The 139878-nt window shown below is 53.0% G+C and overlaps 4 protein-coding genes across 6 annotated transcripts in view; all 4 read left to right on the top strand.

The window, feature by feature from the left end:
• Positions 1 to 20049, top strand: part of E2F2 (E2F transcription factor 2) — a 22158-nt gene extending 2109 nt beyond the window's left edge. The window contains exons 2-7 of the mRNA XM_075552251.1: positions 4407 to 4512; positions 6753 to 6972; positions 7731 to 7889; positions 9198 to 9312; positions 12290 to 12482; positions 16725 to 20049. Coding sequence (XP_075408366.1) covers positions 4407 to 4512; positions 6753 to 6972; positions 7731 to 7889; positions 9198 to 9312; positions 12290 to 12482; positions 16725 to 16975 — 1044 coding nt within the window. The 3' untranslated portion in view covers positions 16976 to 20049. The remainder of the gene's footprint in view (positions 1 to 4406; positions 4513 to 6752; positions 6973 to 7730; positions 7890 to 9197; positions 9313 to 12289; positions 12483 to 16724) is intronic.
• A 21965-nt stretch (positions 20050 to 42014) lies between these two features.
• On the top strand, positions 42015 to 86911 carry ASAP3 (ArfGAP with SH3 domain, ankyrin repeat and PH domain 3). 3 transcript variants are annotated; one of them, XM_075552221.1, is made up of 25 exons: positions 42016 to 42353; positions 68678 to 68750; positions 68821 to 68966; positions 69671 to 69745; positions 70815 to 70864; positions 76250 to 76361; positions 76451 to 76536; positions 76847 to 76922; positions 77069 to 77155; positions 77323 to 77435; positions 78577 to 78646; positions 79012 to 79099; positions 80358 to 80406; positions 80512 to 80702; positions 80782 to 80915; positions 81103 to 81197; positions 81365 to 81542; positions 82754 to 82839; positions 82963 to 83078; positions 83505 to 83572; positions 83663 to 83770; positions 83881 to 84067; positions 84834 to 85047; positions 85569 to 85659; positions 86520 to 86911. In XM_075552221.1, the coding sequence occupies exons 1-25, from the start codon at positions 42225 to 42227 to the stop codon at positions 86592 to 86594; spliced, it is 2697 nt and encodes an 898-aa protein (XP_075408336.1). In that variant the 5' UTR covers positions 42016 to 42224; the 3' UTR covers positions 86595 to 86911. The 3 variants fall into 3 exon arrangements, with proteins under 3 accessions (XP_075408352.1, XP_075408336.1, XP_075408342.1); XM_075552227.1 differs by having other exon boundaries at positions 42019 to 42353; positions 77326 to 77435; XM_075552237.1 differs by lacking the exons at positions 76250 to 76361; positions 76451 to 76536 and having other exon boundaries at positions 42015 to 42353.
• A 5094-nt stretch (positions 86912 to 92005) lies between these two features.
• On the top strand, positions 92006 to 127168 carry TCEA3 (transcription elongation factor A3). The gene is made up of 11 exons (XM_075552209.1): positions 92006 to 92197; positions 98086 to 98148; positions 98739 to 98844; positions 99586 to 99730; positions 103399 to 103461; positions 115659 to 115822; positions 115989 to 116050; positions 119052 to 119201; positions 121906 to 122052; positions 124632 to 124703; positions 127052 to 127168. Exons 1-11 carry the CDS (start codon positions 92129 to 92131, stop codon positions 127058 to 127060), a joined length of 1050 nt encoding a protein of 349 aa, XP_075408324.1. The 5' UTR covers positions 92006 to 92128; the 3' UTR covers positions 127061 to 127168.
• Positions 127169 to 137572: 10404 nt separating this feature from the next.
• Positions 137573 to 139878, top strand: part of ZNF436 (zinc finger protein 436) — a 7906-nt gene continuing 5600 nt past the window's right edge. Inside the window, 2 exon segments of the mRNA XM_075552195.1 lie at positions 137573 to 138499; positions 139258 to 139384. Coding sequence (XP_075408310.1) covers positions 138467 to 138499; positions 139258 to 139384 — 160 coding nt within the window. The 5' untranslated portion in view covers positions 137573 to 138466.

Genomic DNA, 139878 nt, shown 5'->3' with positions numbered 1-139878 from the left:
AAGGGGCTCAGTGGTGGGGGCCCTCTCTGGCCAGCTGCTTTCTGACACCCAAGTGGAGTTTCAGGAACAGCTGTGGTTTTGAACCGCTTCCCTCCCCGAGGAGCTCAGTGCATCTGTTGGCACCGTCCGTCCCACAGGCACTCGGCGACCTCAGCGAGCATGGCTCCGTCACCCAGCGCTGAGTCTGCCAGCCACTGCTTGGCACTCTTCACATTCCTTCTCTTCATCAAGGTGCTCGGGATAAGGCATCTTGCAGATGAAGAAGCGGAGCAGGGAAATGAAGTTGCTTGCCCAAGTCACAGACTAAGAAGGGGAGAGCCGCCTTGCACCAGACCACCCTAAAGGTGTGGCCACTGCAGCCTGAGCCCCCTCTGCCAGGCCCAGAACCCTGCTTCTTAGCCCTGTGGGCAGGCCTGGGCCCCCTGCTTACTCATTTGACAAGGGTGTGACTTGGGGCTGTGCCGAACCCAACCCTGGGTGTGGCTGCTGGCTTTGTGGCCAGACTGCAAAGTGCAGGGTGAGCAGGATTTGCCACTGCCCGGCAAATCGATTTCGACTCGTAGGGAGCCAAAGGGCTGAGTAGAACTGCCCCAACAGGATTTCCGAGGCTGTCATCTCTTGGGAAGCAGGCATTTCTCCTACGGAGTGGCTGGTGGGTCCGCGCCACCAACCTTGTTGTTAGCCGGCCAGTGCTTCACCACTGTACCTCCAGGGGAGAGTGCGCTGTTCAAAGAGTCATCTGGCAACAGCCACCGAGTTCAACGACTTAGTGGACAGTGAGACCCGGGTCCCCTTGCTGCCCATCTAGTGCGGAGGCCGGGGAGAAGCTCTGTTGCATGCCCACTCTGGAGGCTAGGCACGTGGCATGTTCAGTGTCATCCCTGTGGCACCCTGTCCCGACCGGGAGATCCTGCGTACCAGGGTTCTTTCCTTCCCATGTATCTGCCTATTGCAAACTTCCTCTGAGAACCAAGAAAGAAAACAGACCCTTTAACAAACCATCCTATCAGGCAGGTCAGATGAGGAGATGCAGGTTCAGAGAGGCCAGGCAGCAGGTCCCAGGCTGCCCAGCTATGCAGTGGCAGCAGGCTTCTGGAGGGGACGAGGCTCCTGACCCCTTATACTTGCCTGTCTCTACCATCTCACTCCGACTTTTGGGGAGACCTGGCTCCCCTTCCCGTGTGACCTTGGGCAAGTCGCTTCCTTTCTTCCAGCCTGTTTCCTCACCTTGCTGTGGCATGTTTGAGGAAGAACCTGTAGTCTTCTCGCTGGGGCTTGGCAAGGTGGGGTTGAATCCTCCCCAGGCCTTTCAGACACAGCCACAGGGGGCTGCCTTAGAGGGTCCAGGTCAGACCTTGAGGCCTTTGGGTGTGACCCAGGCCTCATGCTCCTAGTGGTGTCCCTTTCTCTTTTTAACTCACCCTGAACCTTCTCTGAGTGCCCCGGAACATCGGAGCTTCGGAGATAGCAGCTCCCTTGTATGCCCACAAAGGGCGAAGGGCGAAGGGCTTCTCTGCATGGACCCTTCAGTGTGCAGTGGCAAATTAACCCCATTTTACAGATGGGGCTCAAGAGGCCAGCCGACTTACCCAGCCCACCCAAGTAAGAAAGTTGTTATTGTTAGGGGTCACTGAGTTGGTTCCAACTCATAGTGACCCTGCGATCACGGAACAAAACACTACCTGGTCCCTTGCTACCCTCATAATTAGGTTTGAGCCCATTGTTGCCGCCACGGGGTCAGTCTGTCTCCTGGAGGGCCTTTTTTGCTGACCCTCTCCCAAGCATGATGTCCTCTCCCAGGGACAGGCCTCTCCTCATCACATGTGCAAAGTACATGCGACAAAGTCTTGCCGTCCTTGCTTCTAAGGAGCATTCTGGCTGTACTTCTTCCAGGACAGATTTGCTTGTTCTTCTGGATGGCCACCTTAGTCTCAAAGTGACATTCCTGATCTTGAACACTTTCAGGAGGTCTGGTGCACAGATCTGCCCTACGTAATGCGTCACTCGATTTCTTGATACTGCTTCTGTGAGCATTGATTGTGATTTCATCCAAGCAAGAGGAAAGGGAATGTGGCTCGGTCTCACTCCCAAGCCTGTCTGCAAACAACCTCCCCTTGGCCCTCCCCAGGATCTGAGCTTGTCCTCTGCCCATGGGCCGACTTCTAGGCAGTGCCCACAGGGGTCAGAGAGGTGTCCTTGGGTGTGTGTGTGTGTGTGTGGGCGGGGGACCTTGTATTGCAGAGAGGTACAGGATAAGGGGGAGACAGAGCCTTAAAAGGGAGAGAGCTTGTGTGCAAATGTACATGAAAGAAGTGATGGGGACAGGTGCTCACAGCCAGGCCTTGATTGAAATTCCAGAAAATTCTGGGAAGTATGTGTGGAAAGGAGCTGGGGGCAGTCTGGCAAGTGGCTTTGGAACTAAACAGACCTGGGTCCAACACCCTGGCTTTGCTTTCTTTCTGTGTGACCTTGGCTTTGTGGCTTAAGCGCTCTAAATCTCCACTTCTCATTTGCCAAGAGAGATGACCAATTCTGGTGCTACAGAACTGCTGTGAGTACGTGTGGGCCTTAAAGGCCCTCTTCCCACACCTTCTACCCCGTCCCCAGCTCAGGAGGGCTAGGGGGATGGGCTGTCCGGCCTCTGCTCCCTGTCCTTGGTGCTTCTTCTGAGGGACGGGACCAAGGAGCCCAAGATGGACAATCTTAGTCAGGACATCTGTGGAGTTCTTTGAGCCTCGGTTACATCAGCTCTAAAATGGGAGCGGTGTGGTGATGTGGGAAACGTGATGGGTGCTGGGGTTTGGTGTGGAGCACATAGAACATCCTGGTGAAGGATTGGGCAATAAGTCACCCTCTCTGGAACCTGGGATCCCAGCACCTGGGAGGGTAGTGGTGGTAGTGGGGATAGGTGAGGTAGAGTCTGCCCCACTCAGTGGGCCTAGGTATAAGAGGATGAAACCCTGCCTGTCATGTGTGAGCCCATGGTGGCAGCCGTGGCCAGTCCATCTCATTGAGGGGCTGCCCGTGGGAGAGCAGATCAGGACTCTTCAGGATATGACAGGGAAGTATTTCAATCATGGCTTGGTCTGGGAGGAATCTTATGCCCAGGCTCCTTAGGCCAAAGAGTGGAGTTCTTCCATTTAACCCAGGGAGACTTCCTGGAAGAGGCAGGCCTGGGGGCAAGAGAGGAACTGCCACTGCCCTAGCCACCTGTCAGCCCAGCTGTGCACAACAGCAGTTAGAAGTTTCAGCCTGGCCTAGCATGACCCCACTCCCCAAGGTTAAAGCAAGCTCTGTATCTTCACTGAGGGAGGAGCCTAGGTGTGCCTGGGTGACTGGGGAGGGGCCCAGGAAGTGGGCTCAGGGTTCCCCACAAGGGTGGGTCAGGAAGAAGCCGAGATTGGGTCCTAGGGAAGGGTGCTGAATTCCCTGAGCGCTCACTGGGCACTGAGCGCACCCCCCACCCCATCCTCACAACCACCTGGAGGTGGGTCTTCCCCGCCCCATTTTGCAGAGGAGGAAATGGAGGCTTCTAGATGTTGAGCATTTGCCCAAGTCACACCTAGGTTCCTGAAGGAGCCGGGAGGTTCAAGGCCAGGGCTCTGACCTATGCCCCAGTGCCCTATCCCTGGCCCTGCCCAGCCCTCACCGGGAGAGGCCGCTTCCAGGCCAGTGCAGCTTCAGGGCCTAACTGGGGCCGGGTGGCAGTGGGTGGAGAGCAGCAGATGGGTCTGTGGTTTGATTTCCCCAGCAGGTGTTTCCCAAGCTTGGCAGGAGGGGGCGGGGGGCTCAGCTGCTGGTCCTTAAGACAGGAGAAGGCGTCATTGTCTGGCCCTCAAGGCAAAGAAAGAATGGCTGAGGGAGTCTATTCAGGAGACGGCTGGAGCCCCGACGCGGGGGAGATGTATACACTGCTTCCCTATGTGGGCACCTCCCTGGGGCCTGGCACAGAGCCAGGAAGTCCCCTGGGCATCCACCCAGGCCCCACCCTGATAAGAGCCAGCTGTGGGGCTGTGATGGGCACCCAGCCTGGCGGGGCCAGCTGCTTCTGCAGGGGGCCTCTCCCTAGCCTGATGTGGTTTAGGCCCCACCCACTCCTTCCTCTCCACCCTCCCCCTGGATGGGCCCAGAGGGGCCTGTGAGGAGGCAGCCTGAGGAAGCCCGAGGCTTTGGCCGCATTGGCTTTGGGTGGGTCTGGAGCGCCTCAGTTCCTGAGGAAGGAGTGGGGATGGCTCTCAGAAAACAGCATTTCCTCCCCCTGAAAGGCCACTTCTTGGGTCATGGGTACTTCCAGGGGCTGGTGGCCCATGGAGGCACAGGCGGTGGCTGCTGGTGGCCCTGAGTAGGCTAATGGAGGACAGAGGATGAGTCTCACCCTCTACCGCCCTCTCTCCTCTCTCCCCAAGGCCAAGAGGAAGCTGGATCTGGAGGGGATCGGGCGGCCTGCAGTCCCTGAATTCCGGACCCCTAAGGGGAAGTGCATCCGAGTGGACGGCCTCCGCAGCCCCAAAAGTAAGCAGTGCCGATGGGGGCAGGCTCAGGAGGCCAGGGCTGGGGTGGGGCGGGGTGGGGCCAGGGCAGCAGCCCTGCCCAAACCATCAGAAGTCATAAGTGTATCACACTTTCCGGTTTGCAAAACAGCTTCCTGTGCATTCTCTCACTTGATCTGGCCAGGGAGTCCGATATTCCCCTTTTTGCTGATGAGGCAACTTGAGGCTCAGAGAGCTTCAGTGACATGCCCAAGGTCACCAAGCTATCGCACAGAATCAGGACTAGAACCCGGACATGTAAGTCTCGCCTATTTCTCCCACGCCATCCCATCACTCTGCTAATCTAGTTGTAAAGAGCCACATTTTCTCTAGGGGATTGCATTTGTAACAGGGGCCCTGGTGGGGCCGTGCTGCAGCGCTCAGCTGCCAAGCCCAAAGTTGGCGGTTGGAATCCACCAGCTTCTCCCTGGGAGAAAAGACCTGGAAGCCCCTTGGAGCAGCGCTAGCCTGTGCCATCGGGTGCTTGTAGTTGGAACTGACAAGCACACAACACTCACTACCCAAAGTCTGACCTTTTCCAAAAAAGAGTATCGAGCGTCAAGGGGAACAGGACCTTACCCGGGGTCTTTGTCCCACGTGTAGACAGTTAAATAAGTGAGACTTGGATTACGCCAGCCACCTCAGAGGTTTCTAAGATCCCGAGGCTGCTGGGAAGGTGGCTTGCTCAGTTGGAGGGAATTCCTGCCTCTTGCTATTTGTCAGTGTTCTGGTCAGAGTAGGAGGCGATGGGCAGTTGTGTTCTGGAGGAAGGCTAGTTGTTTTTTTTTTTTGGGGGGGCGTCACAGACTGATGGTAGGGGGTTAGGTGGGTTGTAGGAGGGTTGGGGATTTGGGGGGTGTCAAAGGCAGGTGTGTACCAATTTGGTTAGTCACCTCTTTGCCATGAACTTTTGTTGCCTCCTGTAAAATGAGGCAGAAATGAGAAACAAGTTTCCGCCCTCCCCAGTTGAGTGTAGTCTGTTCAGAGGTGGTTCTGGTGGCTCTGCAGGCTTAGCGTTGGACTGCTGACTTCAAGATCAGCAGTTCAAACCCACCAGCTGCTCCGGGGGAGAGCATGGGAAGACGGACACCCTGGAAACCCCTAGCGGGGGTTGCTGTGACCCGGCATCCACTCGATGGCGGTGGATGTGGGGGTTTTGGCTCAGAGGTGTGTCCTGAGGATCCTAAGCCTCACTGGGGTTTGTGAAAAAGGTTCACTGATCAATTGCTGGTGTCTGTCATGAGCGTAAAATGTGACCAAGCAGCCAGTGTGCCGAATCTTTTCCATCTATGTGACAAAGCGTTCTAAAGGGCCCCTCCCAGAGGAATCTGAAACTCTCTCACACCGCTCGGTTTCACAACTAGCTGATCCACTCACTGGCTGTATGACCTGCAAGTCACTTGGTTGCAAAAGTCCCATGTGGTCTAAGACATGATAGCTGAGATGCGGTCTTGTGACATTGGCCTCACTGAGAAAGGAGCCTTTTCATGAACCTGACTCATTAGATGCTAGAGGTCTAATTCCTCTCCGTTAATCAGGTGGGGTGGGGGAGCAAGTGCGTGTCTATAAACACATTCTTGAAGCCAGGCTTGTCATTCCTTCCCCCCAATTCCAAGTTCCTGACATATAACTTGCAGGATAGAGCAGACTGCCTGGATTTTAGCCAGTTCCTAGGTGAGTGAGCTGAGCAAGCTCTTCTATCGCTCTCTGCCTCCGTGTTCTCGTCTATTAAGTGAGGAGGTCTAACTTTTAGGATTAAGCTAAAGATGTAATATGTTTATACACAGAAACTCTTAGAAGAGTGCCCGGCACATGGTAAGCATCTTTTTGAGTTGTCTGGATATTTGTTTTTTCCCCCCAGTTTGTGTTGTTACTTGGAGTTCACCCTATGAGAGCAGCCCCCTCCCAACCCCAACACACACACACACACACACGTTGTGGCAGCCCTAAACTGTGGTGGAAAGAGTTTCGAACTGGGAGTCCGGACCCTTGGCTTCCAGACCTGACTGGCACCTGGCTGTGGCCCCTTCAGCAAGTCACTCTCCTGCTCTAGGCATTAGACTTCCTGTCCCCACAGTGTGGTGAAGGTCCCTACCCGCCCTGGGCTCACTCGACTGCACACTGGATGCTCGCGGGAAGTGAGGGTGCTTATTCAGTCCAGGCTGATGGAGGAGCCTTCCACCCCCCGCAGGCCTTGTGACTGAGCCTCTGTCCCCTCCTCAGCTCCCAAGTCCCCCGGGGAGAAGACTCGGTATGACACCTCACTGGGACTGCTCACCAAGAAGTTCATTTACCTCCTGAGCGAGTCGGAGGACGGCGTCCTGGACCTGAACTGGGCCGCCGAGGTGCTGGACGTGCAGAAACGACGCATCTATGATATCACCAACGTGCTGGAGGGCATCCAACTCATCCGCAAGAAGGCCAAGAACAACATCCAGTGGGTGTGAGTGCCGGGCCTGGGCACCTGCGGGTGCCTGGCTGGGGCAGGGCCAGGGCCTTGTCCAGTAGGGGTGGGTCTCAGGGCGAGGCTGAGACGCTTGGTCCAGAGGACCTGAATGCTGGGGGCGGAGCCAGTGCAGGTGGGGAGGAGTCCCTGGAGGAGCAAGTCTACTGGGTGAGAGGGAGGCCACCCCAGAAGGTTCCCTGGGTGGCGTAAAGGGTCAAGGTGATGGCACATCGTTCATCTGGCTTGGGGATCCCAAGATTCTCCTCCAGCTCAGCCAGTGCCCTGGGGACTGAGCGGAGAATCACCCAGAGCCCCTTTCCTGTCATGAAAGAGGCTATCCCAGACTCCTCTCCCCACTTCTAGGAAGTAGAGGGGAGCAGTCCTGTAGCTTGACCTGCATGGACTCCCAAGGACCCAGGCGAGAGGCTTGAGACTGAAGTCACGTTCGCTCACTGCCCTCTGAATGAGGCTGGAGTGGGGACATGGACACAGAGCCTCCAGAAATGGAGTTCTGTTCCTGTTTTCTCCTCCCAAACCAGACCCCTTCTCAAAGTTCCATCCCTGGCAATGCCCAGGGGGCTAGGCCGGACTCCAGAGCTCTGCACCCCTGGGGCATTCCACAGGAGATCACATAGGTGGCCCTGTCCTGGAGCCGGCTCCCAGACTCGCTGTGCGGCTCTGGTCTGCCGCAACCCTGGGGCTGGGGCCCCGGTGTGGACTGAAATTGACATTGGTGGGGGCTGTTGTGTTCCCAGAGGCAGGGGGCTGCTTGAAGACCCCACGCGGCCTAGGAAGCAGCAGGAGCTGGGGCAGGAGCTGAAGGAGCTGATGAGCATGGAGCAGGCCTTGGACCAGCTCATCCAGAGCTGTTCTCTGAGCTTTAAGCACTTGACGGAAGACAAGACCAACAAGAGATATCCACTTTGGCTGGAGGGGGTGGTGGGGTGTGGGGGTGAGGGGGACAGGCAGAGGGTGGATTTGCTGGCCAAGTACATGCTTATTACGATCCAGAGGTGAATCAGCTCCCTGCCAGGTCTAATTCACCCTCAGAAAAACTCACTCACAGTCCAGGCTGACTCCAGCGCCTCTACAGGACAGGGCAGGGCTGCCGGTCGCAGTGTCAAAAGCCCCTTCTTTCTCCCAGGGCACATCTATTTCGTCCTTCCTCGGTTTGTCCTCCCACAGCTCGTAAAAAATGGTGTCGCTCATCCTGCAGCTATTCGGTTGACCCGTACGAAATTGGTGCCATGGCGACCATTTTCCTTCCCCAACACGAACAGTCTGCTGTTTGAGATGGTTTGACAGTGCCCTCCTCGGATTCGACTCTGGCTCACTGATAAGACCTACTGCGAATATTTTGATTGATTTCAGGGTTTAATAGCCACTCGGCAGCAGATATCTTTTTAGAGAGAGCATTTCCACCCCCACCCCCCACTTTTGAGTTTCCCTGTGGATTGCAATGATGGGATCAAAGGGCACGATGGATACAAAAGTTCTTGGTACATGTACCCCCAAGGGTTTTGGAGATTGGGTCCTATTTTGTAGGGAATGGTGAGAAACGAGGGATGGTAAGAAACCGAAAGAAACCAAATGGGTTTTCCTACCTGCGAGTGACCTTGAGAGGAAGTCTGCCGGCAAAAGGGTGATCCAAGGCAGCACTCGCTGCTTGTTTGTTTAAGGCGACATTTTTAACACACTAAGTCCCCACTGGCTTCCAGGAGGGAGCCGAGGTGGCTTTCTGAAACAAAAGAAGAGGTGGGGTTTTTAACCACTTCTAAGTGCGACATAGAGAAGTGAGGTGGCCCTTCTGTCTTGGAGCGTCCCTGGAAACAATGTGGGTCACCAGCAGCTCTACTGGGCCACCGAGACAATTTGGCCATGATTCCCACTCTTGTCCTGTGTGCACAAACGGGCACCGTCTGATCCGGAAATACGGCCTCAATATGGACCACCAGTGTTGCCGTCAGAACTCGAAGGATCTTGGCTTCATCAAGCCGGACTAAGTGATCTTTGCATGGCTTATCCAAGATAGCTCTACCCAGCAGAGGAAACAATGCCAAGTATTTGTACATAAAATACAAAGAAATTCAAGTCTGGAAAAACAATAAAAAGAAGGTGTTGCCAAGGCTTCTGAGAGGTGGGTGGGCTAAGGTGGTACCTGCCAGGCAGTGGGGTTGGAGAGTTGAGCCGATGCCCACTTTCCTTGACTCCCCTGCCCCTACACTGGCCTACGTGACTTACCAGGACCTCCGGGCTGTCGGCAACTTCAAGGAGCAGACGGTGATCGCGGTCAAGGCTCCTCCACAGACGAGGCTGGAAGTGCCCGACAAGAATGAGGTGAGAGGGCAAGTTTTTGAGGGGGAGCCAGGCTGGAGGGTGCTGGGTAACTTGGTAGGCTCTATCCCCGGCGTTGCCCACTGTGCCTGTGGCAATATTGGTGCGGGAAAGGGTAACAGGCCCCAAGTCCTGGTCGGGGAAACTCTTGGTTCCTGGTCTCTTCCTGGCATTCACCAGCCCCTGCACTGCTGCACACGCGGCCTCCACGCTGAACCGTCAGTCCCTGTGATGTCCAACCGAATCGCTCCATGGGGTTTGGGGGCTGAGGTCTTCCAGAAGCAGGTTGCCAGGAGGTGCCTGTGTGTGGGGGTGGGGTTCAAACCGTCAACCTTTTGACTAAGAGTCAAACACTATCTGTGTCATGTATGGAACCCTTTCTTAGGTGAAAGACCAGTGTCCTCTTTTTTTTCTTCTCAAAACTGATTTGAGTGAAAGTTTATTGAGCAAATTGGTTTCTCACTCAATAATTCAGACACGTTTTGTTCCATGACCTTGACTGCAAGCCTCACAATGTCACCACTCTTTCCACTTCCTCCCTGGACTCTCCATTTCCATTCATCCTTCTTTCCTGCCCCTGCTGCCTCCTGGACTTCATCCTGGGCAAATGCTGGCTACAGTATCCGGGTACCTCCTTGGTTGCTCACCTTTTAGATCTGTCTATTGTTCGACTGAAAGAAGCCAAGACAGTGAGCTGGGTCCATCTCTGAAGGATAACTGCAGGCCGTCCACCAGTCGTTGTCTGGACTGAATGCATAATTTTGAGTTTGCGCCCATGTTTTTTTCTCCCACTCTATCCAGGGCCTTTGACTGTGACCCCTTTCAGAGAAGTCAGCTGGGATAGCCGGGCACCATCCAGTTCTTCTGGTCTCAGGGTCACGGAGGCTGGGGTTTGTGTGGTCCATTCATCCTTTGGACTATGGTTTCCTTGCAAAAGACCGAACTTCACAAAACTCCGTGTGACCCCTTTCTGTGCTCCGTTCCCAGTGAACATCACCTGCCTCTGCTTTCACCTCGGCCCCTGTTCGTTCTCCTTGCTTCGGCCACAATGACCTGCCTGCTGCTGTTTTCCCATTCTAAACTTACCTCTGTAGGAGGAGGGCAGGGGTGGCACAGAGCTAGTATCTCACCCTCCATGCAGGAGACCAGGTTACATTTCCAGCCAATGCACCCCTACACAGCACCCACTTGTCTCTCGGTGAGGTGATGCTCAACAGGCTTCGGCGGAGCTTTCAGACTAAGACAGACTGGAAAGATAGGCACTTCTGTAAAGCAGCCAGTGGAAAGCCTGGGTCACAAGTCTGATCTCATTGCTGTGAGTTGGAGGCGACTCACACGACAGCTCACAGTCACAGCACGCTGCTCTCTGGCCCGAGACCCACGCTCATGCTGTTCCTGCAGCTGGAGTGTGCTGCCCTCCCTCTGCCCTGGTCACTGCTGCTCGTCCCCCAAGCTTCATCTTGAAAGTCGTTTCCTCAAAGAAGTCTTCTCTGACCACCCCCAGACTTCGTGACAATCTGTGTTTGTAGCCTCCGCGTGCTGTGATTGGGTTGTTAACTGCAAGGTCAGCAGTTCAAAACTACCAACCACTCCTGGGGAGAAAGTTGAGGCTTTCTGCTCCTGCAAAGATTTACGGCCGTGGAATCCCAAAGGGGCAGGTCTCCTCTGTCCTGCAGGGTCGCTGTGAGTTGAAATCGACTCGAGGGCGATGAGTTTAGGGGGCTGTGCTATGATACAACCGAGTGGTGACTTGGTGACATTCTAATGCATAAGCTCGGTAAGGAAATGTTCTGTCTGTGGTGAACCCCAAGCCCAGGGCCTGGCACACAGAAGGGCCCAGGAAATGGCTCCGTGGAGGAATTAGAGCTGCAGGGATGAGTAAGGACTCCAGCTTGCTGGGGAGAAGAGACCCCACAAGTCGCAGTGCTATCCTTTAAAGGTGAAAGAGGTGTGGCGGGAACAGAGAGGAGAGAGGAAGCAGCTCAGGTGGTGACAGTTAAACTGGGTCGGAAGGACAGAAGGGGTCTTTGCTGGGTGAAGTAGAGGCATGCAGAGGTGCTGCATGAGCAGAGGCATGGAAGCCTGAGTGTGTGTGTGTGTGTGTGTGTGTGTGTGTACTCACGTGCTCAGCAAGAGGCAGGGATGAGAAGCCAGGTATTCATCTTCTTGGTTATAAATAACCACAGAATGCCAAGTTTCACTGACGTAAGCTAAAAAAACAAACACAAAGCTCACTGCTATCGAGTTGATTCTGACAGCAGCCCTGAAGGACAGTGTGGAAGGGGCACCTCTGAGGGCTTCCAAAACTGTAATTCTTTATGGGAATAGGAAGCCTTGTCTTTCTTCCTCAGAGCTGCCGGTGGTTTCGAATGGCGGATCTTGTGATTAGTAGCAACAAAACCAAACCCCACTTAAGCACTGTGCCACCAGGGCTCCCTCTGCACGGGGAGGGAAAGGGGAACCAAATGACAAGTCCAGGGAGATGATTTGGAGGTTTCCGGCAAGGCTGGATCCAGGGGCCCAGACTGTGATTCTGATGCCCGCCTCCCACTCCGTCTCTCACTCTGCTTCCCTGTGTGCCAACTGTGTGCCCAGGCGCTACCAGCTCTGCTCGGAAGGTAGCTTCCATTTCCACAAGTCCAGCAGAAGTCCTTGGTCTGACCTGGGTCATGTGCCACTCCCAACCATTCATTGTAGCTGACTGCTCCCAGCCTGCCCCACCAGCTCGCCCTTCGGGGGTGAGGAAGGATGCTGGACCTACTTGAATACATGACCCGAGAGTAGGAGAGAACAGTTTCCTAAAGGAAAACCAAGTCTCTCTTCCTAAAAGGAGGAAACAGCAGGTGCCCGTCATAGGCAGAGGGAGCAGGCTGGAGAAGCCAGCCCAGGGGGTGCACTTGCTCACAAGGACCCCGGGTGCCCAGTAGGTCTGCCATGCACACTGACCCACAGAGTTTTGACCTGCCTCCTCTTCCTGCAGGAGAACCTGCAGATCTACCTGAAGAGCACTCAAGGGCCCATAGAAGTCTACCTGTGCCCGGAGGAGGTGCAGGAGCCAGACAGCCCCGCCAAGGAGCCGCTCTCTTCCACCTCCACCCTTGACCCCAGCCCTGACTTGGCCGAGCCCGGCAGCTGTGCCAGCCCCGGAATCGTGGAAACCGAACCCGCCTCAGGTAGGGCCTTCTGTCCTGAGGGACACGAGGTGGAGATAGTAGCCCACCTGACTGCATATCACCATGGTGCCCCGGCCCCTTTGTACTGCCCTTGATACTGTCCACATTCCCTGTTGCTGCTCCAGGGTCAGGAGGCCTAGTTTTGAATCCCAGCTCTTCTAGTTACTAGCTGTGTGACCTTGGGCAAGTTACGTAAGCTGTCTGTGTCAACCCCATCGTGTGTAAAAGACGTAGTATCAACAGTGCTAGTGCGTACCTGCTTCGTAGACGAGGTGCTAGTGAGCGTCCAGTATCGGTTGCTATAAGTTAAATGCTTGCAACGCTACCTAGCAAACACCATTCACTATTACTATCCACGGAGTCCCTGGGTTATGCAAATGGTTCACACACTTGTTACTAACCAGAAGGTTGAAGGTTTGAGGCCGCCCCGAGGTGCATCGGAAGAAAGGCCTGGCGGTCTACTTCCCCAAAACGCCAGCCATTGACAACCCTGTGCAGTGGAGTTCTCCTCGGCGATGCGTGGGGCTGCCAGGAGCTGGGCCAGCTCTGTAGTGACTGGCTTCGTGATCCGTGTGCCTGCCACCACTAGCATTGCTGCTACTGTGACCATGGCCAGTGACCAAGCCGCTGGCACCCAGTGAGCCCACAGCGAATAGAAACTGGGAGTTTGGGGAGTTTGTGGGGGATGTTTGGAAGGGAAAAGGCTAAAACCTTTCTTGGGGAGAATAAGGTTTTTAAATCCCAACTCTGTACTGGTGCACCCCATTATCCCGTCATTCCTCACAGCAACTCTTATTTTCATGAGAGGAGCTGTCACGGTCAAGGGCAAGTTTATACAGCAGTTGAGTTTCCCAGTCCACGATTTCTACGCAGATTGCTCAGGGCCGTGGTTTGTCATTCACAGCGTGTGAACACTTTCCTATTTCCTCACAGCCCTCTTGAGGCCGGTTTTGTTCGTTCCAGTTTAGAGATAGAGAAACTGAGGCAGGGGGTGCTGTGATTTGCCCAGGGTGCTCCAGCCATGAGGCGCCCTTGGTCTTCACACTCCCGGTCCAGCGCTGTCTCCAGGAAGCTCGGGCAACTCAAAGACTGGGCTCCCAGCCGGCACCCAACCAGCTGGCTCCGCCAGGAGGGGGTGTGGAACTATCACCAGGGAGCAGGGAGGTAGGAGAGGCCCCGGAGGGCCTCCCGATGGGAGACAGGCGCCCAGCGGAGTTTTTGTCTTTCTCATGTTATAGTGAGCTTGACTGGCCCCTTTAAGGCCACAGTAGGCCCAATTCCCCGAGGTAAAACCCAAGAGTTTCAGCAAAAGCTGAGCTGGCACTGGCCGGATTCCGTGTCTCTAACTCAGGGGCCAACAAACTTGCTGAAGGGCTTATTTTTGTAGGCTCACTGGCTAAGAATGGTTTTCACACTTTAAGAGTTTTTTGTTTTGCTTTGCTTTTTTTTCCCCCATGACTGTGACAGAGTGCATAAATGGTCCATAAAGCCTAAAATACTTTGTGGCCGTTTGCAGCATGTGCTGACTTCTGATAGAACGCAGCTCTTCATTTTTCCTGAGGAAAGTAGGCCCAGAGAGGGCAAGTGGCCTCCCTCAGGTCGCACAGCACGGTGGCGGCAGAGCTAGGAGCCCAGCCTCAGGCTCAGCTCTAGTGATTTCTCCTGTCTGTGGACCTCACGGGTTCCTCTGGGCACTGGCCATCTGCTCCTCTGGGCACCACCCAGGCGCCTATCTCCCGCCCCAGGCCTGGCCCCGCCCGGTTCTCCCTGCCTGCCTGCTTGGCTGTCAGCACATACACAGTTAGAACCCCTTCCCTCAGGCGTGCCAGGCCATGGTGGAGACAGGGCTCTTCCTGCCCTTTTACAGCTCGAGCCCGAGACCAAGTGAGGGGCAGAGGCTTCGCTGGGCCTCTGAGCAGCTAGTGATGGGACCAGCCCAGAAGCCAATTTTCACATCCGTGCCAGCTATTGGGGTATGGCTGCCCTCAACCCTTGCCACTTGACCTCATCATGTCCAGTGAGGAGAAGGGGAGGAAGTTTCCCGAAAGGGTCACACAGACAGACAGACACCCATGCTCCATGTTCTGACCTGAAGCATGATCATGGCCGTGCAGGCACAAAGAGGAGGCCAGGGGAGCTGGTCCCGCCCCTGTCTCTGGCATCAGAGGGTGTCCGTTTCCCGCATCTGTATCAGAAGGAGTTTCGTCTAGACTCCTTTCTAACACCCCTCTGGGCTCTGATGGTCTGAGGTAAGCCTCAGTGTAGCCGACAGGGCTCAGGCTTTTAAATCGCGAGCCTGCCCCTCACGTCTTACTGGCTGTGTGGCTTGTGGGCAGGTCACCTGAACCTTCCTGAGTTTCTGTTATGTTGTCTCCAGGACAGGGCACACTTAGGATTCCATTGTGGTTTTGGGGTGGGCTCAGGAGGTAATATGATTTGAATGTGATTTTGGAAAAAGCTAGTGTGTACTGAGCACCTACCATATGCCAGGCCTCATGCTGGGTGTTAGAGATACGCAGCCCAACACAATTTAACCCCACCCCCACCCCACCCCTGCACGAGACGTTCGGGGTGTGCTGAAGGGACAGCTGGCACCGATCAGTTCTATTTGGATAACACGATAAACAGCAGCACAGAGGGCAAGGTCCAGCGTGTAGTCCAGGCTCTCAGCTGTGTTATCTCAGCAGCTCAGAGAGACGGATCTTTATGCTCTCTAAGGGAGGCTCTGGGTCCCACAGCAAGGGAGAGGTGGCGCTGGGGCCCCCACCCACGTCCTCGCTACAGAACCTGGTCGCTTTCACTCCCGTAAGCTTCTGCAATGCACCCAACAGGCAAATGTCATTTTGTTTGTTTTCCGTGCAGATACATTGAATTGGCTTCATTTGGCCTCAGTCTCCTCATCTGTAAATCGGGTAGCAGCATGGCCTCTCTTAGGGCTGCTTAAGTGTCTGGGGAGATCTTAACTCAGAGCAGGCTGTTCCATTGACAGGTGTGTTTTACAGAATCGCAAGATTTCAGTGGTGAAGGTCCCCGCATCTCACTCATTTGGAAAGAAACGTGGGTGTCTAGTTCATGCCCTTAAGGAACAAGGATTATGTCTTTTGTTTGTAAGAGTCACAGACAGATGACAGGCCAAATTCCAGAGCAGATACTCCCTGCCATTGAGTCCAGGCTGACTCATGGTGCCCATAGGACAGGGTGGAACTGCCCCCGTGGGTTTCTGAGACCGTGACTGTTGACCGGCATCGACTGCCTCCTCATCCTTCTCCTAAGGAGCAACCAGTTGTTTCGAACTGCTGACCTTGAAGTTAGCAGAGGAGACTATTCTTATGAACACTCAACATAGTGAGTCCAGCCTGGGATTTCTGCAGAGTGTTCATTTAGCATGGAAACCTCTTAATAACCCTTCGTGGCCGAGAGAGTTATCCTCCCCATCATAAAGGTGAGGAGAGAGGGGCTCAGGGAAAGTCAGTTGCCCGTGGTGACGATGAGTCAGAGGTTGCTTGAGCAGTCTGGCACCGCAGAGCAGTATTTTCACATCCACGCTTGGGTCGGGCTGAAGGAATGACTCAAAAGGTGGGATTCCAAGTACCAGGATATATTTGGCGGGGGTGGGGGGTTTCTGGCGCCCTCTTCCAGGCCCCTGTGTAGGAGGAAATCGCCTCACCGCTCCGTGAGACTGGGCTGGAGTTCCGAAGACTAGCTGGCGCCCGTGGGACTAGCTGTGGGTGGAAGGCGGGAGAGGTAGGAAGTAGACAGGGGCAGGATCACACAGACTTCCTCAAGTCCTTCCGGAACTTGGATGTTGCTCTAAGTCAATGGGAAGCTAGGACTTCTTTTTTTTTTTTTCAAAGTTAGAGTATAGATTAGAAGAGGCAGGCATCTAAGGAAGGTGATCAGTCCAGGTAAAGGGCTCCTGCAGTGGACCAGGTGAGCGAGGCGGACATTTGGACCAGGAGCCGAAGGGAACTGAGCTGGAGAGCTCATCTGGCCACGGCCGCTGGAGGGGATGTGGGGGAAATGGTGGCCTTTTAGGCCTTTCCACTTGGGCAGCTGAGTGACCGGTAGTCTACTGAACCGTGAGGAGGTGTCGCTGCAGGGCAGGCCATGGAGGAAGAAAGGGCGCTGCTATCAGAGAGTGGGGGTCGGTGGACCTTGTCCTCTGGGGCCCCTGGCACAGAGCCCCACCTAGAGGGAGTTGGGCATCCGAGCCAGATGTGACCCTGGGCTGTTTGTCTCCAGTGCCTCCTCAGCAGGTCCTGCAGTCGCCCCTGGTCCCCCTGGAAGCCACGGACAGCATGTTGGATCTGCCACACCCACTCCTGCAGCAGACCGAAGACCAGTTCCTGTCCCCAACGCTGGCGTGCAGCTCCCCGCTGATCAGCTTCTCCCCGTCCCTGGATCAGGAGGACTACCTGTGGGGCCTGGACAACAGCGAGGGCATCAGCGACCTCTTCGACTCTTACGACCTCGGGGACCTGCTGATTAACTGAGTCACCCTGCCTGTCCCCTGCCCTGCCCCTGTCTCTACCTCCTCACGGACAGACTGACAGACCTTCTGCCCACACAGGGACATTGGACACGGGGTGCTGCCCTGAGGGCACGGGGGAGTGGGGGAGAGGTCATTGCTCCTTTCCCACGCCCTATCAGCAGAAGCTGCCTGGGGGGCTTTGGAGGAGACAGCGAGGGGTGTACCAGGGGTCGGTCTGGTCCCGGCAGGCTCCTCTCGTGACCTCAGTCAGACCTCTCACAGAAGGGCCACAGGCAAGGAGACCGGGTCGGGAAAAGGTCCTCTCGTTCCTTTTGAGGGGTCGTTAGGACCCTCCGTTTATTGAGAAGCACTTAATGCCTTTGTATTTATTTTGGGTTGCGTTCTGTTGTGTCTCCCCTGAGTTTTAGCAGGGAGCTCGTTCTAGTTCTAGCAAGACTTCTCCTCAGACAGGGCCAGCACTGCCCATAGTCCAAGGACTGACACCCCGTCCACCCCCCAGGCTGCCCCCAGCTTTCCCGTCCATAGCGGGGAGCTAGGTGTCTGAGGGGCATCCGGGTGTCCGGACTCCAGTGCACTTAAGACCTTGAACTTCTAGTAAGTGGTGGCCGCAGGTCTGTGGACCTCCTGCTCTTCACCTGATGTCTCCAGTTGGGGTGCTAGCCTTGGACTCTAGGTCTCCTCTCTCCCAGGAGTGGGTCCCGTGAGCCAGCCAAGGAGGCAGCAGGAGGAGTCGTGGACTGAGGGAGCAGCCAGTTTTTGAGACCCTTTCCCATGGAATTCCTTCCTTTCCCCGGAGGATATAAAAAGGACCCCCTCCTCCGGGCTCTAAAGCAGCCTGCACTCAGGACGGGACAGAGGGCACGGACAGCTCTTTCTGAGGTGACTGAACCTACACAGCGAGGGAGGCAGCCACCCTGGCCGTGGTGGGCAGCTCGCCTCAGAGTTGGGGCCTGGCCCTGGCAGGGTCTGGGGGGGTGGAGGCAGCGCCACCAGGGAGAAGGGAGAGGATAGGGCCAGGTGTGCTAGTGACAGGTACTCTGCCCCAAAACATTCCATCGGGTGATTTCTGGTCTTGTCCCCACATCCCTCCCTGGACGATGTCTTTCTTGCCACATTTTTTGAACAGGGGTATGTGGGGGGGGGGGGTGATTCTGTACTGACTGCCACCCACGTAGCTTTCACCCAGACCCCTCAGGTAGGTGGCCAGGGCCTGATGGTGGCATGCTGGTGCCTCCGTTTCTGCCACAAGGATACTGAGGGGGTGACAGAGGAGTCTGCACCGCGGACCAGGCTGCCTTGCAGCTAAAGGGGAGGTGGCCTCCTCTTCCCAACGCAGTCTAGAGGCCTGGTGAGTGGTGGGTTTCATCCCGTCTCAGAGGCCTCACTCACCCCATCCAAACCTGGGAGGGTGGGGAGGCCGAGCCAAGGCCATAGCCAGGCCTTCTGTCGAGAGGTGTCCAGGAGTGGGGTCTGGAAGGCCTACCAGCACCTCCCCTCAGGGAGCAGGGTTTCCTCAGGGCCTCAGCTAGGGAGCACTTTGTTAAGACGTTGTAGCATTAAGTTGGTTTAAAATGTGAAGTGGGCCTTCTTGCTGGCCGCTCCAAAACTGCCTGAGTGGCAGGAAGCTAGGGAGCAGGAGCTGGTCAGCGACCAGGGCCCCCGGTGCCTGGGCACAGCCGTGCCTTTTGCCATTTGCTCCACTTCCCGAGCTCCCCAAGCCCGCTCCCAGCCCAGGAGCGATCGACAAGCCTCAGACACTCCGCCCTTGACTTGGGTGCTTTAAAGAAACCCTTTCCGTCTCCCCTCAGACACTCCGCCCTTGACTTGGGTGCTTTAAAGAAACCCTTTCCGTCTCCCCTCTACAAACGCTCACAGGGTTCTCGGCAGAAGCCCAGTGGGAGCCCCAGCCTGCCCCGGGCCAAGGGACCACCTGGGCACCTGTCTCAGGGTGGGGGCAGGGCGCTCAGGACAGTGGAACGGGTCACACTGCCTTCTGAGGTTGCCTCCGGGCAGCCATGTGGCCGGTTCCCTGAAGACAGATGCTTGACTCGCTGGCCTTGGGCTCTGTCTGAAGCTGCGCTACCCAAACTTGAATTAGACAACAGGGAGAAAGGGCCGGCAGGGCCCAACGGCAGAAGCCTCGTGCTGAGGGCTGAATGAGAGCTCCCTCTCCAGGTGCCCAGCCTTGGGGCTGGCTGCGCCTGAGTCCACAGCCTGCACCCCGAGCAGCTGCCCCAGCTCCGCCCTGGGGCCCCTTTCTGCCTCCTGCCCGGCAAAGGAGCTGGACCACCCAGGCAAAGCCTGGGGCTGGGCAGGAGAAGCAAGCTCGTGCCTCTTTCTTGCCAGGGACACTTGAAAGTCCTAGTCCCCAGAGTGCTTGAGGAAAGCCGTTTGTGCAGTATTTCCTTCAGGGCCAGGTAAGCTTTAAAACTGGGACCGAAGACAAGCCTGGTTCTTCCCAAGATGCCGAATTCTAAGCCGCTGGGTCACCGGGCACACCCAGACCCGGGCCCTCCAGGGACGGCGGTGGCATTCAGTTTCCTAGTAGTGTTGGAGCTTTAAAGACGAGCCCTTTCCCTCTAGCTACGTGGGAATGACCCACGGGCAGGGGCTCTGTCCCTTCTCCAGGGGGATGCGGCTGCCGGGAGAGGAGGGAGCGGGGACGCTCATGCAACTGCATTCGGGTGTTTGGTCGTTGTGTCCCCCCAGTGCTCAGTCTCGAGTTCTGCGAAGCCGGTAGTGTTGAGTGCGAGCGTGGGTGTTCCTAGCGTCTGGTGTTGCGTGGCTTAGCATGTGTGAAGTGAATGCGCTTTCTCTGGTTCTTGTCATTCTGCCCGGAGGCCCCCACCTGCTCCCGGGACCCTGTTCTCCCACGAGGGCCCTCTGCTCGACCGTGGCCGCAAGCCCACCAGCCTGCTGGCGCCTGCGGGAGACGAGGGAGCTTTTGAGTACAGAGAACAGCACGCTTGGGTTGGCGGGTGGGGCCTGCGGGACTGGGACCAGTGCTGGGACCTGTACAGGCTCGTGCCCCCACTCTGGTTTCACCCTGGGTCCTGTTGTGATGGGCACCCTTGGGCTTTAACGACCAGGCATTAAATGACAACTCTGGCCTCTGTGTCTTTGTTGTGCTCTCTGAACTTGTTACCAACTGTGGGTCTGCTCCCCCCAAACAGCCTCCCTTCCCGACCCTGACTTATCACCACGCTTCCATTTCTCACCAATCCAGATGCTGAAAAGTGACGTCAGGGTTTCACGTGTGAATGCATACTCAGTGTGTTAGTCCGGGTAGACTAGAGACACAAATTCATAGACACTCATGTGTCTAAGAAAGAACTTTATGTACAAGAGCGTTGAATATTGAGAAAACAGCCCAGTCCAGATCAAGTCCATAAGTCTGGTATTAGCCCATATGCCCGATACCAATCTGTAAATTCCTCTTCAGACCCAAGAAACACATGCAATGATGCTGAATGCAGGGAGATCACAGGCCAGTGGGTGGAAAGTCTTGTGGATCCAGTGGTGGTGGAAGCATCTCAGAGCTGGCAGGGTCTCCACGTGGTTCCTGAGGCTCTGACTATCAGCGTGTCTCCATGTGGTTTGTCACAAGAATATCTCTGGTAGTGAGCGTGTGTCCCGTCTCCAAATGAGGTCAAGCTGTGACCTGATTGACAGGCCAAACTCCACCCCATTCACTCCTACATCTCAAATTGACAAGAGATTATGTCACTACCATACTTTGCCTCCCACCTGAGCGATTTCAATGGTGGTCATGAGTTGTGGCCAGCAAGCCCCATGCACTACCAGACGGAAGGCCTGGCCCTGTGTCAGCCTCCCCAGGCTCAGTTGTGGATTGTGCTTCTGTGATCCAGTTTGCTGATGTCCTTCCCCAGGCCCGTCTCACAAGTTCACCTTAGTCTGGAGGCTCTGCTGCACTTGTTCTGCATCACCGCCTGCACTGACAGTGGCAGCTGCACATTGGCTGAGATTTAAGCTCAGGTACCATCGTCGCCCCAGTCCCCCCTCCCCAGGAATTCCGCACACTGCCCTAAAGCTGGTCCGGTTGCCTCTGCATAGTCTCCTTGTGATGTGCTCTTCATCCGCACTGTATAGAAATGGTTCTCAGTGCCCATGGGATCTTCCGACCGATGGGTCAGCGTCACTCAGGAACTTGCCAGAAATAAAAATGCTCAGGGCTGCCTGCGACCTGCTGAATCAAGCCTGAAGCTAGGACAAGAAGAAGCCTTCCAGAGGGCTCAGATACGGCTGAGGTTGTGCCAGCCCCCCACCCCCACCCCCACCCCCACCCCCGATCTCAAAGAGCAGTTCTAATGGTTTCCATGCCCCCACCGGCCCCATGCTTTCTGCTCCTCGCTCACTCTACGGTGGCCACACCAGACGTTGCCTCCTCTGGGCCTTGGCATGTGCTGTTTGCTCCTCTGGATGGCCTGTCTTGCATTTCAGCGGAGCAGGCTCCTGCTTGTTCTTCAAGATCCAGTTCAGGAGCCTGCTTGTGTAGCTTTCTCCCTGACCCACTTATGTGTAATCTTGGTTCCAAACCCCTGGACCCTCGAGTGGATTCTAGCCCCCAACGATCCCGTGGGACACGTTTTACGGGAGCAGGCTGCCCTCTTTCTCCTGAGGAGGGGCTGGTGGGGTCCAATAGCCGACCTTTAGGTTAGCTGCCCAGTGCTTAAGGCACTGCACCACCGGGACTCTACTTTGTAGATGGGCACAGCTGTTTGGGGGCAATCGGAATGGCACAGCTCACACCTGGCTAAGACCCAGTCCTGCAAATGCACAGACACACACGGTACATCACAGCTGACGTGGCACTTGCAGAAACGAGGTGTGGGTGGGGTCACCAAGGTGCCCTGAAGGAGGTGATGCCCAAATTACATTTTAAAGGGTAAGCCAGAAAGGGCTGGGCTTAGGGCCTATGGTACGCCTATGGCCTATGTTTTGTTTCCTGGGATGGAGAGACCTTCAGGACAGAGAAATCAATCCCTCCTGTGTTTCGACTGTCAGGATAGGGATTGTGGAAGACTGCCCCCTTCTGGGGAGCCCTGGTGGCATAGTGGTTACTCACTGACCTGTTAACCACAAGGTCAGCAGTTCAAAGCCACCAGCTGCTGCGCAGGAAGAGGTTTCCTACTTGAGTTACTGCCTCAGACACCCACAGGGACAGTTCAGCTCTGTCCTACAGGGTCAACTCGATGGCAGAGATTTGTTTTTGTATTTTGGGGGTGAGTGGGTTGGTCCCCTTTGGAGGAGGGACACTGGGCTAAAAACCAAAAGGGAAATCCAGGAATTTCTATCCCAGAAAACCCACTGAACTTGACCTGGACCAAAGGTTGCCGGGGGTTGGGGGGCAGGGACAAGCTCTGGCCTTGCTGCATTAGAAGGGACTGACACATGCAGAAGCTCTGCACTTGGAACCAGGAAGCCAGGTCCCATGGGAGGCATGAAGGTGGTCTATTTCAGGTAAACGAAAGAAGCCTGGAGGTGTGGACATGTGCGCGGGGGAGCCATTTATTAAGCCTTTATCTGTGTCTAGGACCAGTGCTATACTGGGCCCTTTACACATCACCTCAATACCACACTTCAAAAATTATTTTGAATTAAATGAAGGCTCACAGAGGAGATGATCAGTTTTATATTCAAGACTTCCTGCACACTTGGTCTCAGCCTGTCCGTGGTAATTCCACTTACCCACTTCCTCCTTGTCTTTCCTGTTCCCATTCTTCTTTCCCAATCTTCTGAACTTTGCCCTTGGGGATATACTGCCCCTTTGACCTTGAGTATTTTAAAGCAGAGGATTTGAGTTTTAGGCCTGAAAGATACTCCAGGGCCGTAGTCTCAGGGGTCCCACCTGCTCTTCCTGACCAGCAAACTTGGTCTGTTAGGATTTTGAGTTCCGTTCTTCATTTTCTCGCACTCTTCCGGGACCTTCTAATAGGAACCCTTTTGAGAGCAGTGGGTCGTGGTGGCCGGGCACCACGTGTTCTGGTCTCGGTTATGGAGGCTGATATTTGTGTGGTCCATCAGTCCCTTGGGCTACATATTTCCATACGTCTTTCAGGTCCCCTCATTCTTCGCTCTGGACAGGGAAGGACCAGTTAGATAACTGTTTGGGGGTGTTTTAGACCCTCGTCCCCACTCCCCAAATAGGATGTAGAACAGTGGTCCTCAACCTTCCTAATGCAGTGACCTTTTAATACAGATCCTCATGTTTTGGTGACCCTCCAACCATAGGATTATTTTGTTGCTACTTCATCACTGTCATTTGGTAGTTATGAATCGGACAACCCCTGTAAAAGGGTCGTTCGACCCCCAAAGGGGTCTCAACCCACAGATTGAGAACCGCTGATGTAGAATATTGTGAGCTGTGTGATGTCAATTGACTTTGCTGTCCCCCAAGACCATGGTCTTGAACCCCACAGCCCAGTGACTCATTCTCTCAGGATTTATTTATGTCTCAGAGCTGCTCTCTGCATTCTCTACCACGCTCATGGATCTACTGCACACATTACAAATGCCCTGTCAAGTCCAGCTGCTTTGGAAAACATTGGGCAGTTTCTCAGAAAGAGACATAAAACCACCCTGGGACTCAGCCATCCCACTCCTGGGTGTTTCCCGAGAGAAACAAACGCACGCGTCCATCCCAAGACTTGCATCCGAATGTTCATACCAGCATCCCTCATTCTGCTTCAGCTCCAGGGATACAGCAGTGGCCAGCACATATCCCGCCCTCCAAAGGAAAACATATATCTAGTCCCCTTCAGTAACAGGAAAAGTCCATGTGACCATCTCCCTGGATACAGGAAAAACATTTGAAAAATTCCACACTCGGATAGCTAATGCAGCGTAGTTGGGGTGGCTTCCACCAATCAACACACCCTCCCCTCGTGGCGATTCAGGACACAGCAATAAAACGAGCAGGGAGGAAGCCTGGTCGCCTGCCCCAACCGCTGGTCTTACCCACTCTCCTCTCCTGAACAAGGGCCGTTCGCTTATCAATTTTTGATTAAACATCTACCCTGTCCCAGGGTGGGGTCATAAACCCTGCTCCTTCCTGGTCAAGGCTGTTCCCCTGGTAGAATACTCCGCTTTCTCTTTCTGTGGACGGACGAGGTCGAGCAGTGTGTGTCTGCTGGGAGCGCAGCACTGGAAGTTTCTGAAGCTCTGCATTCCCGGAGCAAGACCAGAAGGCACGGGCCTCTGAAGAAGTGTTCCTCATAGAGTTCTATCTGCTTATGGATATTCAGAGAGTGTTGGGGCTGCTGCCCTCAAGGTCGATGGTTCAAACCCACAGCCACTCTGAGGGAGCAAGCTAAGGCTCCCTGCCCCTATCGAGACAGGCTCACTAGGAATGAGATTGGACTCAGTGGTAGGAGTGGGATATTCAGACCTCGTTGACCTTTGGACCCTTCCATTAATCCTAGGAGGCAGGTCGGGTCATGCAACTGAAGCCTGGAAGGTTCCACGTAGACGGATTAAAATCACTGCAGTCGTTCGACAAACATTTTCTGAGGGCTGACGTGATTGTACCTGCTATGTGCTGTGGACACCAGGGCCCCTGCCTTTATGGAGTTCGCATGCTTGGGTTTTTTGTATTGTGTTGTTTCGTTTTTTATCTATTTAAAAATCATTTTATTGGGGGCTCCTACAGCTCTGATCACCATCCATCCATGCATTGTGTCAAGCACATTTGTACATATGTTGCCATCATCATTTTCAAAACATTTTCATTCTACTTGAGCCCTTGATATCAGCTCCTTATTTTTCCCTCCCTCCCTCACCCTCCCTCATCAACCCTTGATAATTTATCTTTTTTTTTTTTCATGTCTTACATCGACCGTAGTCTCCCTTCACCCACTTTTCTGTTGTCCAGCCCCCTGGCAGGGGGTTATATGTAGATCCTTGTGATTGGTTCCCCCTCTCTGCTCCTACGTTCCCTTTCCCCTCCTGGTGTCACTACTCTCAATATCAGTCCTGAGGGGTTGATCTGACCTGGATTCCCTGTGTTGTCAACTCTTGTCTGTACCTGTGTACATGCTCTGGTTACTCTTGTCTGTACATGTGTACAGACCTCTGGTCTAGCCAGATTTGTAAGGTAGAATTGAGGTCATGATAGTGGTGGTGGGGGGTGGGGAGGAAGCATTAAAGAACTAGAAGAAAGTTGTTTGTTTCATTGGTGCTATACTGCACCCTGACTGACTCTTCTCTTCCTTGTGACGCTTCTGTAAGGGGATGTCCAATTGTCTACAGATGGGCATTGGGTCTCCACTCCGTACTCCTCATTCACATTGATAAGATTTTTTGTTTAGGGTGTTTGATGCCTGATGCCTGATCCCATCGACACCTCGTGATCACACAGGCTGGTGTGCTTCTTTCATGTGGGCTTGGTTGCTTCTCAGCTAGATGACCGCTTGTTTACCTTCAAGCCTTTAATACCCCAGATGCTATATCTTTTGATAGTCAGGCACCATCAGCTTTCTTCACCACATTTGCTTATGCACCCATTTTGGGTTTTTTTTTTTTTTTAAATCATCTTATTAGGGGTACATACAACTCTTACCATAATCCATACATACATCAATTGTGTAAAGCACATTTGTATATTCATTGGCCTCATCATTCTCAAAACATTTGCTCTCCAACTAAGCCCCTGGCATCAGCTCCTCATTTTTCTCCCTCCTTCCCCCCTCCCTCATGAACCCTTGATAATTTATAAATTATTATTTTGTCATATCTTATACTGTCCAATGTCTCCCTTCACTGACTTTTCTGTTGTCCGCCCCCCAGGGAGGAGGTTATATGTAGATCCTCTAATCAGTTCCCCCTCTTGACCCCACCCTCCCTCCATCCTCCCAGTATCTCCAGTCTCACCACTGGTCCTGAAGGGATCATCTGTCCTGGATTCCCTATGTTTCCACTTCCTATCTGTACCAGTGTACATCCTCGGTCTAGCCGGACTTGTAAAGTAGAATTGGGATCGTGATAGTCGGGGAAAGGAAGCATTCAGGAACTAGAGGAAAGTTGTATGTTTCATCGGTGCCATGCTACACCCTGATTGGCTCGTCTCCTCTCTGAGACCTTTCCGTAACAGAATGTCTAATTGCCTACAGATGGGCTTAGGGTCTCCACTCCGCACTTCCCCTCATTCACAATGATATGATTTTTTGTTCTGATGATGCCTGACACCTGATCCTTGCGACACCTTGTGATCACACAGAACAGACTGGTGTGCATCTTCCATGTGGGCTTTGTTACTTCTGAGCTAGATGGCCGCTTGTTTACCTTCAAGCCTTTAAGACCCAAGACGCTATATCTTTTAATAGCAGGGCACCATCAGCTTTCTTCACCACATTTTCTTATGCACCCATTTGGCTTCAGCAATCCTGTTGGGAAGGTGAGCATCACAGAATCGCAGGTTATTAGAACAAAGTGTTCTTGTGCTGAGGGAGTACTTGAGTAGAGACCCAGTGTCTGTCTGCTACCTTAATATTAAACCTATAAATATACGTACTTATATCTTTTTCACTATTGTTATATATAAATATATTTACATATGTACATGCCTGTATTTAGACCTCTATAAATGCCCTTTGCCTCCTAGTTCTTTCCTCTATTTCCTTTTACTTTCCTGAGACTGTAATTTTTAAAATCATTTTACTGGATGCTCATACAACATTTATCACAATCCATACATACATCCATGTGTCAAGCACATGTGTACATTCGTTGCCCTCATCATTCTCAAAACACTTGCTCTCCACTTAAGCCCTTGGTATCAGCTCCTCATTTTACCCCTCCCTACTTGCTCCCCCTCCCTCATGAACCCTTAATAATTTATAAGTTATTATTATTTTGTCATATCTTACACTGTCCGGCATCTCCCTTGAGACTGTAATTTTTTAAATCGCTTTATTGGGGCTCATGCAACTCTTATCACAATCCATACCTACATCAATTGTGTAAAGCACATCTGTACATTCATGGCCCTCATCATTCTCAAAACATCTGCTCTCCACCTAAGCTCCTGGCATCAGCTCTTGAGTTTTCCCCTCCCTCATGAACCATTGATAATTTACAAATTATTATTTTGTTATATCTTGCACTGTCCGACGTCTCCCTTCACTCACTGTTCTACTGTCCATCCCCCAAGGAGGAGGCTATATGTAGATCCTTGTAATCGGTTCCCCCTTTCCAACCCACCCTCCCTCCACTGTTAGTTGATGTTTACAGTGTTTGAGACTGTAATTTTTTATGGGAGTAGAAAGACCCATCTTTCTCCTGGGATGTGCTTACTGGTATTGAACTAGCTGACCTTGTGGATCGAAGCCCAGTGCATGACCACTATACCACCAGGGCTCCTGAAAGTCCTTTCTAGACCACATAAAAAGGAAGGGAAGCAGTCACTACCCTGGGAGTGCTGACAGCCCAGTGGAGTTTGATCAGCATTCACTCACTCACTCACTCACTCACTCGCCCATTCATTTATTCCTTCCACAGACCAGAAAGTCTCTTGGTTTTTTGAAAAACACTGTGGGGGTGTTGCTATTCATCTCCTTTTTACAAATGAGGAAACACAATGAGAGTTTGGATAATGTGCCTAAGATCACATGGGAACAGAGCTCAGGCTGTGGGTTCCCAGGCAACCCTTGCTCTTAACCTCTGGCTAGATCACATGTAAATATCTAAATAATGAAATAATAAATGCTACGATTTTCTAAAAGGGCCCCGATGGACTTGGGGTATGAACTCATTGGGGTTGGGACTTGTAGGAGGCATTTACCAAAGAGAAGAGGACAGGACACAAGTACAGGAGCCACTCTGGGAAAGGCCAGGTAGATCTTCAGGTACAGTGAGAGCAACAAACCAACTCTCTCATGGCGTGGCATGGATTCGATGCCGACTCATAGTGAGGCCATGGCATAGGGCAGGACAACTGCTCCTGTGGGCTCTGAGACTCACCTTATAGCCGTAGAGCAGCTGGTGGTTTCAAACTGCTTACCTTGTGGTAGCAGCCCAATGACTAACCACTGAACTACCAGGGCTGAGAACAGGCAAGCCTGGTCAATCCCAGCCTCTGGTTCCCAGGAGCATGACCATTGTGTGTGCTCACCAGGGGCTGGGGTGACCCAATGGAGGCCACACAGCTCTCCGGGCAGGTGTGGTACCTCCAGGGGGATCACGGAGGCCAAAAGTCAGCTCTTGGGAAGGCCTCTGGCCACGTGGGTTTGGCTTCCCAGCACGGGAACCACTTCCCTCTGGTGGCCACTCGGCCAAATGCAGGCATGGGGGAAAAGCGACTCTATTGACATCTCATTCAGCATGAGGCTTTATTTTATTTAATCTTCTCAAAAACTCTGAGACCGAGAGAGACTCCGTGCCTGAGATCACACAGCAAGTTGTGAACAGGCTGGGACTAGGAAAGGCCAGTGAGCCCCCAGGCCTGCCCCACCACAGAAGTGGTTCCCGCCCCCTGCTGCGGAATCCGCTCTCACCCAGCGACGCGGAGGACCGAAGAGAACAATCCATGGAGTGCCAAGGCTGTGAATCTTCCAGAAGAGCCCGGCGGCATCTTCCTCCCGGGGAGCAGCTGCCCTGTGGCTAAGAGTACAGAGCTTTGACCGCGGTGCGGCCAGGACACCAGGAGACCGTCACCACCGTGAAGTGAAGGGGATCAGTATTCCTTGGACACAGACACACTCGGCTTGTCGACTGTCGTCTCCTTTTGCTGATGTTTTCATCCAAGTCCGTAGTTTCTTGAGACCAGTTCCTGGTGGTTTTCAGTGGACATCACTAGGCAGGAAGAAACACAGGGAGAGGGGAATGATCGAGGTACCATTCAGTGCTGCTGCTTCATCCCCTCCGTGGTGCGGGCCCATCTGTTAGCCTCACATGGATCCTCGGGGTGGTGAGGGAGGGTGAGCCCTTTGACAGACGCAGAGAGGGCAGCGTGCATCCCAAGTCATGCAGTGGGAGACAGAGCTGAGGTTTGAACCCGGTCTAGCCCTGATGCTAAATGCTGCCCCCTCTGTACCCTGACCTTCACAGTATGGCCCCAGGGTCTGTGGTCGTAGGGTCACCTGAGCATTTGCTTGCTGTGGTCAGGTGTCCTCGAGCCTGTTCTGACTCAGTGACCCTGCGACAACGGAAAGGAGCCCTGCCTGGCCCTGGTCACGCGCACAGTGGTTCTGTTCCAGCCCAGGACGACAGCCACTGTGTCCGTCTGTCTCAACCAGGAGCTTCCTCTTTGGGGCTGCCTTTTTCGGTTCAAATCCACCAGTCACTCTGCAGGAAAAAGATGAGACTTTCTGTGGTAATGAGTGACGGGCTCGGAAACCCACAGGGACCCTGCTGTCCTGTCCTACCGGGTCGCTATGAGTCAGAGTCAACTCAGTAGCAGTGAGTTTGAGTACTTGTTAGTCATGCAAATTACAGGCTACACCTCAAAGCTACTAAAATCAAGATCCTGGGGTTTGAACCAGCGGTCTTTTTCTCCCTCCCTTCTCCCTAGGGTTGTGGGGTTGCGTGAGAAAATACACAGCAGAACATACACCGTTTCAACAATGTGTGCATGTACAGTTCAGCAACATTGGCTACATTCTTCAAGTTGTACCACTTTCTCAGCCACCTAGTCCAAACTGCTTCGCCAACATTGGCACCCACTGCCTGCCCCTCCAGCTTCTCATCTAGCCTCTCCACTCGCTGTTGTCGAGTGGATCATGTAGAGAGTATAGCTGGTACATCAACAGCGTGGGTGTGAACGGCACAGTTCCACTTATACACCATTTCCGCCCCCCTCCAAAAAATGTTCTAGAAAATTCTTTGGAGATTTGTGTCCATTTTAGCCAACATGTAGACAGGCCATATATGTCATGACTGCATAAAACATGCGGCTACTTATCTATCTCATCGCCCAGTCACCGCCGTCGCGTCAACGCCGACTCATGGAGACCCTGACGGACAGCGCAGGAGGGGCTCTGTGGGTTTCTGAGACGGGAGTAGAAAGCCTCCTCTTTCTCCCTGGGAGCATCTGGTGGCTTCGCACTGCTGACCTTGAGGTTAGCAGCCCGACAGGTAACCATTAACCCCCAGGGCTCCTTTCATCCTTTACTATCAAACAATATGCACGAATCAATGCTGAAACTGGTCCAAACCTGGAAAACACCCAAAGGCAGAGCAGACGCATGTAGCAGCAGTCACAGTGGAGTGAAATCTCACCAAACCTAAACATGCCGCACGGAGTCATCACTGCCTGGCATGGACTAGCACACACTGCACAGCTGTGATCATTCTGAGCCCTTCCTGTTGCTCTGCAGTGAGCGCAGGTGTTGCCAGTACCAGCTGACACCGCCCGGTGGGGGGGGGGGCTCCTCATCTCCACATGAGCCACTTGTCTCTCCAGCGGATCGATTGCTACCCAGGAAAAGGATCTCTCTTGCAGTTTTCCTTGTGTTTAGTGTAATACCACAGGCCTTGAGTAAGGTCATGGAACCTTAACGAAGGGCCGTTTGTGTTCCCAAGAAGCAGAGCAAAGTCATGACGTTACAAGAGGAAGTGGATTTGCTTGGTTGGTACCTTAGGTTGAGGTCTGCAGCTGCACTCGCTTGTTATTTCAAAATCAACGCTAAAAAAAAATTGAATAAGTAGAGCGCAGCAGTGCCGTCCTCTCAGGCGCCACAACCTCGCCCTGTGTGCAAAGTGCCCTAGAATCTCCTCTTGAAATGCAGATGTCATGGGGGTGCAGCACGGTACATGTAACATGCAACAAATGTGCTCATCAGTTGTGTAGCTCCGAGGTAAGCCTCCGGTCAGCAGGAAGCTATTAGCAGTCAGGTTCTGGGAAGAGTTCAAAGTGACATTCTGATTTTCTTTCTTTTTTATTTTATTTTGTGTGTGTGTGACATTCTGATTTTCAACAGCAGTGCCTGAACTCTGCAGTGTTGGGCAGTGACATGGGCGTCCATCTGCCAGTGTTTGAAAGTCTCAGGAGGGGGTGGAGAAAGGTGGACGGGAGACAGACGAGGAGCTGGAGGTCGGGAACAGTTTCCTGAGACAAGGAGAAGGCCCCTTGGCGGCCCAAGCACACCCCACATTTGCCTGTCTCTTCCTCTTCCCAGGAGCTTTCCTCGGCCGGAGACAGATGCCGTCGCCATTCCCTGAGCGCTTACAGTGTGGGGTGCTTTATTAATACGCTGTCCTTTACTCCTTACAGCGAGCCGGGGAGAAGGGTGTTGTCCCCAGTTTACCTATGGGGAACAGGGGCCCGCTCCAGCCCACCCGGAGCTCAGCCAAAGCGCATCCTTATTCAACTCAAGCAAAGACTTTAGGCCACTCGGGACGGCCTCTGAGGGAAGGTGAGAATCAGAGGACTCTGGACATCCTCCTGAAGACAAACTTGGACTTCTCCTCGGGTCTGTTGGCATCAAAACTGGTTGCCATGGAGCCATTCCAACCATGGCAATGTCGTGTGCGCTGGAGGACCCGGGGCTCCTTTAGGGTTCCACTGGCTGCTTTCTCAGAGGCTCTTGTCTTCTAACGTGTCTCTGCGTAGTTTGCAGCTAGCAACGAGCACACTGGCCTTTTGACCCCCGCAAGGCCGCTCTGTTAGCTCCAAGCCAGTCGCTCTGGAGTACACTGGACTCTGCAGCCCCATGGACTGCAGAGTAGACAGTAGACCCACGTTCCACTTCGGCCTGGGCAAAGGGAAGCCAAGACGCAGGACATCTGGCTCCATCGCTCGCTTACTGATGACAAGTGTTCCCGTCTCGGTTTCCCCATCTGTGAAGTGGGCATGCGGACGGAACCTACCTCTGGGAGGATCCTATAAGTTATTGTACTGCATGGGCTTAGCGGAGAACCCTGCATGAAGTACGCCCACGCACGGTCCTCCCGTGGAACCCACGCACTGGCTCTGGAGGCCAAGGAGAGTTGCTCCGGAGGGGATCCACACCGACACATCTTTACCAGGGCAGAGAGCCTCATCTTTTCCCCACAGGGCGGCTGGGTGGATTCAAACTGCGCTTGGCCCCTATGCCTCCAGGGCGCCGTATGCAACGTCAACCTTTGAGAAAGGCTGTTTCCATTAGGATTCCGTGTCCTGGGAAACCCACCTCACCCAGCCTCCTCAGCAACTGTGGCGGTGATCTGCTTGCAGATGGGCCCACCTGCATCGCTTCTAATATGGGGAGTGTGTGTGTGTGTGTGTGTGTGTGTGTGTGTGTGTGTGTGTGTGGCGGGAGTGGTGTTCACCAAATGTCTCTCTAGGGCAGCAGTTCTCAACCTGTGGGTTTCGACCAACAACCCTTTCCCAGGGGTTGCCTGATTCATCACAGTAGCAAAATGACAGTGATGAAGTAGCAACGAAAATAATTTTATGGTTGGGGGGTCACCACCACATAAGGCGCTGGGTCAGGGCTTGAGGCAGGTCAAGAACCACTGCTCTAGGGCTTTCCAAGCTTTTATGGTGCTGTGGCTCTTTGGGGAATCTGGTGGCAACTAAGAATCTGTTTAATTTGAAAATGTATCCAATTTCCCTGGGTGCATAGGGCTGGGGACCCCAGATCCTCTCCAATTGTTCTTAAACTCTGTGGTAGGAGTAGATGTCACAGCTTACAGAAAGCACAGTGCCTCCTAGTGGGCAGCCCGAGCTACTGCAACTAGTCGAACTGGAGGGCCCATGACCCAAACCCACTGCCATTGAGTCCTTGCCAACTCACGGCAACCTATCGATCTGCTCCTGTGAGTTTCTAAGACTAAAGCTATGGAATGTCAGTTTAATAGAACAAAGTGTTCTTGCATTGAGGGAGTACTTGAGTGGAGGCCCAATGTCCATCTGCTACCTTAATACTAAACCTATAAATATATGCACATAGATCTATTTCCCCATCATCATATATTAATATATTTACATATGTACATGCCTGCCTGTATTTAGACCTCTAGAAATGCCCTTTGCCTCCTAGTTCTTTCCCCTGTTTCCTTTTACTTTCCTCTTGTCCCACTATCATGCTCAGCCTTCATTTGGGTTTCAGTAATTCCTCTTGGTTTCATTACCCTTGGTCACGCCCTACCAGACCTTCTACACCCTCCTCACCACCGATTTGGATCACTTGTTGTTCCCTTGTCCCTGGGTTTGTTAACACCTCTTCCTTTCCCCCACCTCCCTCTCTTCCACATCCTCCCAGAACAGTTGGTCCCGTTGTTTTCGCCTCCAGATTGTTTATCCAGTCTATCTTATCTAGATAGACCTGCAGAGATAATAATATGCACAAAAACAAGACAGAGAAAAACAAAGCAGCAAAAGAAAAGAAACAACATTAAAAATGACAACAAAAAAAAGCCTGTAAATAGTTCAAGGTCTGCTTTTTGGCCTTTAGGAGTGTTTTCTGGTCGAGGCTGATGGGGTGCCACACCCTGACTCCAAAGTCTATTTTTTGTATTCCCTTGGGACTTCCTTGCTCTGCTCCCCTTGCTGTTCTGTTGCACACCCTTAGTGGTTTGCCTCGGTGTGGTGGGGTCAGATTGGGCGCAATTCCCACACTGTGTCTCCAGTCTTGTCCCCTGAAGGGCTGTGGGTCAGTGAGGGACATCGTGTCTCATGGTGGGGCTGGCCATGTGGTCCTCTCTGTGCTTTGGCTGCTCTGAGTGGGAATATCATCGTCAAGGCTTGGTGGGCCAGGCTGTGCTCCACAATCTCTTCCTCCCCCTTCATTTGCTCCTGTGTGCTCTGAGCAGACATGTCCCTCTCCCTGAGCTGTAGCTTCAGTGCTGTCCTCTGAAGTGAATTCTTCTGGGGGAGGGGCAGACGTCCACATAGTTGGGATTGGGGCCCGGCCCCTCAGACCACTCCACTGGTTCCCTGCTTCATCTCTTCTGATTTCTTTACATGGACTCTGGACCTTGATCCTCTCCTCTCCCCTCTCTCTGCTCACTCCCTCTCTGATTTCATTCTGTCTTGTGGCTTTAAAAATCATCTAGAGCCGTGCTGATGATTCCCAAACTCACTTCCACCTGGAGATCTAACAGAGTAACTTGCACTTCACTTATCCAAAACTGAATCAGATTTCCTTCCAATCTTCGTCACTTCTGTTAGGTAGCTTAGCCTAGGGATTGGGAAGACCATTGACGCATGCCCAGGAGAGCCAGCATAGGACAAAGCTGGATTTTCCCGCCGGTGGGCATGGATGGGCATTAGGCCTGGAGCAGCCCACCTGGGCCAGGTGATTGCAATTCAGCCAATGGGACCGACCTGGGGTAGTTCACCATGCCTCCTTGGAAACCCTTGAAAAGGCAGGAACTGAGAGGGAGAGGGTCTTGTCTGGTCTTTTTCGGAGGAAAACTTGGGAGAGAGATCTTTGCGTGACCCTGAGCAGTCTCTGCCAGGCCGCATGGTCAAAAGGAATCCTATGGGTGCCGCATTAAATTCACTTGGATCACGAGCCCAGCTTCGGCGTTAATTCTTTCGTGCGGAGCCAAGGACCGAGGCTGAAATCTAGCCCGAAGAGAGAGAGACCTTACACTTCTGTCTTCTCCATCTCAGTTGAAGGCAAATGATCCTTCCAGGTTTGGAAGCTGAATGCCTGAGTTTGAATCCTGGCTTAGTTGCCTGTCTGGGGTAAGTAGCACAATCCCTATGGGTCTTTTGTATCCTTTTCTGTTAAAAGGAGGAATAATGGCATCTCCCCCAGAGGATTATGTTAATGATTCAATGAGGTGCTAGAGGCAAGGGGGCAGTAAATTAGCACGACTGTTATTTGTCATCCCTGCATCTGGTCCATAGTAGGTATGCAAACAGTATTTGTTGGGTAAGCAGGTGTGATTAGCCTAATTTTCCCAGTGGTCACATGACCGATGAGTTTGTCTGATGTCAAAGACCCCGCTTTTTCCACTGCACTGTGATCTGAAGTAGGCTCCAAGGCTCACCTCGGGAGAGTGGAGATTCATGTTTCATGTCATGAGACCAGAGGAAATGAGGGTCGCCAGTGGAAATGGAGGCTGAAAGTGGCTCCTGCTGCCTTTCGGGATCAAACACCTCTGCCTGATCACAGGGGTCACAGGCTCTTCCTTAGCTGGCCTCACCCACCTCGCCCGATCTAGCCTCCTTCCTGAGGGCCTCAGGCTGCCACCTCCCTGACCTTGCACGGGTTACTCCTACTGGTTCTACTCTTTCAGCTGCTTTTCAAGTCAGATGTCACTGCTTCCAGGAAGCCTTCCCCCATGCCCTGAGATGTTTTGATGGCCCCTCCATGGGCTCCTGAACTTCCGTATTACATTCTGTTTCCCACTGTTCTCTACCACACCCGCCCCTACAGTTCTTCATGGTCCCATGGCGTCAAGTAGTGCAAGATGCCATCTCTCCCCCAAGGACCCAATCCAAACCGCCAAACCCACTGGTGTCGGGTTAATTCTGACTCATAGACGCCCTAGAGAGCAGGACCCCCAAGGCTATAAATCTGCATAGAAGCAGACTTCCACTCTTCCTCCCGTGAAGTGACTGATAGCTTCAAACTGCTTTCCTTTCAGTGAGGAGCCAAAGTGCTTCAGACAATGTACCAACAAGGCTCCTAAAAGGACTTACAAGTACCCGAGAACCAAAGGCAGTGACTCTAGAGAAGAACACCCTCTTGCTTGCGTATCTTCAACTCAAGTCTCCAACAAGACGAATTTCAGAGTCACGATGCTTACACTGGAGAGGGTCAGATTGCCCATCTGGAGCAGGCCCTCCCAGGGCTCCAGGGTGGCCCAGCTCCCTCCAGGTTTGTGCATTGTAGTCTGTGATATGGCACACCTTAAGGAGCCCTTGTGGAATAGTGGTTAGACGATGGGCTGCTCACTTCAAGGTCAGCAGTTTGAAACCACCAGCTGCTCTGATGGACAAAAATGAAGTTTTCTACTCTCTTGGGATCTAGCTGAAAAGCAACAAAGCCCACATCGAGGAAGCACACCAGCCTTTGTGATCATGAGGTACCGAAGGGATCAGTTATCAGGCATCAAAAGAACAAAAAATCATATCATTGTGTGCTCACCTCCATGATACGATCATTGAAGACAAATGGGTATATAAGCAAAAGTGGCGAAGAAAGCTGATGGTGCCAGGCTATCAAAAGATATAGCATCTGTGGTCTTAGAGGCTTGAAGGTAAACAAGCGGCCATCTAGCTGAGAAGCAACAAAGCCCAGATGGAAGAAGCACGCCAGCCTGTATGATCACGAGGTGTCGAAGGGATTAGGTATCAGGCATCAAAGAACAAAACAATCATATCATTGTGAATAAGGGAGAGTGAGGAGTGGAGACCCAAAGCCCATCTGTGGGCAACTGGACACCCCCTTCCTGAAGGGTCCTGGGGAGGAGACCAGCCAGTCAGGGTGCAGTGTAGCAATGATGAAACATACAACTTACCTCTAGTTCTTAAATGATTCCTTCCCCCACTATCATGATCCCAATTCTACCTTACAAATCTGGCTAGACCAGAGGACGTACACTGGTACAGATAGGAACTGAAAACACAGGGAATCCAGGACAGATGAAACCCTCAGGACCAGTGGTGAGAGTGGTGATACCGGGAGAGTGGAGGAAAGATGGGGTAGAAAGGGGGAACCAATTACAAGAATCTACATATAACCTCCTCCCTGGGGGACAGATAACAGAAAATGGGTGAAGGGAGATGTCGGACAGTGTAAAATATGACAAAATAATAATTTATAAATTATCAAGGGTTCATGAGGGAGGGGGGAGTGGGGCGGGAGAGTGAAAAATTAAGAGCTGCTTCCAAGGGCTTCAGTGGAAAGCAAATGTTTTGAGAATGATGAGGGCAATAAATGTACAAATGTGCTTGACACAATGGATGGATGGATTGTGATAAAAATTGTACGAGCCCCCAATCAAATGATATTTTTAAAAAAATCAGAAGATGGTGAATCAACAAAGGCTATTGGCAAAGAGCCATCGGTGAAGGCGGAGAAGATTCGAGGCCGCGTGGTGACTTGGAGACCAGCAGGGAAGCAAGCGTAGCAGGAGAACCCCTGAGAGGGATCCAGTAAGAGCGCAGATGCGTGCTGAGTGTTGTCAAAGCCAGGTGCCCGGTGGCTCGGGGTGAAGCAATGGGCTGCTGACTGAAATGATGGCAGTCCCACAGAGCCGCTTCGCCAGAGAAAGATGTGTTAGTCCGTTTCTGTCAAGACTTCCAGCCTCAGAAAAGCCTCTGGAGCCTCCACTCAGTCCAGAGGCCCACCTGCCCTGGTAAGTTATATGCTGGCATCGTCGTCCCCAACTCCTGTGACCCTATGGTTTCTCGAATAGAATTGCCCCATAGGATTTTCTCAACTATAATCTTTAATTTAAAAAATTTATATTTTGGTGAACGTATACACAGCTAATGATGCGCCATTTCAGCATTTACCAGGACGATGGTGTCCCGGAACTCCAGGGATGGAGCGTTGCCAGCAGGATGGTGTGGTGAACGGGAGGCTGAGCCGGAAAAGTACCTGTTGAGTGAGGAGATCCTGGTGGATCTTGACGAGCTCTGAGTGGAGTGTGCTGTTGTCCGTGGGTGCCATCAAGTTGACCCTAACTCATGGCGTCCCATGTGACAGAGTAGAACTGCCCCATAGGATTCTCTTCAGGATTTGGAACCAGCTCAGTCACGACCAACAGCGCACAATGAGAACATGCCCGGCTTTTTAACATTTGAATCGGAATGATCACTAGTGTGAGAAATACGATGGAAACTTGGAAGAGGTGGAACGAGCCCTTTCAGGAGCCGGATGTGGGAGATGGGATTACTGCTGGGACTGTGGAAAGCGACCCACCTTCCAAGTGGCGCAGTCTGCGGGCACGCAAGCTGCCCTGGTTTTCTGAGAAGGAGATGAAGTTTCTAGCAGGGCTTTGACCTGCATTCTTCTCATTCCAGTTATTGTTCTAGTTCACCCACATTTTACAGTTTCATGTCCAATCTGATTTTGCTTTGTGGTTCGTGTCTGAACCAGGAAGAACAGGTTCGAAGCCCTGGATTTTTTGGCTATGAACTTCATGGGAACAGATCGCCGGGTCTTTGTTCCACACACCCACGGGTGGGTTTGAACTGCTAGCCATTTGAGTATCAGCTGGGCGCTTAACCAGTCCCACCTGGGCTCCTGTAGGCGCTGTACAGAGAACTGCCAAGTGGAAGCAGACTGGTGTGGTTGAAGGGTGGAGGAGGGTGAACCAGGGTTGGAGTTCACAGCAGATCTGTTCTGCCTCTTTAGTCAGATTGTATGTACTTTTGTGGTGTTTAAGTCTGTTGTACAGATAGTGAATGTTCATAATAGAAAAATTAGAATATATAGAATTCCCCAGAGGGATGTACTTAAAGCATCCTCAGCTGGTAGAGTTTTAGTGTTTGTCCCATTTTTTCTATGCAAACTATACTATCTTTGCAATAACATTATGGGTAAGATATTATCAAGCCATTCTAATTTCATTTATTTATTTTTATAAAGTTACCAGGCCATATCATACAATTCAATAATTCAATCATAGTATCAGGCCATCTTTTAAGATAAGGAAGCAAGCAGTTAACCCAAGGGCAACAGTAGAACCAAAATCAGAATTCAAGTCTGTCTGATTCCAAAGTTGAAGTTTTCACCAGAACACTGCCCTGATTTTTCACTTGGAGAAATCTTTCCCACCGGTTCTTGGCTGCGAACTAAACCTAGATTTCGATCCCAAATCCCATCTCTCACTTGAAGATAGAGGTAGTTCCCAGGATGAAAGCAATGCTGGGTCAATGGTGGAATTCTGGCCCTCCTTGCATAAACACGGGTCAGATTTCCAGCTAAGGCACTGCATGGGCAGCCACACTACCCATTTGTCAGGGGAAGCTTGTGTGTGGCTATTATACTGAACAGATTCCAACAGAACTTCCGGACTAAAACGGACAGGAAGAAAGGTCTAGCGATCTACTTCCAAACATCAGTCACTATAAACTTGCCAACAGCCAACAGCCAGGTAAGGGGCTGGCACAGGGCCTGTTATGCTCTGTTGTGAACAGTCATCATGAGTGAAGGCCAACTTCAGGGCGGCTAGCAACAGGAGGCAAAGGCTAGTGGAGAGGAAGGTGTGACAGGCTTTAGCCTGGTAGGCATGGTAAGTGGAATGAAAGGGAAACCAAACCAACAGAGCCCGGGAAAAGTAAAGGTGTGGGTAAGATGACCTAGTAAGAGGCAGTGAGTTCCCTGACTGCCTCTCCGGTATATGCAGTGTGCTGAGTTCTTTGTAACACAAAGAATGAGAATTACAGGACTCTTTGCTGTACGCTCATGGAGGCTTGTCCGTGGCCCGAGATGCAGTCATGGGAACAAAAGCGAGGGAATGCCGCATGGTTGAGAAATCAGGAAAGGTGTGTGCCGAGGTTGTCTGCTTTCACCATACTTATTCTCGCTGTGTGCTGAGCAAATAGCCTGAGAAACTGGATTATGTGAAGAGGAATGAGGAAGCATTGGAGGAAGGCTTATTAACCTGTGATAAGCAGATGATACAACCTGCTTGCTGAAGGTGAGACGGACTTGAAGCACTTGCTGATGACAATCAAGGATTGATTATGGATTACAACTTAGTGTAAAGGAAACGAAAATCCAGACAACTGGGCCACCAGGTAGCGTTAGGATTTGCTGAGAAAAGATGGACGTTGTCAAGGGTGTTATCTTGCTTAGATTCTCAAGGGAAGCATCAATCAAGAAACAAAAGGATGCATTGCATTAGGTAAATCTGCTGCACAAGATCTCTTTAAAGAGTTGAAGAGCACCTGGCTATCAAAAGATATAGCATCTGGGGTCTTAAAGGCTTGAAGACAAACAAGTGACCATCTAGCTGAGAAGCAACAAAGTCCACATGGAAGAAGCACACCAGCCTGTGTGATCATGAGGTGTCGATGGGATCAGGGATCAGGCGCCAAAGACCCAGAACAAAAAATCATATCATTGTGAATGAGGGGAGTACAGAGTGGAGACCCAAAATCCATCTGAAGACAATTGGACATCCCCTTACAGAAGGGTCACAAGGAAGGGATGAGCCAGTCAGGGTGCAGTATAGCGCCAATGAAACATACAACTTTCTTCTAGCTCTTTAGTGCTTCCTCCCCACCCCACCCCTTTCATGATCCCAATTCTACCTTACAAATCTGGCTAGACCAGAGGTCTGTACACAGGTACAGACAAGAACTGGAAACACGGAATCCAGGACAGATAAACCCCTCAGGACCAACAATGGGAGCAGCAATATCAGGAGAGGAAGGGGAAGGTGGGGGGAGACAGGGGGAACCAGTCACAGTGATCTACCTATAACCCCTTCCCGGGGGACTGGACAACAGAAAAGTGGGTGAAGGGAGACATCGATCAGTGTAAGATATGAAATAATAATAATTATGTATAAATGATCAAGGGTTTGGGAGGGAGAGAGGGGAAGGAGGACGGGGCAAATGAGCTGATACCAAGGGCTCAAGTAAAATGAAAATGTTTTGAAAATGATGACAAAAAATGTAAAAACGTGCTTGACACAATGGATGGATGGATGTATTGTGATAAGAGCTGTATGAGCCTCCAATAAAATGATTTTTTTTAAAAAGGATAGAAAAAAAATAATAAGTTGAAGAGCAAGGATGTCACTTTGAGGACTAAGGGGAGCCTGACTCAAGCCACTGACATTTTCAATCACCTTATCTGCATGTGAAAGTTGGACACTAAATAAGGAAGACTGAAGAAGAATCGATGCCTTTGAATTATGGTGCTGGCGAAGAGTTTTGCAGGTAGCATGGACTGCTTGGAAGAAGTAGAAACAGAATGCTCTTCAGAATCAAGGATGGCAAGAATTAGTCTCAAGTACTTTGAACATGTTACCAAGAGCAACCAGTCCCTGAGAAAAGACAGCATGCTTGTAAAGTGGGAAGAAAAAAAAAAAAAAGGAAAATCTCATGGTCGTTGACTCGATTCTGACTCACCGTGACCCTATAGGACAAAGTAGAACTGCCCCAGGGAATTTCCTCCAGCACAGACTGTGGGTTTCTGAGCTTGCAGCTATGGGAGTGGCAAGCCTCGGAGTGGCTGGTGGTTTCAAACTGCTGCATTTGTGTTTAGCAGACCAGGGCTCCTTGGTATCGAGGGGGGAGCAGAGAGGAAGGGGGAAAATGAACTGATACCAACGGCTCAAGTAGAAAGCAAATGTTTTGAGAATGTGCTTGACACCATGAATGGATGCATGGATCGTTATAAGAGTTGTACGAGTCCCCCCCAAAAAATGATTTAAAGAAAAGAAGAGGGAGACCCTCGACAAGATTGAGCCACGAGATTGATTAAACACAACCGCTTCACCATGGGCTAGGAGTCGACACGACAGTACAAACCACCACCACACTGGTCAAACGGAGTCCAAAGTTCATTCAACAGCGCATCGTCAAAACCAAGTAGGAATCAGACTTCCCACTGTTTCGACGTGGAAACCGCGACTCAGAGAAGAAAAGTGATTTTCCCACAGTCACCCAGCTTGCGCGCAGCCTGGCGCCACGCAGCCCTGGGAGAGGGGCACAGGGGTGCAGGTGGGCAGCGGGGGGCGGTCGCGCAGAGCCTGGGGCTGTGTGTGGAGCCAGGCCCATGGGCGCGGAGCAAAGCAAGAGACTGGACGCAACTGAGGGGGAGGTGGGGATGGAGACAGAGGGGCTCAGTCCCCCTGGGAACCAATAAGTAGCAGGAGAGGAGGCAACGGTGGGCTTGCGGCCCCAGGGGCCGCGGGACTGAAAGGGGCTTGGAAGGCTACGCGCGCGGGCCGAAAGGGGGAGGAGCTTTGAGGGACGCACAGGGGGCGTGGCTTGGGGCGGTTAAGCCACTGGGCGGGGCCGAGAAGTTGGGAGGGAGGCTGGGGGCGGGGCTATGGGGCGGGGCTACGAGGGGAGGCACCTAAGAGCCGAACGTGAGGCCGGGCGGCGCGGCCCAGTCTCCAGTGGGGAGAGCCGCAGGAAGGTCGTAGGCGGCGCCGAGGAGCGGGCCGGACAGGGGGGCTCGGGGACTCCCTGGCCCCGCGCCTCAGAGGCCGCGCTGGACGGGCTGGGGCGGCCGTCGCGGAGGGGCGGGGTGCGCGCAGAGGCGGGGCTGTGGAGGCCGGGCCGGGCTGCACCCGCGGCGGGCGCCGAGGCTGGCCGCGCGCAGAGCTTCGCCGCGCCGCTCGCGCTCCGGTCCCGCGGCCCCGGCGCCCCCCGCCCCGCGCCCGCCATGCCCGAGCAGCTCAGCGTCGCCGAGTTCCTGGCCGTCACTGCCGAGGACCTCAGCTCCACGGCCGGGGCCGCCGCCTTCGCCGCTAAGATGCCTCGGTGCCGGGGGGCGGCGCTGGCGCGGGAGGAGGTGAGGGGACCACGGCGGGAGGGGTCGGGGTCCAGGCCAGGTCTGGCCTTGACCTTCAGCCGGTGTGACCGGTAGCCCTTCTTCACCTGCGCCCCCAGAAACTGGTTCCTTAGATCTGTGAGAACTGAGCGCATCTCAGACCGTCGAAGCCCGGAGTGAGCTTTGTGTGGGGGGCCTCGAGGGCACTTCGATGTCAAACTTCAGAGCTTGGGGACATACCCCAAACGCTCTTGGTGACCGGCCCTGGTGCTTGTGTCTGTGTCCCGCGCCATACTTCTTCCGTTCGGATTCCCAGCTTTGGAGCCCCACAAGCTTGCCCCCCTCCCCACCAAGTCACTCCCCTTCCGAGAAGCAGGCCTTCCCTGCCTCTGCCCTGAACTTCACGTCTCCCAGACTGCAGAGAGGGCCCCTCCCCCTTGCCTCTGAGATTTGGCCAGTGTTTATGGAATGAATGCGGATGGGAAGGCGCCAGGAGCTGGGGTTCACCTTGGCCAGGCTGTTGGCAAGTTTATAGCCGTCTCTCTCTCCTCCTCTTTGCTCTTTGTCTTTCCAAGCTGAGCGTCCTGAGCCCCTTCTTCACCCATGCAGCGTGCCCCACCCCTTCCTCTACTCTGCGGAGTCCATTCCTCTCCTCCCAGATCGTCTGTAGCTTTCCCCGGCTCCTCTGCTGGGAGCATTCTAGGGCAGACACCCTGGGCTTTGGGCCAGTCGTGTTTTTGCAGCTCCTTTTCTGAAGATGCTCAGAATTTGGCCTGGCATCTTGGACCTCAGCTCTTCTTGACCGTTGGTGCATTGGGCACCTACTGTGCGTGCCAGATAGAAGGCTCCATAGCACTGTTCATGGTATGTCGTCGGGTCGTTATCTTTGGAGATCGGCCCTCTTGCCTGGCTGGCTAAACCTTCATCTCCCACCCAGTCAAGTCACTCAGTAAGGGTCAGCTTTGGGGAGGCGGACATATGCTCAAATTGTGACGGTGCAGTTTACCAGCTGTGTGAGCATGGGCCTGTGACCTAATCTGGGTGAGTCCTGTTGTCATCTGTAAAATGGGAACAATAATGTTTACCTCATAGGGCTATAATTACATAAGGAAACATGCATAAAGCATGTTGTTGCCATTGCATTCATGTCACATCATGGTCACCCTAAGGAGCTCCATCGGGCTTTCTGTGGCTGGCTTTTTATTTGTTTGTTTTTTGGAAGTAGATCACAAGATCTTTCTTGGGAGGTGTTCTGGGTGGCCTCTGGATGCATTTGCATGCATACATCTTTTTAAATTTTTAATACTTTATTGGGGGCTCTTACGTCTCGTATGACAATCCATACATCATACACACAGCTTAATAAGTGGAATGATATATATCAGGTTAATTGATGGAGCTCTTTAGACGGTAGTGACTGGGTCTCTTTGGGCCTCTTTTCTTTCTAGACCCTGGCTAAGTGCTCTGCACATAGTAGGGGGTATGTGTTGTCTTCCATGGGCCCTCCTGCAGTGAATTGATTGTTTCCTGGGAGGCTCACAGGGAAACTACTGCCACCCAGCCCCATCCTGGGAAACTTCCCAAGCTTTAGCCTCAGAGCCCTGCAGCTCAGCTCGCCATGAGTGTCTTCAGGCCTTTCACCGCTCACCCTACTCTCCAGGTCATTCACTAGAAGGAGAAGTCAGCAGGAGCCGGAGGAGGGCCTGCACAATGAACCCTTCCCCACGGACAGAAATGCCCATTGATGCCCGCGCATCTGGCCCTGCTTTCTACGTTTGTGTAAGCGCTTGTGTGAGTGGGAGGCAGTAGCAGCCTCTGCTCAGGCCGTAGTTCTGCCTGAGGTCATAGCAGACAAAGCTGAGCCTCCTTCACTTTCTGTGTGTGCAAGAAGGGTTCATTTTTGCAGCAAAGCCCGTGCCACCCAAACGGAACTTTTCTCGTCAGCATTTCTGTGCCCAAAAAGTTAGAATCTGACCTTTGGAATGGACTTTGCTGAGGTTTCCAGCTTGGTTTTGCATTCATGTTTATATTTACATGTAGTTTGATGCTGGCATTTCCCCCCCCCCCCAGTTTTGTGTCTGACTACTGCTCCCCATCCCAGGGTGAATCAAAGTGCAACTGAATTTTCAAATGCAATCATCCCGTCTCAGACGGTTTCCTGGGAGTGACAGGTACCTGGTGGGAGGGACCCTGGGCCAACCACAAGCAACTAGAATCTCAGGGCTGAGGGACATTGAAGGTGGAGAAAGAGTAACTAGGAGCTCGTAAGATGAGGAAGCTGATGCCTAGAAGGGGTAACCAAACCCAACCCACTGCCCTTGAGTTGATGCCCACTCAAGGATGCTATAGGACAGGGTAGAACTGCCCCTGTGAGTTTCTAAGACTCTACGTGTTAATGGGAGTGGAAAGTCATGTCTTACAGCCGGTGGTTTCAAACTACTGACCTTGTGGATCCCAGTCCAACTCGTAAGAACTCACGTGACTGAGTGGTAGGAGATTGACATTTTTACCTCCACCGTCTCACCCCTTTTCTCTTTCCTACTAAAATTCATCTACTTGTCCTCTCTGTGTTATTTTTTCCTTGCCTTAACTATTTCCTCTGTAAAATGGGAGTCAGTAATCCCTCCCTGCTTAACCTGACTGCATTGTTAATGCTTGTTTTTTTTTAACTGTGGAATTCTACAACTGTGAGAGAGTATTAAGAGAATTATTATGTGAATCAATCTTATTGGGACCTGGTCCCATCCATCATCTTACTGGTAGATAGGCCCAGAGAGGGTAAGGCAGTTGTCCTGTGTCACCCAGCAGGCCTGACTGACCCCAAAGCCTGTGCTCCCCTATCTCTCTGCTAGGCACCAAGGACCTAAAGTTACAGCTCTTGTTTGCTGGCTGCCAGGAGATAAGCCTCTCTTAGAAAGATAGGTAGGAACTGGAGAAGTCTGTTGGAAATGCTGGTGCCAGGTACCCTCCGTGCCATAGAAGCCATTGGGGAGAGGTACAATCAGGAAGAACTTCCTGGAAGAGGTGAGACTACCAGTGGGGTCTTGAAGGATGAAAGAACTTCACTAAGTAAAGAAGAAAGGCGAGTAAACTGAGAGACCTATGGGGGCTACATAAGCATTTTGACCAGAGCTGAGAATTAATTGTATCATGTCTCAAGACTGCTGGTGAACGGACATCCCCTCGTGGTCTTGGATGGTGCAGACCCTGTGGCCTTTGTTTTCTATAGTTTGTTTGGTGTTTTTGTTTCCTGAGAGTTTCATTGCACAAAGGACATACTTTTTCTTTACTGTGGTGAAAAGATATGTAACAGAACATGCCATCTCAATAGAGACCTCTTCATTTTTAAGTAAAAATTTGCAAACACAACAGAAAAGGCTAAAATCCCTTGTGATGGATTCTGACACATTCTGTACTCCCCCGAGAAGTCGCTACTGTGAAGAGTTGTGAAATGTGCCTGTTTCCCAGGTGTATGCTCATAGAAATATGCACGCCATTGATGAGGGGCGTAATTACAGGGAATGGTGTCTAAATTAGTATCATGCCGTAAGGCTTTAAGTTTGGTTGTTGTCAAGGTTCATCTTTAACTTTGTGGCTTTGGTGGTTTTGAATCTTGCTTTAGAGACGATTTCATTCTGAATATCTTTTGCGAATTTTGCATGCTGTTTAATGATAGGCCCATATTCTAGTATAAAAATTATGTCAGTTTAGAGATTGTTTGCAAGAAACAAACTCACGCAAGCTCATTTAGGTTGGAGGGGAATTTGTCTCAAGGAATTAGAGGGACTCGTGGAGGTAACAAACAGCACATAAAGATAAGGGAGTCTGGGGGTGGTATGCACAGTTCACGCTGTCGGTGGAGTCCACCCAAAAGGGCATTTGAAGAAAGCATTAGTAGTAGACTTCTGAAACACACCAGCTGCGGAAAACCCTGACTCCCTGCAGCACAGATCCACTTGGACACACGTGGATGGGATCGTCAGGAGTTGGGATTGAGGGAATGGTTAGTTAGCGTTTGAGTAAAGATTGGGTTGGAGGCTGGGAAGTCATCGGGCACTAAGGCAGCGGCTTCCTCCTTCTCCTCCCCCCTCCTTTGCCTCTGCATAGCATGCTGTGTGCTCACTTCCCCCACAGACCCCCTAGCACAGCCTCACATGCTCACGATCCAGTGCCTGAAAGCCACTCAGCTAGTCTCACCCTCACGTCCCAGTGGCTGGCAGAGCAATTGATGGCCAAGCCAAGCTTCTAGATCTGTTTGAACAGCTTGCTTTCAGAGGAGGTGGAGGGAAAATTGCCCACAGGGACCCACCCTGGGGGGCAGGGTCAAGAGAGGTAAGGTAGGGTCCACACAGTGTGCCCTAGAAGTGTCCATGGGAGGTAGTTTCCATTGGCACAGCCCGGGCTCCAGGGCATGGCACTGTGCTCATCCTGGTCTGTGCTTTCCTGTCCCCCCTAAGTGTAAATGAACCCCACTTTGGAAAGCTCAGGCATAAGCAGATTGGAAAAGGGATTGGAGAGTTAAGGGGATACAACCAGATTTAGAGGCCCTGAATGCAATTAGACATTCAGACTTTTTCCTGAGCAGTGGGACCAATGAGCCTAATCATGTTGTCCAAGGAATGGAAAAAACTCCCTGCTAAGAATATAGCCACCAGAACACCCAAAAAGGCCCTCTACCAGTGAGTCAGTTCTGACTCAGCATCTTACAGGACAGAGTAGAAATGTCCTATAGCGTTTCCAAGGCTGTAAGTGTTTACGGAAACAGGTTGTCACAAAGTGGTTGGTGAGTTCAAACGACAGACCTTTTGGTTTACAGTTGAGCACTTAACCATTGTGCCACCAGGGCTCCTCAGCAACCAGCATAGTGCCTGGCATATTGGGAACCGAGTAGCGTGAAGGAGTCTTGGGGAGCAGAGTCCTGTCGCAGATGACTGCAATTGGCAGAGACCAGAGAAGGAACATATCCTCCCAGAGTTCACACAGAATACTACCCTGAAGGGAAACCACTTTAGGCCTCAAGAAGAAAGGGGCTGGGTGCACCCTCCCCTGTACCCCATTGAATGAGGGACTGGCTCAGTGGTAAGAGAACGTTGGCTGCTGATCCTTCCTCTCCCTAAATGAGTGGGTGGTCAAATGAGTGATCTCTCCCCATTTTCCATGTTAATAGGTAGAGGCCCAAAGAATAGCCTATTTCTAAGTGCATCACACTGTGTAGACTCTTTGTACATGTTAACTCATGTTAACCCTGTAGCAGCTCTATGAGGGTGAAACTATGGCCACTGGGGAGATGAGAAAGCTGAGGTGCAGAGAGGTTAATACCTTGCCCAAGCGAGTAAAACGGGAAACTGGAATTAGGTTAATCCTACCAATATCGATCGAGAACTGCTCTGTGCAAATACGGGGCTAAGCACTGGGCAGACACCCCTCTGCGCAGCAAGATGCAGCCTTTGCCTCATGGAGCGTCTAGTCGTCTGGGGAAGATAAGCAGGAAACGGCTAAAACCAGCAAGTAAGCCCATAATTATCCATGGTGTCAAGTAGCATGATGGCTCATCTTCCTTATCAGTTACTTTCTTTGAGGGTTGAACCAGGGCCCTTGTCCCTTTCCCTGCTAGCTCCCTCTCCCCGCCATTCTCATCCACACCCATGGCTTCAGTCACCTCCGTCTCAGATGACACACATTGATAACCTCCAGCCTAGGCCCGTGTTTCCAGCAGCTTCATTGATATTTCTCAACGCGTTCCACGCAGTACTCGAGCCTTCCCTCCAGGCTGGCCCTTCTCAGGGAGTGGTAACTCCCAGAGTTCTTTTACACAAGACAGAAACCTTGTATCGCCACACACACACACTTGGCGCCGTGGTCTTCTTTGCATCTCTCTCCCAGTCCACGCCACCATGTCTGTCTGCTGGACCACAACTGTGACTTTCAAACTGATCTCTGAGTCCCCCTTCTCTTTGCAGTACTCATCACAGAGAAAATGTATACTGATTTGTGAAATCATCCCACTGGATTTTGAACTCCATGAAACTAGCATCTAATCTCCCTGTTGTATCTCAAGTGTTTACCAAAGCACCTGGCTCCTAGTAGGTGCTCAGAAAACATTTGCTGAGTTACAGATGAGTAAAAGGAGGAAACGGACAAAGAAAAGAAGAGCATTCATAGGGGAGATCGGTGTGAGGACTGGGCAGTGTTTCGTTCTGTTGTACAGAGGGTGACTCTGGGGAGGAAGCAACTCGATGACACCAAACAACCACAATAGTGACATCATTGGTAAGGGGGCACTGTCGGTGGTAATAGCAACCTAGGGAAAGGCACTGTGGTGGCAAAAGGAGCCAGAGCAGTGGGAAGGTGACAGGGTGTCACCAGGTGACTTTGGGGCATGGGAGGCAGGGGCTAGATGGCATTCAGGCCCGGGTAGTGTAACCCCTTATGCAGGAAAGATATCAGTCTTGTGGAAACTGGACTGAAGGGATGACCCAAGACACTGCCATGAATTGAATTGTGTCCCTCAGAAACATGTCAATTTGACTATGCCTAAGTGGTTTGGCAGTTCTGTGATGATGTGATTTGGGAGTTATATAATGATCTAATCATCCCCCACGATGTGATCTAATCAGCCAATCAACTGGAATAGAATTAGGGTGTAATGCAAACCCCCTGATAGAAGGGAGGTTTCCTCGAGTGTGAACTGCATCATCTTTTGGCTTACAAGAGGGGAAAGGAGGGAGCAGCAGGCAGTGGGGTTCGGGGTGGGACTGATTACCACCAAGCAAGAAGAAGCAGGGAATGGAGTGCCTGCTAAGAACTTCCTCGACCCAGGAGAAGATGGATGTCAAGACACGTAGGTTCTCAAGGATCATCAGGCCCACGGACGTTGAAAGGAGACCAGGACCTTCCTCCAGAGACAATAGCGAGCAGAAGCCTGCCCTGGAGCTGGCAGAGCAACACTGGACCACTAAGACAGAATTTAGTGCCAGGAGACTTAGATACAGAAATGTGGGAGTTGTTTTGGAATTGAGTAATGGGTTGAGGCTGGAAGAGTTTGAAGGCGCCTAATTGGAAAAAAACATTATGAAGAGAGACCAGTCCCTGGAAAAGGACATTATGCTTGGTAAAGTGGAGGGCCAGTGAAAAAAGGAAAACTCTCCACAGGAAGGAAGGACTGACACAGTGGTTGCAATAATGGGCTCAACCCTAAGCCTGGTGGGGATGGCGCAGGACAAAGCAGCATTCTCTTTCTCTTGCACGTAGGGTCGCTATGAGCTGGAACGGACTCGAGACACCTAACAACAATAACAACGGTAAAAGCCTAGAGGGCCGAGAGAGACTGTTGGCGAAATTTGGGATGTTAAAGGCCATCCTGTTGAAGGCACAGAATTTTAATACTGGAGATGGTGCAGATGGGGGTAGGGGTGGACCGGGGGCGGAGATGACAGTGACAAATAAACAAAGGAGGCAGCCAAGCCATAAGAGCTACATGGGAGTCAACCCACAGAGCCAGAAAAGCCAAGTGCCTTTGGGCTGGAGACTACCAGGTGCAGTGAGATGCCTCTGGACATTTACCCACCCAGCCGAGGGGTTCTGCAACATTACCCCCTGCACTTAACCAGTAGACCTAAAGAGCTGGGGCAGGGCAGCAGAGGGCAGCTAACCCACAGAACCCGAGGAACCAAGAGGCCAGGGGAGGACAAGAAGCACTGAGAACCGACCTGCCGTGATCTCACAAGGAAGGACTGTGGCTTCACAGGGTGGGACCACAACCTCCTAGGTTTCAGAGTCAGACCCTCACCAACTCAGGTCCAAAGGGCCTACAGGGATAGATCCACTACCCAAAGCTTAGGGGTTGGGGCTGCCACACCCAAGGGGCAGAAGAATTGGGCCTGCCTCTTCCAAGGTCAACACTCAATGTGCAGTGGGGAGGATGGGGCAGCCCAAAGCTGAGGGAGCAAAGTGCAGGCCTGGAAGGCAGAGCTGAAGCCCAGGGCTGAGGAACCTCCACCAGAGACCATGGCCAACAACCACAGTCTGGGGGACAGGACCACTGCCTAGATGGTTTCACAGGGAAGAGGACTATTTCCAAGCCTGGAGAGCTAACCCAAATTGTTCTGCTGGGCCTTGGACTTCATTGAGGCCCGTTATCCCTTCTTTGCTTTCAGTGTCTCTCATTTGCAATGGCAATGCAACTTTGTACCTGTTCTTCCATTGTGCTTTGGAAGCAGATCATTTACATTTTAGATTTAACTAGCTCACAGATGAAGAGAAATTTTGTCCCGGGGTGGAGTTTGGACTTGGAGTAGATGGAAGACTTTTTGGATAATATAGTGAAGTGAACGTGTTTTTGTAGATTTTTTTGGGGGGGAGGGGGGTGGCATATGACAAGGGCATGAATTTTGAAGGCCCAAAGGGTAGAATGTCACAGATTGAAGTGGATGGGTTCTAGAGATTTTATAAGTAGTCCCATCAGAAGTCGCTGAAGGTGTGAATGTGGGGAAGGATCACGAATGTTCCCCAAACTTCTGATGAAGGCTGTTGCCATGTACTAAGACAGTGGTTCTCAACCTGTGGATCGCAATCCCTTTGAGGTTGAACCTCCCTTTCATAGGGGTCAACCGATTCATAACAGTAGCAAAATTACAGTGATGATGCAGCAATGAAAATAATTTTATGTTTGGGGGGGTCACCATAACATGAGGAACTGTATTTAAGGGTTGAAGCATTAGGAAGGTTGAGAACCACTGTGCTAAGAAAGACAGTCTGGGAGAAGAACATGTTTGGCAACAATCAGGCTGAAGAATCTCACCTCAACCCCAGAGACTGGCTCCCTAGATGTATCTTAGGGTTCTTACTGCAAACAATAGCTAATTTAAACAGAAGAAGAATTTATCAAAAAGGAATGTTTAGCAGCTCACAGAACCTCTAGAAAACTGGAGAACTAACCAGGGCAGGAACAAGGGAGGTGGGATAGCAGTCAAAATCTCAGCCAAAATCAAGACACTGAGTCCGTTTGATGAGGACACAGTGGCCATGCCCTGGATGCCACAGCTGGCACTGCCCACTGTCTCTTGGGCACTTTGCACCATCAATGTGGTTGGCTCCAGGGTTACAATGGATCTTCTACTCTTGCACAAGTCTAAGACTAGAGCCTATTTATTGAGTGCCTCTGATTGGTCAAACCGAGGTCATGTGCCTGTTACTGAGCTGCAAGGGAGGCTCGGAAAACAAGATTGGCTTCTTCAGCTTTTATAAGAGGGGGCAGGATCTGTTAAGACCCACACAGTAAGTAATTCCTCAGACATTGGAAGGTATTTTGATAGCACCACACACCCAAAATATGACAGCTGTCCCTGACATCAGGCTTCCAGTTTACAGAGGTGTCTGAGAATCTGCAATGTAAACAAACACCCCAGGAGAGCTCAGGGTTGTCCCTGAGCCCCCTGAGCCTTCCAGATGTTTGCATATAGGTGTATATATGTATTACATTAACAGGCATTTATTTCAAGCTGTGGGGGTGGATACAATTACCCAGGGATAGTAATCAAGCAGGAGGCTGTGCTCTGGGAGCGCCATGCTGAGAGATGGAGGAAGAGGAGTTATTGACAGGGTCTGGGATAATGCTGTCGAAAGGAAGGGGGAAATCAGAGAGCATCCCTCACCAGCCAAGAGGGAAGCACTTCAAAGAGGGAGCATACTTGGTGCTGCCCAGACGCCCAGAGGCAGAATGAGGTGGCAAACACACAAGCCTGGATTTGACAACATAGAGGTCTTTGGTTGTCTGAAAGACACCATTTTTGTGATGTTTTCTTTCCACACTCACCTGCACTGAGTTAGAAGGCAGCAGATGAGAAGTTTTCATGGGAAGGAGAACAGAAACATGGAGTGGTTGATGACTGGAGGGACTTGGGACCAAGAGGTTTTCTAGGATGAGGATGAACCTCTTTGCCATAGCAGGTTATCTCTGTCCAAGGGCTGGAGGAGGGTCTTCAGTGGTTTGCCTTCTGTGGTCACTTCCCAGCCTCATAGTCAGCTGTTACCCTGAGATGCCACAGGCAGGTTTGGGGACAGAAACTGGAACTTCAGAACAGACGGGGAAGGCTTTCCCTGACAGTGGCTTGATCATAAACATAAGCTGTTAGCAGCAAGTCCTGCGCATGGGTCCAGTGCTTGGTTCCAGAGATGAGGCCCACAGGGCACAGGGAGTTCCTGACTCCTGCACAGGGCCCTGGCTCCCTTTGTCCTGGGAACATTGTGACTTAGCCTCGCCCAGGTCATTTGGAATCTCTTTGAAGGGTATGGGAAGCTGAGCTGGGAACAGCTGTGGAAGGCCCCCTAACTCTGCTCTGAGCTTTTCAAAACCTCCACCCAGAGCTACAGAATCCAAATCTCTCAGAGGCAGGGAGCAGCTCCACAGCTCGGGGTAACTGGTGATCATCAGCGCACAGGCTGTTGTGAGCTGCTCACTTCAGTAATCCATTAAACTGCACTTATGGACCCCAAGTGTGTACAAAGGCAGAAGGGTAGGTTCTCGGCGCATGGAGATGTCGAGACAAGGGCCCTGTCGGAGGAGAAGGAAGACTTATGCCGGTGAACAGCTCCGGAGGACCCACAGCAGCGGATGCAGACCTGAGTGTGACTGTGGAGAGATTCCAGTAACTGAAGAAAGGCAGCTCTGGGTTTGAACCAGGACTTCCAGCCGGTTCATTTCATTTCAGGTCCGCCTCAGATATGCTGACTCAATCTGCATTTTATAGATGCCCTTGGAGATCTGTCAGGATCACCTGGGGGTCTTGTTAAAATGTCACTTCTGATCGTGGCATAAATGCACACTCTCAGCAAACAGCCCCCTTCCCTGTTCAAATTCCTACTTGGCTGTGTGACCCCAGGCACTGAATACCTATGCCTTCTAAATCTGTTTCTCCGTCGGTACATCAAGGATGATAGTAACAATCTTAGGTCATTATTTGGGGGCACATACATACAAGCATTTGGCATATAGCTGGTACCCGCTGCCATCTCATAGCAGCCTGCAGGACAGAGTTAGGCTGCTCCATAGGGTTTCCGAGCCTGCCTCAGCTTTCTCCCCTGGAGAGGCTGGTTGATTTGAACTGCTGATCTTTTGCTCAGCACATTGCTTAATCTACTGCACCACCAGGTCTCCTTACCTAGCACATAACAGGCACTTAATAATTTCCTAAAATTCCTCTTTCGTAAAACACCATAACAGGTATGACAAGCTCATTGCCATGAAAAAAACAACAACCAAAATCACTGCCATCGAGGCAATTCTGACTCACGGTGACCCTTGAGGACAGGGTAGAACTGCCCCAGTAGGTGTCCGACACTTTTTATGTGAGTAGAAGATCTCATCTTTCTCCCAAGGAGCAGCTGATAGTTTCGAACTGCTAACCTTTTGGTTTGCAGCCCAACTGGTATCCACTAGTAGTGAACAGATAAAAATGCAGCATCTTGGCAGCCAGAGGAAAGCGAGAGATTTGGCTGAGTGGCAGAGCCCAGTTTGGACAGGACAGCTTCTTACCCAGCCCTGCCCGTCCTTCATGTCTTCATCAAACGTGCTGAGAGCCCACCCCGGTGTTCTCATGCTCAGCCCTGCAGTGCAGTCTGGGATTGATCATACTTGAGTTGCTTTTTATTTTTTTCAGTTGCTTCTTAAAAGGTACCTTTTTTAACAGTAAGATAAATTTTTCATACAACATAAAACTCACTCTTTTAACCTATACAGCCTGTATTCCTCACCACTGCCCACTTCCAGAACATTCTCATTACTCCAAAAAGAAACTCAGTATCTACCAGCAGGTACTTGCTACCCTCCCTCCCGGAGCCTCTGGCAACCTCTAGCCTACCCGCTTTCCACTTGTGGGATTTCCTGTTTCTGGACTCTTCGCGTAAATAGGCTCATCCAACAGGTAGCCTTGCTTTGCCTGGCTTCGCTCACTTCGTCTGCTGCTTTCCAAGTGCGGCCATGCTGTCTGGGTGGCTTTACAAGCAGTGACACTAGGACCAGCAGACCTTTCTCGAGCAAGCTCCCGTCGTCCTCAGACCAGAGAGGTGGAGCAGCCCGGTCAGCAGAGCTGCCGTATAAAATACGGGACACCATGCAATATTGGGGATCTATTGACACTAAAAAACTGCCCCCAATTGGAATTTAGTCCAGTGCCCTGTATTTATTTTTATGAGCTCTGGCATCTCTACTAGCAGTGGGTGGGAGAGCTGGGATTTGGACTTGGGCAATTTGACCCCAGAACCAGCTTCACCACTCTTGACAGATCTAGTGTGAAGCCCAATACAGCCTTATATATTTCAGCCTTCCAGGTGACTCCCTTGGGCACCCAAGGGCGTAGAAAAGGTGTTTGTTGGTCAGGATAGCTGCTTGAGCCATGTACGCTGAGCTAGGGTGTTAGTTCCTAATCACCTCCAGTCCACACACATAGCCCTACGAGACGGCGTTGTTGGTTGTGCCAACCCATGGCAAGCCTTATATGTAGCAGGCTGCCTGATCCTGGACCCCCTTCCTGATTGTTGGTTTGTTTGCACCCACTGTTGTGGATGCCGCTCTTGTGTGATGTTGTTTCCAATTCATCGTGACCCCACGCCACTGAGTATATGTCCCACAGGCTTTGGGGGACTGTCATCTTTATTGGAAACATCTTTCTCTCGCAGAGGCTCTGGCTGGGTAGAAGCCACCACCTTTTCGGTTAGCCGCCAAGCGGTTAACTACTGCTCCAGGGGCTGTTACTCTCTTCTTTGACAGATGGGGAAAGGGGTCCAGAGAGGTCAAATCACTTGCCCCAGGTCACACACTAAAAGGACCATAATTTGGACCCCAGGGAAGTGTGATTGAAAGCCTGAGCTCTCAACACCTGCTCCCTTCCTTGTCTTCCCAGAGAGCCTTGCTGAGAGTCATTGGCTAATTGGTGCATTCCTGCTGTACTTTGTTATGGACACTTAGTGAATGAGATGTCGTGCCCTTCTGGAGCTTACAGCCAAGTCAGACACGTGGAAGGGCCCCAAGGGCTCCCAGAAACGCCTGTGGTGGGCACAGGGTGGCATCAAGGCAAGAGGGATCAGTTCTCTTTGGGGAGTCAGGAACGTTGGGGGTGTAGTAGGGGAAGTACTCCAGGCAGACAGAGGGAGCAGCCTGACACAGGAAACTGCCGAGTTTGGCAGGGCTGCTTGGTGCTTGAGGGAGCAGCAATGATGTCAAGGCTTGTGAGCTAGGCATTGGGCGGCTGCTAACCACAAAGTTAGCAGTTCAAACCCACTCGCCACTCTGCGGAGGAAAGATGAGACTGCCCATAAAGATTTACAGTGTCAGGAACTCTGTCTGGGAACAATATGAGGCATTAGAATGGGTTCATAGCAGTGGGCTTGGTTTGTGGTTTGGGGTCAAGTTCAAGAAGGAGGCTAGGGAGGGGCTCCTTCAGACCTACAAGGGAATTTGGAGGGTGGGGGTGCCGGACCTTTCCCTGTTCTGAGAAGGCAGGCTGGACCCTCCTCAGGGTGTGCTGGAATGCAGAGCTTGGGCCCAGGGGCTCTGGCGGAAGCTTTGGCAGTCGTTCCAGAAGAGTTTTTAGTCTCTTAGCTCACCACTGCTGAGCAGTCGCCCAAGGAAAATCCCAGCCAGGAAACTTGGGGTTTGCAGCGGCCTCAGTGCACTTCTGGGGCGGGGCTCCCTTTCCTGCAGACCCTCTTCCTCTGCTTCCCCCCACTGCTCTGAACTGTTGAGGCTGATCAGGGGGCGCCAGGGAGACATCTGTGGAGGCCTGACCAAGGGGCGCAGGAAGGAAAACAGCAAGAGGCAGAGGAATCCTAAAATAATAAACCTCCAAGCTGGCAGGGGCCCTGTGCCTCCCTCGTGACCCCACACTCCAGTGAAGGGGCCAGAGGCTCAGGGCGCACAAGCCACTGGGCAAAGTCACTGCCGGGCCTGGACTAGGACAGGGCTGTCGCTGCTGCAGGGCCCCCTGTGGGCCATGCTCTCCTCTTCTCCCTGCCCAAGCCTCACTCCACTCTCAGGTGCCGAGGGAGGGCGCATCTCGAAATGGAAACCATTTGGCAATTGTGGCCCCTGCTCATTCCGTGCTGAGGGGTAGCTGGGCTGGGACGACCTCATAGAGTGTGGTTAACTTCAGCTCCGAGTCCCAGAGGACGGACCTGAAAGGGATTTGAACTCGAGTCTTTTGGTTATGAAGTGTACAGACGAGCAAACGGAGGCACGGGTCTCAAACCCAGAGCCAGGCCTAAAATGCAGCCCTCCCCCCTCGTGACTGTGCGTGGACTAGAAGGTCCTCCCCCCCCCCCAAAAGTCTTATTTGTATCCCTTCTCAAGATGCTGCAACCTGTTATGGGGGTGGAGTGGAAGAGCCTCATTTAGCCTTCACAGCAGCCCTTAAGGAACCCACTGGGCCTCAGAAACACAGGGTCTATCTCATGGCTTGTGATAGCACCCCAGTCAGAGCCGGCTCTGGTGACAGGTGGCCCCAGATGTCCGCCATGCCCTTGAGCAAGTTGCCTGTTCCCTGCTGTGCCGCGCGGCTGGGGCCAGTGATCACTACCTTCCGGGGCTGGATCAAATGGAGGACTAAGCAGGTCGGGCCTGCCCCCCAACAAGAAGGCGGTAGGCGGGTGAGTTCCTGGTAATAAGTAGAGTCATTCTGGGAGCTCGGAATCCAAGTCGGTCCAGTTAAGGGTTCTGCTTTGAGGCATGGCTGGGCTGTGCTTCCCAAGCCCCTCATCTTGCCGGGAGGGAAGAACAAGGCTGTTGGCCTGTTCTCCCGAGGCGACACAGGGGTGCAGCTGTGTCCGAGTCCGTCTTTGAAGACATGAATTCATCAAGTCACTCGGGCTCCCACCCCTTTCTGGATAAAACCATAGGCTGTGGAACCAGAATGGCTGTGTGAATGCAGGTCCGGCAGTCACTAGGGTGCGTGCCTGCGGTCACATACCTTCCCTTCCCTGGGCCTCCCTTTCCCCATCTATAACACCTGGTGTTGTTGAAAGGATTCCATGAAGTAATCCGAACTGTGGACAAAGCCTGGCAGGGAGCTGTGATAGGGAAACATCTCCTCAGCTCGGGTTATTAGTGGGTCGCCGTCCTGTCAGGCCCTAAGCCTCCCTGTTCATTGTTCCCCTCAACCCCCTAAGTGCCTGCTCCAGTGAAGTCCTGGCTGTTCCTGAATGTACTGGGGACTCCCAGCCTGGGGACTACAGAGGTACCTATTCTCGCTCAGACCATGTTTACCTTCCAGACTTGGCTAAACCAATCTCTCTCTCGCTCTCGCACTCTCTGTTTAAGGCATGGGCTTGGCGGGTGTTCCTCATCCATGCTTCCCACAGCAGGCTTGCCCCTGGTCCCAGACTTGCCAAGGCCTCCCTGGCCCTTAGCAAGTGCATTCTGGCTCCCACTGGGCTGGGAGCACCTGGAGGGCAGGATCTAGGTCTGGCATATAATGAGGAAGTCAGCATGTGTGAATGAGCGCCTACTCGGTCCTGGGTCTCTGTGGTCGCTGGTTTGGGAGTCCTTAGGCAGGCAGGAGCTAAGGCACAAGGCTTCGTGGCTGCTCTGCTAACTGGCGATTTCAATATCCAGCTGCCCCCTGGAGAAAAACGTGCTGGTCCCTTCCCATAATGATTACAGCCTGGGAAACCCTATGGGGCAGTTCTACTCCAAATTCCAGTCCATGATACACTAGGGTGTGGCCTCTTAATAAAGAGGCCCGTGGGTCTCTGCTAGGGAGTGGAGCTGTGCTGGGATTGCCCTGTAGGTGTGATATGAGCAAGTATTCTCGCTCTCACCTTTTCCTCTCTATGGACCACCCAGGAAGGGCTCAGCAGGCCTCCCTGCCTTTGTCTGGATCTGTGTGATGTGGCAGGTGGGCAAGAAAAAGCAAAGCAAGAGCATGTGATGGCAGGCGTTCACATTTGTGCAGCTGCAAAGCAATTTCCCAGTCTCTGTGGGTCATTTCTCGGGAAGGGAGGCCATGTCTGGGGGGCAGTACTGTGAAGCCCATTTTGCAAATGCAAGCCAGGTCCAGAGAGGCCGAGAACTCGCTTGGGGTCTCAAGAATAAGGGCTTGGCCTAGGAATAGAACTCGAGTCGCCTCACTCCACATCCTGGGGTGCTGCTGAGGCGGCCTTGGCCCCTGCCCACACCCTCTGACTTTCCTTAGACCCTGCTTTTTGACATCCCAGCCTTTTTGTTGAAAGTCCTGCCCAGCCAGCTGACCCCTTTATAGAAAATTTTAGCACACATTGGCCTTATTGGCTATGAGCTTATAGGCTAGACTCCACCCCTTCACTCTTAATCCTCTCAAATTGAACCTGATTATGTAACTACCACATCAAGTATATTTAACAACCTTCAGCATTTCCTGTAAATTGGAAGTTAAATCTTGCCAGGAGAAGCTCCCTGCTGTGTGTGTGTGTGTGTGTGTGTGTATGTTTGTGATTTTATTGCCTTCTCACTTTATTGAATGTCTTTAGTAGAACTTGGTTTGCTCCTTGGGAAAATTAAAAAAAAAATTATTACAATGCACTTATTTAAAAACCCACTGATGTCCACCTAATTCCAACTCGGAGTGATCTTGTATAACACATGTAATTTAATCTTCTTTGTGGACATCAGAGTCCAAGATCAAAGGGGCCAGGATTCCACCACCCCACGGCAGAACCCTTTGAGTGCTGGAGTGTCATTAACCTTCTCATGCCAGTTATATTTTTAATATTGATTGATTGAGAAAGTGAGTAATGACAAATAGCTAACAAATTCAAGAATGCTTTTAAAGATTTCTGTCTTATTGATCATAGAAATTGCATACCTATCTGAAATGTGATCAAGCCATTATTGTGAGACTTCTTTTAAAATTCCTAGTGCTTATTCTAAATATGGCTTCAGAGGGCCATGAGCCTCAGTATTCGGGGCCCATTGGCTGGGAATGAACAAGGGACTTAAAGAGTCTAACCTGGTGGGTTCCACATCTGTCTAGAGCACCTTCTGGCTGTGTGAGCTCAGACAGCTTTCTTGCCACTCTGAGGCTCACTGCCTCACGGACCGGGTGGAAACAGAAAGGATAACTGCCTCCGTGGGATCTTGTGAGGCTCATGTGGTGGATGCCAAACTACTTTACAAGCTGTAAATCCAGGACAAGTTTAGTTGGTATTTTTTCCGTGGTTGTTTGCATTGTCAATGAGACTCAGCAAGAAACCTGTTGGAGTTGTTCTTTCACAGACTACAGAAAGAGGAGGTAATGTTAGATTATCATTGGCATTCTGTGGTTTCACCTCTCCAGGGGCAGCACCATGCTCTGAAGTAAGGCTAGAAAATGGTTTTCATCCCTTGTGCCAATCCTAGTTTCACCTGGGAGAGGTGCCTGAAGAACAGTAGGAGCAGAGGGATGGATCAGGCCCAGGGTCCATGGGGAGAAGGCTGTACTTGTAATGGTCATGAATGAGACTGAAGTGGTACCTATGCTCTACATGATCAGGACCGATAGGAATGAAAAATGTCTAGGGTGAAATTGAATCCAGCAACTCTGCCCCCTGGATCTTTGATTGAGTCGCCATGATAACCAGAGCTGGCTCTGAGAAATCACAGGAATGAAGAATGGGTCCTATTGATTAATCCTGACCCAGGAGGGGGCATACAATAGGTCCTTCCTGGCAGGGCAGCCTGTCATCTGGGGGCTTTTGCCTACCCATACCCATTGCTGTGTTGGTTACAACTCATAGCAACAATCCTCTAGCACAGACGAGAACTGCCCCACTAGGTTTCCCAGGCTGTCCCCTCTAGGGAAGCAGAGAGCCGCATCTTTCTCCTGTAGAGTGGCTGCCAGTTTGAGTCGCTGGCCATTTGGTTAGCACTTAACCACCGTGCCACCAAGGCTCCTGCTTTTGCCTGCAGAAACCACAGATTAGAGAACCAGAATGTGGTGTGGTGTGGTGTGGTGTGTGGTGTGGTGTGTGGATATGGGTGGGAATAAGAGTGGGGGAGCAAAGGTGTGGGCAGTGCCAGCAGCTGGAATTCCGGCGTTGTCGAGGGCTGGTCAAGCAAGGCTGCCCAAAGGACTCTGGCTGGCTTCCCAAGTGGAGACATGACCCTGCTGCTTTGTGTTTTACCTGCCTTTGCCCAATGCCCACCTAAGCACTTGCATGGAGCCACTGACACTTAGTTCTGAAAGGAACCTCATGGCCATTGATTCTAATCCAAAACCCAATGCCAGAAGCACTGTACAGCACCTTGAATGCTTCGAGTAATGAGCAGCTCACTTCCCAGGGAGGAGCATGCTTCTGTTTAGTACAGCTTCTGTCTGACTTCCACCTATCAGTCGGGGGAAATCTCTCCAGCGCCACACCGAGCAGATTTCATTTGTCTTCAGGGCAACCCACCAAGGCCCACCTGTGCTGGCCACCTTGTTTTCTCTGAACAGGTCTCCCTCTGCCCCTGCCCTGAGTTTGAGGAGAGGGAAAGGTATATGGTAGAGGTAATAGAGTTCAAAGGCAGGGTCAGTTCTGCGATCAAAGAAGCCATGTCTGGGACAGTGTCATGCTTTGAAAAGGACACTGGCTCTGGCTCTGGCCAGACTTGAGTTTGGATTATGACTGCTGCCGTCCAGCACTGTGTGGTCTGGCAGCTTGCATCTGCACCACGGGATGAGGATGACTGGGAGGGTGACCAGGGACGTACCTGGCACAGAACAGCCTCTCAGATACTCAGCCTCTTGTCCCCCTGTGACTGCTCCATGGTTTCACTGTAGCCCCTCTGCACCTGGAATTCCCACTCTTTGCAAGCAGGATCTCTTGTGGAGTGGGGAGGAAGAGGAAGTGGCATTCACTAGCAGAAGGGAAATTGGGAAATTATCAAACACACTTAATTTCATTTTTAAATAGATCATTTTATTAGTTATCCAGTAACAGGTAGTGGTATAAGTTCTTTACCTTTGTGAATTAAGAAATAAATCTACCCGACAACCTTATACAGCAGGGACTATTATCATCCTTATTTCATGGAAGGGGAAATTGAGGCACAGGGGGGTTGAAAAGCAAGTCACCGGTGGAGCTGGGTTTCCAACTTGGTAGTTTGGGAGCTTGTAGCAGTGGTGATGCTTGGCCTCTCTGGAAGGTGGAAGTGGACCAGTGGTTCTCAAGCCCTAGTATACCTCAGCAACACGGAGGGCCTGTTGAACTACAGATGGCACGCCCTGTCCCCAGAACGCCTAACCCAGGTTGGGCCTGAGGGTTTGCATTCCTAACCCATTCCCTGGTGATGCTGGTGCTTCTGCTCCAGGAGAATCACTGGCTATCAGGGCCTAGAGGGACTCACTGCCCGGGTCTCAGGCATGGAGAACCAGAGCTGCTCTCACACAGAGTCAGGAAATAAATCACAGAATCATACGCAGATTTCCCAAATGCCTCCCGCTCTGTCACATGCTACCCTGTCTGCAATCTTACAGACACTGTGAGTTAGGCAGAAAATGACTTTTCTTCCCATATATATAGAGGAGATACAGAAAACTAGCTGGGTTAGTATCACTTAGGGAGATGGGTTTAGGAGAGGCGGGGGCAGGAGTCTTAATTTTTGGTTCACCCATTGTGTGGTAAAAACATCATTGCAAGGGTTCAGGATGCCTCTTTAGGAGGCCTGGTGGCTTAGTAGGCTATGCAAGTTCGGCAGTTCGAAACCACCAGCCAGTCCATGGGAGAAAGATGAGGCTGTCTATCCCTGTAGAGTCGCAGTCTTGGAAGCTCACGGGACAAGTTCTACCCTGGCCCACAGTGTCGCTTTATTTTCACAGGCTCTCCTCTAGCCATGCCATTATGGTCGGCTTTACTTTGAGAAGGCAGCTCTCCCTCGGTCGTATTTTGAGCGCCTTCTGACCTGAGGGGCTCATCTTCTGGCTCTCTCTCTGAAAAAGTTCTGCTTGCATTCATTAGGCCTTCAGTGTCTGACAATGTTTCAATGCTATGCATAAGGTTTTCAGCAACTCATTCCTCAGAATTGGACAGCAATTCATTCTTCCTGGTCTATTCTTAGCCTGGAAGTTTCCCTGAAACGTGTGCACTGTTTGAAATATTTGAAAATTTTTGAAATATTTGAAATACCAGTGACACGGCTTCCAGCATCACAGCAACAGTGTGACAGACTGACAGACAAGTGGTGGCTCTGGCACTGTCTCTGACGATATTCTGCGTCTGCTCGTTAGCTTCAGTAACTGACAATGTTTTGATGCTATCCATAGGGTTTTCAGTGGTTAATTCCTCTGACGTAGACAGCCATGTATTTTCAATTGCCTCATATGCATGTGAAAGTTGGACATTGAATAAGGAGGACCGGAGAACTGATGCAGTTGAGTTGTGGTGTCGGCAAAGAACATTGAAAGTACCACAGACTGCCAAAAAACAACAAATCTCTCTGGGAAAAAGTACAGCCAGCATTTTCCTTAGAGACAAGGATGGCAAGACTTTGTCTCACAGACTCCCCCAGGCAGGTTGTCCCTGGAAGGACCTCATGCTCGGTAAAGCAGAGGGGCAGGGAAAAACGAGGAAGGCCCTTGAAGAAATGGATTGACACAGTGGCTGCAGTCATGGGCTCAGACTCAAGAACAAGTCTGAGAACGGTGCGGGACCAGGTACTGCTTCATTCTGTTGTTCATAAGGTCGCTAGGAGTAGGAGCTGAACAACCACAGAGTCACTGTGACTCGGAACTGACTTGACAGCAGTGAGTGTGGGTCTGAGCACCTCTGCCCATCCCTAGGCTACTCCCAGAATTTCCTGTTTTTGACTCTTGGAGCTCCGTAATACCAAAAGAGCATAGGCATCATCAGTCTTTTGTACCCTAGTATGAATTCTTTTCAGGTATATCTACTCCTCACTTATTGGCCTGGGTAGATGCCAAAACCCAGGTTGGGATGCAAAACGAGGTATTGTGCAGATATTGGCACCAGCCTTCTCCTTGGTCACTCACTGACCAGCAGTACCCCTGCCACATCCTGGGAGGCAGGTGGCACTGCAGGGCCCCTGACCCACCATCTTCCTCACCACTGTAGACCCAGTTGCCTGCTGCCTGCCATCGCCGCCACCACCCACACTGGTGGGGACCTCTGCATCCTCTGTTCTCCCCAAGCCTGCAGCCCTGTATGCCCCACTTCCCTCCCTCCACCTTTCTGCCTCTCCCCACGGACCTCTCCTGCCCACCTGCACTTGACCTCATGTCTCCCTACACCCTCCCTGGCTGGACAAGGCATCAAGGACGAAGGGGAGAAGGTATCCTGCAGCCAGCTAGCTGCCCTGTATTGCATGACCCAGTCATTGCCAGGACCTCCAGTGGTGTCACTTGGGGTGGCCCACATGGGATCAAGACAGTCCAAGTAGCTACTGGAGACTATTTTCAAGGTTGTCATAATGTGAACTGTGAGGTGACAAGGCCATTGGTAAGTGAGGAGTGGGCGGATTGTCTTGAGAAAGGCTGATTACAATGCGCCCCTTTTCATACCCCCTTTGGGCCCCCTCTACGTATGTGTCTGTGAGCCTCTTTAGTTTCATTGAGATATAATTCACATCATACACTTCCATAGTTCAGTCACAATTAAAATGCGTTGTATATACATCACCACAATCAGTTCTAGAACATCCACTCCCTCCTGTATTCATTGTTTGCTCCCCATTTTCCTCCAGAATCCTCCTGCGCCCCAATCCCCACGGTATCCCCAATAAACCACTACACCAATTATTGACTCTATGCATCTGCCCATCCTGTTTCATATACTGGAAAACATACAAAAACAAAACAAACGAGCAAAAAACTACCCCTAAAACAAAAACCAGCAAATATATTGAAAAAGAATGCAAAGACCAATGACAATATTCAAATAAACCAGAGGGAAAATCTGTCTAGAAAAAAGCAAGAAATACTTAAAACTAGAACAAATCCAAACTGGGTCAAGATCAAATGACCAGGTACCACATTTCAATCTAACTCCATCTGCCATAATCAAATTTACAATCATTTCGGTCTGTTAGCAAGATTATTCACATCCTTCAACCGTGCTCAGAGGGGGTACACCAGGGGCTTAACCCATGTAGGGGACCTGCAGTTGGATTTTGGGCTCTCACTGTCCTCCGTAGCCTTCTGCAAATTGTTCACAACTTAAGCTCTGATACCCTTCCTCCTTCATATTTAGATTTTGCTGTTTATTATCCTTGGATCACACAGGCTGGTGTGCTTCTTCCATGTGGACTTAGTTGATACTCACTTAGATGAATGCTTGTTTGAATACAAGCCTTTCAAGCCCCAGATGCTGTTATTTTTTAATAGCCAGGCACCATCGCTTTCTTCCCTACACTTTGCTGTAGCGCCCGTAACTTCTGTGGTCTCTTCATGAGGGGAGCATCGAGCGGGGCCTGCCTTAAGAAGTACCTGTAGATGTTCTCTCTTGGATCGGGATAGAGTTAAGTAGGAGCTCCAAATCCATTCACCTGTCCGTGGGTTATGTACATCTCTGTGTTACTGTAGACGCCTCGTTATTTGTGAGCCGCTTGAAGGCAGAGGTCATGTCCGATTGTCTGTAGCCTCGGCATCTAACACCATGCCTGGCCAGAATAAAAATAAAAATCAGTTAAAAAAGAAATCAGTCATAGAACCACCCCTCAGTGTTTCCAAGGCTGTGAATCTTGATGGAAGCAGACTACCATATTTTTCTCCTCCTGTCGAGCAGCTGGTGGGTTCAAACCACTGACCTTAGAGTTAGCAGCCAAGCACTTCACTATTATGCCACCAGGCCTCCTCATAGCTACAATAACCAAAAAGCCCACTGCTTCAAATCCTATTCTGACTCATAGTGACCCTATTAGGGTTTTCAAAACTGTCACTCTTCATAGGAGCAGCCAGCCTCTTACTTCTCCCTTGGAGCAGCTGATGAGTTTGAACTGCTGATCTTGGTGTTAGCAGCCCAATGCCTAGCTCACAGTGCCCCCAGAGCCCTTCTCTAGCTGGAATAGGTACCAATAAATGCTTAAATGAATGTATGATTTCACTTTATTCTTCTCTTTACCCATTCTTCTGTCTGTCCAGTCGGAGATACTTCTGCTGTCCAGTCGGAGATACTTCCCTGACTACCACCGGCTCTCCTTCCTCTCAGCACCCTGGGATCTGTGTTTTGTGTTCCATTCTAACACTCACCATATTGCATTCAGCCCCTGAATCATGGAACCCCCATGAAGAGGGGAATGAAACGTTGCTCAGTCCTGTGCGCCCGCTCCCTGCCAGTGATCTATTGTTATCCATCAGGTTTGCATTGGCTGATTTCAGAGGTAGATTGTAGTCTATCGGAGCCTGGAAACTCTGCTGAAGGTCATTCAGCAGCACAGTGCACAGGCCGCCACTGATAGATGGAGTACATCAAGTACATTGCTGGGAGTCGAACCCAGACCTAAGTGTCTATTTCCTGGGCTTTTTTCCCCTTAGATGATGATGTCCTTGAGTGCCAAGATCGTGTCCTTTTTACCTGAGGTGTGGCCACAGAGTGGGCCCTCGGTAACTGCTGAGTGCATGAATAGCTGTGTGAACTGGGGCTGCTAACAGCTGTCGGAACGAGAGCCGTATCTTACTGGGAAAATGTTTCCTGATCATGTTTGGCAAGGGTGATTAAGATAACTTACCTGCCTGAACCAGTTAGGACCACGTTTAACTACACTTGGCAGAATACAGAGTACATCAGTGGCTCAAGTATTTCCCTTACATGTAACACACGTCCAGGGCAGACAGGGTGACTGACTCCCCAGTGTCCAGAACTGTACTGTTCCTTTGCTCTACCGTCCACAATGTGAGGGCTCTTCAGGGTCCAAGGTGGCCCACCTCAGCTCCAGACATCACAAATGCATTCTAATCAGGAGAAAAGGGTGAGAACCGTAGGCAACCTTCCCTTCCTTTTAAGGATACTCTCTGGAAGTTAGCAAGTGAAAATTCCATGACATTCCATTGGCCAGAACCTAGTCACATGACCCTATTTCGGTACGTGGCATGCTGGGAAATGCAGTCTTAATTCTGAATGGCCAAGTACCCATCTGCAAAGTCAGGCTTCTTGTTCATGGAAGATGAAAGAGTGGATAGCTATCAGGAGCCAACCAGTGGGCTCTGCCACACTGCTCTTCTGACTGCAGGGAGCAGCAGCCCTCTCAAACTTGTGTGAGCACTGCAGGAAGTTTGTTGGCAAGGCTGGGCTATTTCACGAGGCCCAGGAACGTCAGGGCGTGTAGCAGGGCTCCTCAGATACCAGGATGTGGAAGCTGCCAGCAACCAGGAAGCTCTTTTCTGCCTTTCTGGGGTCCTGGGGTCCCATTTGTTTTCCGATCCACTGTGTTTGTTTCTCTCTTCACGTGGCAAGAAAGACATCCCAGGCCACGTTTAGTACTTCCAGTCAGTTAACTAGCCCCCCAGAACCTCCATCCCAAATTTCCTGGAGAGAGCGCTACTGATTGATCAGTTAGTAGTCAGTCTGGTTCAGTCAAGTCTGGCCAGAACAAATAGAGCTGGTGCCGTTCTCAAGGTGAGGAGAGCAGTTTTCAGAGACTGGGTTCATGGATGAGGGGACCCCTCATAAAGGTATCCAGAGCACGGACATATACATTCAGGTCTGTGCCCTGACTTCGCAAACTATCATTCATTCACAACCTTCTGTATGCCAGAGGGTGAATCTACCCTCTTGGAAGTTGTTTCTAACCTGGGCTATCTTTTGGAACATCTTTCAATGAGTCGGTGTTTCGTTTTCGACACTCAAGGTCGGGCTCAAGGTCTGATCAGTGGGATGCGGTGAGTGTGTGTCCCGGCCTGGGCCTCTGGAGATCTCTGGGAGCTAGAGAGAGGACCGGTTCTCCTTTCTTGTGTGTGCCTCTCCAGTAAGGACATCCCGGCTCTTCACCCAGCCACTGCCGCCTCGTTGGGTCTCACTCACAGCCACCCCATAGAGCTGGAGATGTACATCTGTACAGGAGCAGACCGCCTCCTCCACCTCCTCCTGGGGAGCAGCTCGTGGGACAGCCCCGGAAAGCCCAGCTCCACAGCAACCCCACAGCGAGGCTCCAGGCCAGGCCTTTCCTTCCTGCGGCCTCAGTTTCTCAGCTGTAGGCTCATGGGTTTCATTCAGCTCTGACATTCAATCATTTCTTTATATCAAAGAGCAATCATACATTCAGAAAACATCCCAGCCCGGTGTAGCTCAAGTCCATAAGTCCTATATTAGCCCATATGTCCAACACCAGTCTGTAAGTTCCTCTTCAGACTCACGCAACACATGCAATGACGCTGAGTGCAGGAGGATCACAGACCAGTGAGTGGTGAGTCTTGTGGATCCAGTAGACATTCAATCATTTCTAAGTTAGCTGCATTTCATTCTCAATCCATGAGGTTGGCAGCTTCCACCCCCCACCCCCCATTGAAGGAGGGAGTGTGTCTGTGCACTGGCCTGTCTGTGCCCGCCCCCCGGACACGTGCGTCCTGCTTCTTGTCCTGCCATCCTACTTTCCCCAGAGTCTGGCCCCTGTACCTCGGCCCCTGCAGTCTCCCCAGTGGTGGTGGGTGCATACTCTCTACCCTCTTTTGTGCCTTGGACACCCAAACCCCTCACCGCCTGTCACAGGGTTAGCTCTTCCTCCTCAGCCTCCCAAGGCTGTTCTTTGAGCCTGGGACTGAAAGACTGAGCACATGTGTCCCCAGCTGTCTCTCTTGCTAATCTCTGTACAGATATCTTAGATTATTAACCTTGGTGAGTCCCTGGTGCGTAGAGCTCCTGAGGCTCAAGAGACCTTAACACAGCGGTTCTCAACCTGTGGGTTGCAACCCCTTTGAGGGTCAAACAACCCTTTCACAGGGGTTGCCTGATTCATAACTAGCAAAATTACAGTGATGAAGTAGCAACAAAAATATATTTTTTAAACCAAAATAATGTTATGGTTGAGGGGTCACCACAACATGAGGAACTGTATGAAAGGGTCGCGGCCTGAGGAAGGTTGAGAACCGCTGCCCTAGCAGATGCATCTGGACCCACACACTAGTCAGTGGCCAGCTGGGCATCCTCCTCGGGTCCGTACCAGGGGCCCCGGGATCTCTGTTTGCTTGGCCTGTCGTGGAGTTGGGGTCTTTGTGGCGACATGCTGACTCTGAGCTCTCCATGGAGCCTGGATGGGAAGAGTAGAAATGGGGTGTGGTGTTTATGTGGCGGGGGTTCAGGGGGCCTCTGGATAGGTGTTCCAGTGGCCAGCAGAAAACGCTGTGTGTGTCTGGAGGAAGGAGCATCCCCTATCCAGCTCAGTGGCCCTGACCGTCCACATTTGCTTCCAGAGCCTGGAAGGAGACCAAGCCATCCTGCAGAGAATCAAGAAGTCAGTTCGGGCCATTCACAGCTCCGGCCTTGGTAAGTGCGACAGCCCTGCCCACCGGGCCCAGCTTGGAGCTTCCCCTGAGCTCCCGCCCTCCCTCCACAGGCCACGTGGAGAACGAAGAACAGTACCGAGAGGCTGTGGAATCCCTGGGCAACAGCCACCTGTCCCAAAACAGCCACGAGCTATCCACAGGCTTCCTGAACTTGGCTGTGTTCACTCGGGAAGTGACTGCACTTTTCAAGAACCTGGTGAGGCCCCCTCACCTCCCTCAACCCGCCTGTAGCCCAGGCCCAGGGTCAATCAAGTGGTCTTGAGGCCCTGGCTAAGGAAGGCCTAGGTTCCTGGCTTCTGCCGTCTTCCATGACCTCTGACCCATGACCTGAGCTCCCTCCACCAGCTCTGACCCACCCTTTGCATTATCCCCCTCCCTCTGCTTCTTGAACCATTCTTCTGTCTCTCCTGCCCCCGCTTCTGCTGCTGTAGTGCTGGGGTCCACCGAGGGCAGCAGAGGACTCGAGTGGGCGAGGGCCCCTGGAGGGGGTCCGGGGAAGGATGGGACAGGCTGGGCTCCGGGTGTCACCTTTGAGCCTTGACTGCTGCCACCACCTTTCCTCATCACTCTCCGCCTTTCCAGTTGCCTCCACTTTGTTCTCTGCAAGCCTCTCGGCTCCTGCACACGCCCCCACAGGCTTTCGTGCCTTGAGAGAGAAGTTGGGGTGTCCTGAACTGGGGAGCTGAGGGAGCGCCTACCCAGGATAGTCCTGGCAGTCGCCTGTCTTCCCTGCTGTCCTCCCCTTGTTGCGTGTGTGTGTGTGTGTGTGTGTGTGTGTGTCTCTCTCTCTGTCTGGCCTCCTTGCTCCCACCCACCCCCGGCCTCATGATGCTTCACTCTGAACCCCTGGGGGCTGAACAGACCGTAACCCAAGGTTGTGGGGCTATCGTCTCTTTCCAGGTTCAGAACCTGAACAACATTGTCTCTTTCCCCCTGGACAGCTTGTTGAAGGGACAACTGAGGGATGGGCGACAGGTGAGCTTCTGAGTGGGGCAGGGGGCACAGACACAGTGAGATGGCGGGGAAGGGCTGAGCAGTGGACCCCAGGGCTGGCAGAGTTGTCCATGGGCTGTCGCTATTGCTGACCCTGAGAGGATTAGGACTAGACTGGGCTCTGGGTCAGCCTCTGGCAGCTGACCTTCTGTCTCCCGGGCCCTCATGTGAAATGCCTCATGCTTACAGTGACCCTGGGAGACAGGCTCTATAGGGAGTCACCCCACTTTGCAGCTGAGGAAACTGAGGCTCAGGGAGGGGAGGAAGCTGTTAGTACGTGGAGGAGCCAATGTGGGAATGGAGGACTCCTGACCCCTATGCCTGGGCTGCGCTTCCCTGTGTCTAGCAGCCCCTGGCTGCAGGCAGAGTGGAGCTCAAAGAAGGTGAGAGAATAATCTCCCTGGGAAGTCTGCCCTAGAAGGCTCAGGGGAGCAGCTGTCCTCCCCGCAGAGGGCTCCTCCCTGCCCTCCACTGGGCAGCAGCCTGGGAACCACCCAAACCAGACAGGCAGCTTTTGCACGTAGCTGACTGGGGCACCTGGGAGGCCAAGGGTGTGCGCAGCCCAGCTGGGTGGGGCCCGGGCAAGCTGGGCTGGGGGCAGCTGGGTCTCGCTGGTTGGCACAGTAGCCTTGAGCAGGCTTCTCAACCTGGATCTTCCCGCTGAGAGGAGAAAAGGGTGGGAGCAGGTTAGGGCAGCAGTCCCATCTTCCTCCTTCCATCTTCCGCATGGCTCATCTCCATCTTCTGAGGAACCAGCAGCTGCCCACCCCCCAGGCCAGAGCCCACCAAACCTGACTGGTTCTTGGCAACTGTGAGGAGGAGGAGGAGTTTTGGTGGGAGAAGACACTGGGCCCTGCGAATTGGGGCCGGTTGGGATGGTTTAGGGTCAGGTTCAGGGACGGATTTGGGATCAGGGCCAAAGGAGCAGGGCTGGGTAGAGTAAGGCTCAGAGCAGCAACCGGCAGGTGAGGCGCCCCTACAGCTAGCAAGCCATACTGCTTACTCCGGAGCCCGTGTGCTCTGCTGAGCCAGTTGTTCTTTTTCACCTCAGGATTCAAAAAAGCAGCTGGAGAAGGCGTGGAAGGACTACGAAGCCAAAGTGTAAGTGGCCGCAGCCAGGGTGGGCTGTCCGGGAGCGCCCTGCTTACGCCGTGCTACATGCACCCAGAGTGCACAGCTTCCCGCTCCCTACGGGTGTTGACAGGGCACGTTATGTTCCGGCCCGGCTGGCATCCGGAGGCCCCCAAAGGGGAGAGGGGCTCAAGGCTGAGCAGGTCCATCGGCTCAGGGATGCCAGCCGTGGGTATAGACGGAAAGAAGCTACCATCTACTGAACGCATTTATGTGCTGATCCCTGTCCTCAGTTCACCCCTCCCTGGGAGGGAGATAATTAGTCTTCCAATTGTCAGAGGAGAAGTCAGATGATCAGGGAGGTTAAGTCATTTGCCCAAGGCAGAGGCAGACCTGGGGTTCTTGCCCCTCTTTCACACTAAGAAGTATCTGTGAGCCATAGCTGTAGCCACTGTGGCCGTCTGTCTTGCTGAGGGCCTTCCTCTTTTTCACTGCCCCTCTACCAGGCAGGATGCCCTTCTCCAGGGACTGGCCCCTCCCGATGACATGTTCACAGCAAGACAGATGTGTGTGTTCTTCTGGCAGGCCGTACGCTTTGCCAGCACCGTCATTCAAAGGCATCACAAACAGCACCAATTGCGAGGGTGCCGCAGGACCTGGCAGTGTTTCCTTTCCTTGTGCCTAGGGCTGCTATGAGTTGGCACTGACCCAGTGGCACTCCCCCCCATCCCCCACCATCCCCAGGCAGTATCTGTAAACATTGAGTGGGACACAGAACGGCCCAGGGGTGGTCGTGCCGAGGCCGCCTGTGTGCTCCACACGTGGGATCTCTAGATCACTCACCAGCTATATTTTGTCTGTCTGACAAAAAGTACATCGTGACCATCTTTCTACTTCATTCTTAGTCTTTTACAACATGATTTTAATCCTCCCTATCATTAGGGAAAGGAGTTCTGGTAGTGCAGCTTAGGCATTGGGCTGATAACCCTAAAGCCAAGAGTTCAAACCGACCAGCCGCTTCAAAGGAGAAAGATGAGGCTGTTTGCTCCTCTCAGGATGTACAGTTGCAGACGCCCAGATACAGAGCAGTTCACCTCTGTCCTCTAAGATCTCATAAGTAAGCCGAGAACTAAACTGGAGCAGTCACTTGGCATGGAGCACAGTGTACACAGGGCCACTCAACAGCAGCAAACGACAGCCATAACCACTGGGGAATAAAGCTTGCGCCCACTCCTAGTATTTTCTGTTGGGTCAAGTTCAAGAAGTAGACCCTGGGCTTTTCATTCTTGCCCCAGATCGCAGACCATAGGTTCCCCTGGCAGTTAGAAACTTTGGATAGCCATCATTCAGGAGACAGCACAGCGATCTGCTTTCACAGCCTCCCTCCCATGACTGGTCCAGCAGCACCCTGGGGCGGGGCCGCCTACTTTGGGAAACTGTTTTAAATCTATGGGACTTCCCTATGTCTGAAGCAAGGCATGTCCCCTCCTCCCAATAGAATCTTCACATGTCAGCCCTGTGGTGGGGGCTGTGGGGGTGTCTCTGCCAGTGCTTCATCACTGCCTGGGGTGGGCTGGGGCTGTCTGTTCTCCTGGGAGAGCCAGGGAGTTGTGCTGAGACACGGCCTCCCTTTCCCCTCACGGCCTCATCCTTCTGGGTTACTTGACTAGGCCCTTAGCTTTGCAGGGCATCGTCTGACATCTGGCCAGAACAAGCCCCACCCCACCCACCTTCCCCACACAGCGTTGCTTGGGCCAGGTGTATACACTGAACTTGCCTGGCAGACTCGTTTCAAGAAGATTCCATTTTATTGTTGGGTCACAGGCTGGCTCAGTTTACTCCATGAGTTGGTGACAGGGCCGGACCTGGAGCCCCGAGTCTCTGTGTCCAATGCGCTGCCTGCAGGCACAGTGATCTCCTGGGTCCTACTGTGCACTTGCACACGGTGGGCCCTGCGTGCCAGCACAAGGGTCAATCTGTGGGGAGGACTGGCCTCCCACAGATGATGTGGCTTGACCCCGCAGATTGAGTCCCTCTCACGCGTCTTCTGCCTTGAAATTCAAGCTCAGGTGTTGCAGGGCTGGACTTCTTCCCAGTGCTCCAGAGGCTGCTGGGGACCGTTGGCTTGCCTTGGCATTCTGGGGGGCTATGGAAGTCTCTGCCTTGGCCCGAGTGGCTCTCTGCCCACTGCGTGTCTGTATCTCTGTGTTCAAGTTTTCCTCTTCCCAGCACACCAGGTACTAGGTTCAGGCCCACCCTCCTGACACAGGACATCACTTTAACCTGAGTACATCTGCGAAGAAATACCCAGTTTCCAGGAAGGCAAAGGCACAGGTCCAGAAAGTTGGGACTTGAACACCTCTTAAGGGGACACCATTCAACTCACACCCCACTGCTGTTCATGGGCGCTCCAGAGCCAGCCAGATCCCAGCATGCATGCATCGCTGTGTAATGCCATCTCGTTCTCACCAAACCAGTCTGGGCAGCAGCCGATAAGGCCCAGGGCCCTGATGGCATCTGTCAGATACCTTCAGGAGCCCCACCCCTGGCTGCCCATTTAGGAGAAGGGTTCTCTTTTGACCCTGGGACTGCCCCTGAGGCGCTGTGGAGGGGCTGAGTGTGTATAGGCTCGTCTAGATGTTTCCTCATCTGTTGAACGGGGCCAACCATACTTTGTAGGGTTGATGTGGGAATGAAATGAGGGCAATGCATCCAAGTGCCCAGCACTTCACTTCAACGGGTATTGATTGAGCCAGAATTGAGGCTAGCCTAGGCTAGCACAGGGAGACCAGAGAGGCAGGAGGCCAGGCTTCTGTTGCGAGTGTTTCCCAGGCAAGTTCATGGTCCTGGGCAAGCCACTGCCCCAATTTAGTTCTCGGCTTTATCATCCATCCCTATCTGTGGTGCCTCAGAGAAGACACGGGTTAACTGTCACCAGTGAGAGGGAGGCAACAAGACTGGATCACTGACCACGGCTGCTCCAGGCTCTAACTCTAGTCAGCCCCGAGTTCAGATCCTGGCGCCATCACTTAAGAGCTGTGTGTGACTTAGACAAGTCCCTTTGTTACCGCCGAGCCTTGGGCTGCACGCTGCAAAATGGGCGCATGCTTCTTGCCACCCCTTGCGGGAAGGCCTGCCAGACCCCCTGGCATAAAACTAGTGCTCAAAACTCCTAACTAGTAATAACAGCTAGCATTCAGTCAAAGCTTCTCGTGCTCCTGGCACTGTGACAAGCCTTTTATACCCGCTGGCAGATGTATCCTCCTGGACAGGGACCGGGACGGTCATGATCCCCAGAGTCGCAGGAGCAGAAGCAGGTGGACTCCACAGGTCTGTCAGGCAAGAAATGAGGCCCGAGGAGGAGTGGTCACTCGAAGTGGTACTGCCCCAGTGAGAGTATTGGCACCGAGGCCAAGGACAGCAGGGGGTTGGTTTGGGTGGAAGGCAGGCGGGAAGGTTGGCATCACAGGTGGGGTGGCACCTAAACTAGGTTCAAGGCACTGTGGTTGGTGGCTAGTGCAGGATTCCTTGGCCTCCTGTAGCCACTAGGAGTGCTTGTTCCGACCCCTGGAGAGTAATTCAATTATTGCCATACAAGGAGACTTCAAAACATCCAGGGGAAAATGGAGTGAAGAGATAGGGGGATTTTCCCAGCAGCTTGTCAAAGCCCCCTCCCGGTGCCCTTCCCCGGCCATGATGGCCTCTTACTAACTGGCATTTCAGCCCTTCTAACCCACTGTTCGTTCCTCCTGCTGCAACACACTCAAAGGAAATGAGCATACGCCTCACATCCGAAATGTTTGCACCGTTGCGTCTGAGGGTCGTCGGCTCCCCTTGCTGCTGCGCATTCATCTTCAGATGCCCCTGAGAGAGGCCAGGGATGCAGTTAGCTTTCTACAACGCACAGGGCAACCCCCAGGGTCAGCAGGGCCAGCCTGGAGACCCTGCTTCACAGCGACGGGCTGCCAGAGACAGGCTCTGCATATGTTCATCGGTCCCAAGGACTAGCCTCAACAAGGCCCAGAGCCTGTTGCCCCAAAGGACCTCCGTACCATCGCGTCTTCAGTGGACAGAAAACTGAGGCTGAAAGACCACAAACAGTAAAAGCTGCTGTCTTCTGTGTGCTAAGTCCTTCATCTCATCTCATCTGGGTGCACACAGGACCCTCCCGTTGTCCAAATTCAAAACCACGGCCTGGTGAAAGCTTGCAGCTAGTGAGCAGCAGACCCCATAGTAAGCCCTGGGCTGCCTCCCCTGTGCTGGACAGGCACCCGCTGGGCGGCAGTGCTATTAAGACATCACCATAGAGCTTCGTGCCCACATGTACCCAGCCCAAATGTGGGAATACTCTCCTGGCAGTGGGCAGTCGGATGGGCGTGGAGTTTCGAGGCCACCGTGTGCACACAGCGCCCCCCTCTTCAGAGCGGGAGAACAGAGGCCCTGAGATCCACAGGGGAGGCTCTGCCACCAAACAGGGCTTTACTCGAGAAGGACAGAGACCTTCTGAAGCCGCCCGTGGAAAGCTCCGTGGACGCAGAGGCACGCACGGAGGTGCTCTCAGGTCTCCTTACCCACTATCTGACTCCCTCCTGCAAAATCAGACTGTCCCCCCACTCCCACCCTGCCCTATCTGAGCTCCTCACATTCCTGCATTAAAAGCCCCAAATCCTAGTGCTCTTGGGCTAAAGATCAAGCACCTCAATAGTGAGCAGTCTGAATTAGGCTCCTCACCGGAGCCCCTGTGGTGCGCTGTGGAGTCCGCGCCCAGTAGACCTGCCCCATGTGCTTCTTAGGGTGCTCTTTAGGGAAGCAGACCGCCTCTGGTGGGTTTGAGCTGTCGACTTTGGGCTTAGCACTACCAGGCTCTTACTGGAGCCCCAGGGGCTCACATGATTCATCACTGGGTGACTAATGGAAAGGATGGCCGGTCCAACTTCGTAGTGGTACCCTGGAAGAAAAGCCTGGGGGCTGCTTCCCAAAGCTGACAGCCTTTGGAAACCCCCTGGAACAGTTCTGCTCTGCGCGCGTGGGCTCACCGTGAGGCAGATCACCACTACCCAGGCCCCACATGCTCTGGCACCTCATTGGGAACCACTCCCTCCCATCTCTGCACTCCAGGCTGCCACACCGCCTGATCCTGCAGCCAGCCTTCTCAGACACCCGTACCCGGTTCAGGGCAAGGCCGGATCACGCCCCTACTCTGGGCTCCCATAGCTCTGGCTCTGTTGTGATTGGATTTGCATCTCCCCCCACAAGGGTGCCTGTTTCCTGTCTCTGCCTCGGTCACCACTATGCCCGGCTGGCACATCGGAGGGCTTTGTGGTCCGCCAGTACCCCCGCCCTCTAAGGCGTCTGTGGCTGATCAGAGATGTAGGGACGGTGTGACCTGAGGGGCCTTCTTTCCTTGGGTCCTAGGGTCAGACTGGAAAAGGAGAGGGATCGGGCCAGGGCAGCAGGTGGGAGCTTCGGGGAGGTGGCCCAGGACACGCAGAGAGAACGGCACACCTTCCAGCTGCACATGTGTGAGGTGAGGGCGCTCCAGGCGTGAGGGGCGGGCTCTGCAGGCTGGGATGGGCTCTGCAGCCCCCATCATACAGCTTGTCTCACCCCTCCTAGTACCTGCTCAAAGCGGGCGAGAGCCAGGTGAAGCAAGGGCCTGACTTTCTGCAGAGCCTCATCAAGTTCTTCCATGCCCAGCACAAGTAGGTGTCTCCCTGAGGACCCAGGGTGCTGGGGCTCACCACTCCCCATCCCTGGCCCCATAGCCCTTTGGGTAACCCCCAACAAAGCCGGCTCCACAGGCTGCCAGGGCCAGAGGATGCTACTCCACTCAGCTGAGTGCTCACCAGTTTCAGGCCTGGTGCTATACCCCAGCTCACAGTGGGATTGGAACCAGCCTGATCCAGCGTGCCTACTCTAGACAGCCGTACAGCAGCTCCCTCCCATGCTCAGACTTCCCCGCTTATTCTCCTTTCTCTCTGGTCCCTTGTGTGGCCCCCTGACACCATTCAGCTTTTTCCAAGATGGCTGGAAGGCTGCTCAGAGCTTGGCTCCCTTCATCGAGAAGCTGGCGGCCTCAGTACACACGGTAGGTCCCTGGGCTTCTAGAAAGCCCCTGGAGTGAAGGAGCTGGCCCCTGCACAGATCTCGAGGCCATGGCCCTCTTACTGCAGGTCTGTGCTCTGTACCGGGACCCCAGTGGGCTGATGGTGGCATCCTGCCCTCTACCCACAGCTGCGCCAAGCCCAAGAGGAGGAGCTGCAGAAGCTGGCCCAACTCCGCGACTCCCTCCGGGGGTCACTACAGCTCGAGAGCAAAGAGGTCTGCCTCCCCTGAGTCATCCCAAAGCAAATGTCCGTCCCCAGGGCCCAGCAGTGGGAGGAGAGTCCTTGGGTCCCCCTTGCCAGGCCTCCGTGAGGGAGAAACCTGCAGGATGGGGCTCTTCCCAGCCAGATGCCTGAGGGAGGGCTCTCTGCCTGTCCGAGGAGCAGGAGAATCTGGGCCACAAGAACTCGGGAGGCAGCTACAACATCCAGCAGCACCAGGGCAACAAGCAGTTTGGGACGGAGAAGGTGGGCTTTCTGTACAAGAAGAGTGATGGGTAAGTGACTCAGAGAGCTTCAGTGACTGACCCAAGGTCGCACAGCTGGTCATTGGCAGGGCTGGGGGAGTACCCAAAGGGACTGCCCTCAACACCTGTGCAGACTCTCAGGGTTCCAGGTTCAACAGGCAAAGTGGAATCATCCAAATCCTAGATTGTCCTGCACATCCGAGCAGGTGAACGTCGGCTCAAGATAGCTGGTTGTTCTTTAGGAAGAAGCAGAGCCGCAGCCAGTACTCAGGGAACAGTCCCTACGTCCACAGCCACCTGCACCCCCCACCCATCTGCCCCCAATGCGATACACTGGATGTGCCCGGAAATGAAAGTGCTGGCTGTGCCTTGCTCTGTGGTGGTTTAAAGTCACCAGTCGTCTAGAGAACACACAGGCCCTTATGGGATAGTGTCACATGTTGACTTACTAACCAGCTCTTACTCCAAGGTTACGTCTGCAAAACCTCCATAGGCCCACAGACTCTGAAAGGGTCAAGTGACACCACCCCCTTGAAGATAGGAATCCCCAGCTTGCACAGTTCTTTTCCTCTGACTGAACTGACACACCTAATCCATGCAGCAATGCCAACAACACTGCTCCATGTGCGAGGACGCCCGCTGCAGCAGCTGGACTCTGTCCTGTGGGGTCGCTGAGTCACAAAGGACTCGGTGGCAGTGGGTTTGCTTTGGGGGTTTTGATTATGCCACTCCACGCTGAAGTATTTAAAGGCAAGCATTCTGGCATGTGTCCTACAAGGCCTCTTCCCCTCTGAAAATGCGTGTTTATTGGATGTCTTATAGATGAAAGCCATGCTATGTATGCTTCCTCCCCCCTGAACATTATTTTTATTAGCTACATCTTAGTCTGTTGCATGGATTTAGATGAACCTTAATTTATGTCATGTAAGCTTTCGTTGATTATCTCCAGATTTCTAATGAAAAGTTTTTGTTAATTAAAAAAAAAAATCCCCAGTGGTTGGGCCTATGTTTCACCCATCAGATTGGAAGCTTCCTGGGTCCAGGGAGCAGAGGTGGAAGGATGTGGTTGGAGGCTGTACAGGTGGGGCTTGGGACCTGGTTCAGGACTCTTGTCAGATATGGGGGAAGTAGGTGTCACCTTTGGGTAATGACCTCTTTTTCTGGGTCCTAGAATTCGCAGAGTCTGGCAGAAAAGGAAGTGTGGGGTTAAGTACGGCTGCCTGACCATCTCACACAGCATGGTGAGGAGGGGGGAGCCTCGGGACAAGGTGGGGGGGCTCCCCTCATAATGTTCTGAGCAGACAAGTACTGAGCCCACCCTCTCAAGACTAGTTCCAAGACGGGAGGCTGGGAGGCCGCTTGGAGCTTATCTCTTCCCTGGAAGGCAGATGTGTAGGGATAGACCTGAATCAAGGGAGCTGCAGACGCTGAGTGAGAGGAAGGAGGGGAGCCAAAGCTCGGGCCTAGTGCGCATCCACACCCCATGTCCTGGAGGAGCCGGGGAAGGGGAGCCATCAGCTGGGACAGGACTATTCGGCCCGATGAACAGGCTAGGGTGCTGAGGCTAACAGTAACATGTCCATGGTCCACTCCCAAACTCCCACAGGTGAATCGGCCCCCAGTGAAGCTGACCCTGCTGACCTGCCAAGTGAAGCCACACCCTGAGGAGAAAAAGTGCTTCGACCTGGTGACCCGTGAGTGGGCCCTGCCCCGCTGCTGCAGGGCTCTTCTATGGGAACCAGCAGCTCCCCCAAACCCAACTCACTGCCCTTGAGTCCATTTGGACTCACAGCGACCCTGTAGGGCAGGGAGAACTGCCCCTGTGGGTGTCTCTTTATGGGAGTTCAAAGCCTTGTCTTTCTCCCTTGGACCGCCTGGTGATTTCGAACTGCTGACACCTAACTACTTCTCCCCGAGGGCTCCCTTCGCAGCTCTTAGGAGACTTCAATTAGGTCCAGTTCCCTCGTGTTCATCAAACAGCTTCTACCACAGGGATCAACTCTCCTTAGACCCTGGTCCTCATTTTAGAGCTTCCATCCTGTGTTACACTGAACATTAAAACGCACCCACGTGAAATAATGATTCTTTCTGCAAATGTATTTGCGGGCATTGGGAAAACTTTACATTCAAATTTTTATTCTTGATTTGTTTTACACTTTCTTCCTTTGTGGCGTTTAGCCCTACTTTACCTGGGGTTGGGTGCAGCCTGAGGCAGGTCTAGATCTCACCCTCAGGGAGGGAGCTCTGGCCATGTGTGTGGTAAACACCCAGGGTTGAAGACCTGGAGAGAGATGTTGATAGGACCTTCAATGGTGGGAGAGCAGCAAGATGCATCTTGCTGTGGGGAATCGGGAATGCACAGCTGCTTGCAGGAGACGACACTGGAGTTTGGAAGCGCATGTAGAATGTAGACGTTGGGGAGGACATTGAGCAGATAGAACTGGCCTAGGGGAAGGCGCAGAGGCAGGAGAGTGGGTCTGGCCAGTTGGGCCAGAGTGGCAGGATCAACCAGGAGCAGTGGGAGGTGGCAGCCTGGGAATGCTCCTATAAGACCAGGCCTCCTTTGCTAGCAGTAGGGAGCCACGGGAGGTCTTAGACCTAGGGAGTACGAAGATTAAAACTGAACCCTAAGCCAGGCAACCTGGTGGAAGAGGGGAGAGGTGGGAAACGGAGAGACTAGACAGGAGGCTGTGGGGTGGGTTGAGTGAGGTAGTGGAGAGGAAAATCTTGCCTCTCAAGTGGGTGGGCGTCCCGTCTTGGGAGACCACCCCTGCCTTAGAGCTTTCAGACAGAGGGTGGCTTCCATCTTGTGAGGGACTTCTGGGAAGCATACATTCCCCTCCCCCTCTGGTGTGGGAGACCCTGGCCCCCAGGGACAAAGGCTCCATCTAGACCTGGGAGTTCTCTGCCACCAGAGAGTTCTGTGGGCCTGATGCCCTGTTCCCCCCACAGACAACCGGATCTACCACTTCCAGACGGAGGACGAACACGAGTGTGAGGCGTGAGTGTCCCTACAGCCAGCCTCCTTTAACCCGCAGCCTCTGTGCAGGATGCGAGCGCGCACAACTAGGTTCTCCCGCCCACATCGCCCTCTCACCCTCTGCAGGTGGGTATCAGTACTGCAGAACAGCAAGGATGAAGCCTTGAGCAACGCCTTCCTCGGGGAGCCGGGCGGCCCAGGGCCCTATGGTGGCGGGCCGGGCCAGGACGGAGAAACTCGGGACCTCCCGAAGCTGCTTCTGGCAGAGGTGAAGAGCAGGCCCGGGAACGGGCAGTGCTGCGACTGTGGAGCTCCAGGTTCGTCTTGGGCTGGGCCACGGGGAGGGCAAGTGGGCGGAGGAGCTGCTTCCCCAGGGCGACCTGCTCTCCCTTGCAGACCCCACGTGGCTCAGCACCAACCTGGGCGTGCTCACCTGCATCCGGTGCTCCGGAGTCCACCGCGAGCTGGGCGTCCGCTTCTCACGCATGCACTCCCTCACCTTGGACCTGCTGGGCCCCTCCGAGTTGTTGGTGAGGCTCTGGAGGGACGCAGGCCAGTGAGCTGCGTGGTGGGACAGGATCTGGCCCATCCAGAAAGGAGAGGGTGGCCTCGACAGGGAGGGCAGCCAGGGGCAGAACTTGTGGAGGGGTGTCCCACCAGAGGGCGCTGCCCAGCCACACAGTCTCTCCCCCCCCCCTATTCTCCCCACCACCCCAGATAGCCTTGAACATGGGCAATGCTTGCTTCAACGAGGTCATGGAGGCCCAGCTACCCTCCCATGGGGGCCCGAAACCTTCCGCTGAGAGTGACATGTAAGAGGAAGCTGAGCTGGAGGACGCCCTGGCTGGGGGAGGTGGTCTGCTAGCGGGTGGAAAGTGTGAAGAGAGGGGAGGCTCAAGCCAGGGGGTCCCCAGGACCTTGCTCAGGAGACCAGCTGGGAAAGCCAGGCCTCACTTTGAGACCATGGTTGTGTTGGCAGGAGCCTCCGCCGGGATTACATTGTGGCCAAGTATGTGGAGCACAGGTTTGCTCGCAGGGCCACCCCGGAGCCTCAGAGACTCTGGACAGCCATCCACAACCGGGACCTCCTCTCGGTCCTGGAGGCCTTTGCTAATGGGCAAGACTTTGGACAACCACTGCTCGGGCCGGAGGGACAGGTGAGAACCCCCTCCAAGGGCCACTCCCACTCAGCCCACCCCATCCTGGTCCTCCAGGACTAGCTGTGGCTTCCCTCTGCCCACACTCCTTGGGTGGGGGCTGCCTCTGCCTTCTCGTAGCTGCACGGTCCAGAGCAGGCTCCTGCCCTATCAGGCAAAGTGGATTCATAACAGCACTCGCAGAGCCAAAGCGAGAATGAAACTGAGTGGGGCAGGGAACGGGCTTGGTGCCTGGCAGATGTGCAGTAGCTGTTAGTCGCTGGCTTTTTCCTCAGGCTGATCAGAGCAGGGAAGGCCACTTCATTGGCTCTTCCAGAAACAGAAACATCAAATGAGAGCGGGAATCTAGCCGAGTGAGGGAACAGGAAAAAAAGGTCACACAGGAAAGACAGGATCAACTGGCATTCCTGACTGGTTAAACCAAAGCCCTTTTCTGGCAAACCGCCTACCATCGAATCAATTCCGCCTCACAGGGACCTTATCTAGGGTTTCTGAGTCTAACTTTTCACAGGAGCAGGCAGATTGATTTTTCTCTTTCAGAGCAGCTAGTGGGTTTGAACCGCCAACCTTGCAGTTAGCAGCCCAGCACCAGGGTTCCTCCATTGCTGTCAAGGCCATTCCACCTCACGGCAACCCCATGTTACAAAGTAGAACTGCTACCTAGGGTTTTCTTGGCTCTAATCTTGACAAAAAGCCTGTCCTTTCTTCCAAGCGCTGCTGGGTAGGTTGAAACACCCACTTTCAGCTTAGCAACTGAACACAGGTCCTTTGCAATACCGAGGGACCTTACTGAACTAGGTGTCACAAGTGGGGCCCTCCTATGTACTAGGCCCCAGAAGGAGAGCAGGACCAGTGGGTGGGGCATGCTGCTCTTGGTGGGCCTTTCCAGTGAGCACTGAGGTCAGTCAGGATTTGGAGCTGAAAGCATGGGGTGAGAGGGGTCTTGGGCAAAGGGAGCAGAGAGGGAGGAGCCCGGGACCAAGATTACAAATGTAAGCAACACCTCTACTGGGGACCAGAGGAGTAAGACCCATCGAGGAAATCCCTTTAGCCTCTTCCCAAAGAAGGGGTTCCATCTGGCCAGTCTCCTGTCTGAGGGGTATGGCAGCTTCAGAGCTGGGGGCATCCGGGCAGCAAAAGCTCCAGCAAAAGCTTCATACTGGGTTGGGGACAGTAAGCTAGGGGAGACTCAGGTGTGGACCTGTGTTCAGGCACCTGGAGAGCTCGCCCTGCACTTGGCTGTCAGAGTTGCCAACCAGGCCTCCCTGCCCCTGGTGGACTTCATCATCCAGAATGGGTGAGAGCCCCTGCTTCTCTGACCAGCCCCTCCCATGCCTCCCCACCCTCCTCTCCTCCCTCTCGTTCTTCTCCCCCCTGACCCAGACCGTCTCACCTGCCTGCCTCCTTGACTTTCCCCCAGTGGTCACCTGGATGCCAAGGCCCCAGATGGAAACACCGCCCTGCACTGTGCTGCCCTCTACAACCAGCCTGACTGCCTGAAGCTGCTGCTGAAAGGGAGAGCGTCGCCTGGCACAGGTGGGGCTCCAGCACCTCCCCACTCGGGTCCTCCCCACCCACCCACAGAGCAAACAGAGAGACCTACCTGAGTTCCAACCTGGGCTTGCCTCTGCCCAGCTCTGTAACCTTGAGGATGTATCTGTTTCTCTCTCGACCTCAGCTTCCTCGTCTGTAAAAGGGGCTGCGGAAAAGGTCACATTGCATAGTCTTTCTGAAAGCACCTGGGGGAGAGGCCATCTGCTCACTGCCTCTGTGTATGCACTCGCCAACTCCTCACCGCCCAGCAGGGAGCGACCTCATTTTGTAGCGTAGAAAATGAAGACCCATAGAGGCTCAGTCACTTGGCCAAGGTCACATGGCCAGGATTCCAACCAGACAGTGTGATCGCAGAGCCTCTCTTCAGCTCTGAGCTATAACGCCTGGCCCCAACTCTGCCCTTCACAGTGAACGAAGCCGGAGAGAATGCTCTGGACGTGGCCAGGAGAAAGCAGCACAAGGAGTGTGAGGACCTGGTGAGGCCCAGGGGAGGGGAGGAGGGCCCCCAACTCATCCTCCCCCTGAGCCCCTGGCCCTCTGAACCGGCACGCCTTTGTGTGTGGCAGCTGAAGCAGGCCCAGGCCGGGACCCTCACCTTCCCTCTGCACGTGGACTACCCCTGGGGACTTCCCACGGAGCCTGCCTCGGACAGTGAGGAGGATGAGGAGGAGAAGGTGGGTTGCAGACCTTGAGCCACAGGCCCCTGGGTGCCACCTTGGGCCTGGCATGGGGAGGGGCTAGCTGGAGCAACCAGGCTCTCCACTTTGCCCTTTTGTCCCTGCAGCGCTGCCCTCCAAAGTCCCCAGCCTGCCGTACCGGGAGGCTGGACATCAGCAATAGGACCTATGAGACCCTCGCCAGCTTGGGCCCAGCCGCCCCTTGGAGCCCAAATGAGACTGTCCCCCCACCCTTGCCCGTGAAAAACCCTTCTCGGGTGCTGGGCCAGGTGCGGGTAGGACACACCAGTGGAGGTATGCGTGGGCACCCAGAATGGTCATGAGCCCACTCATCGAGGGCCGACTGTGTGCTGGGACACTGAGCTAAGCGTGCCTGTGCTCGCCCCTGTCATCCTCATAGCCACCTGCCAGATGCGGGTTAGCCACCCCCATGCCCCTTACCCCCTCTTCCAGGAAAGGAAATGTGCAGTAGCAAGCCCAGGCGGCCCAGCTGGCAAATCTCTGCTGTGGGCTTCTAACCCAGGCCTGGCTGATGGCAGGCTCCCAGAGGAAGGAAGCCCTGTGGGCATCCGAGCATGCCCAGGCCATCCAGAGTTAGAGATCCAGTCTAGTGGAGGAGAGGAAAGTGGCCTAATGGGTTATGCACCCCAAAGGGACAGCGCCTCTGGTGTTCTGTTCACTGCCGTTTCTCCAGCGCTCACCACAGTGCCTGGCTATCCGCCAGAGCGATTTGTTGACTGAGTGGGGTGGGGTGGGGTGGGGTGGGGGGTGTCTTCTAAGAGTGAGAGGGAGGGAGACTGAATGTCCTGCTGAGGTGGGAGCAGGGGCTACACTGTTTCCCAGGGGGAATAGCATCTGAGCTCCCCCTGGGGGACAGCCCGCAGGGTCCAGGCTGAGGAGAGGGAGTTGACAGACCCAAAACAGTGAGTCAGTGAGGCCCTGGCTATTGTGAATGAATGACCCAAGGGAGGAAAGCATGGGGAATGTGGGGAGCAAGAGAGCCGCCATAGATCAGACAGACACAGTGACTAATCCCACGCTCCATCGCTTCTGATTCCAGATTGTCCCGAAGTCCCTAGCCTGAGCTCGGAGCCCCCTGGGACCCCTGAGAGCCTGGACAGCCCAGCCTCTTCTTCCTCCAGTCTCACAAGCCCCCTGGAACCTAGGGCTCCCAGCCAGGCCCCACCCAGCTGTGAGGATCACCTCCAGGAGCCCTCCAGCACCACTCTGCCCAGCACCACTCCTGGGGAGATGTATCCCCCTGTTAGGTTCAGGTTGGTGAAGGCTCAACTGCAGCCTGGGCAAGTCCCCTGACCTCTGAGTGTCCACCCACCCCACCCCAAATGCCCCCTATCTGGATACTGGGGTACTTTCCAGCTGAGGCCAGGACTGCTGCTGGCTCTCAAGTGGAGGGTGTCGGGGCCCCTTCGCCACCACACAGTCTCTTGCCCTCAGGTCTGGCCTGGAGAGCCAAGAGGTACCTGGAATTCAGGTTGTTGAAGTCACAGTAGAAAAGACACAGAGCCACTTGTGTGACTTATTCTGGGGCTGAGTGAGGCCTTTAGTCTACCCCCAACCCCAGTCTAAGGGTCAGTCCTCTCCCTTCCCTGCACACTGGTCAGTTTGGGGTACTGGGGACATAGACCTGGGGCTCTCCCCAGAGTACTCTGGAGGCCAGCTCCTTTTGGGCCTGTGCGCTCCCCCTAAGCCCCCACCATGCTCTGTCCCCAAGTCCTTCCCTCCCCCTGGAGGAGCTCTCATACAGAAGTCACAGTGACCTCTCCCTGACTTCCAGCTCTGAGAGCACTCGCTCCTACCGGCGGGGGGCCCGGCGCCTGGAAGAGGGCACCTCAGCCCAGCAGCTGCTGTCTGGAAGGAACATGCCGGTAGGTGCTCTGGGCTGTGGTGTGAGGGGGGTGGTGGAGTGCCTGGAGAGTACTTGTAGTCAAGGGTAGGTGGCTGGGACACATGGGCCCTGTCCTGGTGCCCCTCCTGCCTCCTGCAGCCCCAGGCCAGAAGCTTAGGGGAGCCCAGGCCTGGTTCCTCCCCAAGGAGGGTGAGCAAAACTGCATCAAGCCAGGCTGGGCTCCCAGAGAAGGTCAGGACTAGACCAGTCCTGGGTTTTCCTAACTCACCTCTCACCTGCTGAGATCTGCCAAAGCTTCCAGCTCCACGGCCTAGAAGGATGGGGCGTGGACAAATCGAGGCCGGCCCATAACGGGGCTTCTCTCCACCAAATCAATCTGGGACCACAACCAAGTTCGTTGAGGAACCTGGGTGTAGGCGAAGGTCAGAGCAGTCCAGGTGGAAAGGAACACTGTCTCGTGCCCTTGGGCATTCCTCAGGGATAACACTCCATCCTGGATCCTGGGTCAGGAGGTGGGGAAGCCAGGGGTGGGGAAGGTAGGGGTGGGAACCATGCGCCTCCATCCATCCCAGACCCACATCTGTGTCCATATGCTGGTTGCACTTTTGTTGTTAGCTATGAAGAAGTGGGGCGGGGGTCCTGACTCAGGGTGACTCGAGAACCTGGTACCCACCACCCAGCACTCAAGTGACGCTGTTGTGCAGGTGTGTGACAATGCGAGCCTAGGTCAAGGGCTGTCACTGCTTCATGGCTTGGCTTCATCATCTGAAAAATGGGGATCGTTGAATCCACCCACAACGGGACGAGTGAGGGGACCGAGCGAGAGAAAGCCCCGGTACAGATGCGTGTTTGAAACTTCCGTTCTGCTCTTCTTCCCAGGCTGGCTGCCCTGAAGAAGATGGCTCACGGACGGGGCTTCTCCCAGCGAGTTCTGTGCAGTTGTGGCAAGACTAGCTCCTTGCATGTCTGAATCACCCCAACATTCAAAACTGGAACTTGAGGGCCCTGGTGCCTTTGTGACTGGCTTCCTTCCTCAGACCAGAGCCCCTGCCAAGGATCTGCCTGGCCCTTCCATGTTAGCATGCTGAGAGTTCCCCTCTTTATCTCATTGCCCACCCCAAGACCCAAGTACCCCTGAGTTCAGTTCAGCTGCAGAAACTAACGCCCCGCATCAGCCCAGGACTGACTTCCTCCCTTCCATCTCTCGGCATCCAGGCAAGGGACTATCTCCCCAACAATATATCAGTCCAGCGTCTGTGTCCTCAGTTCCAGCTCTGTTGTCCAGGCCTGTCCTTGGCCGCGTGGATACAACAGTGCCCTACTGGTGTACTCACTTTCTGGAAGACTGGTCCCTGGGTTGGGCTTGGGAATGGGAAGGGTTAGACTTCAAGGAAGTCTTTGTGGCAGGGTAGCTAATGAGCTGGTTTACACCATAACCCCATAGCAGTTGTCCACTGTCCATATCCATTCTGCTTGGGGCCCCACAACCCTTGTTATATTATTGTTGAGTGCCACTGAGTTGATTCCAACTCAAGGCAACCTCGTGCAGCGCGCAGCGCAGACCAGCTCCCTTGGGATGTCTTGTGAGCAGATTGCCAGGCCTGTCTTCTAAGTCTCAGGGTGAGGCCAGCCTGCCAACTGGTCACTGAGCACGTAACCACTTACCCCACTCAATTGTCTTATAGCCCACGCTGTCTGGCTACTAAACATTCTGACTAGCACCCCTGATGAGGAACCACAATCCCCAGCTAGGCAGTCAGGTAGGACTCACCTCACTCCCCCACCGCTGGATTTAGGGGGAGAAAAGGCCTGGTTTCCTCATTTATTGCCTCAGTCAGCTCAGGAGCCTTCCATTCTAGGCTGAGAGGAAGACAAGGAAGAGGTGGGGGATGGGGGTGATGATAGAAATGAGGGAGCTGAGATTTACCAGTTCTGTCCCCAGAGCCAGAAATCTACCCTTTGAGTCATTGCTTTAGTCCTCCAGCCTCCTCTTAGAAAGCAGGCCTAGTGGGGAGAGGGGGGTGGGGATTATACACAGACACAGGTACCTGCCAGTGACACCTCAGCCACGTGGTGCTGCGCCCTCAGTCCTTGGTAGGTATGGGCCAGGCCAAGCAAGAGAGGCCAAATTGAAGTCAATGGCCAACACAGGTGACCTGCTTCCACGGGGGAGCAGGCTGTCTGCGGCCCCACAGGAACAGGGCTGTCCTCAGCAGGCCCAGTGTCTTGTTCATCTCACTTGTGTCTAATATATCAGTCTTAGGGGCTAAACCAAAAGCCCATTGCTTTCTTTTTTAAGTTGATTCTGGCTCACAGAAACCCTGCAGGACAGAGAACTGACCCCGTGAGCAGTCACCTTTGCGGAAGCAGACTGCCACCGCTTTGTCCCATAGAGCAGTTGGTGGGTTCAGGTTGTCAGCTTTCCCACCAGCAGTTGAGCACTTTCCCCACTGCCTTCCAAGGGCACTTCTCTCTCTCTCTCTCTCTCTCTCTCTCTCTCTCTCTCTCTCTCTGTGTTGGGGTGAGGTTGGGGGGGGGGGGGTTTGAGGTGAGAATGGGGATAACGTCGTCCAGGGCTTTCATTTTCATTTGTGTTTTCTAAAGATCAAGTAGGACTTGGGATTCTTTGCCCGAAGTAAGCAAGAGACAGATCCAGGCATCGGCCATTCTCAAGGAGGGTCAGTATTGCCATAGGATATTTGGTGCTGCCTGGGGGCATTTTTTATGGTCACACTGGAGAGTACTCTTGCCAGTGGGTAAACAGCTGACAATACACAGGACAGCTGTCACAGCACCAACTTATCCAGCCCAAATAGTGCTGGGCTGGAGAAACCCAGAGCAAGCCCTGGACCAGGAGTCAAGACCTAACAGATTTAGTCCTGTCTTGATTTGATTGCCCCCCGAAAACAAGGCCTTGTTGGGGACGTGATCCCAGCAAGCATAGGAGGCGTAGGGAAGGACCGTGAAAACACCACGAGGGGTGGCTTTGGAGGGCAGAAACGTGTTAGTGCCTAGAGGTCCAAATCTAGACACCAGCGCTTGGGGAGTTCTTGTCCGTAGTCCCAGGGCTTCCTCAGCGTTCCTTGGCTTGTAGACCGGTCCTCATTTGCTCCCTCCTGCCTACATGTGTGGATGTAGGTGCCTCCGAGTGTCCCTTAAGACACCTCACAGGAATGCTGAGGTTAGGATCTACCCCACTTTGGGATGACCTCATTAACAAAGCAGTTTCCAAACAGGGTCATAGTGAGGCATAGGGGTTAGTTGTTTTTCTTTCTGAGGGACACAATCCATAATGGGAAGTTAAAGGTGAAAACCATGGGCCGTGTTAATGGAGTTCCCACTGTGGACACCTCGGCTCAGGATTTGCTGGGGGCCTTGGGGACCTGCTAAATGACTGCCTTGAGGGGCCCGTACCTTCAAGCTTCTCTTCCCGGGTGAACAAACTGGGTACTCATCACCAACTCTGAACGTGGGCTGAGGGGTGGGGGGTGATCATTTTGTGTCACCTTGGCCAGGCTGTGGACCCCTTACTTAATCAAGCCGTAATCTAGGTGTTGCTGTGACTCCTTTGTAGCTGTGGTTAACACCTGCAGTCAATTGGCCCTCAGGTCAAGGTGAACCTAGAGTCTAGATCATGTAGGTGGGTGGGTGGGCCCCTTCCAATCCATTCGAGATATCAGAGCAGACATGGAGGTTGCCCTAAGACGGAATTCTGCCCTAAGACTGCAGCTTCAGTTCCTGCTTGTGTTTCCAACCAGTCGGCCTGTCTTACAGATCTCCGGCCTACACAAGCCAATGATACTTGAAATAAAGCTCTTTACATCTCCTGTGGGTTTCGTTTGTCCAGAGAGCCCTCTCTGTTCCCCAGCTCGCCCAGCCTGCCCTCTGTAACGCCCATGGAGGGAGAGGGAAGCTGCCCGAGGTATGGACAGGAATGATCTGCAGGTGTCCTCCAGGATGGCCTATATGGTGGCTACTGGCAGTGCCCTCTACAGTCAAGCAGTGCAACCCCGAGCAGCTCATCGCCCTCTCTGGTCATCAAGCTCTGAGCTCTGATGATAGAGGAACCTTCGTGTCTTTTGACGGTGCCCTGTTGAAGGTGGAGGTAGGCAGAAGTTTGAGGGGAAATTATCCTTTTAAAAAAAAAGTCACTCCTAAATCATCATGGGCAACCTCTGCCTCTCTGCTGCCCCTTTAATGCCGCAGGGCTTGGCCAAGGGCTGGTCAAGAACCTGGCAAGCACCAAATTATTAAAGTCTAACCGTTAAGTGGGATGCCTAAATCTATGTGGGAGCTGCGGTGTTCTGGGAGCTCATGCTACACCCACCTCACCTCTGCCTGCTTCCCCTCTTCTGGCAGTGATGCGGCGGGGATCTGGTGGGTTCTGGCCGTGCCTCGCCTCTGTGCTGCAGCCGCGCTGACCTTTTGGTTCATTTTACACCCCCCCCCACACACACACATACACACACATCAAGCACCCTCCCATCCCAGAGCTCTGCACATTCACAGCCCCAGCTGGGCTGTTACTCCTCACTGGACGCTCAAGGCTAGACCTGTCTGGCCCATGATAGGCACTCAACAGATATTTGATGAATTCGTGATGTTTCCTTTTATCCTGAACATCCTGCCAACTCCCACTCCACACCTCAGCCTAAAGCTTACACCTGGTGTTTCCAGAGATAAAGCCTCAACCTGATGCAGGTCCCCCTGAACAAAAGTGTCCCGAGAGTAAGTGTGCTGTCCCGTCTCCTTGACCTCTCCCCTATGTGGTCAGCACAGCAGTTGGCCATCCCACGCCTGCATTACAGCTTCTCACACCCAGAACCACAAGTACCTGGTGCACTTTATTCTTTGGAGGCCAGACCGCTGTCTGGTTCACGCTGAGTCCTTGCTGCGGGGCAGGTCTCACAGCAGCAGTTCAGGTGACTGGCCCAGGCCAGCACCCATCCAGGCCGGGGTGGCTGGGGGCCTTCACCAAACAAGGTCTCAGGGAAGTCTGGAGACTCGCCCGCAGCAACACTCCCCTCCACCCCCCAGCCTCACAGTGGACGTTTGGTTATGTAGCTTCCATTCTAAGGCACAGGAAGGCCTGGCTACTAGCTGAAATGTTGAACTCAGAAGGGTCTCTGAAGACAAGCCTGGCCCTCTGCTTCCTAAGATCATGGCCTTGAACCCCGGCGGCGCACTTCTACCCAGCTCACTTGGGAACGCCAGGCTTCAGAATCCTCAAAAAAATGAACAACCAACCGGCAGGTTTGCAAAACTCTTCTGCTCCACCCCCCTGCTCCTTTCCTAGAACTCACAGGGGACGAGACTGAGGGCCAATTGGAAGGTGAGCCCCTCCAGAGTAGAGGGTATGCACAGCTATGGGAGGTGGGCACCATGTGTGCCCTCCCCCTTCCAGCGCCCGGCCCGCTGAGAGACAATGGCCTGGCTCTGAGTGAATGAAAGACACAGGTGCTGGGACCGCTGTTTCTCCAGAGCCCTATCCACAAAACCAGCTCTCTGCCAACGAGTCAATGTGGACTCCCAGTGACCCTATAGAACAGGGAAGAACTGCCCCTGTGAGTGTCCGAAACTAATTTAAGAGAATGGAAAGCCGGGTCTTCCCCGCCCGCTGGCCACCCCACTGCGGAGCGGCTGGGTGTTCCAAACCGCTGACCTAGCAGTTAGTCCCCAACGAGGGCACCGCGAAGGCTGCTTCAAAGAATCTTAAAACCAAAAGCCAAACACGCTGCCATCCATGGAGTCGCTGCTCGCTCTCCTAAACTCTGGATATTGGTCCCCCAGCAGCCGCACCGCAGACTCTGGGGACCCGTTCGAACTGTAAAACCAACTGGCAAAATAAGCGGCGTGCAAGTGCGTGCCCTTTGGGGGCCTACAGGCGCCAGCAGCCTGGGTGCAGACGTGTGCACAGCCCGTGCACAAACGAGTGAGCGCTGCTGAGTTGGAGTTCACGGCCGCGTGATGGGAGCGCATAAAGTTGCCTCCGCTTGGGAGCGGGGCGCGGAGCCGGCCGCCCGCTTTGGGCTGCCGAGGGGCAGAGACCCGAGACCTGCAGACCTCCCCTCGGCGGCGCCCCTCCGAGCCGCGGGGCGCCGCCCGAGAGCCCCCCTCCCAGTGTCCCCCGGCCCGCCCGCGGGCTCCCGGCCGGGCCCGCCGCGAAGGGCCGGCTCTCGCTGCCCCGTCTCCCTCCCAGGAGGCCCGGCCGCCCGTCGCCGCCCGCAAACTTTGCCCCGGCGAGTCCTTGAAGTCTATATTTAGTGCTGGCCACCTCCCCTCCCCCCGCGCCCCAGGCGGCCGGCCCGAGCAGGGGTGGGGGAGCCCCGCCCCCGGCAGGCGTGAGCGTCGCGGGGGGTGTGAGTGTGAGTGCGTGTGAGGGAGCGCGCGCGCGCGCGTGTGAGCGGCGCTGGCGCAGGTCGCGCGTCCTCGCGCTTCGCGTCTGCGGCCCGCGCGCTGCCCGCGCCGCTGGGCGACCCCCGGCCACCATGAGCCGCGAAGAGGAGCTGCTGAGGATCGCCAAGAAGCTGGAGAAGATGGTGGCCAGGAAGCACACGGTGAGGCTGCGGGCTGGCGGGCCGCCCGGGCGGCGCGTGTGCAGCTCGGGACCCGAGGGCGGCGCGGCTGGCGCAGGGCTCGGTGTCCCTGGGGACGGCTGGGCGCCTCCGGGTGGGCGTGTGCACTTGGCCCCGGCCGCCCTGGAGCTTGGGGGCTGGGCTGAAGCGTCGTCGGTGGGGCGCAGAGAAGCGGGGTTGCAAGTGGCCCCAGTTGTGTAGAATCCGTAGGCTTCTGGGGCGCAGGAGAAAGTGGTAACAAGCCCCGAAAGTGAAGCCAAGACTTTCCAAGTCCTGGAACGCGCGGCGGGCGGGCGGTGTGCCAAGGGCGGGCGGGCGGGCGGGGATAGGTGGCAGGAGGGGGCACCATCCCTGGGCCCTGAGAAGGGGCTAGGAACCTTGGGTTGGGGGGGTGCGGGTTGCGTTCTCCCCTCACTTCGGGAGTGGCTCCTGGGGGAGAGGGAGCCGGAGCGGGTCTGGTTGCCATTTTGCCTGTAATTGGCCAGGGGAGGGCTGGGCGGCGGGCGAACAGGTGCGGGGAGGGGGCTGGGCTGGAGGACCAGGGCACAGAATCGCGGCTGGTGGCTGCCACCCCTCCCCCACCCCACCCCACCCTGCAGTCTGATGCCCTGGCTGCAGCCCCGAGGTGAAGTTAATGTTTGATATCCCATGCATGATCTTTGCCTCAGCCTGGCAGCGGCCGGATCTCCAACCAAAGCAAACTTGGCCTTGGCGCCTCCAGGCAGGGCCTGGTCTCACACCCCAGAGAAGAGGGAGAGGGGAGCCAGGGGCGTCCCGTCGCGGCCTCGCTCGGTCCAGGGACCCTTCTCCCACCACGCGCAGCCACGTGCTGGAGCAGGCGCAGCATGCCCACCCTGGGTGTTTGGGAAAGAGGTGACACACACACCCCCCAGGGAAATTAGGGGCCGGCAGAGGTTGCTGCGCCCCTTGAAGGGAAGCCCCACAGAGCACTTGCAGGTTCCACTTGTAACGAATTAAAACGGATTACAGCACTTCCGATTTTAGGGTGCCCTTTACCTGACTTCAGTAGCCCCTGGTGGCGCACTGGCTAAGCTCTTACTGTTAAAGATCAGAGGGTGGAACCAACCGGGAAGATGTGACAACCCCCTGCCAAGGACTTGGAAACCCTGTGGGGCAGTTCTGATCTGCAATGGATTTGGTTTGGTTGGGTTGTGGGTCTGCATATGGTTACTTAACGGCTTGCTTCTCCCCTTGCCTCGCTCTCCCGACCACTTTAGCAGCTCTTTACACAGACACGCGTGCACACACACCCCCCACACACACACCACTACACACACCCCCACACACACCCGGTCCCGGGCCTTCTCTTTCGTGAGGCTCCTGTGTCTGAGGTCCTGGCTTTCTATCCACCTCCCCACAAGCACCTCAACCTCTCTCTCCTCCTGAAAAGCTCTAAACGTTAGGAGGGATCATTTTCTACGAAAGTAAGCGTCCACCAAAACGGAGGGCAATGATATCGACAGCAGCAGAAGCGCAAAGGTTCGAAAGACGCTTGAAAAAGACATTTTTCTTAAGGTTTCTCCTCCATGAAAGTGGATAATTGGGGCCCCAAGGCAGATTTGTGATTGTCAGATTACCAGCCCAAGGTGCGCGATGATGCTACATATTTAAGATGGATGTTTGGACAGAGTCGCAACTTTAATGCTTGCCACGGGCCCTGTTTTCCCTAGATCCACGCTTCTGTGTAGCAACCAACGCTGTCGGGGAATCCCAGAGCAGACAATGAGCTGTAATTAATTGCCTTTAATATAAAGAGGCCAGAGCCTCAGTTCTTTATCTGCATGAAGAGATTACACACCGCTTGGGGAGAAGAGACGTTGAAGAGGGGCAATAGGCAAAGGGCCCAGCTGGTGCTTGGTTAGAGACAGTGACTGACACCTGCCACTGCCCAGCCGGGAGGACTCAGCGGTGCTGAGAACCTGCTGATAACTGAAGGCTCCTAGCTTCCATCGGAATTCCTCCAAAATGAATGAACCGGGCCATTTCCCCAGGTGGGAATGATGGAGCCCAGCCCAGATATTTTAAACGTGTATTATTCCAGGTCAAGTACAAAAGTTACTCTAGCCCCTTCCCATGCTGAGCCCAGGCTTGGGCCCGGAAGGAACTACCACATGTCAGGGCCAGAGTGGGGTGCAGGGACTTGGGAGACCTGGGGTTAGGCTGCTTAGTGGGGTTGGGGAAGTGGAACTGGTCAAAGATGAAGGAATATGTGTCTCCTTTTTTTTTTTAATTCCTTTTATGGACCTAGGCAAGTTCCTCTAGTTTTCATCTCGGCCCATGCACCCATAGACACACACCACAACAGCTAACCAAACATTTCCTCCCTGTTCAATGGGAAGAGGAAATGGGCTCCCTTGGAGATGGGTCTCCGTGGAAGTGCCTGGAGCGCTTTCCAAGATACAAGTAGAGCCCCAGCTTGGCTGCCACTCAGAACTGCCTGCAGCCACGTCTGCGCCTGGGTTCTTGGCAGCTTCTGAGTGGGCACAGCACTCTGGGCCTCTGACAAGGAAGGTGGGGCCTCCTCTGCGTGTGAAAGTGGGCCCGCCCCGTGGTGGTTGGAGAGAGGAGGACACACTTCCTGTAGTCAGACGGATCCTCCACGTTGCAGCTCAGGCCTGGGGTTTGCTGCAGCCAATTGCTGAAGTCCTGAGAACTTAAGGCTTTTGTTGGTCTCTGCGAGTGTGCAGAGCAGACTGAACCAGCCTCCAGTATACAACCCAACACTGACAGTCATCGCTACCTATGCACAAAATGACACGGCAACAGACACAGCTGCACACATGCACCCACACACCACAATAGCTAAACAAGACACTGCGTACAGCACCTGGCTACCGACACTCCCGTGAGCGACACAGTGACCCTGGCAGATCACACTGCAGTCACAAAAAGCCACACAAAGACAAACACGCACACACAAACCGAGCTACACCCAGACACACAGAACTGCAGACTTATCAAACACACACACACCTACTCATACAGGCATCACCCTAAAAGATAAATAGACACAGTCATGCCTCCAGGGGCAAACCCACAGCTTCACGCATAGACAGCCCTGGCGGCACAAGGAACCAGCCCAGCGATCCTTGCGTAACGCTTGGTGTCTAGCGACAGCCTGCCCTCACAGCGCCTCTTCTCCATCCTGACCCAGTTATACAGCACCCGGAGCGGCACACACTCGCTGCTAAATTAGACAGCTGAGAGAAGCTGACGGCGGGTTCTTCAGAAAGTGTATAAGCCAGTTGTTAAATCCAACTGTTTTATATGTTTATATAGATGTGTGTCTATATATTAAAGCAGATGCTTGCTTATAATTAAATAAGTTATATTAAAGAACAAAGATAAAAATATTCCAAGTAATTTGCTGCATTTTACTATTTACCTGTGGCCTAGTGATTATTGATTAGCAAGTATATAGTCTACAGTCATGCAAAACTGGGATGAAAACATCATGGACTTTTCCCACAAACTTTTGGAAGGCCTCCTCGCCTGTCAGAAATCCAGTCCATAGCATGGTACTGCCCTACCCTCCCAGGACTTCCCTCAGCACTGAGCCGTTATGTCAGGAACTTGGCATTGGCTGTGGCAGGAACATTTACACCACAGGAAATGACAAGTACTGCAAACCCGATGTGGGTTTTGTTGTCTGGGTCAAGCGGTTGTTGAACATGGGCCAGCATCCCACAGCCCGCACTCACGTTGACACTCTGCCGTGCCCCCACGGAGCTGTAGCCACACCTCCCCAGTGGGTGTAGACACTAGAGCCTGAAAGATCTGAGTTTAAAGCCCAGCTCAGCTCTCTGCAAACACTGGGACTTGGGGCAAATTGTTTAAGCTCTCTGCCATTTGGGAGCCCCCTTCTGTGTATAGTTGGGGCAGCGACAGTACCTATCTCATCAGGCAGCTGTGCAAGTTCAGTGAGCTCACACATGTGAAAGAGCAGGGCTGTGTCCACCATAAACACTTAATGTAACACACAGAGTTGGAGGTCCACGGGATGGTTTTCACACAGATCCACAAGGCACGCCACTGCAGAAAAATCCCAAGAGTCTACCTTCTAAGGTGGCCTGAGGCCTGAGGGAGGCCGGCTTTGGGACATGGTCCAGGAGCCTGGCAGGGCGGGGGTTGTCAGCTGGAACTGGGTGATTGGGGGCGGGCAGGGAAGGGCAGACAGGACACAGTCAGCTAGTGATCCCCAGAAACCCATAAGGACAGGAGGCTCTCAGGCTACCACTAGGAAGGGGGTGAGAGGACAGGGGTTAGAATGGGTCAGGGCTGACCAGGGCCTGGTAATCAGCATGTATGCACTGCTGAGCCTCCCTTTGTCCCCTCCCCCGGAGGCTTCCCAGTTCATGCTTTTGGCTTCATTCATTCACTCACTCACTCATGCATTCACCCGGGAACCACTGGGCTCTGTGCTGAACTCTAAAGCCTGCAGCGGAGGCTCAAACAGGTCTCCTTATCCCAAAGAAAGGAAAGTTCTTGTTCCCACAAAGACTTGCTTGTGAATGGTCATGACCACTTCCTTTGTAGCACCCCACGTGGTAACCCCAGAGTCCCAGCCACAGGCCAGCGGATGAACAGATTGTGGTGTAGCCTACACTACACAGCAATAACAAGGCACCATTGTTCCACACCGCAGCACAGGTGTAGCTCAGAAGAAGGCGGTGACAGTAATTGTGTGAAAGAAACCAGAGCGAAAAAGTCCATCCATATTCTTTGTGTCAAACCCTTCAAAAGACGAGGTCATTAAATGGAGAGCAAATGTTTTGAGAATGATGAGGGCAATGAATGTACAAATGTGCTTGACACAATTGATGTATGCATGGATTGTGATAAGAGTTGTATGAGCCCCTAATACAATGATTTTTAAAATAATAGAAAGCAGAAGGCAAACCCACTGCCTTTGAGTCTGTTTCGATGGAGAGTGACTCTTAGACGGTTGCTGAGACTGCAAGTCTTTACGGGAGCAGTCAGCCCATCTTTCTCCCTTGTAGCGACTGGTGGTTCTGAAGTGCCAACTTGGCAGTGAGCAGTCCAGTGTTTGTGCCACAGCGCCACCAGAACTCTGGAGTTCCTCTGGCGACAACGCAGACTGTCCGTTGCCTGGGCCCAGGCTGGAATAGAGGGAGGGGTACTCTACAAAGGGGCATCAGGACATGATTGGAGATCATAGATATATTCACATCTTGATTGTGGGGATGGTCTCCGTGTACATGTATGTCAGAACTCATCAAATTATATTCGACTCTCAGTGCAATTTATTGAACATTTCATGCATGTCATTCAAACATGGATCAACCAAAAGACCAATCAGGCCTGCTGTCGGGTGGATTCCAACTTAGAGAAAGCCTAGAAGGCAGAGGAGACTTGCCCCGTCGGGTTTCCAGCAGTTTGTCTCCCGAGGGGCAGCTAGCAGCAGACCTGGGATTCCCAGCTGAGAACGTTAGGCCTGAACCACCAAGCCTCCTCTGCCTTGATAATGCTATTGGAAGAAAAAGCAACCCCCAAGTCTCAGTCTGCGGAAGTTCTCAGCTGGGAAATGAGAGGAAGCGGGAGACAGACAGACAGACAGACAGACAAGCATCAAGGAGTGTTGTTGACATGACTACTCTTTGCGGGACAGACGGGGCAGGAGGAGGATGCAGGTTAGCAGAACAGCAGAGGCAAGCCGGGTCAGAGTGAGCTGCTGAGCTCCACTCCTGGTCTGCCAGTAACTGTCACTAGACTGTCCTCCCCTCCTCCCTCCTCCCTCCTCTCCCTCCTGGAAAAGACCTGGAGGGGTCAGAGGCCTGGGACCCACTGCACAGCCATGGGCCTCAGTCCTCACCTGTGACCTCCCACAGGAAGGCGCCCTTGATCTTCTGAAGAAGCTGAACAGCTGCCAGATGTCCATCCAGCTACTACAGGTAGGTGGGGCCAGGGGAGCCCACGGGCACTGTGAGGGATTGGGGAGACTTCTCAGGGCGGCCTGGGGGAGAGCCCTTGGAGAAGAGGAATTTCTGAGGGGAGAGCCTGGGGCAAAGGGAGTCACTGGTCCTGAGGTACACAAATCTGATGAGGGGGACGGAAGGAGACCCCGGGTCATCTGTGGGGAGGGGCAGGGTATGGCCCCAACCCCCTGGGTCTGGGAGAAAACGGGTGTGTTTCCTTGAACAGGGCAGTGATCCAGGCAGAGGGGAAAGCCCCGTTTCTAGCTTTGCCCATGTAGCCCCATACTTTACCAGAAGCTGCTTGGCCCTCAAAAATGAGTACTGAGCTAAGCTGTGGCAGCTCAGAGGCCCTGGGTTCCAGAGGGGAGGAGGCCTGATCCACCCAAGCCTCCCTCCTTGGCTTTTCACCAAAGCTGGGGTGAGCAGCCAGGCAAGGCTGGCCCCGGCCTTGGTTAGGTTATGGGATTGGGGCGGTCACCGCAGCCGAGGGTCAGAGCCAGGGCCCTGAGGGCACCAGGGGGAGGGAGTGGTTGATTGGGAACAGCCCAAGCCCTCTTGTTTTACAGACAACCAGGATTGGGGTGGCCGTGAATGGGGTCCGCAAGCACTGCTCAGACAAGGAGGCGGTGGCCTTAGCCAAAGTCCTCATCAAAAACTGGAAGCGGCTGCTCGGTGAGAAGGGCCGGAAAGGAAAGCCTGGGCTCCAGGTCTTCCGCCCTGCGCACCCCCCTGAGCACCTGGGCCCGACTGGTGGTGTGCTTGTCAGGTGACTTCGTCCGCGGCAGGTGTGCTCTCCTGAGGCTCAGGGAGTGAGCTGCTGGGCGGTGCCCCAGCATGTGGGTGTGTATGGATGTGCATATGTGTGTGCTCATGTTTGCCTATAGAGTACATGTATACTTGTATGTACACAGAGTCCCTATGGGGTACAAATGGGTGAACACGGATGCTTAACCAAAAGGCTTCAGGTTCAAGTTCAACCAGAATTGCCTTGGAAGAAAGGCCTGGCAGTCAACTTAATTGGAAAAATCAAACACCAGAAACCCTCCAGCATACATGGGGCTGCCACCAGTCACACGCCGACTGGGTGCTGTACGTGGACACATTCATATGAATGCAAGGGGCTCTTGAATAAGTTCATGAAAAAAATAGAATTAAATGATAATGGAATGTTTCCATGAACTTCTTGAAGCCCCTTCATATATGCAGGGGGGTATGTGAGTGTAAATGCATTATAGCCCCGTGTGTGAATGAGGATTTGTACACATGTATGTACATTGTATATGTAGGTGTGCATGCATATGTTAGGGGGTGCTGCGTGGCAGTCCCCGTGTCCCTGCCCTTTGCTCCCCAAACTCTTGCTGGGTCCTATGATTGGGGCTGCCTTGAGGGCCAATGCTACCCTTCTGCTTGCAGATTCCCCTGGGCTCCCCAAAGGAGAGAAAGGAGAGGAGAGAGACACAGCAAAGAAGAGTGACAAAGAGCCTGATTGCCCGGACTGGAAGGCAGAGGCAGGCCTTTCTTCACCAAGGAAAAGGCCCAGGGACGAGCCCAAAGACAGGTGAGAAGGAAGGGGCTGGCACTGGTCACCTCCTCCACCAGCAGCTTGGTTGCTATCATTTTATGTAGTTCTCACAACCCCACCAGGAGTTTATGGTTACTGTCGCCCACGGTGGCCCCTCTGGGGTCTTCGTCTCAACCAGGCAGACTCACAGGGCCACACGAGCTTCTAGGTGGGCCCTGGCTTCACCTGGGAGGAGGCATGGCCAGACAGACAGGGTGCCAGCAGGGTCGCCTCTCAAGTGTACAAAGAGCCACACAGTCTCTGTCTCACACAAGAGAAGGAAATGGGGCCACCATGGGGGGATCCTCTGACTTGAGAGCTCCTGTCCCAAGTCTTGGGAAAGTCCCATGTACAAAGCTTCCCATGGCAGTGCTCACTACTGGCTTACTCCTCTCCGGGCAAGTGCAAGCTTTGGTTTCCCCAAATGACAGTCCCTTCATTGCCTTCCTGAAGTGCAGACAGAATTCACCAGTCAGCGGCCATTCCTACTGTAAGCTATGGTATCTGGTGACACAGCCGGCGTCCCACCTTTACTCGGTCTCCTGGGCCTGTTTGTCCCTACAGAAGGAAGAGTGCATTGTTAAGTCTTCATTCAACAGTCCCAGTTGGTGATGAGGATGCTGGGGGTTAGGCCAGCAGGGCTTTCCTGAGGGGCCTGCAGCTCAGCTGTCATGTGACCGAGTGGGGTTCAAGACTTTGTCAGACCCCCCGCTGAGAGGAACAGAACACGTGTTGGTCTCAATTCTGGGCCTCAGTCAGGTGCTCCCCAAACCCGCAGGACTTTCAGGTCAGACCTAAAGGCGTATGGATCATGCTCCTGGCAGAGGAAAGCCTTCCTGGGTGTATGAGTAAGTCCTCTTCCGGGTGTGGAGTCGGATCTACCTCTGAGAAATCAGCCACTGGAACCCTGTGGAGGACAGTTCTGTCACACACACACGGGGGTGCCGCGAGTGAACACTGACTCGCAATTGGTTTTCTCTCTCATTCCCTTTGTGGCTTGACAGATCACTTCCTGGGAGTCTACGCTTGTTCATGTAATAGTCGAGGGGATGGTTGTGGGTGACATTGACGACTCCCACCATCCACTGCCCGGCGATGTTTTAATGTGCATGCCTGGGACTCAGGAAATCCACTCCAAGAAATCCATGTTGAGAATTAGATAAAAGCTCAAAGATGCTGTGTCCTGTGTGTGAGAGTTCTCTGCTGCCATTTCGGAAACTTTGATCTTCAGCACTTTTAACTTATCTGGACAACAAAGACTGGAGGGCAGTGGTGGTGCAGGGGTGGAATTCTTGCCTTCCAAGGTGACATGCTCCCAAGTAGTTTTCTTTTAGGTTGTTTTTTGTTTTTAATCATTTTATTGGGGGCTTATACAACTCTTATCACAATCCATTCATCCATCCATCCATTGTGTCAAGCACATTTGTATATTCATTGCCCTCGTCATTCTCAAACATTTGCTTTCTACTTGAGCCCTTGGTATCAGCTCTTCATTTTCCCCCTCCCTCCCCACTCCCCCGTCCCTCACGAATCCTAGATAATTTATAAATTATTATTTTGTCATATCTTGCACTGTCCAACGTCTCCCTTCACCCAGTTTTCTGTGGTCCATCCCCCAGGGAGGAGGTCACATGTAGATCCTTGTAATCGGTTCCCCCTTTGCACCCCACCCTCCCCGTATTGCCACTCTCACCACTGGTCCTGAAGCTCCCACATAGTTGTCATTGGTCATTTGCAATAACTGCAAAATGTTCTGGTTTGTTATGGAAGGTACTGAGGAAGGTGCAGCAGGTGATGGTCTCTGAGGAGGGAAGCTGGGTCTTCTCTCTCCCTCCCACTGCAGGAAGTCTCGCTCCCCACTCCAGCCAGTGCCTGTCCTTCCCAGAGGTACTTAGGGAGCCAACCCAGCAGAACACGGGCCTTGTGAAAGAGCAATCACCAATGCCCCAGAACTTTCAACTTGCCCTGCCCACTGGCACTGACATAGAGAACTCCGTCAGGCACAGGACCAGGGGAGCCAGCAAGAAGAAGCCCTTTAGACCCAGTGATCTTGGAGAGTGACATTCCAGGGGGACACAGGCTGGTCACAATGTCTGCACAGTGACCAGAACTCTTGTGGGATTCCCACTAGGCGGGCAGAGGTGCCCAATCAACACAGTGCCACTTGGAAAGTGGCACAAGCAGTGACATGGAGAGCACCACCGAGTAGGCAGAGTGAGGAGTGGGATTTGAAATGCATGCGTGCAGACTACATGCGTAACATCAGTGAGGGGAGCGTGTGCATGGTTGCTGTCAGGTGATGGCAAGGTAGCCCTGACTCATAGTAACTTTAAGTTCAGAAGAAGGAGGCACCGCCCGCCATCCACACGATTGCTATGTCTGAACCCGTGTGACACCCCGTCTCCTGAAGGTCGTCGTGTTCACTGAACCGCTCCTGTCCCAAACATGTCAAGTTCCTTTTCCAAGGACTCGTCTTTCCTGGCCACATGTCCAAAGCACGTGAAGAGAAGGCTCACCATCCTTGCTTTTAAGGAGCATCCGGCTGGACTTTTTCCAAAGCAGATTTGTTTCTTCTTCAGACCGTCCTGGTATAATCACTGTTGCTTGCCAAAACCATCGTTCAAGCTCATCAATCCCCCTCCAGGCTTCCTGTGCTGCAGTGTCCACATATGTGTGCTGCCAGCGAGAAGGTCACGGCTTCAGTCAGGTGCAACTCGCCCTCAAAGTGCCAACACTTTCCAGAGGTCTTGGGCGGCAGATTGGCCCGATGCTGTACGCCGTTTGATGTCTTGACTGCTGCTTCCATGAGCCTTGATTGTGGATCCAAGTAAAATGAAATCCTTGGGAACTTCAGTAAATCATAAAAAGATTACGCCAAAAACCAAACCACCAACAGGTGCTGTCTGTCGAGTTGATTCTGACTCGGTGAACCCTGGAGGACAGAGAACGACCTCAGAGGTCCTGACGCTGTGACCTTGGTGGAAGCAGACTATCGCATCTTTCCCCGGGGATGGCTGGTGGCTTCGAAGCACCAAGCCATGTAACCATTGTTCTACCTGGGCTTCTTCCAGAGAGAATATAGGGGGGAATTTGTTTTTGTTTTTTTTTTAATTTTTACTTTTATACCATCACCATAACGTCATCGTGGTTAACAAAACCATTTTTCTTTTCTCCTTTCCCTCCCAGAGGTGGGTTTGTGTGACTTTACGTGCAGTACACATGTAATTTTGTGTCCTGGTTTTTCGCTTGCCATTTTAATCCAACGCTTCCACCTCCAGGGCCCAAGTGCTTTCCCACGCACTCGCCCGAGGTGCTAACCCAGACGGCTGGTCACCGAGTTTCTCCGGATCCAGGTGACAGCTGACAATCCCAGGAGTCCCGTTCTCTCCAGAGCCCAGCTAGTCAATACCTGCCCAGCAGTGAGGAGGAGAGTGGCTATTCATAGTTATTTATATCCAGGGAACACGCTAGGGTGCTTTAAGAGATTCCTTCCTTTCTCTTGTTTCTCGGAGGTGGAGAGTTGGTGAGGGGAACCCGCCAGCCCAGTCGCACTGGTTTGAGAGGATCCTTCCCCTCAGCCCAGCAGGCCTGGTCCCAGAATGCTTTCTCCCCAGTCCCGCTCATGCAAGACAGTATCATTCCTACTCCCTAACCTCTCGTTTCAGGAGAGACTCGACGGACTCCAAGTCCTCTGCCGCCTCCTCTCCAAAAAGACCGTCGATGGAAAGGTAAAGGACGCCATAGATTTCCCTGTCCCAAAGGGCTTTTTCAGAACACACCCATTCCACTTTCATCGAGGAAACGCCCCATTCATGACGTCGCCTCCTAATTCTTGGACCCACATCGTAAGACCAGTGGGCCTTGAGTTGGAAGGGTGGCTCCTTCTCGCAGGTAGCTGACTGGGGGAGACGTGGGGCTTCATCATGGTCTGGAGAACTTTCTCAAGGTCAAGCAGAGTCCAGTGAGAACAGCCTGTCAGGAGAGCTGGTGCCTGGAGCGAGGGCAGCTAAAGCAGTTGGCAGATTGGTTTGAGCTGAACTGGTCAGCAGGGGTCAAATTGGCATAAAATCGTTAAATTACCCAGCTGTAAAATGTTTATTGAGGGCCTGCTATGTGCCAAGGGCTGTTGCAGCTACCAGGGACTGGCAGCGAATAAAAGAAACAACCCCCCACCCCCTCGCATCCATGGCCAGCATTCAGGGTGGGGGTGGGGGTGGAGGGGGCCACCCAATGGGAGGTAGAGAGCCCATGCAAAACCTTTCAGATCGTTTGGGAAAATTCCATGATCTTTTTATCTTGTTTTCCTGGGAACTTTTTGAAGCCTCCTCATATCCTAAACCCCCAATTAAAAGCATTGCCTTCGCGCTGGCACGCAGATGAGGATTCATAATGACACTATAGGATAGAGTTACAGCTGCTCCGTGGGGTTCCCAAGGCTGTGGACTTTCTTAACAACAGTTTTATTGGCACGTCACACCATTCACTAGTTCAGTCATATCAAGAAGAGTTGTACAGTCATTACCACAATCAAGTTTAGAACATTTCCCCCATCCCCCAACCCATTGGTTAAATCACCTTTAAAATGAGTTGTGTAATCACCATCCGTTCTAGAGAGTGCTCCCTCCCCCTCCCACATACCCTGTTTGCTCCCCCAACCCCTGACCCTCTCCACCCCTACCCCAGCCCCACTCCCCTATAAACCTTTGCCTCAGTTCTTATCTCCATGCCTCTACTCCTTCTGTGCTTTGCAAACTGGAAAACCCAACAAACAAATTTTTTTAAAGTGGTGGTAATAATAATAGAAATAAAAATCCAAATAGTGAGTGTGAAAGAAAAGCACCACTTGTGAATATTAAGGCTGGGGAAGAAATTTTTGTCATGGAACGAGTAAGAAATACTTACACCTGGAACAATTTCAGGTTGGGGCAAGAGGAAGGTCAACTGACCAAGTATCAAATTCGATCCAGTAAAATCACGATTCAGTGATCTCAATCTGGTAGTAAAACTGTTTGAGACCCTTGCCTGTGACTAGTGGGGGTCTGGCAGCGGCTTGATCAGGCTAGATGCTCTGCAGATGGGCTTGGGGCTCCCGCCGTCATCTCTAGCCTTCTACAAATTGGGTGTTCACAATTTAGGCTCTGACAATTTTCCCTTTGTCGTATTTGCATTTTGCTATTGTCATCTTTGGATCACACAAGCTGGGGTGCTTCTTCTGTGTGGGCTTAGTTGACTCCTCATTTAGATGGCTGCTAGTTTGAATACAAGCCTTTAAGACCCCAGACACTATTCTGATTGATAGCCGGGCACCATCTGCTTTCTTCACCACACTTTACTGTAGCACCCTTATCTTCAATGATCCTTTCGTGAAGGTGAGTATTGAGCAGGGCCATGTGATCAGAACTACCTGTTCTTGGATTGGGGCTAGAGTTCAGTGGGGGCCCATAATACATCTGCTTGTCCCTGGGATATGCATGGCTCAGGTTTATGTTGGCAGTCGTATTATGACAAATTAAAAACTCCATAAGACCAACTACCACAACAATAGCAACAAACCCACTAGCAGAAAACAAGAGACAAACATACAAATGAATAAAAAACAAGCATAATTAATGCAGAGAAATAAAAACCCCATCAAAACAGAAGAGTAAATCATCATCAATCATGCCCCCCAGGGCATAAGGCAATAGCACCCATAACATCGTCCATGTTTCCAATGACCCAGCACACTGGACGCTGTCACTAGGAGGAGTCTGTGCAAATGCGGCTCCATCGTGAGCCGCACCCCTGATGGTTGCTCCCCACAGTCTTCCATTGAGCTCTGTTTACCGCAAGCATGGGGGTTAGTGCCAGGGGGAACCTCCCTGGATCGGTTCTTGCAAGTTCAACCCCCCCCCCCAGATCCAACAGATCAAAGCCTGTCATGTCGCTGTAGGGGGGTGGGGGGGCATTGTCTTGTCGTTGATTTCCTTAATACAAATAGTAGGCGAGGCAGTGACAAAGTGGTTTAGGAGGTGGCAGATGCCAAGGAAAAGAAGAGGGCAGGGTGAGGGGGGCTGGGGAAGGCATCACAGCTCACTGGGCTGATCAGGGAAGACATCATTGAGGAGGTGACCTTCAGTGACAGCTTGAAAGAAGTGAGGGAGTTTGATTGCTGGGAAAACCTGGAGGTAGGAACATGCTTGGCAAACTTAAGAAACAGCTAGGCTACTTGCCAGTAAACCTGTTGCGGGGTGGGGGAATCTCGAACTAAGCTTGAAATGAGAAAAAGATTACAAAAAACAGCTGGGCAGCCTGTGTGGCCAGAGGAGATTAGCGATGGGAGAGAGAAGAGGAGGTCTGAGGGGTCGTGGAGGCCAGACCCAGGAGTACCTACTCGACTGTTACTCTGGGTGAAATGGGTGCCGCTGGGCAGAGGAATTCTATAAGCACAGCTCTCCAGAGCCCTGTGGCTGTTGTGCTGAGGGTGGGCTGTAGGCGGCAGGGGTGCCGCAAGGAGGAGACCAGCCAGGAGTCAGAATGCATAGTTGAGACAAGCTCTCCCGGTGGTGATGGGGAGAAGGAGTAGAGGGGATACATTTTCGAAGGTAGAGCGCACAGGGGTCTGAGAGCAAAGAGGAGTCAGGAACCGCCAGGGTGGAGTTGCCATGAATTGGTTTGGGGCAGACTGTACATAAGTCAGCTCTGGGGCAGAAGAGAGAGAGTTTAGGTTTGGTTGTGTGCGGGGCGCAGGACTGGGCCGTGCGTCACGCTGTTCTGCAGAGGGTCGCTGTGAGTCAGAACAGACTGGGTGATGCCTGACAACAACAACCTGGTGAGTTCCATGTGCATAGTCGTCACAGGTGCAGAAGCCAGACACTGGACTTCCGGAAGCCTGTGTGGACTGGATCCGTAAGGGGGTCATGGGGAATGGTGGTATCAAGGAGGGAGGGAGCTGTTGTCCAGGAGGGAGGGAGAGGGGGAGCAGGAGAAACAAAGCCAGGAGAGGACTGGGCAGGCCCGGACATGGAGTGGTGGTGATTCAGGCGGGGAGTGCCATATTGGATGCCGGGCTGGCCTGAGTTAAGGGTATTGGCCTCTCTGCAGCTGTAAACAGAAAATGCCATGCGTACCTGCACCTGACCTTCTCCTGGCTCACGCTGCTCCTGTGATAACCACCTGAGTCCTCTTGTGGAGTTGAAGTGGGGGAGGGACTCAGACAGGGTCCGTCGACCTGGTCCACAGAGGCTAGAGTGAAGACAGAGAGGAAGGGCGGACCCGTCTGAAGAGTGGAGAGTTGTGTGGATCGCGAGCCTCTGGGCATGCCCTAACTCATGGGAATGGGGCTGATGCGAGAGACGGGCAAGCAGCTCTGAAGGGCAGGGGGCAGTGGGGGGAGTCCTAACCCCAGACTCCCCTCCTGACATTTCCCTCGTGGGACAGACTCCTCCTGGCTCCTTCCCATCGTGCACTCTTTCAGAAGTTCTATTGAGCAGAATGTTTCTCTCTCGGTCAGTTGTGCCGTTTCTGCTCCTTCAGTACTGGGGCTGGGCAACCAAAAGGGACAGACTCCATCTTCTTAAGGTACTTTATCCAGACCATTCATTTCCTGCCTTCTAGCTCTTGATTCTCACTCTTTCTGACTCATTCATTCAGCCACTCAGTCTTGCATCCCCCAGGGGTCAAGGGCGCGCTCATACTGGCTGGCTGATGGAGACCAAAGCACACTACTACGGTGAGTGTGCCCTGCCTGAAGGGGACAATCGCGGCCCAGCCCCAGCTGATGGTTGCTTAGAGAAATGCAGTTCCCATGTGCCAGGTTCTTGTCACAATTCCTACATTGCTTGCATCAGGCGAATTTGTACATATGTTGACTACATTCTTTTCTAGACATTTACTTTCTATTGAGCCCTTGGTATCAGCTCCACTCCCCCACTCCCCCCATACCCCTTGATAATAATAATATTATTTTCATCTCTCACACCGACTGCTGTCTCCCTTCCCCCATGTTTTCTGTTGCTCTTCCCCCTGGAGAGGGGTGCATGGTTATGTGTCGGTCATTGTGATCAGCTCCCCCTTTCTCCCTTCCTCTCCCCCTCTTCCCCCACCCTTCTAGTATCTCTTCCCACTCCTGTTCCTGGGATCTGTGTGAGAGCTCCCATCTCTTATCTGTACCTGTACACGGTTCCGGTCTAGTCTGAATTGAGAAGCAGCCCTGGGGGCATGATAGTGGGGGGCGAGGAAGCCTCAAGGAACCAGAGGAACATTGTGTGTTTCATCGATGCTTTACTGCACCTTGGTTGACTCACCCCTTCCCTGTGGGCCCTCGTTGGGGAGATTGTTCCATTGTCTACAGATGGGCTTTGGATCTCTGCTCCAGCCCCACTCGTTCTCAACGATATGTTTTTTGTTTGTTATGTGTCTGCTGAAGGCCTGCCAGTTTTTCAAAGAGAGTCAGACACAAATTTTCATGTGAAACTCCCTGTTTCAGATATGGACAAGCTATGCCTTGTTTGGTTGGTTTTTTGTTCAACACAGTAGACCAACCAAAAGGTAGTTGTAGCCTTCTAGTTTGGGACCTTTATAGCCAGGTGCTGCACCTGGTGCAAAGCCTCTTGGTCTCCACCTTCAGGGAGCTCCCCGGCCAGAAGGGTAAGTGCTTGTAGACAGCGGTGGATGGTGCAATGCCTTGTGCCCATCTGTTAACCTAGAAGTTGCTCATTCAAACCCACCCAGCAGCACTTTGGAAGAAAGACCTGGTAGTCTGCTTCCTTAAAGAGTACAGCCTGCCCTCCCCCTCAAAAAAACCCCTCCTGGAGTAGTTCTCTGTCACAGACGGGTTGTCATGAGTCAGAGTCAACTGTAGGGCAATGGCTTTCGAGTGGTTTGGGTGGAAATAGTAACACACCAAGGAAATAATGGAAGGGTGTCTCAATCTGGCTTAAGAAACCATCAGCGATTTCACGGGAGACATCATATTTGAGCTGAGGCTAGAAAGATGATAGGAGTTTACCTGGTAGACCAGCTAGGAGAGGGCATCTCAGGCAGGTGGAAGGGCACAGGCACAGGTGTTGCAGTCTGAGTCCAAAGGTGCTCTGAGCACTAGAGCCGGAGAAGCAGCGTACAGACCACTAAGCCTGCGCGCGACAGGGACGAAGGCTGCGCTTTATCGGCCACGTTAGGACCAGGTGGGAACCCTGTTGGTGGTTGGTTATACAGTGGGCTGCTAACCCCAAGGCCCGCAGTTTGAAACCACCAGCTGCTCCATGGGCTATCGAAAGCTCCCTGGGCTTTCGACTCCATAAAGAGTCCCAGTCTTGGAAACTCACAGGCGCGGTTCTACCCTGTCCTACAGGGTCCTTATGGATGGGCAGTGACTCGATGGTAGTGGGTAGGGTTGGGTTTAGGACTAGGCTATTGGAATGTCTTGGCTACACCCTGCCCCCCCCCAATCCTCTGCTACAACCCTGCCAAACAGAAGCAGTCCCTGGATTAAGGACGAGGTCCCTTCCTAGACCCGTCTTTCAGTCTAATTTGTGTGTGATTTGGAACAGTTAGGTATGATTTGCATCTAATGTCAGCCAACTGTTTGTCCTACTTCACCATCATCAAGTCAGTTTTGGCCCCTAGCACCCCTGTAGGACAGAATAGACTGCCCCTGGGCGTTTCCTACATGGCTAACCTTTCCTGGAGCAGAAAGCCTCATCTGTCTCCTGGGGAGACTGTGGGTTTGAACCACTGACCTTATGATCAGCAGCCCAATTTGTAGCCCACTATACCATCAGGAATCCTAATGCTGATCTTCGCATATAGATTATGGGTACCTTTCAATGAAAAAGATACATTAAAAACCACTTCTGGATTCACAAAAACATCGTTAGTAGAATAAAACAGCAATGATAATATTATGGTGCACATCACAAAGTAGTGGCCCCTTCTTACAGACCATTGTATGTCCCTCAAGATTGAGGGTTTAGGAGCCCTGGGGTGCTATTGGGTAAGAATTGGACTGCTCGCCAACAAGGGAGGGAGTTCTAACTGCCCGGCCACTCCTTGGGAGAAAGATGAGGCCATATGGTCCCTTGTGATTGGATGACTGCTTACTCAGAGACGCAGTGACGGGGATCCCTCGAGGTGGCGCCCAAGAGCAGCGAGCCAGGCCCGCAGCTGCCTCTGCTCAGACCAGGAAGCAGAAGGATGCTGCTGATAAATCCAGCCTCCCACCACCCACCCTCCGGTTATACCCGCCTTGCAGTTTGATGCAGTTGGCAATTGTGTGTATTGAAAGCAACAAGAGTTCGCCTGCTTGAAATAGCTATCTAGACACACATGCCTGCCAGCCAGCCAGCCAGTTCCTAGACAAGCAGGGGGCGAGGGGAGACGCTGGGTACTGGGAGGGTCCTGCCAGGAAACGGGGAAGAAGGGGGTCCAAGCTGCCTGGCCTTGTTCAAGTAACCAAAACCAATCTCTCCCTTTGGGTCAAGTCTGAATCCTAGCAAACCCTTGATAGAGGGTAGAACTGCCCCCTGGGAGTTTCCAAGCTGTAACGCTGTACCAGAGTAGAAAGCTGGTTCTATTCCCTTGGAGTCGCTGCTGAATTTGAACTGCTGACGTTGGAATGAGCAGCCCAATGCATCACCCCTGCACCACCAGGGCTCTCTTTTCAAGGAAGGGGCCTCTGGAAAGCCCTCGGCCTCCGAGACAGAGTGTGCTGTGTTGAACGCAGTGCAGAAAGCAGCCAGATCTGGGTTGGTGCGCAGCTGCCTCCTGTTTGGATGGCATTTCAGCTTCCTGAAGCTCAGTTCACTGCTCTGTAAAACAATATGTAGGACCCTCTCCCCAGGTCACCTTGGGGATCAAATGAGGTGATGAAGCTCTCCTCAACATGCACCCACTCTCTGCCAGCTAGTCGATTCAGATTCCTAGTGACCTGTAGGGCAGAGTAGCAAGAACTGCCTCATCTTCCTCCCATTTCGCCCACCAGTGCTCCCCCCGCTCCCCCAGGAATGCAGCATAAAGGTGCACACTGAGGAATCCGACTCACACTCACTGCTCAGCTGTGTCAGTGGCCTAAACCTTTGCTCCTGAAATTCTATTAGCGGCTTTAATTTTCTAAAACACCCATCACGTCATCCCACGGGGCCCGGCTGTCGGAGCAGTGCAGTGCTTCGCTGCTAACAGAGCTCTGTGGCTTACACCCTCCAGCTGCACAACAGGAGACAGATGAAGCTTCCAGAAAAATGCCAGCCTGGGAAACCCAGGGGCCAGTTCTACTCTGTCCTAGAGGGCCGCTGTCAGGTGGGCTAGATTCTACGGCAGGGAGTTTTCGGACACCCCAGGGAGCCTTGGTGGTCGACCAGTTCAATGTTAACTTGAGCTGTTGGCCTTCAAACCCACCTAGTGGTTGCCAGGAGAACCTGCTCATCTATAATCACACGGAGACCAGAGAAGCCAGTTCTACTTTGTCCCAGGGGGTGGCTTTGAGTTGAGAAATGGGCTTGATCACACCATACAATAGCAGCATTACCCCATTTCCTCCATGAGAAAAAAAAAGGCACAGAGAGATTAAGGAACTCACTCAAGGCCACACAGCTTCAAAGTGATGTCGGCATTTGTTCTGCGTTTGACTCTAGAATCAGTGTTCTTAGTAAACATACCACCTCAGTGTAGGTAGGGAGCCCCGGTTGGTTAAGCAGTGAGGTTTGTGGGCTGCTAGCCATGAGGTCAGTGGTTCAAACCCACAGTCTCTCCATGGGGAAAGATGAGGCCGTCTGCTCCCATCGAGATTTACTGTCTCTGAAAGGGCTAGGGGACCTGCTCCTTGGGGTAGCATTAAACCGATTGTCACAGAATTAACAGTGACCAGTAGTGTCCCTGTAGGACAGTAGAAACTGTCTCATGGGTTTCTATGGCTGAGATCTTTAGAGTCGTTCTATACTGTTTCTATAGGGTCGCTGTGAGTCTGAAAAGACACAATAGCAGTGGGTAAAGGGCAAGTGTGGGTACTCCAACGGTGACAACTGTTGTTAGTTATTGTACCTCCTGCAGAGTAGCGTGCCACAAGGCCCGCTCTGGTGCTTCCCTTACTGCGAGTCCTAGATGTTTAGGGTGCAGTAATGGGGCACACAGGTTCATGAAGGGTAGTACCAGGAGTACCTGGGCCTTCATCTCAGCCTCAGGTGATGGAGTTGACTCGGGTCGGGAGAGGACGCCCACTGGTAGCACGGTCACTGGCCTTCCAAACCAGTTGCGGTCAGGTTGGTTGTGACTCCTGGCGCACCCTGTGTTACGGAGTAGAACTGCATCCGGAGAGTTTGGGGGGCTGTGGCCTTTGGGAAGCAGACGTGGAGGTCTTGGCTCCGCAGCATGTCTGCGTGCGTTCTCACCCCCAGCTCTCTGTGCCAATGCACACGCATGCAGTCATTCACTCAGCAAAGACTGACCAGCCGCCACCTCGAGCACTGTGACGGGCTGGCATTTGGTGGTGAGGCGGCCGGCCAGGTCCCTATGCAGTGGAACCCTGCAATCTGGAGATGAAGGTGATGTTTCTAAACCCAAACACATTGATTGCAGACTTGAGTAAGCACTGTGAAGGAAAGAGACTGGGTGATGTGCTAGGGCAGCGGTTCTCAACCCCTTTGGGGTCGAACGACCCTTTCACGGGGTTGCCCATTTCATCACAGTAGCAAAATGACAGTGATGCAGTAGCAACGAAAATAACGTGATGGTTGGGGGGTCACCACCACATGAGGAGCTGTATGGAAGGGTGGCGGCATGAGAAAGAGTGAGAACCACTGTGCTGGAGGGTAACAGGGTGGGGACAGGTGGTCCGGGGAGCTTTGCAGAGGACAGGGCTTTGGAGCTGAGACCTGCTTGGTGGGATGGCACCAGTCATAGGAAACCCGGAGGAAGTGCATTCCAGGAGCGGGGTGGGGGGAAGGCTGGCAACAGGACAAAGGCATTGTGGTGGGAGACTTGGGGATGTCCAAAGAACAGAACCCAAACCAAACTCACTGCCATCAAGTCCCTTCCGTCTCCTGGGGACCCTGTAGGACCCTGTAGGACAGGGTAGAACTGCCCCTGTGGGGTTCCGAGCCTGCAAATCTTCGCAGGAGTTGAAAGTCTCATGGTTTTCTCACAGAGCACCAAGGAGGAGAAAGGAGTGAAATCTGGAAGGGAAGTTTCCGAGTGGCGGAGATCAGGGCGGAGTGGAGGCAGTGGGCAGAGGCAGGCTGTGGGCTGCGGAGACCTCAGTCTGGTGCCGAGAATAAGGCAAAGGCATTAGGAAGAAGCACTAAGAGGAGCCGCAAGGTTAGCTGTGAATTTTCATCAGGCCCCTCTGTGTGGGACTGTGAGAAGCCACCAGGAGACCAGCTCGGGCTGGTGTGGCTGGGCCGGTGAAAGGCAGGATGGGATGCAGACAGGATTTCTTTGGTAGCGAGAAGCCCCTGGGGCTGTAGATTGCTGCCCTCTTCCCCACACTCTTCCCCCCTGCCCACATCTGGATCTGGGGGAGACGGGGCTCCGGTCTCATGTCCTACCCACAGGCCTTGCGATCAGCCACCCCGGTTTCAGCTGGCATCTCATCTCTTTTCCCAGCATCCTCTGCACCGGTCCCGAAAGCACAGCAGCTGTTGGTGTCAGCAGTTGGGTTTGTTTTGTGCCTCGACGTCTATAAAGCCAAACGCCATGTGGGTGCCTCACCCGCAGCCTGTATGTCATTGTTGTGTGTTAGTTGTTGTTAAGTCGAGTCCAACTCCCGGCGGGCGACCCTGTGTGAGCAGATGGAACCTGCTCCAGAGGGTGTTCAAGGCTGTGACTGGCCGGCTGCGTGTTCATCAGTATCTATTAGTTTACCTTTTCGTTTTCCGTCCTGCATGTAAAAGTAGGGCGTAAAAGATAAGGCACGCTTATCAGAAGCGCAAATGTCTCCACAGCACATAGAAAGTCAGACTACCTCCTCATTCTGGTCCCCACATGCCACCTCTGTGTACGTTCGAGGGCCTAGTCATCTAGCCTTGTCTCTGCGTGTCTTCAGAAGCACATTTTAACAAAGTTGAGATCACGCTCTACGTTTATTAACTTGCCTTTGTCACTTGACAAGCTATGACCTTTTCCCAGTTTATTGTTTGTTTGTTTATTTATGCTCTTCCACATCATTTTGAGTACCTGCATAATGTTTCACCAGCGATGTGCTGTTGTTTCAACAATTCCTTTTCGCTGGCGGCCTGGGTTGTTTCGTGTTGTGCGACGTTTAGCTGTAGCTCTTTCTTCTTCTATTTTCAAAGCTGTTCGTCTTTCCCTTCCACCTTTGTAGGTGTCATCAGGGGACTCCCCACGGTCTGTGAAACACTTGGTTGCTAAGCAAGAGGTGGCGAGTCACACCCAACAGCTGCTCCAAGGGAGAAAGATGGGTCAGTCTGCCTCCGGCAAGACTGGCAGCCTCGGAAACCCAGTGGGCACTCTGCTCTGTCCTCGGGAGCCACCTGATGGCAGCAGGCTGGTGGCGACCGTGTAGGAGAGGATTTTCTGGGCTGTCATTCTTTATGGGTCCAAATCTCTAGGCCTTTTTCTCTCGGGGTCACTGGTGGTTTGAACTGCCAACCTTCAGGTTAGCAGCCCAGAGCTTCACCATTACACCCCTAGCACTCCTCTGCACCCTCCTAGGCCACTAAAAATGCTTCATGGAGGGAGGCAGGACTAAGTGAACACACAGACATCAGCTGTTCTTGTCCGCCTTGTCCTCTCAGCAGTTACGTGCTTGTCCCAAGTCTGGGAGGCAAGCAGGCGCAGCTGCACACAGAGACCTGTCAGTGTCCAGGTTTGTCCTCCAGGGGTTTCTGTCTGTCTCTCTGTCTGCTCCCTGGGCAGCTCCTTGAGGACAGGAACACAGAGAGGCCGTCGGAGGCACCAGCTCAGCATGACATCTTTTTTCCTGTAGGTTTCATGTCTTCTTGTTGAGAGTATGCACGACGTCAGTTCCACAGCTTCTCCCTGGGCGTCTTTTAATGACACCCCTCCTATCCTTCCTCGCCGATGCTGTTCCTTCCCCCCCCCCCCCCGTTTACATGAACTCACTGCCCCCGAAGGTTCCTAGTCAATGTTGCCCCTTGTCTGCTTTATCCTTGTGTGTATCCAGTCGGTGTCTGGAGAGTGGGTGCTTGTCGATATTCATGCACAGGTGACTGCATGCCCAAGTGAGGGCATGGCGACAGAGCAGCTTGCAGCACGGTGTAGAATGGATGATGGCAAGTTCTTGGCCCTGTCACCAGTGTCTCGCAACGATTAGTTACGAGGGGGGACAGGAACTCCACTGCCTGTCCTTGTGTCCTGATTGTCCTGGTCTCCGTTTGGCGCTGTTGGGTAAGCTTAGGACTGCTAACCTTGAGGCTGGCGAGTCAAGCCCACCAGCTGCTCTGGAGGTGAAAGATGAGGCTGTCTGCTCCCATTAGGATTTACAGTCTCTGAAAGTCAGTATTGACTCGTTAGCAGCGGGTTTGGTTTGGGGTTCATCTAACTGATACAGTCCTTGGATGGCACCAATGGTAGATAATGTGTTTGGCTCCGAACCCAGAGGCTGGTGGTTACACCCACCCAGGGCACTGTGGGAGGGAGTCATGCTATCTGCTTCTACAGGGTCAGAGCCTTGAAATCCCGCTGAGCCGCATCGCCTCTTTACAACACGTGAGTCAGGATTGACCCATTAGCATCTGTTTTGTTTTATTGTTTTAATCTCTAAAACATACTCTAGAACGCATCTCTGAAATGGGGATAAAAATACTGCTGGCCTCATGGGATTGTTAGGAGGATTAAAGGAGAGGGCCCAGGTCAAGCATCTAACATAGCCCTTCCTCCCAGGGCTTCCACGCTCTCGCTACGAAGCACGGCTGGGCCTCAGCAACCTCCTCCTTCACTTCATGTCGGCATGTCCCCTGCTTGTCACCCTCAGATCCAACAGCAGCAAATCAAGAGCGGAGACGCCCAAAACGCCCAGCAGCCCCGTGAGCCCCACCTTTGCCCCCTCCACGTGCCTCCTGCCCCCCTGCTACCTCACGGGGGACTCTGTCCGGGACAAATGTGTGGAGATGCTGTCGGCGGCCCTGAAGGCAGATGGTGAGAGGGTCTGGGTTGGAGGGAAGCACGGGGGGGGGGCCTTCATAAAACGGGGTGGGGGTGGGGGCGCAGCCTTGGTCCACACCTGGGAGTAGGACAGGCGGGCTGCACTTTGAAGGGAAGGCCCAGCTGGCTGATGCCTGTGTGTTCGGAATCTCTGTTCCAGATGAATACAAGGACTACGGCATCAACTGCGACAAGATGGCATCAGAGATTGAAGATCATATCCTTAGCCGGGCTGTGGCGCCAGGCTGTCTAGTGACTGGCCCAGCGAGCGTAAGAGACCCAGGGCAATGCGAGAGGAGGGCAGGACTCCTGGGCAGCTTGTGGCCCAGTCCTTGAGCCTGAGCTCGTTATTCGTACGGACAAGCAGGGAGCTTATGCTAGCCACTCGCTACCCTCGGCAGGAGCGGTACCTCGCTCCGTATTGAGAACAGCCCCACAAGGTAGCTTCCATGACTGCTCCCATCTTACAGATAGGATGACTGAGGCTCGGAGAGGCTGGGTCACTGGCCAAAGCTGTGTAGCTCATCGCAGTGGCTTTGAACTAAGAAAGTCTACTCCACTGCTGTGCCGGGCAGGCTGTGTCCTTGGTCGGTCAAGTCACCGGCTCCAGGGTCAGAAGAGGCCAAGTGGCTGGCATCTCTCCTGCTCAGCCTTTCCCTCTTCTGTTCTCTGATGGTGCCAGCTCCCAGCTTTCAGTCTTCACTAGAAACCAGGCACTCTGCTGGGCAGTTGACACCTCCCACCCCATTCATCCTGGGCAGTCTCTGTGAGCCACGGTCGTTCCCATTTCACAGAGGAGGAAACGGAGGCTCCAGAACTCGTGGGTGTCAGAGCTTGGCAGGTCTTTTGGCAGTGCAGAGGGGAAGGACCTTCCAAACCTTGGTCTTCAGATTCTAGATCCTGGGCAAGCCCTGCTCAGCCGAAGTCTCTGAAAGGGATCTTGTGTCCAGAGAGGAGGTGCCCACCAGAGAGATAAGGACGCACTGGACAAAAGATTTTTGTCGTTGGGCAAGCAAGTCCCTCCCCCTAATGGAGACAAAGCTTTGCAAGGCAAAGACTAGGAGGTGTGGAGGGAAGGGGGCCCCGTCTTCAGAGGTCAGTGCTCGCAGTGAACGGGACCCCTTCGAGGCTTCCTGGGAAGAGGGGCTGGGACCCCTCTGTGGACCACAAACTTCCCTGCTCCGGTCTCCGCCCCGGCTCAGCCTTTTTTCATCCAGTGCACTTTCTGGTAGTTTATACCCATCATCATCATTTAATTATTAACTGGCGTGACTTGAGCCAACGAGTACATTTTCATGATTTCTTATTAATTTGGGAACATACAGCCCAAGAGATCAGGGCGGTCTCGAGTTTCCTCTTTGTTTTCTGGTCCCTTCTACCGCCCCTCCCAGCGCGAGCTCACAGCTGGATGGTCCGGATCATAACTGTGCTGCCTGCACCCCCACTCTGCCCCCATCCTCCGCTTCCTCCAAGCTCCCCCTCTCTGTGCGAGAAGAGAGTCAAGCCCTGTAGCTCCTTTTCTGACTAAATGGGGAGACCTTGGGGTGGAGTGAGGGGAAGCCCGGGGCTTGGATACTCCGTGTCCTCTTTGGGGTGCATGTAGGCTCTCCCCCCGGGGTGAGCCCTGGGTCTGCTCTTCCTGTGGTCTCAGGAGGTGGACAAGGAGGCAGGAGGAGGCAGGCAAAGGCACTGCCAGCCCTCCAGGGCGCAGAGAGCAAGCCAGCCCCCACCAGCAGACTCAGAACCACAGTCCCTGCTGCTCATATGTGTTGTGTTGTGTTGTGGCATAGGCTTCCCCCGTGCTTTACTTTTGGTCTCACAGCACTGACAGGACAGTGCAGAAGAGAAGAGAGCCCCCATCCTGCCCTGACCCACCACTTCTAGCCAGTCGGCGGCTGCTGTGTCCACATTCCCGGCAGCCTCCTTCTTGGAGGTGGCTTTTCCCAGCAAGAGCTTTGTCTTCCTGCTTGGCTCGGCTCCCCAAGAGAGCGGGGCTGTGTTCCCTGGCCTCCCACAGGGTGGAGAAGGGTGAAGTGGCTGGAAGAAGCCAGCCCTGCGGGGAGGGAGGTGAGGTGGGTCAGTGGCTGCTGCGGGAGTGGAGGAAGCCTCGCAGACAGGAAGGGGCTGGCCTCCAGCCCTGCATCTGCCGGGAACTCACTGTGACCTGGAGGGAGGCCTGCACCCTTTCTCAGCACCAGCCTCAGCTGCCTCTGTTCACGAGGGACGCAATTCCCACCAGACAGCCCCCAAAGCCGGTTCCTATACAGAATGGTCGTAGGGATTCCTGGGGGGCGGGGGTATCGTGCTGGTGACTCCGTGACCAGATACACAGCTGTCACCCACTATCCAAGAGTATGAAAGCTGCCTTAAGCCAAGTTGTGTGTGCGTGTGTGCGCGCGCGTGTGTGTGCATTCTCAGACCCCCAAATTAAGGTAGCAGACCACATCAGATAACGTAGGATGAGAATGGGGTGTGCAGAGCCACGCCCAGGGAAAGCACCGCAGGGGTGCACGGGGAAGGAGCTGGGAACGCCACTCGCTGCAACACAAATGCTGAGGTTAGGTTTCCCTTCGCAGTGCTTTCATGAGTGACCATAGGTTCCAAGGTGGAACTTAGGTCCAAGTGAAATGGAGGGAGGCTAACTTTTGAAAAGCGGGGGCCTCAAACAGGCGAGTATTTAGAGCCTCAAACAGGCGAGTGGCTGCACGTGGTGAGTCGAGAGCATCAGGGTCCCCTGACTGGACTCACTGGCCAGACTCACAACCTCAGCCACGGACCCTCCCAGGCGAGCCGTCACCTTCATCATTGCCTCCTCGTGACCCCCAAACCCACTGTCATTGAGTGCATTCCACCTGGCAGCAGGCCCTTCAGTGTTGAGCGCTCGGTGTGTCCCAGGCCAACGTTTAACCCTCGCGTCCACCCTGGGAGATTAGCGTTCCCTATTGGATGAATCATTTTGTAAATTAGGACACTGAAGGACAGAGAGGTGGTGGCACTTACCTGAGGTCACATGGGAGGCTCGGACAAACCTAGGAGACTCCAGAGCCTGACGCCACAATCCTCACCACTGGCCGCCGTGCCCTAGCCCCAGAGGCCTACGGAGGAGCCTGTGCCTATGGAAGTCCCAGGAGGGAAAGAGGCAGCCCTGGCACTTCCTCGGGCGTCAGCCTTCCCTGCTCCCTTGCCCTGACCGACTGACTGGGCCTTGACCATGTCACATATCTATCAAGAGCTCAAGAGCACGGACATGAAGTACCGGAACCGTGTGCGGAGCCGGATCAGCAACCTCAAGGATCCCAGGAACCCCAGCCTGAGGCGGAATGTGCTCAGAGGGGCCATCTCCGCTGGCCTCATTGCCAAGATGACAGCAGAGGTGAGGGGGAGCCGGGCTCCGACCTCCGCAGGATGGGTGGGAGGGCTAGGCCCCTCGAACTTGGCCTCTGAGCTGCAATGGCTTATGACAAGTATGGATGCACCAGGCAGCTTTTGGAGCCAACACTTTGCGTTTCTCCAGCAGCTGCCTCCTGCAGAAAGGTGGCTGCCCTGTGGGATTCTGGCCCATCAGGATGGCGAGCACAGTGAATCCTCCTCCATCTCTGGGCTGAGCTAAATGTAAATTCAGTGGCCAATTTCGTCTTCACGGCAACTGATAGAGAAACGTTTTCTGTACCCATTTTCTGGATGAGGACTCTGAGGCTCAGAGGAACTCATTGGCTTATAGGTAGCTAGAAAATGTTGAAACCGGGAGGCAAACTGAGGCTTGAATGCTCCCAGTTGGTCTTGTTTGGTCTTATATTCTGGTATCTGCCTTGGAAAGATGTTTTGCGCTTCTCTGGTCCAGTTGGCTCGTTACTGTCAGAGCTAACTGAGGGTGGGGGGGTCTCATCCAGAGAGGAGGGAAGTTTGGAGAATCCAAGTGACTCAGAGAAAAGAAGTTGGAATGTTAGGTTTCTGGAGTCTATGGGTAGGCCTCAGGTTGTCTGGAAACTCTGAAGCTATTGGTAATTTGCCACTGTGCATGTTTAGTGCATGTGATGTGGATATGAGATGTGTGTGTGTGTGGTAAAATTTAATGTGGGGGAGTATGTGTGTGATGTGTGTATTCAATGGCTTGCAGAATGTGCTGTTTGTGAATAGAGTATGTGTGTTTATGTGTAAATGTGTGTGTGGCGTACATGTGTGTAATGTACCAAGGTAAATAAAAAAGTATTCCAGTTCATATATCACGGGTTTATTTTAAACCAAAGTCTGTGTGATCAGTGGATAACTAAAGACAAGTTTCTCTCAGTAATACCTTGGTCTCGTTAGGTTGCTTCCCCAAAAATCCACTCAAAACTGACATTCCGGGGAGATCTGCCGGCCAGATTGGAGGCACAGAGGTCAGCTCAGAAGGTTATGTCAACTGTCTGTTTGGATTCCAAAGGAGTCATTCTGATGAATGTTTCTCAAAGGACACAGGATGATCATGGAGCTTTATTATGAAGACGTGTAAAGAAAATAAATATTAAGTTGCCAAATGTCAGCAGAGTTGGGCCGTGGACTTAATCTCCATCATGACATTCTTCGAAGGTCGCACAGGCTCTCCCATGAGAATTCCATTGAGAAACCTTATCCCATGGACCCTTCAGCCCTGATCTTGTCCCTTCAGACTCATTTGCTCCCAAAATGTAAACACTCTTTCAAAGGAACATAATCCGGGTCCCCTGAGGACACCAGGAAGTTTGGAAGACAGCTAATTGGCCAACTGAGTGGAAGAGATCCATATTTGTGCCCATTCCAAAGAAAGGTGACCCGACAGATTGCTCAAACTGTAGAACAATATCACTGATGTCAAATTCAAGCCATACTTTGCCAAAGATCATTCAACAATGGTTACAGCGGTACATTGACAGAGAGCTACAAGAGGCTCCGGCCGGATGCAGAAGAGGACATGGAACCAGGGACATCATCGCTGATGTCAGATGGATCGTGGCTGGATCAGAGAACACCAGGAAGACATTTGCTTGTGGTCTATTGACTGTGCCAAGGTATTCAGCTGTGTGGGTCATAACACACTACGACTTTTCTTGGGAAGAATGGGTGTATCCTAACACTACACTGACTCGATCTGTCTACTGAGCAAATTACCAGAAGAGCTGGATTACACGAAGAATGTAACTACAGCACCACCAAGGCCACTTAAGGGCAAAACAGGCATAAAATAAAGCCGTGACTTGTTATAATGGAAAAAAGGAGTGTGGTATCAGGATGGGTTTATTAACAACCCGTGACTTGCAGACACCACAGCGTGCTGGCTGACCGTGAGGAGGGACGGGCTCGTGAAGAGCAAGGATGGCAGCCTTCAGTCTGGGTCACAACTCGATGGAAAGAAGACCAAGTCCTCCCAACTGGACCAATAGGTAGCATCATGGTAAACGGAGAGAAGATGGGTGCTGCCAAGGACGTCCCTTCGCTGGGACCCACAGTCAACGCTCATGGGAGCAGCAGTTGGGATCAGAGGATGCGCTGCTGTGGGTGGTCTGTGGCACATGACCTCTGGGAAGGGTTGAAAAGCAGGCAGGGTACTTTGATGACTAAGGTGCACCTGACCAAAGCCCTGGTTTTTTCAGTCACCTCGTATGCATGTGGAAGTTGGACATTGAATAAGGAAGAGCAAAGAAGAAATGAGACGAAGGTTCCCACTAGGCAGGACGGGCCGAGCAGCGATTTGAGCCCAAACAGGCACTTGGTCCGGTCCCAACTCTGGCAGAGGTCAAGTCATTCAAGCCATGCGATGTAGGCAGGTGACCAAGGGCCTGGCAGGCAAGGTGAGCATCTGGATTGAGAAAACTCACACAAGATGCTGCTGGCCTGCCGCATGCCTGCCTCTTCATGGCCTGTACTTGACCTTGCCAAAGCCCCCGGGTTTGACCCAGCCCTTTCCCACCTGGGACTGGGGCTACGGGTCCAGGTCTCCTCCAGTTCTTTGTATTCAGTCCAGGATGTTCCCTCTTCCTCTGTTCAGGCTCTCTGGAAACAGGGCATAGAGTGGGCCATGGGGTGTTCCTGGCCCTAAGGACAGACGCATTTCTCCCTAGGAAATGGCCAGCGATGAGCTGCGGGAGCTGAGGAACGCCATGACCCAGGAGGCCATCCGTGAACACCAGATGGCCAAGACAGGTGGCACCACCACAGACCTCTTCCAGTGCAGCAAGTGCAAAAAAAAGAATTGCACCTACAACCAGGTGTGTGGCGGGCAGGCGCGGGCTGTGGGAGAGGGGCTGGTCCTGAGAGCCACAAGGACCGTGTGGAAAGCAGAGGCCAGGGAAGAGCCAGAGGAGAAGGGGCTAGAACTTCAGGCCTCGGGGAAGAGGACAAGCCTGGGCATGGCAGCACGATACCCCCGCGGGTCTTCTCGGAAATGTTCTCCTGAGGACAGAATCGCCCAGCTCTGGGCCAGTGAGATTTAACCTGCCCCCCTAGTGAGAATGAAAGCCAGCGTCACAGGGCACGGGACTTCTCTGGAGGCACAATTGGAATGGAACTTAAGTGACAGGAGACTCGTTTTCCACAGAGGACAGGTTTGCGGCTTTCTTTGCCCCAGGGAGCACAGCCAGGGAGTGGCAGAGACACAGCCCTTTGGACCCTTAGGTCTAGCCCTTCCACCAGCAGGAGACCGGGTGGTAGTGTTAGTGCCATCGAGTCACTTGTCCTGTCAGTGCTGTGAGACCAAAAGTAAAGCACGGGGGAAGCCTATGCCACAACACAACACATATGAGCAGCAGGGACTGTGGTTCTGAGTCTGCTGGTGGGGGCTGGCTTGCTCTTCTGCACAACAGAACAGCTGGTGGAGGATCTGCATGGGCAGGAGAGTCAACCGAGGATGTGCCTGGGTCCTCGGGGTGGGTGGAGCCCACTGCCTGGGTGTGGAGACCCTTTCCTCCAAAATACTTAAAACCAGACAACTCTCTCTCATTTCTGGGGTGTACATGTGACGCCCTTGGAACGCCAGTCTTCTCAGATGCTAGTGGGTGTCTAGTCATTCTTCTATCTGGCAAGCAAGGCTTACCAAGAGGGCTGACCTGTGGGCTGTGGGGCCTGTGGCTCCAGCACAGAGGCAAGGCAGCCTCCCCGGCCAGGAGGAGCCTCTCAGAGAATTCCCAGGCGGAGGCGTTCAAAGATGTCTGTGCTAAGGGCCCCTGCTGTCTCCTGAGCTTATCGCCATGTGGAGTCGCGTGGGCCTGGGGCCTTGGCTCCCTCGGAAGTAAACCGCCTGTTACCAAAGGTTTCTCTCACCCGAGAAACCCCCTGCCACCCTTTCTGTCTCGGTGTCACTGCACGGCAGCCACAAGCTGTGCTGAGCACTGCTCCTGGCAGACTCATAAGCCAGGGACTCCCTCACATCACCGGCTGCCAGCTGACAGCGTCAGAGCTGAGTGTCAGCCCAGGTACAGCGTCTTCCTGCCACCCGGTCCGCTGCAGAGAAGCTGAACTGCAGCCGTTCCATCTGGGAACCCCCTGGGGTTGGTTGTAGGAAACCCCTGTTCCTTCACCTCTAAGGCTATGAGATGGTTGAGGGGTGAGAAACTGGGAAAATGACAGTCAGTAGCCCCAGTGAGCTTCACATCTCTCTTCCTCTCTGGGCCTCAAGTAATGCAGAGGGGCTAGGTGATCCCGAAGGATGCTCCCAGCTAGCTGGAGTTCCCAGTAGTAAGGGTTGTCCGACAGGGTGTGTCCAGCGTGAGTGAGGGCCCTTATCCTGTAGGACACAAGCTGAGAAGCCAGTGGTGGGTCCCCAGGGTTGGTGTCCTCTGCCCCTGTGGATCTCCTCCATAGTGGAATGAATCAGAATCTTTAGTAAGTTTCATGAGCAATTTTAATCAGAGTAATATATAGAAATATAAATTGCTTTATCTGTAATATTACTCAAATTAAAAACCAACAACAAAATTGCTCTGTAAAGTCTTTCAACATTGAATTATAACATTATTAGTTACAACATTCGTAACTGAGTGGAAGCCTGTAGCAATTTTAGCTCCATCTTTTCATTCTCAAAAAGTTAGTGATTTAAGTTCAGGAATACTGATTGCCCCAATATTCACCAGAAAAGCTGGTAAAACCACTGGCAGCAACAAAAACGACGGTGTGGCTGTAGGGCCTGCCAGCAAAACCACGTGTCAGTGGGTAATCCTGACAGCTTTGGCCACGGCGCATTAAATCCACTGCCGCCCAGGGGTTCCTGAGCCTGTCAGCAGACTGCTTCCCCTTCCTGCTGCAGAGTGGCAGTGGGTTCAGACCTCTTGAGTCACCGTCCATCGTGTAGCCCACAGTGCCACCAGTGCCCATGGAGCACATTAGGAGATCCATCGAGTCTGGCATAGACTTTCTGCCTTATTCAGACATGTCAGCTGAGCTGAGCAAATAGATTTTTGTTCTTATAGCTAACTACAGGGATGTGTTTATGGAGCTTAATAAAGTTCTGCAGAAATAACTGCACAAACATTTTATAGACAGTCCTCTGACAGTGTCACCTGGTGCAGTCTGCACACCTCTAGTGATGCCCTGCCGTTCCAAGGGGTGAATAAGGATGGGTGGATGGCAAAAGGCCCAGTTGAGCCTGTGATCCTGGCACTGAATCAGTGGAGAGAGGAGAGGAAAGCCCCCCCCCCCCAGCCAGGCGATCTCGGGGATGAGAGACGCATTCCTGTGGGATGGGAATCAGACTGCTAAGCTCTGTGATGTGGACATTGTTCCACAGACAGTGGGAGTCATGGCAGGTCCGAGAGCAGGAGAGTGACTTCATGAGCTGTCCCCTCTCTCTTAGGTGCAAACACGCAGCGCTGATGAACCAATGACTACCTTTGTCTTATGCAATGAATGCGGCAACCGCTGGAAGGTCTGTATTTTTCTCCCACCCATCATCCTCAGACACTGCCCCGCATGTGTGCCATCCAATGGGATCCAACTCCCAGCGACCCTGTAGAGCAGAGTAGAACGGCTCAGGATTCGCTCAGCTGTAGCTTTTATGGGTGCAGATCGCCAGGCCTTTACTTCTCTGGTTACCAGTGGAGAGCTTAACCGCTGTGCCACCAGGGCTTCTCCTGCCTTACTTACGGGTAAATCTGCCCGCAGCCCAGTGCAGCCAGAGAGGAGTTATAGGGGGGGTGGGGGGAGAAGGAACACATGCGCATCTTCTCATTCTGAGACGCCCCCAGCTGGGGTGGAGGCAGCAGCCCAGTGAGTCACAGGCTGATCCCAGCACAGCCAGTGGATCACACATGGAGTCAGACCCACAGAGAAGCAAGCTCTGGGACCACAGCTCTTTGCAAAGTGCTGTCGCAGATGTCTTTCCTTAGCACCTGGCGCCCCCGGAGGGGATGACAGACCTGGAGGGCTGAGCCTGGTCAGAGCCTGGAAAGAGTGTTACAATGCATAGGCCTGTCACCCAGGCTGCTTTCTGCCTTCTGCAAAGGCAGAAATGTCCTCTGCAGGCCTAGGAGCCAAGCAGAGACTCCTGGAGTGCTCCTCCCTGCCAAGCCTTCTGAAAGAAGTGAGGTCATGCGACTTATGTTAGTTTCCAGTAGCGTCCGACTTGCACCTGTGCTGTGTGACTCTGGGTCATCCAGACAAAGTGCAGATGCTCCCAATGTTCCAAGGTACTAGGTTTGCCAAGAGCTGGAGACTGGACATGGAATTGGAAGTGGGGAGCCCTGGTGGTAAGTCCCTAACCGGCCCTCTTTACTGTGTGACCGTCAACATGTTACCTCTTGCAACAAAAAGAGGGCTGCGAATGCCTTCTCCTGGGGTGCATGTATGGACTGTGTATCTGCACACATGCTCCAAACAGCTCCGAGCAGTGTTCCTTTATAACACTGCTTCACTGTCAGACAAGCAGATGGAACTGCTCAAACCCCAAACTCGCTGCCATCGAGTCAACTCCGACTCGCCACCACGCTGCAGGAGAGAGTTGACCTGTTCCCTGCGGGTTTCCAAGGGTGTAGATGTTTACGGAGGGGACCACCTTCATCTTTCTCCCAGGGCGCCACTGATGTTTTTGAACTGCTGACCTTGTGGTTGGCAGTCCACTGTACACCAGGGCTCCTAAATACAGAAAGAGTTGTAAACAGGGAGCATGAAGTCACACGGTTGGGAGCAGCCAAAGAGAATGCTCCAGTTCCTGATGGCTCCCATCCTGGATTGACTGACTTTCTGTACCGGGCTGAGGCCTCCTTAGAAACTGCTGTCGTATGAAAGGTGCGAGCCAGATGCTTATGTGCATCCCTATATTCACCTACCGAGCCCTTAGAGGTGGGGTCAGTCCAGTGGTCGAATGGTTTAGAGCGTGGGCTTTGGAGTCAGACCCAAACCCCAGCTTTACCACGCACTAAGTGACCGTACCTCTCCAGCCCTCATTTCTGCATCTATGACGGTGTTAATCTCTAACCCGCAGAGCTGTTTCAGGGATTATAGGGGGTATTATGTGAACAGGGCCTGGGCTAGCGCCTGTGGGCCTTTGTTGGATTAGAAAACGGTGTCCTTCTCTGCAGGCAATCCCAGCCTGTGTCAGGGTACAGAGCTCGGCCAACAGAATGCCAGGTGGATCTCAGCCCCAACCTGCCTCTCTTTGGCCAGGCTCCCTTGTTCAGTGAACAACTACACAACTGCATAAGGCACCCCCCGAGCACATCGGTGCTCGGTACTCAGAAACCACCGTTCTTATTAGTTGGAGCCTGTCACCTACAAGGACTATGAGTCGCTTAACCCCTGGGCCGTTTCCTTCCTTAGAAGACTGGAAGTGCCCACCTCAAAGGGTGGCTGTGAAATGGTCATTCCGCCCCGCACAATGGGAGCAGCTGGCGGCGGCGGCGATCTGGAAAAGGACATTCGGTGTGCTGCCAACCCAGCTCCTCCTGGTGCCTGTGAGTTGGAGAGGAAGGACCACCGAGGGGCAGCCGCACAGCTTCTGCCATTTCCAGGCAGGGTCATTGCCATGTGGGTGGTCTGAAGTCTAATCACAGGGACGGCAAGGCCCTAAGTGCCTGGCACCGGACTTCCGTTCATTTACTATCGTCCTCCCATTAGCCGGCTTGATCGTTCCCGCTTTCCAGACGAGTGCTTTGTCCGAGGTCGCGCAGCAGCTAGGGTTTGGTCTCTGGCCACCTTCGTCTTCATGTCCCCTGACAGCCTCCTTATGGGGCCACGGCGAAGCGGCTCACACTCCATTGGCTTTTTGGTGTTTTGCAGTTCTGCTGATGGAGCTCCCACCAGCCAGGATCCCAGGGACCGCGGCGGGGGACCGCACTAAGGAAGCACTCAACCCCGACCATTGGGGCTGGAGCCAAAATAAAAATTGAAATGAAGTAAAATGATACACTCTGAATGGGGTCATTGGGGCTAGGGGGAGGGTTCTTTTGCAAAGGAATTGTGGTTAGATGTCATCCAAGTGGTTCTGACCACAGCGGCCTCTAGGCACAAGGGAACAGAACACGGCCTGAGCCTGCTGTTGCAGCTGCTGTGTCAAGCCACCTCGTGAGGGCCTTCCTTCCTCTGTCGCTGCCCTTCCACTGGGACAAGCAGGATGTCCCTGCACATTAGTAACAATTGGCCAATGGGGGAGCCCACTGCGGTCAAGACATGAAGAGTTGGTGTTGACAGACCGCTTGGAGAAACTCGGTTTACAAACACTCAGAGCTGAGGAGTCTCACTGGTGAGGAGGAGGGCAAACCTTCCCTCACAGCTGAACCTCAGCCTACCCCTCGTCACTCCACCTCCACAACTGCAAACACGAAGCAGATGGGACTGTCTGGTAGAAATAGAAATTCTGGCCCTTCATCTTCTTCCAAGCTCTCTGTGGGCCCCTCTTACTAGACGGCTTTGGGGGTGCCTCAGGACTCCAGACCGGGTCTCTCTCTCTAGGCAGGGAACAAATCCTTCTTGAGCTCAGTCAGGTTTGCCAAGCAGAGCACAGCAGTGCTCTGTGTACCGGGCCCTGAGGAGGCCCTGAGGCTCAGAACCTGCCCAGACCCCAGACCTCATGGCTCCATCTGTGACAGCCTGAACTCTAAAGGAAACCTGCAGCACATAAGGACCCTGTCATGTTCTCCCAGATGGCATTAGCTTGCTTTTTCAGCTGATAGGGAATTCAGGCAAACTTAGAACCTTCCAGAAAACCCCTGGGGGCAGATCTGATGGTCCTGCTCTGGAGCCTTGATCTTAGTCTAATGACTGCCTCGGGTCTTTGGGTAGCCTCAGGCTAGCCACAGGGACTCTGTTTTCTTTCATCCCTGAAGTGCAAGGGACATGTGAACTCTTGGACCCCTTGTGCAGAGGCCAGTGGAATTCTGGCTGGCTTGGTTCACCTGTAGGGCAGTTAAGGGAGCTATCGGTAGTTAGGTAACTATCAGTGGTTAAGGTATAAAAGTTCCTTTTAACCTTGGATCTCTGCACTTGAGCTGGTTATCCCCTTCCTCCCTCCCTCCCTCCCTCCCTCCCTCCCTCCACCAGGTGCTTCCTCCTGTAGCTATAGCCTGTAAATGAAATGTATGTAGATAGATGCCATTTGCTTCAGCTTTGAAAGACTCGGAGTAGGTCCTTTGGAAGGATCGAAAATCCTCTGGCAGGAGATACAAGACTAATACACAACTCATCAATGGCAGAACCACATTAGGAAGCCAGGTCTGCTGCTGCTCATTGTGTAGAGAGCCACGGCTACATCAGCTTCAGCCCCTGCCTTCAGCAATGCAGGAAATAAGCCAGAGGCAAGGCCTTCCACACCAAGATGCAAGAAATGCCACACTGTAGGTCCACCTGCTTGCTGCACCATCTTGAAAATAGATGGGAATGCCCTGCAGCTCTTGTTGAAAGCAGATTCCGATGCAGTGGGTCCGGAATGGGGGCCTAAAGTGTTTCATTTCTAAACACATTGCCTTGCCAGGTGCTGTTAATGTTTCTGGTTCCTTAGCAAGAATGCAGACACCCAGGTTTCCCTCGGTAGATCAAATCCTCCTCCCAAATACCTGGACACCAAAAGCTGAACAAAATAGCACCTACTGTCCATGTAATTGTGCCATGCATTGGAGTTCTTGGGGATGTTCCCAAGCTGCCACCCTGAAGCGATGTTCAGTCGTCATGATCTAATTGTGTGTTCCAGTGTCCTAGGGATTTAGAGCTTAAGTGAAAAAAAAAATAAATGGAATCTTTGCCCTCAATAACCTTACTGTTTACAAAGATGAGTCAGATTAAACAGTAGAAGGACAAGCCGGCTCAAGTCTGCATGTCTACCTGTGCAAAAGGCCACAGAAAAGCCTGATGAGGCCAGCGTGTGCTCAGCAGCTGGAATTAGTGCCCTCCAACTGGTCTCCCCCGTTGGTCACTATGCACCCACTCGAGTTCAGTTTTTCAGTGTGACTGAGTTCTCAAACTGGCAAATATTGTGACAGCTACCCCCACTCCCACTCCTTACACCCTTTTAAAGCTTCCTTGCCCTCATTGCTCTTGACCTGTCCCATAGGTCCTGCTGCTTTCAGTTCTTCATAGCTTGCTGTACAAGTTGCCACAGGGCCTTTGCACACACTGCTGGCTGGAACACATGGCTTAAGCCCAATTCCCTCCTTGAAGGATGTGTGAGCTGCAATGGGCTCACATCAACTACACCACCACCCCACCTCACAGGAAGAGTGCCAGCCAGCAGCGGGGAAAGTTGTTAGCTGATGGTAGAGAAAGGAGTGGAAAGATAAAGGAAATGGTTGAGATGCAAGTCTTGCCAGGAATGTTAGGATCAAAAGACCTTGAAAAGGAGTATATTTAAAAGAGAAAGGAAACAAGTATATTCAAAATCCTATGGCCAACGGAGGCCCTCCCCTGCCCTGAATTGCTGTTGACTTCGATTTACAGTGATCTTCCAGGATGGAGTAGAACTGCCCGTAGGCTTTCCAAAACCAATCTTCGTGAAAGCAGACTGCTTCCCCTGTGAAGCAGCTGGAAGGTTTGACCTTTTAGTTAGCAATGGAGCCCTTAACAGCTTCCCAGCCGTGGCTTCTTTCCAAAGGTCCCCGGAGCCTCGTAGGCAGTCTAGATGAAAAGTCTGTCTCAGCCTCGTCCGGATTCACTCAACATTTACATCACCCAGTGCCCTACTGGCCCGCTGTTCTTCGGCATGTTCATGTCAACTACTTTGTTCCTTTCTCTCCTTCCTCCTTCACATTGCCAGTTACCAGACCTACAGTCTCTCCCGTCTCCAACCTCCTCCCGCTCCCTACCCTGACTGGTCTCCCAGCTCCAAGGCACTCCCTCCTGGCACAGGTATCCTTCTGGCATCGGAATAGCTCCAAGCATATAATTCCCGCAAACATGTTCAGTGGATTTCCACCTGGGATCCAAATCCAAACTCGGGTTTGATCTTCAAAGGTCCCCTCCACTATCTGGTGAATTATCTCCAGCCGAATACTGTCCCTTAAGCTCCCGCCTGAGGGAAGTATTTGACCTGTTCTTGAACTCAGGTTGGGCCTTTCCACGAGTAATTCTCTACTTGGTTTCCTCCTCACCTGCCCTTCTGCAGTCTTACCCGTCCAGCAAGGCTCACCGCAGATGAAAGATGTCACTTCCACGACGTCTTCACCGTCCACGGCGATGATTTCCCCAAACACACACACACACACACACACACACACACACACACACACACACAGCCTCCTGCCATCCAAACAATTCCAATTAAACTCCCAGACCCCTCTACACACCCCACCCAAGAAAAAATTTAAAAAACACGGCCATTGAGCCAATTCCAACTCAGTGACCCCACAGGCCAGGGAAGAACGCCCTAGTTTCCCAGGCTGGTAATCTTTATGCCGGCGCACAGCCTTCTCCCTCCGCGGAGCTGCTGGTGGGTCCAAACTGCTGCCCTGTGGCTAGCAGCCCACACAACCCCCCTGCACCACCAGGGGTCCCCAAACTCACCGAGCCAGAACCAAACTCACTGCCATCCAGTGGACTCCAACTCACAGCGACCCGAGAGGACAAGGCAGAACTGCCCCTATGGCAGCGGTTTTCAACCCGTGGGTCATGACCCCTTTGGGGGTCGAACGACCTTTTCACAGGGGTTGCCCGATTCACAGTAGCAAAATTATAGTGATGAAGTAGCAATGAAAATTTTATGGTTGTGGGGGCGTCACATTAAAGGGTATTAAAGGGTCAAGGCATTAGGAAAATTGAGAACTGCTGCCCTATGGGTTTCTAAGACTGTTACACTTCCCGGGAGTGGAAATTTCTCACAGCACTGTGAAATTCTCCCAGTAAGAACTGTATTTTACTGTGATGATTTCTTTACTATTTCTCTCTATGATTTAATTATTGAGCACTGACCGGGTATGCTGGCACATTATATAAATTCTCCATGCTAGTTTCTTGCATATGTAAGTAGTAGTAGTAATAGTACTAGTACCTAACTCAAAGGGAATGAGTCCTCGTGGCCCAGTGGGTTAAACAGTGGGCTGCTAAACTCAAGGTCAGCTGTTCAAATCCACCTGCTACTCTGCAGGAAAAAGATAAGGCTGTCTGTCCCTAAAAAGATTTAGTCTCAGAAACCCTAAGGAGCAGTTATACCCTGTCTGATAGGGTTCCCGAGTTAGAATCGATTCAATGGCAGTAGGTCAGCTGGATCAGCTCAAAGGATTCTTGTGAGAATTCATTCCGTTAATACACCAAACCAAACTTGCTGCCATCCAGTGCGGACTCATCGTGATCCTGGACGACAGGGCAGTTGAGTTTCCCAGACTGTAAATCTTTACGGGAGTAAAAAGCCCATCTTTCTCCTGAGGAGTGGCTGGTAGTTTTGAACTGCTGACCTGACAGTTAGCAGCCCAACATGTAACCACTACACCACCAGGGCTCTCAGTTAATACAAAGAAGGCACAAATCATTGCTAACATGCAGTGGCAGCTATGGTCATTACCTGGAGCCTAAGCACGGCTGATTGTCTCATAGAGCCTTCTGGACTCAATTACTGTAAGCACCCTTCTTAGGGACTGAGAAAATCAAGCTTCAGAGACTCACTTGCTTCTAGGACATATAACCTGGATTTGAACTCAGGCCCCTGGCCATGCTCTGAGTCTCTCTGATGGTCAAGAGGCAGCCCCCAAAAAACATGTTTTTTCAAAGCTATGTATTTACATTTTTTTTTTTACAAAACAACCTTTTCACCTTTACTCCCCATTAAACTTAATCCATTTGTCAAATCTGTGATTCCATTCTTGGAAACATTTTTCAAGCCCATCTGTTTGCATGGCTGACAGCACCTCCCTCATTTTTTCCTTCACCGCTTCTACGTTGTCAAATTGCTGTCCTTTCAGGTGCCTCTGCATTCGCGGAAACAAAAAGTCTCAGGCGCAAGGTCATGGGAATAAGGTGTGTGGGGCAAGGGAGCCATGCTCAGTTTTCCGAGCCTATAAATCAGGGTGCTCATACTTTTTCAGCATGCAAGCTACTTGTAAAATAATCAAGTCAAAATTATCTACCAACTACAAAAATGCAAAACATATTTTTATTATACTTATTCATAAATGCATTGAGAATTCCTTATATGTACAATGTATGCTTATGCACCTTATATAATTAACTATGTACATTTTTGCCATTACCTGAGTTTATGCTGATGACTTGCACTGAATGGAATGAGACAGGGATGCGTAGTCCAGACAGGAGCTGCTGACAGCCAGCCTCAAGCACACTTCCAAATGATCATCAGTCATGGTGGAACGGTCCTTGGACTTAGTGATCTTTACGTGGGAAAGGCTGACTCACAGCAATAAGTAGAGCCGAATACTGCGGTCAAGGAGGTAGCACGTGTTCTCCTGTTTGGATGCTTTCCCTCTGCGAGGAAGGTCCAGAACTGTTCACGCGCTCTAGACTTCAGCTGAATCTCACATTCCGTGTGAAAGTGATGTTTTTGTCTTCTTATTTGGTCCAGCTCCCCCACTCACTTTAATACCCTTACATTTAAGAGGAAAAAAACAAGGTTTAAAAATTGGCGACAATAACAGCCTGTCAGTTTTGCTGCACTTAGCGCAGTTGTTTGCGCATGCATTTGACACCTGAGATTGCATCTGATTGGCTGCGCTGTATATCAATTAAGTGATGGGATTGATGATAAGCGTATGTCTTTTTTTTAATGCCATGCGATCTACCCACACTACATTTGGGATCACTAGTAGATCGTGATGGATGTATTGAAACAGTCTGACCTGCTGGAAAGAACTCCAAATGCACTACAAATCAACTTAGAAGCGGTGAAGAAAAAAACGAGGGAGGTGCTGTCAGCCATCCAAACAGATGGGCTTGAAAAATGTTTCCAAGAATGGAATCACAGATTTGACAAATGCATTAAGTGTAATGGAGAGTAAAGGTGGAAAGGTTGTTTTGTAAAAAAAAGTAAATACACAGCTTTGAAAAAAATGTTTTTTGGGGGCTGCCTCTTGACCATCAGAGAGACTCAGAGCATGGCCAGGGGCCTGAGTTCAAATCCAGGTTATATGTCCTAGAAGCAAATGAGTCTCTGGAGCTTGATTTCCTCAGTCCCTAAGAAGGGTGCTTACAGTAATTGAGTCCAGAAGGTTCATCATCAATCGACATTTCACCTTTTTGGAAATGAGAAAACCACTCCTACACTTGAGTTTTTCCCATGAGATTGTCCTTGTAAGTGGTTTTCGACATCACAATAGTTTTTGCAACATTTTCCCCAAGCAAGAAACATTTCACAGTGGCACGTTGTTCTCTTAAATCAGCTGTCACAAAAAACGAAGTTCGAGCAAAACTGCTTTTATGAAAAAATTCACTGTGTCCAGAGAGAACCTTCCCAGGCAACAAACATCACTGGGCACACTAACTCAGAGTGAGTTCATAGAGACTTGCCTAGCGGGAAAAATGTGTACTATGAAAGTTCTGCCCAGTGGAGCTTTTTACTGTTTTTTCCCACATACTTTACCTCACTCCCTGTAGAAGCCCTACTGCTGGTTATGCATTGGATTGGTCAGCAGTTCAAAACCTCAAGTCCTTCGGGAGAAATACAAGGCTTTTTTCTCCTGCAAAGAGTTAGTCTTGCTGTGATTGGCGCTGACTCGGTGGCAGGGAGTCTGGTTCTCAGTGTCTTAGAAACCATAATAGCCACCACAGGCCAAGGCCCTCTGTGTCTTATGGGATGCCATCCTCACAGCCGCCCTGCAGTCACTGTGAGGAGCCGTGTTCTCACACCCAGCTCAGTGTGTGGTGCACAGTAAGCATGCTGAAAACATGGGCCCGCCCGATGGCCTTCAGTACGATAAGACCATTGTTCATCTGTATGCAATCATTGACGGCTTTTGCTTTGGTTTGAGTGTTATCTTGGGAGAAAACCAAGTGAAGTGCAGGCAGGGGATCTGAGACTGCCCCTCCGTCCTCTCTCTTCGGTCCTCATCTGGCAGAGCAATCAGCCCTTCTCCCCCCAGGCCGGGCCTCAGGCCGCCTCGCCTCCATCTGTAAGTCATCATGCTTTGCTGATCCCTGGCCAAAGGCAGGGCCATGTGCGCACACAAGCAAGGGGACTCAAGAGACTGTCCCTGCTCTGCTTCCTGGTGCTGCTCCTCCACCCCCACACTCTTCCCTGAAGCCATAGTCAATCCCGGCCCTTCTGGAACCTGCTCTGTCCTTTCACACCACCTTGCTGTGCCCATGTCTGCGATGCCCTCCCACCCATTCTATCTGCCTTGCAAACGCCTACCATCATGCGGAACCAGCTTGGTGTGGAGCCAGCTTGGTGTGACCTTCTCCGTGGGGCCTCTCCCTCACCCTCAGCTCTGAGCCCACACCCACCTCAGTGTGGACAAGCTCATTCATCCCCATGCTACAGGGCCTGGCCGGGACGGTTGTATGTATGTCGTGTGTGTATGTCGTGTGTGCCTCCTGGGCAGTGAAGAACCTCCCTCACGGATCCGAGCAGGGCCTCTCAGATGGAGAGAAGCCTGGAGGCTTCCCTTTTGTGGGAGGTTCCTCGGGTATTTGGAAATGAAGAGATGGCAAACAGGATTGCAACAATCAAGCCATATCTTTAAATGCTCAATGAGCTAATGCTTCTCACATGAAAACCAGCACAGAACTGTGCTGGTCACAGGAGGACAAATGTTATTAAAATATCATCACTTACAGTGCACTCCGCAGGCAGGGTTGTCTGCCGAAGGGACACAGCTCGAGGACATACAAGGAGGGGCTTGGATCACATTGGTCAGCACATCTGACAAAATGTCAAACGCCTAAAATGGAGCCCCAAAGGCTCTCTGGGTCCTTTCCCCTCACGTGGTAGGTGCTCATTGCTTGCTGAGTGATGGGAAGAAGGACAGCTTCACTAGTTGGTGTTTAAAATCCACAAACAGTAAATGATTCCTGAGGAACACTAAAATCCCAAACAATAGGGCAGGAAACCACCTCCTCCTCCGGTGACCCCCCAACCCCAGAGTCCAGCTGAAGGCTGCAACAGGAAGCCCCTTGGCCACTGTCTTTCCTCCTGCCTCTTCCCCAACCCCCTACCCCTGGGGCTCCAAAGGCAGTCAGGCTTGGCTGTCTACTCTCAGCCTCTCAGCTCCACCCTCCAGAGGGTCCCAGGTGAAGAAAGAGCAAAGCATTTACTCACAGAGGGTGGCAAGCAGCCAAGCTGGGCTGGGAGAGTTGTCCTGCCCCCAGGCAGGCTTGAGGAATTAAAGAAAAAACAAGAGAAAGAAAAAGCATGAGGATAAAGAAGGGCTTTAGAGCACTGCAGCAACAGGGGGGAGAAGAGGCCTAAAAAGTTTACAAAGCAATCTGTCAGAGAAGGGGTGAGGGGCTCAGGTCCTCATCTCGCCTGCCTTCGGTCTAGTTAGAAACCTGCCTTACAAAGCCAAAGCCCAAACTGATTCTTCTCCCCCTTGATCCTAGGAGGTCAGCTCTTAACCGCCCCGCCTGGAGGCTTGCACAAGCCTGAAGTCTCCAGTGCCTCTGCTCTACTGGCTCTTCACACCAAACGGGCACACCTTCCAATTCTCGCTAGATTTTCAGCAGAAACACAATGGGAGGACAAGCTCTTCAGCAGAGACACTCAGAAATCTGTGACTGTCCAGATTTTATGAGCTGTTGAAGACACCCACAAGGCTTTCTGGAAGTCTCCCCTGCCACCAAAGCTGTTATTACAGGCTGTCATCAGGGGTCACTCCGAGCGCTGTGCTAGTGCTCTCTGTCTTCACCTCCACCACCGCCAGACGTGGTTATCCCCCATTGTACACAAAAAGAAATGGCTCTGGAGAGCATACCTGGCTTTCCAAAGGATTTACAACCTAGATTCCAAATCAGGTCTCTCTGACCTTGAGGCCCACAGGGAAACTCTCCCGCAGGGACCGTCCAGGATTCCATTGTGGTAGTGCCCAGGTCAATTTTAGAATGGGGAGGATAGGACAATTCCATGGCATCTAAAGAATTTCTAGTGCCTCAGTTGGGGGAAGCAATGTAGCAGAGGTGTGGGAGTCAGGGAGTCTGTCTCATGGGGGGGGGGGGCGGAGATAGGATCCTAGTTCGCTTTAAACACTTGGGCAATTTACCCATAAATAACGTGGCAATGGGAACAGAACAATCACTAATATAAATATGGCCTGGAGTTAGGTTAGTAGGTGGTGGTGGGGGAGATATTCAAGTAGTCACTCAGTGGGTGGACGGATCTGCAAAAGAAAAGCCCCTTTCCCAGCCCAGGCAGAGAAGGCTCCTGTACAGTTAGACAACAGGCTTCCGGGCACGTAGCCAAGGCTCTGGGGATATTTATAACACGAAGAGGGTGGGAGTCCCTAATAAGCTGCTATATTCTTTTTCCATCACTTCCCTCTCCCAGGCTACAGAGAGCTCAGAGCTCTTCCCCACGCAGAATGCATGCTTTCCCTAGTGCTTGGCTTCCATGGTCTTAATTCCCGCATCTTGGCAGGGAGCGGAGAAGGCTGCAAGACCTTCAGTTCAGAAGAACTGTAGCTGTTGGTGGTGTTTCTTGGCCAGAAGCTGTGGTCTCGGGGATCTGCCTACGAGCATGTGTTGTTTCTCTGAGCTGCCGGAGTGTCTTGAGAATCTGCGAGTCTATGGGAGTAGCCTCCGATCCCAGGGCTGTGCCTGACAATCGACAGATTCGCGAAAGAGCTGTGTTCTCCGGGATCAGCCAGTGAGCTCTATGAACTCTTCCAACGCGAGGTCTCAGAAAACTCGGTGTGCAGTTTTGGGATCTATTTGAGACCCTGTGGATCTTTGGACTCGGAGGTCTACTGAATTTCTGGTGAGCCCAGGAGGTAAGTCTGTTAACCCCCAGCTAGGGTTTTCAGCTTTCTACCTTCAGCTGGACAGGGGCTGCTAACACCCTGAGGTCCCGCTGGTCTTCGGCCCTTTAGTGGTGGTGGCTGCCAGACACAATTTTTGCAGACAGACCCGAAGGGATAAGGATGGCTCCACCCTGCCCTGTCCGGTTCTCTCCGCTTTGCATCCCTGCACCCCTACCCCACCCCCGACTTCTGCTTCCCTTCAGCTGGGCCCGTCTCTGGCCGCCCCTCAAGGGGCACTGTGCTAGCGAAGGACGCAACAGCCGCTCCGACAGGGTTAACAGTGAGGGAGCCAGGACACTGTCAGCCCTGGACGCCCTCGGTCCATGAGAGCCGGACGCGGCACAGCGCCCGCTGGGAGTTGTAGTCTCGCAGAGGAGCGCGCGTGCCGCAGTCGCTGCCGGGAGATGTAGTGCAGGGGCGGGGCGCCAAGTGGCAGCGCGGCGGGAGACTCACTCGCGGAGTGGGTCGCTGTCGCTCCCCCCGACCCCGCCACCCCCACGCCGGGGTTGTCAAATGAAGACCAAGCTCAGCGCAGCTCAACTCCGTCCGCTGTCTCCACTGGGCCTGACTTCGCAGCGAAGGTCCGACTCGGAAGCGCCTAGGGAAAGAAGAAGAGGCCGGCAGCTTGCTGGGCGTAATTGGACTAGGGAAGCCCCTCAGAGAAGAGCGTAAAAGCGCCTCCGCCCTCGCTAGGAGGACGTGCTTCTTTCTTCACCCTTTTGTTCTTTTCCCTCTTCGGCTTTTGGCCTCGGCCCGGCCTTTGTACGCCGGGACGGGACTCCAACTCCCGACAGGCCACTGGGGCAGGCGCGGGCGTGATGGCTGTGCACGGCCACGCTGCAGGAGGCGGGCCCAGCGTCCGGCCCGCTGATTGGCTGGGTGTCCTGTCTGCTTCCCTCCTGGATTGGCTGACGCACCTGCCGGAAAGGGCCTCGCCTCGAGATGGACGAGCGGAGGCGTTCTGTGGGTTGGGCTGAGAGCCTCCTCCCGGAGACAGCGTCGGCCTGACTGACCCCTGGCCGGGGAGGAACCGAGCTAGGGAGCTGTCCTCTGGGAGCCCGGCAGTGCCTCCACCCTGCTGTGGCGGAGACGCGGAGGGCGGGTTTCGCTCGAGGGTCAGGGAGGAGACTGACCCGGCCCGGTGCAAGGCCCTCCCTCCCTCCCCGCACGTCTGGCGGCCAGAACTCCAGCCCTGGGGAGTGGGCAGGGCCTGTTTTCTGTGCCTCACGCCCTGCTTTTCGCCTCCTTCAGTGCTGTCTACTCGCTGCCTTTCCCGCTGTCTCTCCCGGGAGGCCCACCCATTGCACCCGAGATGGCAGCCACCCTGCTCATGGCTGGGTCCCAGGTAAGCCGGGGCTTCTTGGACCCTGCCTCTGCCTCCCCACCGCGTCCCGGCTTTCTGCACTCTGCAAAACCTCTGCAGGGAATTCCCTGGGATTAGTAGTGCTCTCCTGTCGGCTTTCTGCCTCCAGGGCCTAGTATCAGGCCAACGTCGCCACAAACGCATTCATTGAGCGCCTGCTGTATGCCTTACAATACCGAAGAAGCAAAAGATGGACAAGACGGGTCCTCCCCCGCCTGCCCACAATCTGTAGGGAGGCATATGCATTCGGTCAACGTGATACCGCCTGATAAGTGTGCCTCTTGGTGTAGGAACGGACAGGTGGATTGATTGATTGGTCGGGTGGAGGGCTACCGGGAGAAGAAGCTGAGTGGAAGGGGCGGGAGGAGGCGGTCACTAAGCACAGTTGGCTTTGGCGGGGCCATGAATAGTGGAGTTTCGCTAGTCTGAGGAAAATATTCCTGGAAAAGGGGAACACTGCGAGTACATGTTTGGAGCTAAATGTGTTCTGAAAACAGTATGGCTAGAGGTTAAGGTTCGGGGTGGGGCAGGGATGTCTGCCCATATTGCCAGGGCAATCGGCTCAGGCTTCCCGCCTCATTGTACGTCCTTTTTGCAGCTCTGTAGACTTAATAGCATTTTTGCTTGCCACCTCTAGCTCCGTCTCTAAGTTCAGGAGGAAAAACTGGAATTAACACCCACCCCCACCCTCATGCTTACCCCTACCCCAGCTACCAGAGAACGCGTTTGTGTTATTTCAGGCACCAGTGACATTTGAAGATATGGCCATGTACCTAACTCGGGAAGAATGGAGGCCTCTAGACTCTACACAAAGGGACCTTTACAGAGATGTCATGCAGGAGAACTATGGAAATGTTGTCTCCTTAGGTAAGGATTCCCCCTTTATTCCCCACTGCCCCTCCAACACCACCCAGGGTTTTGAGAGTGTGTCGAGATGGCACAACCTGGCTGGTTGATTTTCAAAGCACCTAATTGGATTTGGGTTTGGATTGAGGGAGACTGCAGGCACATTTTTGAGTGTGGCAACATCCAAGTCAGGCTGCCTGAAAAGAAAGACTGTTTTTGCTGTTCATTTTCAAACTGTTCATATTTCTTGGGCCCTGAGTCATCTCTCACTTGCCAGCCTGTTTGCACAGATCACTGACCAAACAGGTCTGGCATCATGGTGCTTGCCAGGATATAAATGCCCTGTAAATGGTTACTCTGCGGCACTAGGAGATGACGGGTCTGACCCAGGGTCATAGGAGGCAAAAGCCACCTTTCTGTGTGTATTGGCTTCTGAGCCCTGGATTTGCTTCAGGTCCTGCATTGTCTAGAGATGTTTCAGGGTTGATTATAGATTTCAAGTCTGTTGGATGTTG

Source organism: Tenrec ecaudatus, chromosome 1 (assembly GCF_050624435.1).
Source record: "Tenrec ecaudatus isolate mTenEca1 chromosome 1, mTenEca1.hap1, whole genome shotgun sequence".
Taxonomy (NCBI): domain Eukaryota; kingdom Metazoa; phylum Chordata; class Mammalia; order Afrosoricida; family Tenrecidae; genus Tenrec; species Tenrec ecaudatus.
The sequence above is the reverse complement of the archived record's forward strand: the minus strand, read 5'-3'. Positions and strand labels throughout refer to the sequence as shown.

What these genes read in the sequence shown, in the direction of transcription:
- TCEA3 (XM_075552209.1), top strand. Translation starts at nt 92,129, where the DNA reads ATGAGCCGCGAAGAGGAGCTGCTGAGGATCGCCAAGAAGCTGGAGAAG. An exon ending in TGTCCATCCAGCTACTACAG is followed by an intron (nt 98,149 to 98,738) that starts GTAGGTGGGGCC and finishes CTTGTTTTACAG; the next exon opens with ACAACCAGGATTGGGGTGGC. An exon ending in AAAAGACCGTCGATGGAAAG is followed by an intron (nt 103,462 to 115,658) that starts GTAAAGGACGCC and finishes TGTCACCCTCAG; the next exon opens with ATCCAACAGCAGCAAATCAA.
- ASAP3 (XM_075552221.1), top strand. Translation starts at nt 42,225, where the DNA reads ATGCCCGAGCAGCTCAGCGTCGCCGAGTTCCTGGCCGTCACTGCCGAG. An exon ending in CTGTACAAGAAGAGTGATGG is followed by an intron (nt 77,436 to 78,576) that starts GTAAGTGACTCA and finishes TCTGGGTCCTAG; the next exon opens with AATTCGCAGAGTCTGGCAGA. An exon ending in GGTAGGACACACCAGTGGAG is followed by an intron (nt 84,068 to 84,833) that starts GTATGCGTGGGC and finishes TTCTGATTCCAG; the next exon opens with ATTGTCCCGAAGTCCCTAGC.